General features: G+C 36.5%; 1 protein-coding gene across 1 annotated transcript; it reads left to right on the plus strand.

Annotated features, from left to right (window-relative positions):
- Positions 1-1507: 1507 nt before the first annotated feature.
- LOC149076905 (locomotion-related protein Hikaru genki-like) lies at positions 1508-116860 on the plus strand. Its single transcript, XM_089244621.1, has 10 exons — positions 1508-2186; positions 82683-82757; positions 90380-90616; positions 92402-92662; positions 94113-94272; positions 96970-97118; positions 104026-104202; positions 111647-111823; positions 112710-112880; positions 116241-116860. The coding sequence occupies exons 1-10, from the start codon at positions 2114-2116 to the stop codon at positions 116441-116443; spliced, it is 1683 nt and encodes a 560-aa protein (XP_089100747.1). The 5' UTR covers positions 1508-2113; the 3' UTR covers positions 116444-116860.
- Positions 116861-144179: the final 27319 nt, after the last annotated feature.

A 144179-nucleotide genomic window follows, 5' to 3' on the forward strand; every position in this document is an offset into this window, starting at 1 on the left:
TGGAGCTCTTGTTTAGTTTCAAGTCTTTTTCTAGTGATTTTATCATTTTCTGTTAAAAGCTTCATGGATATGTCATCTTACACGTATCTGTATTTGTTGGTTTAAAGTGTCCATTAAATTTTGTGCCGAAGATTTTGTAACAGAATTTCTCTTTTACGGAGATCTTATTCTTTGCCGCACATTCCTCTACATCAATGTCATACATGTTCCGAATCGAAAGATCAGGGTGAAGATACTTTCTATTAGGATTATCTTTCCTGGAGTAGTGACTTCGATAGGCTGGAAATGACTTTGTGATCAATAATATCTGCAATGTCAATTTTTGTTTCCACGAATATTTCTGCCTCTAGACTCTAAAGTGGCTGATGTGATGCAATCCTTATTCAAACATCTATAAACACGTCCTCAGCTAAGTTGCAATATTATCATCCGATGATTCATATGACGAATCAGGAACATATTCCCCTCCAAAAGACTCAAAATCACTCATTTGACTTCAACTCATTTTGACTTGAAAATGATCAATATAATAAAAAATAGCAACGAGGCAATGAAAATTCTAACCAATAATGGACTTAGTTCAGTATGGCTGTGAAAGTTTTATGTATTACTTCACCATTTGTGAAAAAAACGTCACCCCTGAGTAAGTGGGTGAGCTACGAACTTAGCTCACTATGTCAGTAAACAGAACAGACGTTGCTGCACCCGCTGAGCTAACTATTTTTGTAAAAAAATGGACTTGGTCTGTTATGGTTGCGAACCCCTCATCTATATGAACGTATAGTATCACCCAAAATAACACCAAAAGAAGGAAGTATATTTTATTGTATAAGAATGAGTTAACTTAACTGAGAAAAGAATTTTAGCACCGTAAATCATATAGAGCCCTTCTGCATTTTTCTTTTTTTTTCCAGTTATTTACCCATAACAATAATGAATAAAAATGAATGAATTGAATTATAAATTTTAATAAATAAACAAAATTATCAACAACACAAAAATAAAATAGATGAATAAACGAATAAAACCATAACCAAATAAATAAGTAAAATTATAATTAAATGAATAAATAAATTGTAATTATAAATAAATAAATAAAATTCAATCATTCCGGTTTTAGTATACTTAAAAATGTTATTCTATCGGGAAAGGAAAATCCATTCTCAAATTTCTGAACTCGAGGCTCGTGGCTTCAGTTTTACGTCAAGAATCGTAAAATAAAATCCGTTTCTTAAAAAAAAAAAATATCGGGTATAAATATTTACATTCATAGGGGAAAAGAAAGAAAAAATCGATTTTTATATTATTCACAGTATGCAGGCCCTTAAAAGCAAAGCTCTTACGACAAAATAAAATAAAATAAATATATATATTATTATTTTATTTATTTTTTGCGTGTATGTTCGTATGTTCCGCGCCCGTCTGTGGGAATCTTTGTAATCCTTTCGCCCTAACAAGAAAGTCCCGACGACCACAGCGCCTTGGGCCCGTGACGTCAGCAGTCAAAGGTAGAAGAAGCGAAGGATGATGAGGAGAATAGGATACGATAGATGTTAGTTGGTTGGGCTCGCTCGCTCGCTGGCTGGCTGGCTGTGGCAATCGACTTCGAGCCTCGTGAGCGTTACTGTTGCATTTTTCCACTAGGAAACACACCAAAACATTATAAGAAAACAATTTTCAATTCGGAACTCGCACATGCGGAATGGGTGTAAAGTACTTCTTGCGGTGGTGGTAGTAGTGGCGAGAAATAAGACGACGGTCACGATTCGCTCTTTGAATATCCCGGGATGTTTTGTGGTACCATATATCATCGAGCGAGAGCCAAGTGCCACGGTGTGACGATCTTCTGAGGATTAACGCTAACTGAAAGAAAAGTTGTTTTTTTTCATTGGTGTCACTGTTTTTCTCGCCCCCGCAGAGATCTCCAGTCGGACAACATACGCGATATTCAAATATACTAATGTTGTTTACGTTGAAAGCGCACGTGAGCTCGACAACGTTCGTTTCCACTACTACTCTATACGTTTATTATTCGTGAGTTAGATGACGGGATGAATAACGTCGATGCTTATTGTTTCGTTCATTGACGTCAAATTGAGCTATCCTATCCAACATGAAATCTGTGTATATACTGTGTGTTCTTGTCGTCCTACTGTACGCGGTCGCGACTGTTAGTGGACGCCGGAGTGAGTAAACTTTTGTTTGCTTATAGTAATAAATATTAGTTAATACTAATATAGTATTAAATATCGTGTTAGATTTTTTTTTTACCCTAAAAATTGTATATTTTATGTTATTCGTGTATTTCGTGGAATATGCACAACATGTACATCGCTCGCCGTATCGAAAAGTTTATTCGACATGATCATCGCACATTTCTAGTATAAATTTGACCTCTTACCTGCGTCACCTATACTGAGTTCGGCAACTGCAAAAAAGAGAAAAAAAAACAGTGCTTATTATTAGATGAATTTTTTTCTACTTTTTGTGACAAGAATAATTGATTTTTATTTTCGCCTTAAAGGTCAAATTCAGTTTTTTTTAAATCTTCTTATTGATATAATGAGCAAAATTAAACGGGGAAAAAAACTTCCATTTTCGATGCATTTTTCGGAAGCATATTCCACAGTTTTGGGGGAAACTTTCATATCGTCCCCTGCATGCCAGCAGCCCGAATATACGAATTCCCCTCCCCCCCCCCCTTTTGAACTGGTTGGATACTTTAATTTGCTATCTAAGTTTTGCCTGAAACACGAATGCGTATCCCTGAAACACTTTCCAAATGTATTTTAGGAAAATAACTTCCTTACAGTAACATGGGTAGAGTAAACATTCAAACGTCATTTCCCACGTTCTTCTTTTCGAAGGACATTACACATTCGTGCTTTTGGCATGGGGGGGGGGGGCAGGGGACGATATATATTGCTAGGAAATGATTGCTAAATGCTGAAGATATTTCAGAATAGTTTTCAAATACAATTTATATAGTTGTTATTTGGACGTTGTACGATATAATGTATTCAATTGCATGTACATCGTGTTTTTCTCTCGTTGTGTTCTCAGAAAGGAAATTCACATGCTTTTGCGGGAAATCCAACCACCAACCTCTTACAATTCGAACGGCGACTCTGCAATTAAGCTGCAGAGGACTGACATTTCCTTCTACGACACAAATACAGGGTGATTATAATTAAAGTTTCCGTACTCTGAGTAGTTTTTTTTCGAAAACTGCTTATCCAAATACAGCCAAAGTTTTTAGATATCGAGACACATGGGAGAGACAATTATTAAATAAAAGAAAAATAGTTCAATTTTCGACCACCAGGTGGAAAAGTTTCGCTTTTTTATTACATTTTCCTATATAGTGTATATACCAAGTTTCAATGGTATATACGCTATATTCTACATTCCAGTCAAACTCGGTATATGATATTTGCTATACGGTCCATAGGGAAAAAGAATATTCAAATAAAATAGCTATACCTTTTCTCACCTGGTGGTCGAAAATAAACTAATTTTTCATTTCATAAATCTCTCTCTCCCATTAAGATATCCCGAAAATTTGGCTCTATTCGGATAAACTGTTTTTGAGGAAAAACTACTCAGAGTACGATAACTTAATTATAATCACCCTGTATATAAAACCCAAATGTATTGCAGCATAATAGTTCATTTATCGGCTTGTGACATGCACTTCGTTTTCTATTGCTTGATCATTTTTCCTGATAACGTTTCTCTATTTTTCTTACCACTTTTTCGCCATACAATAACGTTCGTGAAGCACTTTTTAACTGTTAACAGAGTAATAATATCTTCAAAACGATATTTTATGGTGATATTCGTGTTCATCAGATCAAAATCATTCGGAATATGATATTTTCATGTCGGGGGCGATTTCGTTGTTGTTCAGTGAAGGAAATTTAGCTCCATCTATTGAATTTGAAAAAAAAAATGTTAATCTTGATCTTGTGGTTTCCACGTAGTATATATATTCGGAGACAAACCACATTAAACGAGTTCTTAACGACTACGAATCGATATCGATTTTGTACTCGAACTTTGTTATCATCTACTAAATCTTCGAGTTATCAGTACGAATAATGATGTTTCAGGAAAGAAGTAAAAAACAGAAAAAAGATAAGATATTTCTTTCTTTTCGGGTTATTGCTTTTGCACTTCATTTATCTTCACTATGTCCAATCCACTATATAATGTTCTTGGTATTTTCTTTTCTGTTCTTTCTCTCGATTATATATATATATGTTACTGCCAAAGCCCGAAGTGCGGACACTACGCGAATTGCCCGAGAGTGATGGCCAAAGTCCAATTTTTGGAAACAATTCGGACTATGGCCAGCCAATTCGCGAAGTGGCTGGAGATCCCTAGTCAAAATTCGATGCGCTGATGTAAAACGGGCCGCAACAAGCATGCTTGCGTATTTTGCATAACCGCCAGCAAAAGTGATAAATTCAGGGTGATTTATCAAATTTACCAAAATGTTCGGTGACTATGCATAATAACCGGTAATAGTATAATTTTACTGTCATATATCTGCCATATTATATATATAATATGGCAGATTTATCACATTGCCCGTAAGACACATGCATAGGGTGCATAACAAACGGGGGTACGGCATTTTATTGGGGCGAACTGATTCTAGAGGTATGTTTCCAGTTAGAAAAAGTTTCCAAATAACGTGTAGTACTCAGATATGTCATTCATGTTGAAAGGGGTTGTGTAGTTATTGAAATAAAAAATTTAAAAATTAACTTTTTATATAGTCCCCTGCGTGCTACAAAACATTTTAGAATGTTGTTGCCCTGCCGCTTCTGATGCCAACGAAAAAAATTCCATGTTTCTAAAATGCAATATTCACTGAGGTATATTCGAACTCGAAAAACGGAGGAAAGTTAGGATGAAAAGACTCTAAATGCTGAAAAACTGTTTTGTCCACATTTAACGATGTCCACCCCCTAATTTCCTCCGTTTTTCGAATTCGAATATCTCAGTGAATATTGCATTTTAGTAACATGGAATTTTTTTTTATTTCAATAACTATACAACCCCTTGAAACAAGAGCGACATACCTGAGTACTACACGTTAGGGGTCATTCAAGTATTACGTCAGCGTCGATGGGGGGGGGGGGTGTTTCCGATTCGCTGACCTTTGATGACGGGGGGGGGGGGTTTGGATGATGCTTACGTCATCAACCACCCTTTATGAAGATATGAAATATTCTTAATGGCATCTTATTCGGTGCGCCAAAAACGGAAAAGACCTTTCATAGTTATTGGGCACCTGAACTAACATTCTACCTATTGATAAGTCCCCTACAAAGCCACTTTAATGATCTCGAAAAAAAAAATAAGTGCTCTGGAAATGTGTCCGGGCCGCTTAAGTACTCTGGAACTGTGCCACGTATCACTCAAGTGATCCGTAATTATGCCACGGATCACTTAAGTCATCTGGGAATGTTCCGCGATTAACTTGAGTGATGTAGAACAGCACTGGGGACCGCTTAAGTGCTCTAATATTGTGCCACGTGACATGTGGCACAGTTCTAAATATGCCGCGGATCGTTCTGTAAGTGTGTCGCGGGTTACTTAGGTGATCTTTGAATGTGAAAGTGATCTTTGAGGCCTACTTCAGTGATCTGAAAATGTGCCACGGGCCACTTAAATGTTCTGGAATTGTGCCACGGGTCATTTATGCGATTTGTGAATGTGCCACTAAGTTCATTTTTAGAAAATTAGGTTTGGGGGGGGGGAGGAGCAAGCCGCATCAGGTAACCTTCAGGACCACATTTGGTTTGCGGGTCAATGATTTACCATGTATGGTTTAAAGGGTGGGTCGCAATGAATATTTCAAAGAGAAATTTTGAGTTCTTACCCTTTAAATAGCATGGAAATTAACAGAAATCGATTATAATAACATATAAAGATATCTTCTTTAGAAATTTTAATTTTTTTTGAAAATATTTTTTTAGTCTGGGCGTGGGAGGGGCACGAGCCCCCATGCCCCTCCTTGCGCGTGCGTTTCTGATCCCACCATTATGCGTTAGGAGGTATGGGGCAGTGATGGAGAAATTTAGCTGACAAGGGGGGAGAAGGTGGTCAAAAATGGCTAAAAATTTGCTTACGTAATACTTGAACGGCCTCTTATTTAGAAACCTTTTTTTAACTAGAAGTATACCTCAAGGATCAGTTCGCCAGGAAAATACCATTCCCCACTCTTTGCTAAGCACCCTGTATACATGTATGTATGTATGTATGTATCCTTGTATGTTAGATACGAGATACCTGTTTCTTTTCTGCCATCGCTTGCACTTCATTTATCTTTACTAAATCCAACCCACCATATAATTTGCTTATCTTCTTTTTATACTTTCAGTTTTATTTTTACATATATAAGAACTAAACTGAGTTTTAATAGCAAGTTTAAAGTCTTCGAGAGAGAGCATATATACAGTATCTTATTTATTTCTTTTCGTGGAATTCTAAGAATCTTCTATATCGCTGATGACTGTTGAATGATACCTACCAACGTGAAATTATACGATATTTTCCATCTTAGGACATTTAATATACTTTTCTTTGTCAACTCGAGTGAAAAACTATCAATCTTGAACTTCCTACGTGTTTGACATCGCAAATATTCAATTGAATTTTGTTATTTTGAAAAGATAAATGAATGGCTGGTTTTTCCTTTGTTTTATTTGAGACTGAAATCGGATAATATGCTTGATGATATGCTTGATGCCGGCACTTCAGAACGGATTTTTATCCAAAAATGCTGATAATAGATAACGCCATCAATTGATTCCATAATGGTTTTCTGTCTCAAATACGTTCCCTAATGCCTTATTCCGTCGCGCTTTGATGCCAGCGACTTGCACCTTTTATAAATGCATTATTTCGGTACATTAGATTTTTATCGAAAGACTCGAAGCGCTTTTCATGTTCTAATTTCGATCGTTTCTCCTAAATACAATTGCATTGGCTCGTGCAGGTGATATCTATGAGTAGACATTAACCCCTTCTGTTCCGATGACTTCAGTTTGAGTCACTAAAGTTCTTAGCTTTCACAGCCCATTCTTCGTGAGAAATGATGCCCATTAGCATTGCATATTGCAGTGTCGTTTTTTTCCCCCGCTAAGATGGTCGAGTGGTCATAGTGACGGACTCGCATCGCGAGGACACGGGTTCGAACCCTCCCCCCCCCCGTCGCCATAGTGGTGGTCGGTGAAGTAGGTTTCTTTGGGGTGGGGGGGTCCTAGCTTCAAGGCGCGAATGCGAGCCGATCTCCCCAGTTTCGCAAAGGAGAGGAACAGACCTGAAAACAGCAAAAATGTAATTCAGTCATAACACATCACTCATTTCCCTTCTGAAATATAGATGGCAGCACTGAAAAATCACCGCTTTGGTGGTCGAGTGGTCATAGTGACGGACTCGCATCTCGAGGACACGGGTTCGAACCCCACCGTCGCCGCAGTGGTGGTTGGCTGAAGTTGGTTTTCTGTGGTTCCCAACTTCGAAGTGTGAATGCAAGCCGATCTCCCGCAGTCTATCCGCATATTAAAAGTCTCGTCGCAGAGAGCAACAGGCCTACAACAGTAAAATAATCAAAAACATTCCACTTCTTTCATAGTTTGAAAAATATGTGGTAGATGGCAGCACTATAACAAGCATTACACTGAAACAAGCTTCACGTTAGGTTCACAACACGGACACGCACATTCCAGCCAATACCAATTCGTTAGAAGTTCCGCAGAGGAATATAGACGAGGTACATGTGTGGTTTAGTAGTAGTAGTAGCACTGAAAAATCGAACACAACACTAAATATGCACTCAGACTTTTATGTACACACACAGTTACACCTCCGGCACAACTCACTAGGTAGTAGTAAATCGCCCATAAATGGCGATAGACCTGAGTTGTGCTCGGTTTGAAAGAAAGAAAGTGTCGTTCTTTCACCCCGTTGGCGGCACAGCGATGGTTGGCTGTACCGGGGGTTTATCCAACTTCAAATGCGAACCAGTCTCTCCACAGACGCAGAGCAGGCATACGTTTGACATGATACTTACATAACATGAAAATTCAAGAATTTACCACCTTATGGAAGAGTAGATAAAACTTTGCCTAAAATACTCGGAAAATCATCAACCGATAAGGCAAATACAAGGAAAATACAAACCTGTTGATGCATGTAGACAAGCTATATGGGTGTCGTCTCCAGAGAAGAAAAATCACACGCGGACCGAAGATCCCACTTGGATTGATTAACTCTCGCCTGCTCAGCAGAAAGAAAAATGCACGTCTGCCTAAGTCGAACGTCCTGACCGGAATAAAACTGAGTGTCTGCATGCAAGTCTTCTTTAACGCCTTGATTGGCTGCTTGCGAAATGGAGTTATCCGATTGGTCCAATCGAATTTTCTTACAACTCCTCCCGCTCGTAATTAACTTAGCCATGGCGCGCTGCGAAATGTATTACGAGTTTTATATTTTTCCTATCCGTTGGTAATTTTCTCAGTATTCACCATATTCACTTCAAAATATGGAAGACAGATGGGAAATACCAGCAAGGACACGAAGCAAGCACAATTGACAACAGAAATAGGTTAGGACCATGCATATTCTAACACTCACACGCACCGATTAGTTGTAAATTACGCAGGGGAACGTGCACGAGATGCATGTGCGGTTAAGTAGTAGCAGTGCCATTCTTTACTATAATAGAATTGCAGCTGTTCACTGCTCCCCCCATCGCAATCGGTTGCGTAAGATCAGCTTCATTCTACTTCTCGACATGCCCGTGAAGCTTTCAAAAATTCTAGCACGGATTTATTATGCATTTGAATCATACCAATATTGATTTTTATTTTTCACATGATCAGTAAATCATGCTCATTAATTGTACAGGGTGTCCCATAAATTAGTAAATAGTTTTGAAATTCATAAAAGTTGAAGGGATATTTGAACGGGGGTTTAGAAAAATTTATTCGCACGAACGGGGATTTCTTTTAGTACAGAAAAAATAGTTAAAATTTTTGTCGATAGAGAACGCTGGAGAGTGATTGGACCTGAACCTTTTTCCAATTTCTTCTGTGTTAGAACGTTTTGTAATAATGTAAGAAATATTTTTATTATTTGGTCATTTTATATACAGGGTATCCTGTAAGTCCCCTAATGCGGTCTTTGTCTGATCAATCGATTCTCGTTATACAAAGGTATGGTTCTAGTTTAAATAAAATGCTTAAAAATGTGTTCAGGACACAACTAGTTCTCTGTACCAGTTTGTTAGCGTGGAAATACAGTGTGTCAAAAAAATCCAAATATTTATACCCCCGTCCTCTAACTTTCATTTGGAAAGTTGTTGCCCTGTCTCTCTTGAGGCCATCAAAAAAAAATCACATGCTTTTAAGTGAAGAGAAGCATAAATGGGGAGGGGGGGGAGCGTTGTCTGTTAAATTAGCTGTTCTTTCAAAACTTTTTTCGATTTTTGAATTCAAATATCTTAGCGAATACTGCACTCGAAAACATGAAATTTTTTTGCTGGTCTTTGGAGAGACAGGGCAAAAACTTTCTAATTGGAAGTTAGAGGACAAGGTGACTGTATAAAAATTCAGTTTTTTTATTTTGTGACACACTGTATTTTCACTCTTAAAACTGGTACAGAGTGATTTGTGAAGACATTTTGAGCATTTTTTAAACTAGAACCCTTCCTCTACGACGAACGGTTGATGAGGTAAAGGCCGCATTAGGATTTGTAGGACACCAACGTTGTATATTTGTATCGTATGGTATTGTACGGTACGGGTTTGTAATTTTTCATGTCCTTAAAAGTTTTTCCAACACAATCCTGGCTCAAATAACAATCGATATTTAATCGCTTGAGTGATAGATCGGGATGGCGTACTGTTTATATGTCTGAAACGTTTGTAATGCTTCAGCCGGTGATTCGTGACTGAGGTAAAGCAACTTCACCAGTTGCTTTATCCACCAATGTCAACATCACAGTGAAAACATTGTATAAATCAAACCCTTTTGTTTTTTAATCATCAATGGTGATGCTTTACATTCTTAAAATTGATATCTTCTCGGTTTTTCTTCCAAGCTTCGCATATATATATATTAGATTTTAACATCACTGATCACTTTCTCGCAAAAGATGCATTAGGAAGATCTTTTATGAAATCTTTTTTTTTTTTTTTTGATATACACCAAAGACATCATGTTGTCTCAGAACTTGACTGAAATGGAAATCACCCTCGCACCACGTGCAGTGACACTTTTGGATATATTCCAGTGTTTTAAATATATTGTATTCCAAATATTACAGTGTTTTCCATAAATTCCGCTGTAAAAGTCTTCCTGCCGAAGAACTGTGAATGTGGTAAAGTTGGAAAAAACTGGCCATGAAATAAAGAAAGGGACTTTCTTCCTAACTTTACACTTGCCTTCACTATAGGAGAGAAATTGCAAAAGAAGTGCTATATGCACGTACATGGATCATAACTGATATTACGCGACTCGATTAGGACATTATGGAAATAAGTACGGAGTTATTTTGTCAAAAAAAAGGGGAGTCTTCTGACCTCCTACAGCAAGGGCGCTCAACGTTTAGGAGAGTATACGCCACTTCACTGACCTGAAAACGCTTTTCAGTATACTAAAGTATGCGGGCTTTTTTGAGTGATGTGGAATTGCACTACAGGTCACTCAATTGATCTTTAAATGACCGTGGAGCCATTTGAGTGATCTGAAAACTGGCTACACAAATGATTTGAGAATACGTCACGGACCACTTAAATGATTAAGGAATGTGCCGCGGGCCAGTTGAGTGATCTGTAAATGTGACGACGATCACCTAAGTGATCTGGAACTGTGACGTGGTGATCTGGAAATATACCGTAGCTCACTTAAATGGTTTTGAAATCAAAATCTTCAGTTGGCTCGCGGATCATTTGTTGAGCTTGCATGTCCTACATAGTCGTGCCAGATTGATAACGATAACTTATAGAGCAAAAATAAGTCCAGTTCAACTCACTTTATTTTCAAAATATTCAAAAAAGAAAAGAACTTTGGACAAAAAAACAATTTTTTTCGTATTATATTGGTCCGTTCTGTACTTTGCTTTGCAAAAGCGCCAACAATATCCGAATGATAACATCATCCATGATTCTAATAAGCGGCGCCTACTGCGTAAAAATAGTATTTGACTTTTGTAGCGTTCCTAAGTTACAAAATTTGAGGGGAAAAAATTATAGTGCTCTCTGTTTCATAGAATATAATAATTTTTTTTATTTTATGTGACAGTAGTTCTCAAAGAAACTTTTCACAGAACGAAGGAAATCGTTTTGCGAATGCCCAAGAAGCTAATATGACCCTTAGGAATCCCCCTTTAGTTGGTTTTGTTATTCCATAAAGAATAGTGCTCTCGTTCGCAGTTATTTTCATTCTGCTCACGACGTTGATGAATAATTGACGTGTAACAACCTACGCCGTCCGGCGCTGCTACATCCGTGGAGTTGTCATTAATGACACACAACTCTTTTCAATCTCATTACGGGGTCGCATGTTGTTTCATATCGAGACCGGCTTAGTTCCTAAGTTGACTCCACGCTTTTGTTTATTCGTTTATGCTACTGCCGAAGCCCGAAATTGGTCAATTCGCGAAGTGGCTGGCCAATACGCAAATTTGCGAATTTCTTTGTAAATTGTCCCTGCCAATGTCCGAATTTCGAGCACTAGTCAGCAATTTCGTGAGCCGGAGCTCCCTGGCCAAAGTCCGATAACAGAAGGCATAATACAAGATCGTTGTGCTGTTCATCATTGTGATCACCGTCAAGTTGACGTATTTTTCAGTGATAATTATGTGCGCGTTAGATATGGCAACCCATAAAACCATGTTACGTATAACAACCCATCAAACCGCAGTCACGATGAGGTAATAATTTTTTCTCCAAAATTTGAGAGAAAACTATATAAGCCTGTATAATTATTTATAGCCATCTATCACACATTGGCGATGAAAAAAAAGAAAGGATTCGTTGTCTACCGGACCGTCTTACATCAGAACATCAAAACTTTGGCTAGGGATCCCCGGCCACTTCGTGAATTGGCCGCACAAATATTAACCCTTTTTAAAAATCGGACTTTGGCCAAAACTCTCGGCAAATTCGTGAAGTGGCCACACTCCAGACTTTGGCAGTAACACATACACTACAAAGGCTAAAATACAGGGTATACGAGAAGTGCTGGACATATTTTAAATACAACTACAAGGCCATAACAGGCCATAACTATAACAGGCAAATACGCTGATGTGCATGCTGCACATGGGAAAATTAAACAATTATTTTACATAAACGTATCAGCACATCCACAATACAAATGGGTATTAAAAAATTATTCGTATCAATGTGGAACAATGCATTTAAATTAAATGATAATGCGGCATTGTACGTAATTTACATTTTAATTCACACTATTCCATTTATAATTTCTACTACTGTCAGGAAAGAACTCTTGTGCGCTCAACTTACACACGTTCTACTGTACTATAAAAAAAAAAGTGTATAAATATGCGCTAAAATTGCCCTTCATGCATCTTACGGTGTCATTTTGACATTCCTTATAGCATTATCAGATAACTAATTAAGTCGGTGATAATAAACTATTTCGTAACTAGTAAGAAGGTGGAAAAGCTCATACACTGCAACCCCAAATAGACGTGTACTAAATAATCCCAAAAGCTATTAAATTTGATGCTTAAGGTTCTCGGGAAGAATTTTTAACCAAAAGGCATTTTCAGCTTTGGATAATTCATAAATGAATTTCCTCCTTGCGAAACTCTAAATTAACATCGTAAATATGTCAGGGATGTCTCACGTTCCAGTGAATTTTGCAACGAAACAATTTCGCCGTCGCGCGTCACTACTAATGTTACTCTGACATCAGCTTTTAAATAAATAAATACAGTTAAAGTCCTTTGCAATCTAGTATGGCTTATAACGACAATCTCGCTATTACGAGTAATTCGCAAGTGATTGTCAACGGCTAATGTTAACGATACAAAAACTATTCGCTTATAACGAGTTATTTATGAATGAAAATCAGAACACGTTCGCTATAACGACAACGGAAATTCTCGAAAAAAAAAAACGCGTTTTCTTTTCTTCTTTAAGAATTATACATAAAGTGGACCGGGAAGAGGAGCTTTTTTTTAAAAATATATTCACTCTATTCATTGGTGTTGATAAACGAGTAACATGTCAGAAGCCCCTAACAGGTAAGAGGCCCACATGCTGTATTTTATCTTCTTGTTATCTATACAGGGTGTTGCCTTGAACTGGTGACAAACTCGGAGGGGGCGATTGATATTAGGCATCAAGAGAGGAACAAAAATTGCCATAAAATACGGTATCGCAAATCCTGTTTAGTCAGTGTATTAGTCAAAAATAGACGTCCTGCGGTAGACATAGCCAGGACGACCGGTATCTTTGAGCGCGTCCGACAATCGTTATTCCGTCACTGTCTGCTCTGCAATGAGAATAATTACTAATAATTAATAATAATGAGAATAATTACGCGGCCGCAACCTTAAACTCCTGTAATCGTTTCTCTGCGTCTACTTTCTGACATTGAACTGTGCTGCACAGGCTGTACTGTAATCGTGCTGTCAAGTAAACGGTTTTTGTACTTACTTATTTTACGTTTTTCTACTTATTTTGTACGTACTTGTTATTGTACATTATTTTGTACGCCACAGGATGTGTCGTAATCATGCTGTCAAATAAATTTTTCTTATACTTATTATTGGCCTTATGTCCCACTCGACGTCACACCCTTCATAAGTATTTTTGTGATTTTCATCGACTAAACGTGGTTTGCTAGATTTCATGTTCCATGGCAATTTTTGTTCCTCTTGAAGCCTGATATCACAACTCTGATTTCGTCGAAACTTCAAGGCATTATCCTGTATAGGATGTGGGAAAACACAAAATTTTATCTGCGGGTGTGATGGTTGCGCAGGTGGTGCACGACCTCTGGTTTTAACATCGTTGTTATTTCCCTGTGAAAAAATCCTCCCCTACCCCCTTCTCTCCTAACTTGGAATCTTCCAAACCTGAACTCAGGGCAATGTCTTACCCATTTCCTCTGTCGTAAGTTGTTTTTTACTACCAGATCTTGCGGCTTTTTTTGTTTTACGCCAAAATTTCATGTTTATTAGGCTTTTCTTTTTTCTGCTATGGAAAGAAAGGAGGGGGGGGGGCAATTAGCATTCGAAATAAAGCTTAAGATTTCATTCAAATTTGAAAAATTATAGTGACACAAAAAAATGAAATCGCAAGAATTTGTATGAATAAGCAATTAACTCTAGATGTATATTTAAGCAAAAGTAGTTCGAAATAAGAAGAAAAGGGACGGTAAATTTATCCAGTTTGTTTTTTTTCTCCATTTATATGCTTACACAGTCCAAAAAAAAAATTGTTTAATGACAATCTTCCCTCTGATTGTGAACTTTCGTTATAACGGACTTGTACTGCATACAGTGTGTTTGACGAAGAGTGTTTGAAACAAATAAAAATAATTCCATGCTTTTTCAACTAAAAATAAAATATGAAAATATATCAACAAAAATAGGAAAATTCAGCTGTGATAGATTCTCACACACTAGTGAAATTAATGAATCTCTATATATTTATTGTACCAAAAACTCGATCCCTTCGTAACATTTGAATGAAAATTCGTCGCGACATTGGTGTTTAAAAATCTTGATTTTGGCCGATTTCTACGATTATCTCGATATTTCTTTTTAGAAATGGCGTTTCAGCTTGTATAAAAAGTGACGCAACCTAAGAATTTCGATAATCGATATTTCAGTGCATTTTCATTCAAATGTTTATGGGGCGAATATTTTTTTAGATAAATAAAGAGGAATGATAATATCACTAGATGGTATTTTCTTATTGAATATATTGATGCTTATATCAAGTCTAATTATTATTTCCCAACTTAAAACAACATCACAGCACGATGTCCCTCTTTTACTGATATTACTGATATTATAAAAAAATTGATAATTTAAAACGAATTCCCGATAACTATAAGCGAATTTTCCCCACGATATAACGAACCCATTCCGTACTTAGCGAAAATGATAACAAAACCCGAATGATGGCATTATTCATCATTTTAATAAGCTGCGTCGAATACTACTACCACTTAACCGTACATGCACTTCGTACACATTCCTTCACGGAATTTCTTAACGAATTGGTACATGACGAAAGCCGTCACTCTCCTTTGTTAATACGACAGATACAGAAAACTGACCGAGTGAGGAGATATCGATGTTCCAGGAAAGGAAAATTCATCTCTACCCTCGGACCCACTCAGCCAGTTTTCCGTAATTGGTACATGCCGGAACATGCATGTATGTGCTGTGAACCTAACGTGAAGTTTGTTTCTGTGCAATGCTTGTTATGTGCAGTGCTGCCATCTGCCATCAATTTTTCTAACTGTTAGTGAAGTGTAATAATTGTACCGTTGTAGGCCTGTTGCTCTCGATGGCGAGACCTTTTTAACGGAATCGGGAATCAACATCAGCTGACCGCCACTGTGGCGAATTTTGAACTGTTCGAACCCACCATTACATTTGTTACAAATTGTGATAAAGCGGTTAGTATATATGACAACCGGTTATTATACACACATAGCAATCATCTTCGTAAGTTTGATACATTTGTCACTTTCACCGGCTATTATGCGTAATACCCAAGCATCGTTCGTAAATTTGATAACTATGAAAAAAAAATACCAAATGAGTCTAGTATGTGTGATGAATATAGTTGGACCCGGATATAATGATAAATTTTATTATCCTCGATATAATGGTACAATGTATGCATCAATTACCATGTATAGCATATCATACTTGTACGATTTATCGTGTTCACCAACGACTCTTTGGTATTATGCATAATGACAAATTGATAATTTTTTTAGTGATTAATAAATTTACCAAAAACGTTTGGGCACTATACATAATCACCAGGGAAATAATAATATAAAAATATACAAATACATAAATTTAGGGAAATTGATCAAACTTTCCGAAACCTTCTGCGATTATGCGTAATTACCGGATTTATCACATTTACAATGACATATTCATTAGTTCCGATACATAAAATATAGAATACCACCGTCTTCAAGTAAAATGCGTATTTGTTTATAGACTAGATACAGTAGAACCTCTCGTCAACGGGCACCCATGAGACCAGAAAATTTTGTCCGTTAACAAGGAATGTGCGCTAATGGCGAGGGGAGGTACGAATATACAGCGGAATCTTGTTTTTTTATACGACTACAGCGTTTTTAACTCTCTGTAATTGCCCATTTTCCAACGATATTTTAGGATTGAAAATATTCTTAGTTGAATTGTTTATCGGTTTATGTGTAATCAAAAATGCATAAATTGGAGTTTGGAAAGAAATCAGAATTTCCTGATTTTATTGTCCGCTATCGAGAGTGTCCGCATAACTGGGAAATGGAATACATTAAAGCCCTATTCCACGGGAATCGGGATCAGAAAAAGTGTTGGAGCTAAAAAAAAGTCGAAGCAGGTAAGAAATGCTTTTTTATATCTTCCTCTTACTGTTCGTGACGTCGTCATAAGAAGTTACGATATTAACTTTTCCGAGGCAAATGCATCTTTACTTTAGTGTAAATTGCCAATATTCACCGAGTGCCGCCGCTCTCTTCTCCACTATGTGTTGATCGCGTCACGTTGCCGAGAATAATTTTCTTTTGGGGGGATGCGACAGCTTGCTGCACAATATCGAGATTCTCTCTCTCTCTCTCTCTCTCTAGTATCAGGTGCCTCGGACCTAAGTGCAGCCTGATGTATACGATACTTTATGGAATACTTAGCACAAAGTCACTGCTTTTGCTCGGTATTTATTCCCTTACTAGAGATGTACGAAAAGGGAGTTCTTCTGATGGTGTGGATCGAGTTATCCCGTTTTTTTTTTTCTTCTCTTCCGGATGGATATGCGCGTGTCTTCTCTCTGCTATTTACGCCTACCAATCTCGCAAGAATTGAGTTTTATCTTTGCTTTCAGCACCTTTTTTTTAGATCCTTTCTCTCCTCCTACGTGGAATTTCAATAAAGATGCGGCGCAAATATCTCCGTGAGAGAGTTTTCGGAAATGCATCTGCAGTCGATGTTTTCGTGATTGTATAAAATTCATAGGGGAGGGGGGGGGGAGATTGAAAAAAATCAGCCTCGCTTAAATGGATATCAATGGTTCGGGGCACATAATACCCGATTATGCGGGGAACAACGTACTTTAGTATAGCTTTTGCTTTTATGTTGAAAAATATATATGTACGTAATTATGTGTTTTTATATATTTTTTCAACAGTTCTTAAAATCTTTGGTGATTTTCCTTTGCTTGTTTGCCTAATCGTGGTGAGGTTCATCGAGGCATTTTTCACTCTTTCAGCATAAAACCATTGCAATAGAACAGAAGTGGTCAACTTCTTATTGTTCGAGAGCCAACATAATGGTCGTCGCGGACCACACCAGGGGCAAAACTCCGGAGTATTAGCCACACCAGTAGTATGACCCAGAAAGCTCATAGATTTATCTCCACGATAAGTATATGAATAGTACGGAAAATTTAGTATGTAGTTCAGATTTAAGCCTGAGCTCCACTTCTTTATAAACTGATACATATTCATTGTTTAATTGGTTTTGTCCCCAGCTAGATGCAATGCATCCAAAATATCAGTTTCCTCTGCAAATTATTCTATTCATTTATTTACAAAGTTTGAATTTTACAAACAAACAAAAATTTTCCCACGTTTTTCCGCATTTATTTTTCTCTTGATCTCATTTGGGAACTGGTGGGGATCACACGGATCAAAAGATGCTCAAGGAATTGATTCACGCACCGGTAGATGTCGAAAGTAGTTTTATTATTGGGATAAAAAGCTTGTCAAAAGCCAGTGGCGTGGATAATATTGATCAATTATATCCATGCGATTGTCGTGACGTTACCAAGATAAGATGGACTAGCTTGACACGAAGTATGCAAAATACCTGTAGATGTGAAACGATGCTCACACGCACCATTACCTGGTGCTCCAGTACGTCCATAAGATTACACGAAATCAGATTTGCAATGCATGTATCCTTATTACGTAAGAATACATTATACAATATATACCTTCTTTGAACAGAATATATTGGTTTGAATAAGGCTCAGCCTGCTTCAACGTGGACTTTCTTGTCATGCTGAAATTTAGAAATGTATGGAACTTCGTCGTTCAACCGCACAATATGAACCCGACCATCAAATAAGACACATTTTTGCTCTTTGGAATTATATTAAGGTCTGCATATAGCCTATAGTCGACTGAAGTTTCGAGGTGCCATCGTGAGTTGGTATGCATTTCGGAGGGACAGCTGTTGGCCACCCCTGCAATAGAAATTAGTCGACACCGTCGAAATTGGATTCTCTCTTCCGTTTTCTGCTCACGCTTCCATTGTATCGTCAAATTTCTTCAATTTCACTCACATTTTTCGTATAATGCTTGGTACCTGAGCTTGAATTTTCTAATTTTTCTAATTTTAAGACATTGCGCGAAACCACGGAAGTTGTGCAGGTTTGTTGAGGTTTTTACATTCATCGAAAAAGTTACTGCTTTCTTTATGGGCTAAAAAACGAACAAAAATAAAGTGATCAGGTCTGGATTTCTTCTAAGTCTCTTAACTGTTTACATAGTTCATATAATTTCTGAATGCTTTATCGAATAAAAACATTTTGTACATAGTGGTTAATATGTATTCATTCCAATATTCGATCAAGCGGGAAAAATATTCAGAAATTATCATAGTAAGCGGTGAACTTTAACATTGTCTTTGTGGTAGAAATCTTGGTTCCATGGGAATTTATCCGTATAAGCGGGGTATCAGTTTATCACTTACCCAAATAAAAGCGGGTCCGGCTCTCATTCAATATCCTACTAAAAAAATCGTGTGAACAAACCATTTTGAAGTCGGTATTCAAATTAATGTAAGTAGTTACACACATTCAGATTACATTTGCAGAATGTAATAAAAATATTCATGGACTGATCCTAATATACATGGTGATTACTTGATCCCCATTGCCGCATTTTACTGGTGAACCGTTGATCTTAGACGCATACTTTCAGTTAGAAAAATTATACAGCTAACGTGTAGAGCTCAGATACGTCATTCACGTTGCAAAGAGCAGTATAGTTATTAAAATTATAAAATTAATTTTTTATATTGCACCTGTCTTTAAAAACCCAATTAGAAAGTTGTTGTTGCCCTGTCATTCCTTAGTCCAAAAAAAATTGCCGCGTTTCTAAATACAACAATTCCTGAGATATTTGAATTCAAAAAACCGGAGAAAAGTCATGAAAACTAATGGACTGCGCTTCTTTCCCAGGTTTTCTCACCAATTTTTTAATTCAAATTTCTAAACAAACATTGCACTTATAAACGTGGAAGTTTTTCCGTTCGGCTCAGAAAAGACAGGAGAAAAACCTTTTCAATTGGGTTTTTGGGGGCAGGGTGTCCATATAAAAAGTTAAATTTTATATTTTCATAACTGTACAAGCCTTTTTTTCAACATGAATGACGTATCTGAATTCTACACGTTAAATGTAAGTATGGTCTTAAGGCACTGCAGGAAGTATGCCTCTAGGATCAACGGTTCGCCAGTAAAATGTGGCAAGGGGAATCAATATAACTATTTTTTAATAACTTTTTCATCTCACCGATCTGTTCGAATCGGAATTCCTCTGCCATTATTTAGTCATTGAATATCATTCCGCATACCAGGGGAGGAAACTCGTTTCTTATTTTCCTATATATGAGTAGACATTCCATATACAGATGGACGGACTCTCATTCCACATTAGAGAACTCCCAATAGCCTTCAATACCCTGATAGTCCAAGTATTATTAATAATGGTGGAACTTAAATTTAGGCAAGCAAGATATTGATATTCCATATCATTAATAGTGATTAACTATTTCGATGGTGTCGTTTATTAGCATTTTAACAAAATGAAAATAACGTTTTACTACCCTTATAATATATTGTCCCCGAATAACTGCTATCAAATGGTTATTGTTTTTCCTTTCCAAATTATCCAATAAAAATATAAGAAGACATAAAAACAATTATTTTAGATTTTGTTTTTTCAAGGAAAACGTGATCTCTTCGAAATTTTTCGAGATTTATATTAACTTGATTTAAGCTCGTCTAGAAATTGCGAAATTTCATTGTTTCAAGAAAGTTATTTTTTGGCCCAAAAAGTTTAATCGAGGATTCATTTTTTTCTGAATTCCTTTGAAATTTTACTGATGGCTGTTTAATTTTTATATTTAGCTTTAGATTATTCATTAGAAGAACAAGGAATTAATTTCTCATGAGATACGTAGGATTGTGTATTTTCGTTTGAGTATTCAATTATGCATCATTCTACCCTAATGGTAGACTCTTCAACGCATTGGTCTTGGGTTGCATTTGGCCATCGGAGCGTTCCGCTTTGACCCACCGATTATTTTCAGAAAATAGCTGAAATCGTCCAAAGGGCTATTAAATAAAAAAAAAATAAAACGATGAGAGAGAGAGGGGGAGAGGCCGGACGCTGCGGATTATAGTTTGATACTTAGAATTATGAGATATTTTCTATGCACCAGTAACACTGTGCATTTGATACGTCATCGGGGCCGTCTAAACAAATTGGTGGGCCCCGCATTCCATATCTTGTGAGAGTCGGCATCCAAGAAAGACATACACGATAACAGAATTTACATAAATTGTGAAAAACACTCTTACGAAAGAAATAATTTTAGAATTAAGGAAAGAAATAATTTCAGAATTGATGAAAATTCATAATTGAGAAAATTCTAGAATTTCTGAAAGAAGAAATTTCATTATTTTTAATGAAATTATTAATTTCATTATTTAAAGTAATTTCAGAAATATTGTGGAAAAAAGAAATTATTAATTTCATTATTTAAAGTAATTTCAGAAATATTGTGGAAAAAAGAAATAATTAATTTCATTATTTAAAGTAATTTCAGAAATATTGTGGAAAAAAGAAATAATTAATCAAAAATATTTTTAGAATTGATGAAAGAAATGGTTTCAGAATTTATCGAAATCGATAATAAATGGAAGGAAATTGAACCCTTTCCCCCGTTTAACTTAGGGAGTAAGCAGGCTGCTCCCCCCCCCCGCGCGCCTGCGCGGGGGGGGGGTTCCAACTCTGTTCTTGCACTTATGCCAATAAAACAATTTTTTACTGAACGGAAGGGGTGATCGTCCCCTTCACCCCCATCTCTGCAACCACCTATGACTTGGCGCACGATTGGTTCTTATGTTAAGACGCCACTGTATATCCGATTAGGCCCTTGTGATTCTGGATTTCATCTTACAATTTTTAAATATCACGATGTCGCACTATGAATTAATGTCCCATGGGTTCCCTGAAGACTTTTAATTTAGCCCACAATCTGGCCGAAAGATTAAAGACGCCTGGTGTTGTATACGCCAATATCAAAGTAGCATGAAGACCATGTGAAAATGAAGAATCGACAAACCTTCTCAGTATCAATCATACATACTCTATGTACATATTAAGAAGACACCAACAAATGAGGCAAATACACGAAAATAAAAAGTCCTAATGCATTTCAACACCAATGGGTCCGTCTTCAGAGGAAAATGTAAAGTTGATCAACTCTTCTATACTCTATATATACATACTGTATATACATAATCACCACATACGCACTCAGACTGTTGGGTGCACAGTTACACTTCCGGCGCTACTCACTAGGTAGTAAATCGCTCATAGATGGAGATAGACCTGAGTTGTGATTGGTTTGAAAGAAAGAAAAGTATCATAATCATCATTTGTGCCCAATGAATGTCTAATTTTTTAAGTATTTTATTAGTAAGAAGCAATTCCGATTTATTCGACTGTTAACAATCAATCAATGGGCTGATACACATGTATACCACTTCCATCACATTCTATATATTGTTTGAGGGAAAGATATTCTCATACAAAGAGATTTTTTCTCCCGGTATAGAAAAATAATTTAGCTGAAATTTTGTCACTAGACAGCGCTGCAAAATGTAAATCACTGGAAATATGCAAATCAGAGTCATAAAATAATGGGTTTACGGCTCATGTCGGAATTTTCTTGTTACTGGTGCTTATGGTGATGTTGACATTGGTAAATTAAGCATCATTGGTGAAGTCGTTTTACCTCAGCCACGAATCACCGACTGAAGATTAACGAATGTTTCGAACACAGAAGAGATTGAAGAAAAGTCAAGATGCAGAATTTTGTGATTTGCTTTCATAAAGCCGAGCTCTGTCGGTAAAAGTTTCAACTATTTTTTTTTCTGTACTAAAATAAAACCCATTTGTAAAAATAACTTTTTCGAAAACCGTATTCGAATATCCTAATTCCTTCAATTTTCATAGATTTTTTTACAAATTGCCCTATGTATTTTTTTAATATTTCAATATTTCTTAATATTGTCCAATGATTTTCTACGTTATTCCCATCCAAAAATGACACAAGTTCTCAGTATATTCTACTTCATAATTTTAAGCGGATTATTCGACGAGGAAAATGGCATTCGGAACATCAACTTTAATCCCACTACGCGTTTAATGGTACAACGAGGCTCTTTTGTTTCCACGGGTTGTTAGAGTATTAGTGGCCATTTATGGATTAAAAGAAGACTCACGAAAGTATACCGTACGAGAGGTTAACAACGCCGAAGAGATAGAAAAAGATACGTAAAAGGCGAATATAATCTTGTTTGCTCCAGAGTGAACTTTGTCTTGATGTTGTTCTCGTTTCAAGGATCAAATGGTAGTTCATTACTACTACTACTACTAAGAATTTTAAGTTCCGAGTATTGATGGTATATAATGGAGGTTTCTCTTAAAATTTTCGTTACGAAAATAACTTTGGACAAGGTTTTAAAATCACGTCGTTCTATTGAATATTTAAATATTAATTATAGCAGATAAAAGAGAACTTATTCTAGGTAGGTTTACGAGTATAACTAGACTGAGTAAGTGATAAAATCACGGAAGCCACATCCAATTAGCTGATATGTAAATCATGCGTTTTCACAGAAAAATATAAATCAACACTATTTTTCGGAATTTTTGTTCCGGAATGTTCACAAACAGTTTTGGCGGAAATTATATGTACGTACAAAATATATTATTGCCATATATTTTTTTTCAAAGCCTTTCAACATTACACTGGGGAACGATGAAATTACGTCCGACATGAAAATGCACAACTCCGAAATACTTTGATCAGTTGAATACGAATATCACCGCGACGGAGTTTTATTAGCTCTTGTTTTTGAGATATTATCATATAAAGTGTGAAGAAAGTGTTTTGCGTGCTTTGTCTATGGACAGCAATCACAGTGCGTCCGACTTTGACATTAAATACATATTTCTGAATGGTTTTAACCTGCTAAACACGAATATCGCCATGAATAAGTTCTATCCGCCTTTTTATCGAAGATATTGTCATGGTAAGGATGAATGAACTATAGTGCTGTAGCATATTTGTGTTCCTATGCATTTTCTGTTGTGCTTTCATGTATTTGTGTTATGTTTTATATATATTAATATTGTATTCCCATATAGTTGCGAGGTTTCTATATATATATTTATCAGTTTTTCCATTGTGTTTCAAAGTATTTGTGTGCATTGCACCACTGTATAGCTATTAAATGTGCAATTACAAAGAAAACCGGAGTCAATCCAGCTTTTTTATGGTGAGATAGTGTTCAGCACACCGAATTATAATGGAATCGACTGTTTTTATTCAGGACGCAGAAAAATTTTCAAAATTTGCTGTCTAGTGATATCCATTCGATTTTTGTGAAAGCTTTTTTCCCTCGGTATCGTTTATGGTTTGTCTTTCTAGTTTATATATTTTTTTATATTTATACTTAAAAACACAACGTAAATGCGTATACACAGTTTAATCTTCTAATGTCGGATTCAATTTAGCTTATGAAATTTAGACCCTGAAACAAAAGCAGGAGTGGCAAATATCCCTATAAAAAGACAGAATAATTTCTCATTTCTATGCAACAGATGAAATAATCCTGGTAAAGTTGTATAATTTTATCGCTCACGTATCTTCGTAATAGAATTTACCGATTGGAGAAAATATGGAAAAATTTAATTTAGCGTAAAATATTTGGATATAATGATCGTACAGAATGGCGGCATACGTCTGTGGTGATAATCGAATTAGTATTTCTCGATAATATTCCCCGGCGTGAAGTAGAGAAATAGAAAATGCTTAAAATGAAGTGAAGTCAACGACCGCTTCTATTGAGCCTATTGATCACAATTCGATTAGTGATGCCACAAGTGAGAAAGTTTGACTCTACTTTTTTGAAGGCCTTGAGTTCTTTGAGGTCGATCACATTAATTATGAAAACAATCATAAGTTTGAAAGCTTTGAAAATTGTTGTCATGTTTAAAAGGGTATAAAAATTTCATGAAAGTGTGCGAGTGCGATGAAATGACAAGAAATCAATAGGAACTCGTTATAAGAATGCGTGATTAATGAGAAATAGTGAACTTTAGTTCGCTTCCCGGTAGTGCTTTTTCGAGATTCCTAAGAGGTGTCCCAAGGAAGGGTCAAAAAAGCGTTATTCTTTACCATGACAATGCCACAACTCGCACTGCATCAAGTATGTAATTTGTTTCTGTTGAAAAAGTTGAAGAAATGTTTGAAGTAACATAATATTCTACGTAAGAATATGCTTCAACATGCACACTGCTCTGGTTCCGGACTTTCTTCTCAAGTCCGGAACCAGAGCAGTCGGTTTTTCGGTGATGAAAATTCATTTGTTGCAACCCATGGAAAACTTAACGAAGACAAAATCATAAAAATCGATACAAACAAGTGGTTTTTCTTATCATCACTATTATTTCTGAGTTTCCAGAATGGCAATCGTAATTTTAAACATCATTGAATAACGTTGTCACACGATTTTTTCCCCGGCTAGCCAGCCTCATTTCCCAATGATTTCAAACTAAAAAGTGTAACGTCGCACGACATAATGCCGAATTAGGAGAGACTGTGAATACAAATATAATACAAATACCTATTTTATATTTTAAACTTTGCTTTTGAACTCGGTAGCCTATAATTACGCATTATTGTTATTTTGGCTATATAACTAAAATTATGTGAGTTGAAAGGGAGTTTTTCGAATATATGCGATGAATGGTAAATTTTTACTAAAGTGATCAATTAGTGATTTCTCAAATCATGGATACCCATAAGGCGTCCGTATTTAATTGAAACTAAAACAGGGCGTACAGCCAATCAATCATCAAACTAATCAAATTGTCTCTCATTACCGAAACCAAAGTTGCATCCAACAAAAAATAGATATATGATATTATACCAAAAACTACGGATACAGTCTCTCCTAATTCGGCATTGTGTCGTGCGACGTTACAATTTTTAAAACAGTTCTATTTTAAAATAGTTGGTTAGTTCACGTGATTGAACTCCAAAAAGTACTAATGCCACCATTATACACAAAAAATTGGTCGCATTAGATAGTTCGTCACAGTTCTAGATGCAGCAGCATTAAAATGCCTTCAACATGTTCCTTACGTTTTTTGTGACAAACATTATAAGGGTTTTTTTTTTAAATATCAGATTAATAAAAGAATTCGGAATAAAAAGAATTAACCAAAAAACCCGCAAAGACTGAAAAAGCAAGTTGTATCTTTGTTTGCTATGCGTAATGATTTCCTAGGTAATCTAAGGATTCTTCCTTGGTAATCTAAAAGCATCTGGAGCTTGTAAAAAAAACAAAAATCTATGCAAAAAATGGAGCGCCGATGTCTCTCCAAGAGGCACATAACATTTTCCTCGCTGATCTCCACTAGTTACGAGTCGAAGGTGCTCTTACTCAGAAGAGCACCTTCACTTTCGGTTAATTGCAGCTTCTATATCACACAGAAGACAACGAAAATATCTTTGGAGGGCTACAACGTAAAAATGAAATGTTTCTGGGATATACAATATGTAGATGGGAAATGTCCCATCATTTATTGAATTATAATTTTAGCTCCAATTTTATTCCCTGGAAAAATGTCTAGATGCGTGACTTACCTACTGTATATTTGAAAGTTTGCAGTTTATTAATTTTGCAGCTATTATTTTTTAATGTCCATTTAATGTGCTTTAAAAATGCGAATTTAATTCTTTTCGATTTCACGATTCTAGTCAACCAAGTTGCCAATGGTGAATTACTACTTCACAAATATCGATTCCTCTTAACCCCCTTCCCCTTACTAGATCACGGCCCACCGCTCTGTCTCAAGGCAGAGGTATAAGCTCGTACGCCAAAGCCCTGGGCCATGCTGGAAAATGTGCGTGTATGTGTTGTGAACCTAATGTGAGGTTTCTTTCTAAGTAATGTTTGACATAGTGCTAGCATCTATTTTACAAACTGTGAGGGAAGTTTAATGATTGAATATTACGTTGTGGAGCTGTTGTTCTCCGTGGCGAGACTTTCTAACGGGGAGGTCGGCTCGCATTTGCATCGGAGTTGGGAACCACAGAAAACCAACTTCAGCCGAACACCACTGTGGCACCGGTGAAGTTCGAACCCGGATCTTCGCGGTGTGGATCCGGCAGTACGACCACTTGGCGATCCCTCTTATTACAAAGTCAAGTTTTAGGAGAATAATCATCATGTTCATAATTATTCAGGCTAAGCAAACACGGGAAGAACAACTTCTAACCAGGAACAAAAAAACAGGTTTATTTGTTTATTTTATTGTTTTGCCATTACTGTAATCTCTCAACGAGTTGTATTCGGTTGTACCCCAATATAACGAAATCAAGTTCCTCGATTTATCAAATTTTTTTAGAAGTTTCTGCGTTCATATTTGTGTGAATCTAAGCCCGATATTTTATAAGAATTCCTCAATTTAACAAACAAAACTGCCAAATTCTACTGCTTTGTTAAATCGGGGTTTAACTGTAACTCGGTTTTTATGGTAATTTTGAACATGATACATACAAAATACAATCCCATAATAAAACCAAACAAAAAAGAAATTGCATGAGCAAGTACAATCGACAAACTCTTTATATTTCAAACGAGAAACTATCCATTAAACAATCGTGTTCTAATGAGTAAAACTTGAAAATTTTCCGGGAGGGAAAGAACAAATAAAAATATAGAAATCATCGACGACTTCTCCGAAGCAAAAGCCATTTAAGTAAAGATAATAAGACGAAAACACACAGAAAAATGAATATTTATGAAGCAACTTTTCCGAAAGCAAAAAGATGGTTTCGGTTTCGAAGAAAGACGAAAAATGTTTCGTTTTCCAAAAAATTAACATAACAACCGGATCATGCATCAGATGTTTTTTTTTTTTTCTGTAACTATTTAGCGTTGCTCAACCGTTGAGGTAAAATTGCCTTACGGACGGATAATTTACATCATAACTTCGTTTCTTTTCGAGAGAAGAAAAGTATGTGATAGGGTGTGGGGGAGTCCGCTCTCCATCAACACATATGCATACAACAACACCCAGCCCTGAAAGCAATTTGGTTTCAAATGCTCTTATACTAGTATATATTATTATTATTATTATCATTTATTTATTTATTTATTTTAAAAGAACTATTTCTGCCGATCCTTGCTGAAGACTGCGCATCCTTTTACTGGTGTTTGTTTTTCCTTCTCATATGAAGTTACTTTTAATAAATGTCAGGAAGATGGAGTGCTTTTTCCTTTACTCTGACTTTACTGGAATTTTCTGTTCGTTGCTGACGTCTCTGGATCTTCCGCCTTCCTATTATTATTTCTGAAAAGAAAGATAGAGAAAACGTCTTATATATATATATACTCCTTTCTTTTCCTCTTCATTTCCTGACAGGCATCTCTTAAAAGTAATAAGGAGTTAGTCTTTTGTTTCCTTTTTATTTATCGTCATCTTTATTCTCCACGAGAAAATATCGCGTTGGGAAATATATAAAGGAACCCTAGACACGTATTTCCTGAGATTTTTTCTTTTTAAATTCATTTTCATGGAAGATTCCTTTTGAATTTTTTTTTTTTAAACGAAACTAATAATAGTAATAAAAGCTTTCATTCCGTAAAGAATTTATATTTCAGTTTTGTTTTGAGTCAATAAAATGATCTTTTCGTATATTTAACGTTTTTTTTTTGGGGTAAAGTAACGAATTTGAAAAGTAACATTAGTCAAATCGAATGAAAGGTGTTGTAACTTGAGTTGCAGGCTTTAAAAATACAGGATGTCCAATAAATTCGTAAATAGTTTGAAAATTCATAGAAATTGAAGGAATCGGTATATTTGTGAATGCAGTTTGTGAAAAATGGTATTCTTACAAAGGGGGATTTTTTTACTTTTTGGCGCAGAAAAGAAAATAGATCAAATGTTTGTCGATAGAGTGGATTTCTGCACGAAAGCAAATCAAATGCTATTGGACCTGGACCTTTCTTCGATCTCTTCTACGTCCGAAACGTTCATAAAGCTTCAGTTACTGAGGTAAAACTTTACCAACAGTGGTTTATCCACCAATGTCAGTATCACAATGAAAACTTTATGTATGCGCCGGTGACAGGAAAATTCAAAATTGAGCTGTTAATCGCACACCTTACGTTTTAAAGGCCTGTGATTCACATATTTGCTTCCCTGCAGTGCCCCCTATGGACAAAAATCTGAACTAATTTTTATACCAAAAACAATCATTCCCTTTCGTGAGAACTTTTTTTGAAAACCGCATCCGATTATCCTACTAAACCACACATACACCTTGTCCACATTCCTCTGCGGAACTTCTAACGAATGGTATGTGTTGGAAAGTGCAGTGAACCTGACGTGAACTTTGTTTCTGTGTAGTGCTGCCATCTGCCATCAACTTTTTAACTATGATTGAAGTGTAATGATTGAATAATTGCACCGTTGCAATCCTGTTGCTTTCTGTGGTGAGACTCTTTAACGGGAAGATCAGCTCGCATTTGTACCTTGAAATTGGGAACCACAGAAAACCAACATCAACCAACCACCGCTGTGATGACGATGAGGTCTGAACCCGGGTCCTCGCTTTGCGAGTCCGTCCGTCACTATGACCACTCAACCACCTGAGCGGCGCGTCCAAATATAACGATTTCTTGAATTTTTGTGAAATTTCAAACTATTCACTAATTTATGGATTAACCTCTGGCCCGCAGTCAAATGCTTCCAACCAAGAGGGTTCAATACGCTCCGTGTAATGTATCAATATATCAATCAATACATGCACCAGGATGAAAGATATATAGGCTGGCCATATTTAATTCATACATATACGGGAAATCAGGAGCTATACGGGATATCACCAATTATCGCAAAAGAAATTGTCAAATTTACTAAGAAAAAAACTGCTCAATGCAAATAAAGTTGTGAAAAAGCCCGAATTTCAAAACGAGTTCATCAGCTTGTTAGAATAATCGATTGCCTTCAAGCTGTTAAAAATTACAAGGATTATTCTTTTGCAGCCCTTTTATATCACAGTCGGGCTTTTGATAAAATTTGGCATGAAACGCTGTTTTTCAAAATGATAAATAGGAGCTACCCCTCAATCATAATCAAATTTTTGAGTACATACTTATCTTTTCTGACATTTCAGGTCAAGATAAACGACTCATTATCAAGAAAAAAGACGTATAACCGCAGAAAATTAACCAGGGTTCCAACTTGGGCCAGATGATCGACGATATTTTCATGGATGAATATCCTATGATACCAAAGGGCATCCCGGTTTTAAACGCTGACGATGTTATATTAATTTTAACCGACAGGAAGCTTTTCAAAGCACTAAGTAACCTCCAGGAGGTGATCGCACATGCCGAAAGATGAATTGTCAAGTTGCACGTGAAGAAATATGTGATGATATGGCTCGCAAACCGACATATCCCATCAAACACGAAGATCATCATTGAGTAATAAGATATCGCGCCATGGACTGAAACTAAGCACCTAAGTATCCCCATGGGTGAAAGACTCAATTTCAGGAGTCTTACCAAGAACAAAATCAAAAAGGCTCAGATCCTCTTGGAGAATCTATTGAGATCCTGCTTTATTTTTACCCGTTTATTGGTTGTGGACAAAAGTAATAAAGAAAGGCATAATTTTTTCATTGTGAATACGTTTGCAAAGTATGGACGTTTAGAGATTGAGAATGACTAACAATGCTTCCCTGTAAACAGAGTTTTTCGCTGAGCAGAGAAAAATCCCCATAGTGTATGAGGTAGCACGTGTCATTTTGTCACAAATAACGAAATTCTGTTCTCAGAGAAACAACAAGTCTGTGCAAGTGTGATAAAACAGAATGTGCCCACTATCGCAGGACAAAAAGTTAGAGAACACATTTCATGTAAAAATATAATTTTTCCTTTTCCTGCGAGTATCTCAGGGCTCACCCATAGCCACACGCAATCTGAAGAAAATCTTCCCGGACTGAGATATTTTATGAGCCTCTTCTACAGTGAATTTACGAAGTAAAGAAAACAAAAATAATAACTAGAGCCGGGGGGGGGGGTCATCGTGCTCACTTAAACTATTGCGGATGGATGCTTGCATTCGTACTCAGAAGATATTTTCACTGATAGCTCGGGTGATTAGTACCATGATTATTTCAGATTCAGTCAGAGTCCTTGTACAGGGGCGTTTCCTCTGGTGATGGTTATAATCAAAGCTCTTAATTCGTGAATATGCCTCCCCATAGGCTGACAGGGATCCAACCTCGTGCTGTGCATCGACTTTGCAGCTTTGAGAAAGTCCAAGTTGTCATCGTTGTCAGTGAAATCTTCTGCGTCTCCATTCTCTAGACACAGTTCTTGAGTGGAAGGGGGAAGTGAATCTATCCTCTTAGTAACCGGAGGTCGTTTATCATTAACTTGTTCCAGGTTGTCCTCAATAAATCTCGTGAGACACCTCCCCGCCCCCAGGGTCATGGATGATTGTTGGACCCTCACCATTTTTCACTACCACTTTTCGATTAATTCTACCCTTAGTTTCACCACGTGGAATTGGCTTGCGTGCGGGGCATGCAGTTGCGTAATAAAGTTGGCTGCCTACTACCCGGCGTAGGCATTTGTGGTGGCTTGCCTTCTTGAACTGTTCTATATAGGTCAGGAACGTAAAGTGGTGTAAAAGAATTTTCTCTGACCCATTCCACTGGGTTCAGATTAACCCTGGGCAGAACCAGGTAAATGACCCTATTATTGGTCTCCGGATCATTTCAGAACATCTGCAATCATGCCCATGTCTTTCTACTAAAAGTTGCAGAATCCCTCAGGGATACGGAATAACAGCTGGAAAAGAACAGGTAAAATTATCTATCATTCCTACGATCAAATAAAGATTGGTGCAAGAAAAAAAAAGTTGTCAACAATAAAAAAAAATTATGTAATATGAGATTGCACTTTCGTTTACCAAAGACTGGGTATTTTTGTTGAAATCGGGACGTATAGTTAGGATATATATAAAAACTAAATGTTAGTTGCATCCAGGTCGAGTGCTGCTTTCGACGTCCCTGTGAACGTTCGTGCTCCACGATGAACTTTTTGCCTGAGAAATGCTTTCTGTCTTAAAAAGTTTGGGAACCACTGGTCTAATGCTCGTAAAGTTGTAAATTACAGCTAAAAAATATCAAAGGCAAGTAAAGTCGTTAACTACAGCCATAAAGACAAATTGTCAAAGGCAAGTAAATTTGAAAATAACAGGCAAAAATTTGGTGAACACATGGTTATAAAAAAATTTATAAACCATGAGAATAAACGGGCATATAATACGGGTTATATGGTCACTTTATATATACAAGCTCCTGGCCCGCGAGCAACAGAATCACCGCATATCTGACCTTCGGTCTGAAAAGGGGGTTGTGGGCCTCTGATACTATATTGTGAACCATAACTCGGTGTAGCACATGCATAATCATTTGTAAAATAAATCTTTGTGTTCTTGCTGAAGTATATTTCGGTTTTTACCAGCTAGAATTGATGAAACCAGACTTGTATACTCATGATTCTATAGTTTTTGGACAGAATAATGAAGTTGTAGTTTCTTCTATTTTGTGTTCCCTCCCGAAGTAAGTTAAATACTTTGGAGGAGGAAAGTAGGTTTGGTCATTAACAAAACATGTCGGGTCAGTCTGGGAAACGATAATCTCACCGATCACGCGATGTTTACGGACACAGAAAGAGTCATTAGACGAAACGCACGCAGAGCACTTATACAGTACCATACATCATGAAGGTTAGCCATTAGTCACTCCTTATGTACATATATGTGAGTAATAGATGCGTGAGGCCGTGAGTTTTGCATGCCATCAAAGTAATACGCTCTCGCTTCCTGCGGGTAAATGGTACCAGGAAAATAAATTCAGAATTAATAAGGTCATTCATACTGTGCTGAATGTTCAGCCTGTTTTTTTTTTTTTTTTTTGTTTGGACTACGTATTTAGACTGCTCGCTCCACCGAACGGAGTCATTTGGGATTCAAAGAAACATCTGTGGTAAAAAATATTTTCGAACATTAAAGAAATATATTTCCATTATAATGCACAGACTCATCGAATGAGAAGTCATTTTGGAATAAAGAAATGTCGAGACTGATTTCTGGGGTAGAAATCAGTCTGAATCTTTTTTCCAATTAATTATCAGGATCAGGGATGGCCAACTTCTCACCAACGTAATGGTCAGCTGCAGCATCGCGGGTTGCACCAGGGGCTACACTCCGTTGCATAAGCCGCACCAGTGAAATGACCCATAAAACTTGCAGATTTGCCTCCGCCATAAGTAATATGGTCAATACGGCCAATTTAGTCGTTAACATTCTATCTCCTGTGTGTGTGCCCTACTTCATAAACTGATACAAACTGTATTCATTGTATAACTGATTATGTTTCCAGCTAGGTGCAATGCACCAAAAACAACTGATTCATCTGCAAATTATTCCATCCAGTGATATACATAGTTCTGAAATTTTCCAGGCAAAACATATTTATTTTAACACATCATTTTTCTTCAATTACTGTAATATTATTTTCTTTACGCTGATTTGGCGTTCTACGTGGAGCCGCATGGGTTGAATAGACACCGCTCATCATAATCATGGATAATGTTATCAATCGGTTATTGTTATCACTTTTACAAAGTGGACGGACCAATATCATAACACGAGATAATATTAGTTTTCAGTTATCAGGACTTCGGTTTATATTCTATTATCAATTTTTTTTCGTCGAATATTTCATTACTTTTTGCATATTTTGAAGCTAAGGTTGAACCAGACTCATTTAGCCCCTATAAGTTATCGTTATCAATCTGCAAGACTATGTAGGAAGTCAGAAGGCTCCCTTGTTGACAAAAATACTCAGTACACAATATCCTAATCGGTCCACAACAGCCGCTATGATCCATTTACGTATAGCGTTGCTTCTGAGTGTGTAAGATGTTAAAAAAATCATTTTCTTCAGTTCTTGATCAGTTTCTTTCAACTGACTACTTTCACAATTCTTCGGACAGAGGACTTCCACAAGGGATCTATGGAACGTAGCCTATATGTAGAATAATCTGAAAAGTATCGTCATCAGATATTTTCATCTTAACTGCTCACAAATTCTGAACAAAAAAAAAGGATTTTTAGTTTTAAGGGGAAAATATCCGGTTTTTTAGTATAACATGGGGATAAAACGGTACAATTCAACATCTGGAAACGAGTAATGTGGAAAAGAAAAACCTGATTGTCCTGTTTTCGTACAATCTGTTCAACTAACGGGACCCATGGTCATCGTACTTACTACCGGGTTTTTTCTGATATATTTATCAATTAAAATCAATAGACTTTTTGGACATTATTATGAGGTGAACAGGAAAAAAATGTCGTTTCTTTCTCCCGGGATGACACCTTTTTTTTGTTCAAATTGGCATAATATCCAGAAAGGCTATTGATTTCCTATATCTTAGCCGAGCAAAAATCCCCCATCCATCCCATAGTTATCAATTGGTTATTATTGTCAGAAAACCCGTGTCCCAATGTGATGACATTAAGCGACGTGCACTGTATTACGTAGATACTGATTACTTCTGATGATAAGTAGATTACTTCTACGTAGATTACGTAGATTACTTCTGATGACAAGCACGGATACATCGGCACCTTCTCAGACATTCAATTTCACCATTCAGTTCCCACAAGTTATGAGAAATAATCTCATTCTCTTGTGTTTGGTTATTTTGTTTAGTAATAGAAGCACTTGAAGGAGTATTTCAAATGCACATACTTTAAACTTCCCTAAAGAAACACTTTCTTCAAGAGAGTGAAGGGGGTGGGAAACACTGATTTTGAATTCACCTTCAACAAAAACTCGTGAAAGAAAAGGAAATGAGAAAATAAAGCAAAGGAAGAGGAAGAAGAAAAGAGTTTTCCCATCCTGAGAGGAAAAGCGAGCGTCGAAAATTAATTCACAAAAGCAAGTAAATGAATTCTGACTGAAAGAAGCAACCGAATAGAAAAAAATAGGAAAGTTCAGGCTCTTTCCCATTTATTTGGCGGGAGAAAAAATTTCCAGAAGAAAAGCAAATTTTCGAGCCCATCAAACATTTTTTTTTCCCCATTTTACTTCCTGAGGAAAAATAAATGTCTTCCGACGCAAGTTAAAAATACGTTTTAAAAAACATTGGCGACGATAACTGATGGAATTTACACTCAGAGGCCAAACAGTTAGGAACACCTATCACTAAAACTTCGACTCTTCCGTGCAGCACGTGCGCTGTCGTAATAAACCGGATCTGCTGATAAAAACTTTCACCTGGTCAGAAGTATCAGTTAACGTTGCAATTTGCCTGTTCATGGGGAAAACGAGGGACTTTGAACGCGGCATGATTATGGGCGCCAGAAGGGGTGGTTCCAGTATTTCCCAAGCCGCTAACCTTTTTGGCTTTTCTCGTACAAGAGTATCTCGTGTCTTCAAAAAGAATGGCAGCTTAGCCAAAAAACTTCGAGTGGGCGGAAATCACTTTTGATCAAAAGAGGAGGTGCCGGGCCATTGACACGCATTGCGTGCAGCAACAGAAGAGCTACCAAATTGCAGCGCAATACAACTGAGGATCATCTCAAAGCATATCCGTACGTTTTACAAGTCGGATCCTAAAACGAATTAGCTCTAATGAGTCCCTTTGATTTCGCTGGAAAACCGAAGAAAACGGCTTTTGTGAGTTAGAGAATGTCAAAAATGGGCACTTTATGAATAGAAGAAGGTTGCCTGAACTGACGAGTCAGGATTTCTTTTCCATGGGAAGGATATTAGATTTCAGGATATCTTCCATGACGTTGATGGCAGGATCCATGTGTGGCACAAGCAGCCCATAGATCTGGCATGCCACATGACAACTGTTCAAGCGTCTATCGGCGGAATCACGGTCTGGGAGAGCATTTTCCTGGTATAGTTTTGGTCCCTTATTTCACTAGAAAAATATTCGTCAATGCCAGCGCCTATCACATCGTTGCTGACCTCGTGCACCCGTTTATGGCCATAGTGTTTCTTGAGGATGACGGCTATTTCCAGCAGGAAATGAATGAATGAATGAAGTGGTAAGATGTTCGTCTTCCACTATGAAGGCTACAGTTAAGGCCCAGGGGTTCGAATCCGGTCAAGATTATTAGAATCAAATTCTTTACCTACCAAGCCTGGGGCGATCACCACCATGACGTGTTCATTTCCCACCGTACTCCACTGGTTAGAAATTGCCGTATGGCGATGTATGACCGGAGTTGGTGTGCGGTGAAGTAGCAGGAAAATGCACTCTCCCACGGGGCCGGAGATTTCAGTCATTCGATCTCAACCTAATTAAGCATTTTTTGGACGATGTTAAAAGCTCCGAAACACCGCCTTCTAATCTGAGAGAATTACGAGCTGCAATTTCGTTAGCATGGGCTATCATTCCTTCTCAACGGTTTCCGCAACTTGTTGAGTCCATGCCAGAATCATATCTGCTGTCACAAAAGCAAGAGGAGGTCCCACACGATATTAGTGGTGAGTAGCAGAGTGATCCTAATTTTTTTTTGTCACTGGGTGTAGTTTATCATTATCACAGCTACCTACGATAATGATTTTGAGACCAATAAATATTCTCATTACATGGAAATGCTACAAGATAAATGTAATAAATCCGAGGATAATGTCACTTTCCAGACGAAGGTTTTTAAAAGCTGGCTGATGCGAAGATATTGGCAAAAATAAGAGAGAAAATTCAACTACCTTTGCTTCAACCCCTACGCGCGATATTTGCTGTCTTTGTAGTCTAGTGGTCTAGGGCGTTCCCCCGGGAAGTGAAAGGACGTGGGTTCGATTCCCGGACAATTGAATTTTCTCTATTTCCTCCTTAAATATATCCTCGCATCAGCCAGCTGTTAAAACATTCGTAAATGTGATAAAGCCGGTTTTTATGTATTAAGTGCGATAAATTTACCAAGTTTACCACTTATACTGGCTAATAATACCGAAGTATGTCACTAAAAATGAAATATGTACGAAAAGATGAAAAAATGCGTTTGAAGTGCCGAAAAAAGAATAAAATTGTGAAATGTGTGTTTAAAATACCGAATTAAGCATGGATTAAAAAATGCCTATTAAAATTCTTCAATATACCCTACAAAGTATATGCCACATTATAGGTATATTGAAAAATATTCGTGGAATGAAAAAATATTCATTTAAAAATGTTTATATATAAAAATACATAATAAATATTCTTTAAATATTCATTAAAAATTAGGTTTCGCTAAGAAAGGAAAATATGCATGGAAAAATATACATATTAAGGCACTAAAGTATGGTCTAACGTAAGAGGAAAGGAATGTAGTCATGCAGTAAAACTTATAAAGTATGCGCAAAAAAATTAACACGAGTTTATATAAGAAGTGCAAAAATATGCATTTTAAATTCCTAAAAATATACCCCAAAATGAATAATACTCAATGGTGAGACATTTTCCTTGAAAAAAAATTTAATAAATTTGATTAAATTTGAAGAACAAATAGATAAAAATAATCTCTTGCAAACATTAGTACGATGCGATCGATGGAAAAATTGCTAAAAATATGCACTTATCTAAAAATTCCGGTGATTTATGCATTTATATGCACCTTACTATAAAAAGTACTAAAATATGCACTTGTCTATGCACTTACGCATCTGCATACAATCCGGACTCTAATCATTAGTGTTACCAAAAGTAGAGCGTTATGATGAAGTTTCGATGAAATTCCTAGGATATGAACTAATGCTAGGATTAACTGATTTGAAGGAATATCAGATTAATATCAAATACACTTCCATGTCGTTTGAATGAAGATAATCGGATATATTTTTCACCATTCGAAAAGATAATGATATCGAATTCGAATTGCCAACACGTATTTTCTGTCACGGTGATTGTTCAATACTGGGCTCGTTGTTTGCTTCAATCCGTCCGAATTAATCGAAATATCTATTCGCTAAATTTCTCGCACTTGTTTGAAACAAAGTTTCGAAAACTCGTGGTATTTGTATTACTTTTATACTACCAAGTTTTCGTCAAATCTCCGCGTTAGTGGAGGTACTTTAGTGGGAGTTACTTTGATACTCAAGTATAAATCGCTTCGACAAGAGGGACAGTTATTCATGAATGAAATCTTTATCCACCAGTTACACGAAATACATTATTGATGAAATGCCAGTAATATTTTATAAGTGCCCGAGTGGCATGGTGGTAAGATGCTCGTCTACCATCGTGAAGGTTGTTGTCAGGGTCCCGGATTCGAACCCAAGGGAGGATATAGATAAGATATTTTACCTAACGAACTCGAGGCGACCACCGATAGACAGCACCTTCACTTCGAACCCATCTCACTAATGGCAGTAAATTGCAATATAGCCATATGGCCAGAGCTGGTGTTTGGTGAAGTAGTAATATTTTATGTATTTAGCTAATAGGAATATGCATTTCGAATTCTTCAAAGAAATATTCGATTACAATATTACTTTCACTATGCTCTTCGTTTATTCACAACACACTTAGGCCATCCAATGAATAATCTTTGTTTCCTGATTATCTGTCACCTGTCTCTCAGTTATTGAATATCACACATTTGACCATAATATTTTATTTATATATATATAGTTTTTATAATTGTATTCTTAATTGGGTTGCCGTATTTTAGAAATATATGGCATCCCTATTTCTCATTTGATCATTTTTGTCGCACCACGGTCATTTTCTGCATTTCTGCACACGAGTTCTAATTTTAGACAGGGACCTACAATTTATGCCGTTTCCGAATGGCAGGCTTGTTTTTTACACTCATCGAGAGGTTGGTGCGCTAACCCCTCTGTGTGGGATTCTCTGTGGTAGCAGTCTTTTTATGTTGTCATGTCACCGTTTCTGTTGTACCCCTGTGTGAGGAAAGTTTTCTGACAAGGACGAATCGGGTATCGAACTCGCGACACCTCTAAACATCCTTTGGTACTTTTGGCGAGTATTTTATCGACCTGGGCTACCGCGCCCCCCATCAATATTTCTTATGAGAATCTTTTTCTCAGCCAACGCATTGGAAATTTTTCGTGTTGTGGCCTTGCATTTGTATTTGTATAACACCAGCTGTAGTCAGTGTAGCTGGTCGCATTTGAGTAGGCTGTGGTTTTGAGTGTTCACATTATGTTCATCACGCTTCACAGCTTTTATCGATCACGAAGCTTTAGAAAACTGCGTAACAGACTAAGCAAAGTTACTGCGGCCTTCATCTCATCAACAGCCTGTATCGTAGACGTGTGATTCCGGTTTAAAAAATTTTAAAAGGCGTTCAAAAGTTACTCTGTACCAGTTCTAAGAGCGAGAATACAGTATACCATAAAATAAAAAATCTAAGTTTTTCATGCGGTCCCCCTTGTTCTCTAACTTCTAATTATAAAGTTGTTGCCCTGTGTTTTCTCAGCCCAACAAAACAATTCCCATGTTTTTAACTGCAATTTCCACTGCGATATTTAAATTCAAAAATGGTTGGGAAATAGCAGCAAAAACAAACGGACACACACAATGCTTCTTTCTCGGATTTATGCTGTCCTCTCCCATCATTGATCATTTTTGTCGCACCACGGTCATTTTCTGCACACGAGGGCTAATTAGACCGGGACCTACAATTTATTGCCGATTCCGAACGGCAGGCTTGTTTTTCATACTCATCGAGAGGTTGGTACGCTAACCCCTCGATGGGGGACTCCCTGCAGTAGCAATTTTTGCTGCGGTCAAGTCGCCGTTTTTTGTTGTACCCCTGTGTCTGGAAAGTTTTCTGACAAGGACGAAACGGGTATCGAACTCGCGACACCTCTAAACATCCTTTGGTACTTTAGACGAGCATCTTAATGTCCTCTCCCAACTTTCGGGTATTTTTATGAATTTTGCAAGGAACGGAACGGACCAATATCATAACACGGAAAAAAATTCCTGTATAGGACTATGGATAATAATGTTATGAAATTTTTTTTGTCAAAAGTTGTTTCTTTTTTTCGCGCATTCTGAAGCTAAGGTTTAATCAAAATTATTTTTCTCCCCGTAATACCGTTATCAGGCTGTAAGACTACGTAAATGGTTAAAAGGGTAAGGGGGTGTGTGATATCTTGCTCCTTCCCTTGTTGAAAAACATTTCTGTACTCAATGTCGTTAACCATGATAAACGGATTCTCCTGTCCGTAGAAGTGAGCGGGACGCAAACAGCAGGTCTTCTTGCAAACAACCCTCTCTCATGAAGTCTTTTGGAAACAGTCACCCTTGATACACGGGTTCCTGTGGCTGCATACAAGTCACGAGAGAGCTGAGAAGCTGTAGCACTCCTGTTACGCCTCGCTATAATCGACAAATGGCGATCTTCTCTGGCCGTCGTGGCTCTTGGACGACCTTGCCCAGGCTTTCTCTCGATGGATCCGGTATCCTGGAACTGTTTCTATAAGTCACACATGACGCTGGGCGTTAAATTGAACTCTCTACAAATCTGGACTTGAGATCGGCATGCTTCTAGCCTCCCCACAATTCGCCACCTCATTCCATCATCTACACGTTGGTAATTACTCATTTTCACTGTTACAATTGAAAATTAACCGATTGCTGCAAAATAACACCAAGAAATTTGCCGAGGTGTGCTAGCGAACGAAATGCTTTTTAACTTACGCGCACTTTATAAGCCTGCTTCTCTACTGGCTCCGCCTATACACACGTGTAAGCTTACGTATTTGACGTACAAGATTTGCATTTTTGTCTAGAAGCAGTGGTTTTACATTCAGTTCAGTTCTTTTCATGAAATTCGATAAAATATGCAAATTCTCTTATAATTTATTTCACCAGTGTAGATTGTATAAATACAAATGCAAAGCCGCAACAAGAAAAATGCCCAACGAGGTGGCTGAGAAAAAGATGCCCATAACAGTATTTTAATATTTCTGTATTCTCTCAATTTATATAATGTTGAATTTTGTTGAAATGTTTTAACAAAATTAAAAATGTAATCCAGTTGACAATTCAAAAAAAAAAAAAAAAATCCTTGCAAATGTACAAGAATCAGAAATATATATTTTTTTCAATTTCCGACAAAAAGATATGTTACGGCAAATGTGATAAATGCAGTTATTACGCATATCTATCAAGAATTTTAGTAATTTTGATAATTTACCTAAAATTTATCACCTTTACGGGCGATTATGTATCACACACATGTGTCATTGATAAATTTGATAAATACCTTATATTAAAAAGAATTCACTTTTACCGGAGATTATGCTTAATCTCAAGCGAGCGTCATGGGTAAACATGATAAATCGTAATAAATTGGGACAGGAACCCCGAGTCCCGATGTGATCACATTAACAGGCGTGGACTGTATTTTTTTCTACCTGATCGTAATAACTCAATTAATCGAAAATGTGTTATCCATATGAATTGATATTGTATCTAACGAACATTTTCTCATCATCATTTAATTTTGAAGAGAGAGAGAGAAATATTACAATGAAAAGAGAGAATTTAAAAAAAAAATGCACATTCCGAAGTAATCTCGCAAAATACTCTCATATTTCTGCCTCCGAGCAAACTACGAAATTACGAAAAGGAATAAAATTAGGAACGTATCGGAAAAGGAATTAAAATATCCTCGCTATTCCTCCGGGCAAAGGCCGAAACATTTTCTGAAAGTAATAACGTGAAGAAGAAAAAATGAATAAAAAAATGTATTTCGCTCGAAACGTTAATTTCGAATTTTAAAGTTAACTTCAGCGTTTATATTCCATGCTCCAGGGAATCAGGATAATTTCACCAAAATATATAAGTATCATCGGGCAGGAAATGGCATCTCCGGGAAATCGTGTCATAAATTACAGCCGTGAGTATTTACGGGAGGAGAAACTAATTATAAAAAATATATATTTTTTTTTATTTTTGAAGTATTTCGACATGAATTTTCCTTAAAAAATATATATAAATACAATACATACGTAACGGTAAATATCATAAATCGGTTGCTGTACATAATAAACGGTTAATATCAGGTTATTATGCACACTACTTACCAATAGTCTTGGTAAGTTTGATAAATTTATCGCTTTTAAAAGCGATTATGCATAATACCCAAATGCCGTTCGTAAATTTGAAAAATTGTAATGAAAATTTATCACTTTTACCGGTGATTATGTATACTATTCAAACCTATACGTGTGGTTAATTTGATAAATACGTGAAATTTATAACTTTTACCAGTTGCCATGCGTAATACGCTAGGTAAACGGCTATTGGTAAAACGTGGAACACTTCCTTCTTTCCCCCCCCCCCCCACAAAAAAAAAATAATTAATTTATAGTATGTACAGGGAGTGTCATAATTAAAAGACACTATTTTAAAGTAGCCTACAGGCGAAACCAGTCATCAGAAAATTGTGAAATTTTGTGGAGGACTTCGTGAAGTGATGGGAATTTGTTTCAGGAGAGAAAAATTAGTTCACATGTCGCCACCAGAGGACGTTTTCTTAAGAAATGAAACATTTAGGCGAACGTTTACAATTTCAACAATTAAACACTTTTACAATTGTTACTGCAACAAAACATGTTCTACGTGATGGTCATCATTTTCAGATACGATGTGAAATCACAAGATGGCGTGCTCCACAATTGACCGAAGTTCAGCAAGTGGCGTGAAATGCTGCCTTTAAGGTCAGGTGAAGTTTTTGGATTGTCACGACTTATCAGACGTTTCAAATGTCTCTAAAGCCAAAAATCGCATGGAGTAAGGTCCGGGGATCGGGAAGGCCATAGATTAGGGAAGTTCCGGCTTATGACAAGTTCTTCTGTAAAAAATGTGTTTTTAGAACATTTTCTTAACACACAATGCAATGTGTGGAGGAGCTCCGTCTTGCATAAATATTGCGTCTGCAAGGCAGTGACGTGCTTGCAGAGCCGCGTTCAACTGTCCATAATATCATGCGGAATATTCTCCGTAAAAACTTTCACTTGAGCAGCGGTTGCTTCCACATGAAGCTCGACTCCGGTTCTCACTGCAGCTTCTGGCTCGTGTTGAGGTCGATTCAGAATGACCTTGGAATATGCTCTGGACAGAGACGAAGCGCATTTTCACTTGGATGGTGCAGTCAATACTCACAACTGCCGAATTTGGAAACCAAAAAATTTTCACGCTATTTTAGAGGCTCCGTTGCGTTCACCAGAAGTGACGGTATGGTGTGGATTTATTTACTGCATCATTTATTTTCTTGGTCCCTACTTATACGAGGAGTTACGTTCTACAGGTCCAGTGACATGTTCAATCACCGGGAAGAGATTGGCATTGGTGTTACAGAACGAAATTGTTCCTGCTCTGTAAGCACGTCACTGCCTTGCAGACACAATATTTATGCAAGACGGAGCTCCTCCCCACATTGCAGTGTGTCTTAAGAATGTTCTAAAACCACATTTTATACAGAAGAAGAATGTGTCATCCGCCAGCACTGATCCCCGGACCTTAATCCATGCGATTTTTGGCTTTGGGGACATTTGAAACGTCTGATAAGTCGTGGCAAACCAAGAACTTTACCTGACCTTAAAGGCAGCATTTCACGCCACGTGCTGAACATTTCCCCGCACACACTTCGGTCAGTTGTGGAACATGCCATCTTGCGGTTTCACATGGAATCTGAAAATGATGACCATCATGTAGAACACGTTTTGTTGCAGTAATAATTGTAAAAGTGTTTAACAATTGTTAAAATTGTAAACGTTTGCCTAAATGTTTCATTTCTTAATAAAACGCCCTCTGGTGGCGACATGTGAACTAATCCCTCCACCCTGAAACCAATTCCCATCACTTCACGAAATTTTACAATTTTCTGATGACTGGTTTCGCCTGTAGGCTACTTTAAAATAGGGTCTTTTAATTATGTATGTCCTGTATTTATGAATTTAACATATAAACATGCTTTTGAGGTATGATGGGAAATTTCGTCGTGGGTCTTAAATGTGGTTTCTTTTAAGGTACGAAGGTACTGGTTTTATTGGAAGAAAAATGAACGTATTTTTATGATAATTTGCAAAAATAAAATTCAAGATTTTTTCCCCTTCAAATATGTATTCGCTCGAAATATTTTTAACAGGCCATAAATCTTTACTTTAATCTTTAAATTATAAAGCATCTGTCGTTTTTCCTGATCCGCAATATGTTCAACATGGCTGAGAAAATTCCAGGGAAATTCTAGAATTCGCTTTACATCAATTATCTATATATTTTATGTGGATAATATTTTATGCTTCAGTATACGTACAGGGTGTCCTGTAAGTGCTAATTCGGTTTTTATCTTCTCAACCGTCCGTCGTAGAACTATGGGTCTGATTTTAAAAATGCTCAAAAGGCGCTCAAAAATTACCCTGCGCTAGTTTTCAGAATGAAAATACAGTGTGTCACAAAGTAAAAATCTAAATTTTTATACGGTTCCTCCTGTCCTCTAACTTCCAATTAGGAAGTGGTTGCCGTGTATCCCCTGAGGCCATGATGTTTGAATCAAAAATCGGAGAAAAGTTATGAAAGAACAGCAGAAAAACTACCACGGACAACGCTTCCTTTCCTTCATTTATGCTGTCCTCTCCCAACTTTTCTCCGATTTTTGAATTCGAATATCTCTGCGAATATTGCACTTGGAAACTTGGAATTTTTTTTGCCCCCCGGAGGAACAGGGCAAAAAACTTTTTAGTTGGAAATTGGGAGACAGCATGTATATATATATTTATTTTTTTTTGTTGGACACTGTATTTTCGCTCTCGAAACTGGTAAAGAGTAATCTTTGAACACATTTTGAGTAATTTTTGAACTGAAACTATCCCTTCACGACAGACGGTTGATGAGATAATTATCGCATTAGCGCTTACAGGAGGACATCCTGTATAATTACACGGAAACCTCAGTACAACGATACTCGATATAACGATAAATCCCTCTACAACGATATTTTTTCAAATCTTGTTTGGAAATACTTATAGTATAATGTTAAATCCCTCTCGATACTACGATAAACTCGCTATAGTCTCTATGTATGACCTGACGGTTGATAAGATGGAGGCCGTATTAGCACTTACAGGAAACCCTGTATGAAATGTGATTGGCATTTTCTAAGAATTTGAATGAAACAGAAGAGATTTTATTTGACCCCTTTCCTTATGTAACCATTCGATCGTGATCGATTTATCATGTCCATTGATGATTAAATGAGACTACTACTTAACCGCACATGCACCTCGTACACATTCCTCTACGTAATTTCTAACGAATTAGCAGATGCCGGAATATGTGTTATGAGTGTAATATGCAGCCCTAACATATTTACTCGTATGGGGCCATTCAAGTATCACGTAAGCACGTAAGCAGATTTTCCGCCATTTTCGACCCCCCTCCCCTCCTTGTCAACAAAAGTCAGCAAAACACTGACAAATTTTTGCTCGTTATAAATTTAGAGAATTCAAATTATCAAATTCAATCTAAATTTACCAAATTCAATTACTTTGATCAAATTTAATTCGATAAGTAGAAAGGGTCTCGATCTTGGTTGAGGGTAGGAAGCCTTAGAACAGTGGTTATTAACCGGGGGTTGTTAGAGGCTGTTACGGGGGTACGCGAAAAGAAAATGGTAATGGTGGCCACCTATCTAAAAAAAAAGGAATTAAAAAGATTAAAAAATAATTTTAAAAATTAATTAGAGGTTTTTACTAATATTGTCAGTAGTAATATATTAACCACCCTATCAATAAAATCTTCTATAGCAGAGGGGTTCCCTACTCCCGCCCGCGTCCAACCTATGATCCGGATTCGGGCACTCCTGCCTCTCGGCTCACTTTTCTTCGGCCTTTTGGATTTGATTGTTGACGAATATGCATTAAAAAACGAAGAATGAATTAATTCGTGTTGTGTTCAACTTTTGCTGTGGGTGTTTGTATTGATTCGTTCCCGTGTTATTCCTACAATTTTTTACGTCAACTTTACTACCAAGCGCCTACTACTCACGTTTTAGATTTACGCTATAGATCATTGGCTAAAAACTGGATCTGCGCGGAAGTTGACTGAAACACCAAAATGAAGTACCGGGCACCTGTAAATTTGAAAACATATTTTGAATCTGTCAAATGGAAGCTCACTGTGAGTTACCCAGGCCTCCTATTATATTAGCTATCATATTGCGAAACGAGGAAAATAATCACACCATTTTGGTGAAAATTTAATTTCACCGTGCATCAAAGATGCTGTCACAGATGCATGCGTTTGCAGAGGAAAGCGCTCATATAATGAGTTTATACCTCTATCAAATAATACAGTGCCTCGAACCTCGAAGAATACAGGACACGTCAGACGATGTTGAGAGCACAGTCATAAGTCACGTCAAAGGTTGTGAATATTTTTTCTATCCAAGTCGCGAAAGTACCGACGTTGCGCAATATTCTGTGCTACTTATAATTGATAAGTACTTGAAAGACTTAGAATTCCAAGAAAATATTTTTGTTACCTATTGAAGGGGTCGTACGACCGTTAAAGGCTTATTTGAAGCAATTGATCATTATTTCATTGAAAAAGGAATTCAATGGTCAAAATGTGTTGAGCTCACCACAGGTAGAGGAAAATTCACGGAAAGTTGCTACTCAGGCCTTCGTGCACGAGTAGCAGAAGTAGCCCCCAAAATGAAATGGACTCACTACTGTATTCACAGATAGAGCCTTGAACTGAAACCTTGGCCTCTAAATTTACGAAACGTTCTTCATGAAACGGTCAAAGTCGTCAACTTTAGCAAGGTGAATCCTACCAAATATAGGTTGTTTAAATTGTTGTGTGAAGACATGGCATCCTTCACAACGCTTTGCGTTCGCACACCGAAAGCCAGGTGGTTGTCCCAGGTTAAGTCCTGACGTGGCTGTTCGAACTTCGGCACGAGAAGATCTTTGGATATGTTCGACGATTTCTTGTCACAAGCCGAGCTAAGTTTAACAGTCGGTTACTTGGAAGGATTAAAATTCTCGTTTGAAAATTATTTTTCAGAGCCGGAAATGGGTAATCGGTGGACATATCTAATCCTTTCAAAGAAGAGTATTTTGAACCGGCTTCATTGTCGATTCCAGAAAAGGAGAAATTACTAGAGCTCGCATCAGATACCACTCTGAAGATTCTCTTCAATGGTGGAATGGTGAACCTAGTCAGTTTTTGGGCACGCCGTGGGCGAATATAGAGAACTTTCTAAAAAAAAGCCATGTTTTTGCTGCCGTTTGTTAGCACGGAGCTTGTTGAACGGGCGTTTTCTTCGTATACTTATATAAAAAATAAACGTTCAATTTGCTTCTATAAATATACTTACATAGAAGCAAATTGAACGCATCTCCGGATTTGAGTTTGTATTTATCCTCTTTTGAGCCTAATTTTTCAAAACTTTGGTATTCAGTACTACAGTCCCAAACATCACATTAATTTTTTCCAATCTTTGTGTTAATTTGTTTGCTTACTTCAAAAGTAAAAAACTATATAATGAAAAAATAGACCATTTAAAATTTAATTCTCAACATATACTTTTTTAGAAAAGTTTGCGGAATCTGAAATGGGTGAAACCAATTTTGGAGGAAACGCCTGGTGTATTCGGGATCGGGGGTACGCTTAAAGGACCCGAGCCAGCTGAGGGTACGCGGGCTAAAAAAGGTTGAAACCCCTGCCTTAGTTGGGCTCCACAGCGGAGACACGTGTGGAACGGGAGTTAAATCATTTTTCCATTACGCACCATTGCTTATTTATTTATAATTTGTAAAATTAAATTATTCTATTTCAAACTACTTTTTTCAAAAGTTAAAAACAAACTAGTACATATAGTGTGTTCCATAAATTCGTAAATAGTTTAACAAATTTATAAAAAATGTAAAAAAAATTCGAAAAATTAGTTTGTGAATTATTTTCCTGAAGAGAAAATCTTTTTACATCAAGATATTGTTTAAATTTTGCCGATGGAGGACGCTGCACGAAAGAAAAATCGCCAGAAATATGAAAATTGGAGTCTATAAAATGCAGGAGATGTGTGTACACGATCAACAACTCATTTCTTAATATTCCGGTTACTGGTGTGAAAATTCTTGTACAATCCTTACAAATCCATTTGATGCGCCACTGGTTTCAGGGGCCTCTTAACAAATTCGGTAGCCTGGGCTGGTCGGTTTTCGTCGCAATGTCGACATTGGTGGATAAAGTACTATTGCTGAAGCAGTGTTTCATCTCAGCCACGAATCGCCGACCGACGATTTACGAATATTTTCTACATAGAAGAGATTTAAGAAAGGATCAGGTCCAATGACTCCTGTCGGACATTCGTGCAGTGCCCTCTATCAATAACTTGAACAGAATTTATTTCTGTACAAAAAATAACTTAGTCCTTCGTGAAAATAACTTTATCGCAAACCGCAATCAAATATACCAATTCCTTCAATTTTTATGAATTTTTAAACTATTTACGAATCTATGGGATGCCCTGTACGATTAGCCCCGTATCTTGAGTGGCCATCAGGATCATCGAACGCCCTTAATGGGCGCGGTACACACAAATCCCGGCTGGCACTTTATCTCTCTTTCTCCGGTCTACAAACCGATATATAAATACATAATATGTTGCTGTTCTAGTATCTCGCCAGGTAGAAACGCTGTAAAAGGCGTGTAATCAGCAGGGCGGGGGGGCTTTCCTCTAAGAACTCTTTTCCGTGTCGAGTTCGAAAAAAGCATTTAGATTAAAACTTTTCGGTACTGAATCGTTGGGCGCGGCACAGCAAACATTTCGGATGATTTAGTGCGGCAGGAGTCGTTACCCCTAGCCTTTGTGTGCCACGACGGAGGTGTGTTATTTGCAGTTTCAGTCGTTAAATTTATTATTTTTAACACGAAATGACAAAGAAACACGCTTCTGTTGAACGAGTGGCGTTCGTGAATCGTAATTGAAAATTTAAAGTACATAATGATACCGGGGTATTTATTTGTCCATTAGCATAGCTCATTACCGTAAATACGACCTCCACACATTGCCCAATATCACAAATTAAAATTCCTCTCTTGCAAATGACGATCTCAAAATCTCATCAAGTAAATTGTATGGGAGCTTAACATTGATTAGAATGAATGAAATGAGCATCTTGTTGCCTGAGTGTACGGGTTGTCCTCCAACCAATTCGCAAATAGTCTAGAAAATCTCAAAAGTTGAAGAAACTCGTATATTTGAATCATGCGGAAATTTTTTCTCACATTTTTTTTTCTTTTTGTTTGGAACCGGAAAAAAATGATTAATATTTTGGCCGATAGAGAGCACTGTACGAAAGAAAATCACTGGAAATATGCAAATCAGAGTCCTATAAAATGAAGCGTGCACGATTAATAGCTCGTTTCGGGATTTTCCGGTTACTGGCACTTACGTAAGATTTTTATGATGTTGACATTGGCGGATAAGCATTGTTAGCGAAGTTTTTTTTTTTTTTACGTCGGCCCACGGATCGCCCACTAAAGCTTTATGAACGTTTCAAACATAAGAGGGGTTGGTGATCGATTGATTGATGACCGCTCACGCCCAGAGCTATTGTGCAAGACAACTTCCTCTCTTCACCTCCTAGGAGGCAGGGTCATGTCGGAGAGCATCTTCTATTTATTCAACAAATGATTATATACATGATATAAAAATTATATACATTCTATGAAAACAATCAATCAGAAGACATTGAGGATACATACAATCAGGATTAACTAAGAGAAAAATGAAATATGAACCAACGAAAAAAAAAAGATTAAATACACGCTAATTTGCACTAATTAGCTATGCACTATTATATACATTCTGTGGAAACAATCCAACATTGAGCACGAAGAGGGGTTGGAGAAAGGATCAGGTCCAAGGTCCAATTACTCCTACGTGGTTCAAGGTGACTTGTTACGAGTAGGATTTTTTTTTTTTTTTGGTATGAAAAAAATTTACTTTTTGTCAATAGCGTGTGCATAATGAAAGTACAAAGACCTGTGCAATTCATTCTTCCACTCCTCTGTGTCTGAAACGTTCGTAAAGCATAAGCTGGTGATTCACGGCTGGGGTAAAAGACTTCAAAACCGTTCTTTATCCACCTATATCACCATCAAAAAATCAAACCTTTATACAAATACAAATACAACGCCACAACAGGCAAATTGCCCAACGAGGTGGCTGACTTAAGAACATCATGGATCCCCGAGCCATTTTTTGGAGGCCCTACCTACTACTGCTACACCACAAGCCCTGGAAACCATTAAGGACCTGGTTAAATTCCTAGAGGCCAACCAGGAACATCTCCACACCAAGAGGGATGAGACCATCCAGACCCCACATGAAACGCAACAACTGAGGAGGAGCGAAAGACTGAGAGCAAGGGCAGAAGCCGAAGACAGCGTCGATAGGGTACTCTCCCAGGAAATAGAAGAATTAGAAGACGAAGAATACGACACAGAGGGAGAGCAATCGGAGAGAGAAGAAGCGGTCGAAATATGGGAAGACTCTGACTCTGACTTCAAATAGGATGATCCAGTGAAAGAGTAATGAAGAAACAAAGTCCCAATGATCAGTGTTTAAACTGTGAAGCACCCAATCAAAAGCTGAGGAGCTTTTGAATAATCGAACAACCCCCTCCCCTCATGCTGAAAGACCTGGCACCTGGTCGGACCAATGTGACACGAAGGGCTCACACTAGCCAACGAGGGAAGACATGGGTCCAGGACCTGGCGCTTGGCCACAGAGAGGAACAGGGGGCTCGGGCTCAATAAAGCTGGAAAGGACATCAGAAGAGCTCATCGGAATAAATTGTATATTGTATAATAGAAATATTTAAATCTGTATATACTTTTTTTTTTTTTTTTTAAATAATGTGTTTTTATATTCAATGTTCATGTATTTTATATTTTATATGCATAATAAAGTACCCGACATCGCCTAGCCCCTCATCCGGGCAATGGCTAAAATTGACAATGGTCGATAGAGCCTGGGCGGTGCACGGAATGAAATGAAAATGCTACACCACACATGCTGCTACTATTACGCAAGCGATAGTAGCAGAAAAATTCAGAAATGAGATGTTTACCGTACACTGCATTTTATGACACTGCATTTTTCGACGGAAATTTGAGCTATTTTTTTTCCAAACAAAAAAAAATTTCCCCCTCCACCGTAATTACTTCTTCGGAAACCGTATATATATATTGAAAAAAAGAATTCTTTAAATATTTTTAAACTATATATATTCACGAATGCATATAGAAATATCCTCTCTACTTGTCAATAAAAGATTCATTGTAAAACTGGTTATTTGTGGAGACGGAGATTACAAAGGAAGAAAATTCATCACTGCCCCCCACGGGACTCGAACCCCGGTCCCTCGCTTGCCGGACGAGTGCTCTACCATCTAAGCCATGGAAGCGGGTAGAACATTCCAACTTTGGAGCGTATATCGAGTCCCCGTGGGGTCAGTGATGAATTTTTTTTCTCATGTGTAATCTCCATCTCCGCAAATAACCAGTCTTTCAACGAATCTTTAATTTATGAATGTATGGGACACCCTCTATATACGCGCGATCCAAATTATGCATATCGCTTACGGTAAGGCTATCAATAAAACACGAAGAAATTGTCAAGCAAATCGAATCTCTGAAAACGGTAAAATACCGGACGATTTTCGCAAAAAATTTTGAAAATTATCGCTGAAATCCATGAAACCATTGTGATTAGCAGAAAATCAAGAGTCATTGCAAAGTGAAGAGAAATGAGAAATTAATGAGATTAAAATTTATAGTCACAATTGCCACAACATATGAAATGAAAATCATTTTCTGCTACAATTTTCACAATACAGGTAACAAATTCAATTAACCCTTTCAGATCTGAGCATTCATTTTTTTTTTTTTTTTTGGAATTTTCAAAATTTTTTTGCATTTCTGATACTCAAAGATGCATTACAAAGAACATAAATGTTAACAAATCTTTGTTCTTTTTTTTCCATAAATTTTCCAATATATGTGTGTGTGTGTGTGTGTGTATATATATATGTGCATTTTTGTGAACAAATAAATTCAAATTTTTCAGCTTAGATGATACAGGGTATATATTGATCTTCACATAAAATTTTTTTCCAGAATTTTATTGCTAAATTTTATGTACTAAATTTCACTTTTCCCCGGAGGTTCTTTCCTATGGAAGTCGTCTTAAAAACAACCTGAAAGTTCATCTTTAAGTGATGCACTCTTATGAAAATCCCCAAAGTTCGTGATCCCCCATACTGCTAACTTAGACACTATTCTTGACTCTCTCTCAGGTCAAAAGAAAAAATTCTACATTGAGAAAAAGTAGCCGCTGTGCGGTCGTGTGGGCATCGTGCGGGAATCACATTATGAGGATCCAGATTCAACCCTGTCAACGGCACTGTAGTAGTCAGCTGAAGTTGGTTTTCCGCGGTTTTCCAACTTCAAGGCACGAATGCAAGCCGTCCTCCCATTTAAAAAAAAAATCTCTCCGCAGAGAGCAGGCAAACGTACAATACGATACTTACATGACATGGGAAATTCAAGCATTTGTCATATCTTTATTTCAAAAAAATGGGAGACAGATTCCAGCACCAGCAAGATGGCAGATTGCAGCAACACACATAACAAGCATTACACAGAAACAATCTCCACGTTAGTTTCATAACACATACACACACAATCCGGCATGTACCAGTTCGTTAGAAATTCCGTAGAGGAATGTGTACGAGGCGCATGTACGGTAAGTAGTAGTGACAAAAAGCAACCAACGCATTTGTGGCACCAGGGTCCCAAATGGTTAATCGTTTAATCACTTCACATACAAGCTTTTGACAGAAAATTTGGGTTATCTCTATTTGACGATTCGGCGATAAATCTGGTAAGCTAGTGTTAACCTAACAGCACGTTAGAAAAAGGAAGGGAAGAAAGGGAAAAAATTTAAAAATTATAATAGATAAGGTAGTAAAAGTGTTTTTAGTCTCTTTTCACCCTCACCTTTCGCTTTTACATGTATATAAATAAGAAAGATACATTAATTCAGAATCATTATTCTTATAAATAGAAAGATATATTATAGAGTCGAATCCCGTTTTAACGAATACCGTTTTAGCGTAACGAACACTTTTCTAATCATCCAGATAAGTTAACAATGCAAAAAACTTGGAGTTCCTTTACAACGAAATTTCAGTATAACGAAGTGATTTCTTCAGTCTCTTGGAGTTCGTTATAAAGGGATTCGAATGTATATGTTAAAAAAATCATTAGCAGGAGTATAGAAAGGAATTAACGAAAGAAAAAGCAACTTCCGTAGATATAATGAAGTTAGTATAAAGATTCACGATAGTGAAGAAAAGGGAAAGAAAACACAGAGAACTTGTTTGCATTTATTCCACTGCCGTTTAAACGCAGTGGTCTAATTGTCCGGGGAAAATATGCTGTAAAAATCTTGTACGTTATGTTTTTTTTTTCGTTTTTTTTGACACAAAATAAAGTGTTCCGGACTCTGCCACGAAGTTGGGCTGGAAGAAATCTCGACAACGTGATAAGTCCAGTGGCAAAGTTCTCGCGTTCATTCGCTCATGTCGTTTAAACGCAATATTACGTCCATAATCGTAAAGGGGTTGAAGATAACGGGAGATAACGGAGCATTTGTATAAATAAAAACCCAACACGGTTAAAAAAAACTGGAAGGTCCCGTAAAAGCAAATGTCATACGATCACCCCACTTGCATTAAACGTTTTACCAACATTTTCACATAAAGTATGCTTCAAGCATCAAATTTAAAAGGTGGAAATAGATTTTCTACGTTATTCATATCATGATACCGAATTGTTTTCTGATACTATTCAATTTATTTCATGTGGTCGAGAGATTCCCATAAAATTTTGAAATTTAACGTTCTAAGGGGCCGTTCAAGTATTACGTCAGCAAATTTGTAGCCATTTTTGACCCACCCCTCTTGTGAGTGTAACTCTGTCAGGTTCCCCCCCCCCAACCCATACTGGGATCAAAGATGTATTCGGAAAGAAGGGGGGCCCCACGAGAACCTGCCCCCCACCCAGACGAATACAAATTTATTTTCTAGAAGCAAAATATATTAGGAAAAAAAAGTTGAAATATCGGAAGAAAATACCTTTATATGTTATTATAATAAATTTCTGTTAATTTTGAATGCTATTTGATGGCTGAGAACTCAAAATTTCTCTTTAAGAAATTCATTGCGGCCCCACCCTCTAAGTCATACATGTTAAACCCATGACCCGGTTGGCCAAATGTGGCCCTCGGTGAAACCTGATTTGGCTCGTCACCTCAAACCCAATTTTGTAAAAATGAACTAAGCATTTTCAGATAAAGAGATAAGCATCACTTTACATTTACAGATCGCTTAAGTAAACCTGTGGCACAATACCAGAACATTTCAGCTGCCCGTAGCACATTTTCAGATCACTCAAGTAAGCCCGTGGCACATTCACAGATTACTAAAGTGATCCGCGATGCATTTACACATCATTTGATTGACTCGCGGCACAGTTCCAGAACACTTAAGCGGTCCGTGGCACATTTAGAGATCCTTAAATCACATGTGACACAGTTTTAGACCACTTAAGCGGACCGCACTACAGTTCTACATCACTCAAGTTACTCGCGGCACGTTCCCAGATTACTTGAGTGACGCGCGGCACAGTTCCAGAGCATTTAAGCGGTCCGCGACGCATTTCTGGAACATTTGACAATATAGAAGACTAGGGAGAATGTTAACTCAAGACGCCCACAAACTGAGGAAACTTTTTTCTCGTTTTAGGTGCACCCAGTAAAGTCGCCATAAAGAATATTTCATCTTTCTATAAAGGTTGGTTGATGACGTAAGCATCACTCAAACCCCCCCCCCTCCCCCACCTTGTCATCAATAGTCAGCAAACCCGAAACCTTGCCCCTCATCGATGCTGACGTAATACTTGAATGACCCCTAAGCACAAAATACTAAAAAAAAAATACATATGTAGAGATATTGTTGTGTGTGTACTGTATCCACTGTGCGGTAATAGAAATTCCGCCAATCCACAAAGAATCCAGAGATTCTATCCTGTGTAATATCAACACGAATCTTGTTTCGCGGATACAAAACTACTGAGATTCCCTGAAAGTAATATCCGGCAGGAGAAGAGGAGAAGAAAAAAAACGGGCAACACAAATTGAATATATTTTCCACATAAACAATCTCTTGTGCAGTATAAATTTAAATATTTCGCTTCCACGGCTATAAAAGTGTTCGTGGTATAAAATATGATATTCTCCGAATAGAAATACCGACCTTTAGAAAACGGTCAAGCGTAGAAAAAAAACTTCTTCTTGTACGACATTTTACGTAAAACTCGCTATGCGATTTGCGTACAGGGTCTCCCTTAAATCCATAAATAATTTAAAAATCCATAAAAATGGAAGAAATCCGTATATTTGAATGTGGTTCGTGAAAAAGTTATTCTCAGACGAAGGGTTCACCGACCTGGTTCCCACTCTCTAGGTCACTCTTTTGGATTGTGAAATTTACTGCTTTGGGCTATAGTCCTGCCCCACCCCCAACCATACAATTCTGTCTCGAAGTCGTTCTTTTGGTCACTCACATGCTTGCAGGCTTTCTTGGTCTCTCACCAACCTGCTTTTTCTCTCTTTAGGTCTTAGGTCTTTTGCTCTTTACGTCACTCTTTTGGTCATTCACATGCATGCACAAACTGTAGATCACTCCCATGCTTAAACACTCTTTCGCCACTCGCTGACCTGGCCTCCCACTCTTTAGGCCACTCTTTTTTCAGTGACATGCTTGCCCACGCACTCTTCAGGTCACTCCTTTGGTCACTAACTGACCTAGTCCCTTGTTCCCCAGATCACTATTTAGGTCACTCACATGGTGGCGAATTCACTGGGCCATTCTTTTGATTGCTCGCTGAGCTGGTCCCTTGCTCTCTATGCCTTTGGTTTGGTCATTCGCCAACCTCAAGATCCTTCGCTCTCAAGGCAGAGGCGGATTTATGGGTTTTTTAATGAAAGCCTCTCGTATACGCCAAAAAAAAACAGAAAAATTCAGAAATGATCTGTTAATCGTTCACACTGCATTTAATCGGACTCTGATTTGCATATTTCCAGTGATTTACTTTCGTGCAGCGCCGTCTGTCGACAAAAATTTAAGCCTCATTTCCCTCACCCTACCAAAAACTTTTTTGCAAACCGACTCGTTCAATTTTTACGAACTTTTTAGGGTATTTACGGATTTATGGCACACCCTGTATATCGAGGAGAAAAATAATCGAACCCCCCCCCCCCCCCGAGTAAATTCAGTGAGAAAATAACAGAATTCGACTTGCGTGTTTGATGTTTTTCAGTCTTATGTAATGTAGCGAGAATCTGGATAAGAGTTTTGTATGTCTGAAAATATAAGTGAAAACGCGGATTTCTGCGACGTTTTCTGGTTTTTTTTCAGTAAAAGCTCTTTCTTTCCGTTTACATTTCAATTCTCAGAGCGGTTTTATTTTGAGAAATAAATAAATTCATCGATCGGTTTTTAAGAAGAGAGTCCACAAAACACAGTTTCCGTGAATATATTCAATCTAAACACATCCTCGGTCACATGATCAATCTCCATCCATCATTAGATGGAAAGGAAAAATAGCATTTTCTCCACGGATTCCACATCAAGGCCATCAAATTTATTAGTCGTTTATTGCATTCTCTGTACGCATTAAACGAACGCATGTGGATAATTACTAATTTTGCCACCTTTTTCTTTTTGCTGTCGGGATCTGGATTCGGGTTTATTGCATACTTTCCCAACATATGTCCCTCTAAATCATCTGATGTGGCCCGCGACCGATAACCAAACCACGCAAGTGGCCCATCAAGTGGCTCGCGGCACATTTCTAGATCATTAAAGCTACAAACGGTTCACTTAAGTCCAAGGACCAGTAAAGTATCCGAAACAGTTTGACGGACCACTTGTGTCTCGTATCAGGGACATTTTCAGCTGATTCAAATTGTTTTATACATTTGTCCAGATTTTTCAACGATGCTTATTCAGATTTTTAATGTTTACTAAAATCGTGAGTAAACAGCATTTTCATAATTATTATGAAAATGATGGCTATAAATGCAAATATTTATCTTACGTATTTTGTTGGGCTCAACGTTTTTTTCCCTAAATTTTTCAGCAATTTCAATTGGGGATTTTGCCAACTTTTGGCAGAGTTTTTGAGGGCAATTGGTGATGTCCCGTATTTTACTGTATTTAAAAATATCCCAGTTTCCCTTATTTTTTTCAATGAAATATGGGTGTTCATTTGAATGTTTTTTTTTTCCTTTTGGGTAAATACATTTTTGTTTACTGTGATTTCCAGCACAGCCCTTTATTTCCCCCCACTCTTCATCTATTTTTGTAGTAATTAGGAAATTTGTCACAAATCACATCTTTTGGCTAAGATCAGTCATATCCCGTATATTTAGGATCGCATTTTCCTTGGTGAGGTATGGTGAACCAAAGTACGAAGGTACAATTTTTATTTCAACCCATATGGGTATTAGTAACATAAATTACAATTGAGTAATTTTTCATTCAGTTAGAATTGAATGTCTGTTTGTGGACCACATACGCCATCGAGGACCATAGATTGAGAAACGCTGGCTTAAGTGGTTCGTGGTACATTTGCAGACCACTCGAGTAGACCGCGGCACGCTTCAAGATCATTGGAGTGGCTCGCAGCGTGCTAACATATCACTTAATTTACCCGTGACGCATTCAAAACTCACTTAACCGGCCCACGTTTTCAGACATTTAATTGATTTATTCAAAACGCATTTCCAGGTCACTCGAATGGGCCGCTACACACACTTTCAAATGATTCGAGTGACCCTTGTCACATTTCCAGATAAGTCAGGTGTGGCCCACGCCACGTTTCCAAACCAAAGAAGTGGCCCGAACACTCCAAAATTAAAGTACCCTTTGTTTATTCCAAACCGTATGAGAACCAAGGACGGGGGAGTGGGGTCCTCAACTTTTTTGACTCACGAGCACAATTTACACAAAATATCAGAAAAGGATCACCCAGATAGCAATTTCGGTATAGTGAAACCTCGCTACAACGATACTCGATACAACGATAAATCCCGCTACCACTGTACCCGATACAACGATAAATCCTTCTACAACTGTACTCGATACAACGATAAATCCCTCTACATCTGTACTCGATATAACGATAAATGCCTCTACAACGATATATTTTCCAAATCTTGTTTGGAATCGCCTACAGTCTAATGTTAAACTCCTGTCGATAAAATCTTAAGAAGCTGCCCTGTCTTTCCCGAGGCTACAAAAAAATGCCTTCCATGTTTCTGACTGCAATATTTCCTGAGATATTTGATTTTAAAAATCAGAGAAAAATTGGGAAAGAAAAGCATCTAAACTTAACGGACAAAGTTCCTTATAAATCATACAGTCACTCACTCGATCATTCATATTGTAATTTACTCCACCATATAGTCACGAACTTTCGCTTACTAATACGGTCACTCAGTTGGTCACTCATAAAGTCAATCGTGCTGGTAGGGCAAGCGGAGGGGGTGAAATTTCGGAGGCAACATTTCCGTCCTATACATAGGAAAGCAGCTTGAAATGGCCGCAGTGCCTTTATAAGCTCTTATTGCGATACTTCGATGTTTTAAGAGAAAAGTCGGGAAAGAACAGCATATAAACTAACGGACAAAGCCTTCTTTCCGTCGTTTTGCTTTTCTTTCCAAAGTTTTCCTCCGTGTCCAGAAAAATATCAGCGCCAGCAATTCACCGCTAGGTAAATTCACCACCAGGAGAATTCATCGGAAAACAATTCACCAAATGGAAAATTTATCGTTGGGAAAATTCACTGAAAAACAATTCGCCGACATCAGTTCGACATGAGTGAATGAGCGATACCGGCCTGTCACCAGAGCTAGCTCTCTCTCACCAACTCACTCACAAGGTCACTCATTCAATCACTGGGTAGCTCATTCCATCACTTACTGGGTCGCTCTCTTTGTCACTCACTAACTAGGTTGCTCATTATATCACTTACTCACTAGGCCGCTCACCTGCACACAAACTAGATCGCTCACTCTGTCACGTACTCAATTACTAGATCCCTCAGCCTACCACTGGGTCGTTCATCGTGACACTCACTCACTAGGTTACTTACTCTAGCTCTAAGTTGCTCACTCTGTCACTCCTCCTTAACCAATTTTTAACCCCTTCACTCACTCACTAACTAGTGATTCACTCACTCGGTCATTCCTCGCTCACTTACTGGCTCACTTACTCGTGTCGAACTGTCATCGGTGAATTGTGTTGGCTCCCAAGGAAATGGCCGTGGCTTCAATCAATGTATTCCGGGCTTTTCCAACGATTTCAAAAACAAACTTTATTCGAACATAGAACATTAACATACGTAGCCTCAAATATACGATTACTTTACTTCTCCATTTCTCGATCAATTCTCTACTCTGTTACTGTTCGAATTAACGTTCACAAATAGTCACTCGTCACTCGAGCACAAAGTCACGATACATCTTTTCGTTTTCAGCAGCTGCTCGATAGCTTCCTACAATTGTTATGAGGTGAATATTCTTAGCGGTGAATTTCATGGCGATGTATTTTCGGTAAACCGTATTGCCCAATTTTGGAATTCAAGTATCTCTGCAAATATTGCACTTGGTCACGTGGAAGTTTTTTTTGTTGGGTTCAGGAGAGACAGGGCAACAACTTTCAAATTGGGTTCTTGAGGACAGAGTATCCGTATAAAAAGTTACCATTTTTATTTTATTAACAAAGCAACCCTTGCAACAGGAATAACGTATCGGAATTCCACACGTTCCATCGGATATTTTTTTTCCTAATTGGAAGTACGCTTCTGGGATCAACGATTCGCCAGTAAAATGCGGTAAGTGGAATTGTGGAATCTGCTCGTATATGTAAACTATAAACTAAAGTATCCGACGGTATTTACGAGACAGACCCTTCATATTCCTTGCATGAAAAGATAAAATAAGAGAAGTAAAAAGGCATCAGATCAGAGCATCAATTAACTACAAATGTGAATAACCACAGAATATAAAAGAGATATACTATATGAAAAATACACAACAGTTTTGGAGAATATATATCGCAAACCCCTTGGTAGCAAATCAATTAATGTAGGAAAGACGCAAATGTATCAACTCGCATAATTTCCCCTACATCTAATCCCCTAATGCATGGAGTCATAAGAGAATTTCAGACCCATCATCTACCGGTGATGAAAAGCTCTTTATAAATTCTCTCTCTATTCATCGCAAAACACATCTCACAGGAATAAGGATCGACAAATACGCACAATAAAGCTTAAAAAATTATTTCAATTTTAATATCGAATATAAAAATACTTTGAGTATTCCATTTCGAGCATTGAAACTTAGATTATTTTGCCTTCAATTTGAGCGATTCTTTTCAGAATTTTATAAGAACTTTCGTAGCTGTTGTACTAAATATTAAATGAAATTTCGATCATCTCATGTATTTAAATTAATTCTAACTAGATATTCTCTTGAGATTTTCATCTTTTTTCATTTTTTAAAAACAATGTTTGATATTTTATGCGACAAAAGTTATGGAGTTTTTCCCCCGGAGCGAAAATATCAATTCGGTGTGATTTTATTTTTGAAGGCATATTTTCCATTGTGAAAATTTGAATTGCGCCGTAGGGAGCTCGATACGTATTTTTATGGATTTGTTTGCTTTAATGGCATGCGAGTGTTTTAGAATGGAACTCACTTCATTTGTCTTTGATTGCGTTAGTGGGGGGAAAAAAAGATGCCAAATATTTGTCCAAGGCATTTTTTTTTAATTAATACAAATATTTATCTGTGGGTTTTTAGTGTTTGCGTTTGACACCAAAGAACGGTAGTTTTATGCTTTTATTTTCGTTTGGTTATTCACACGCTGTAGTTTCTAGTGATGAAGCTGTGATTTATACATATTTGTGTGTATTATTTTTTTGGGATTTGCGGCAAATTCAAACCTGCGGGAATCAACATATTTTTGTTTCCTTTCCTCCAAATAAAAATTTCTCACCGAGTACAGTGGAATCTTCCTTAACGGACACTCTCGGTTAACAGACACTTTTCTGATCCTCGTTTCCGTGAAATGGGGCTTAAATTTATTTCACTCCTCGTTAGCGGACACTCTCGATAACGGCCAGTGAAATCACGCAAACTCCATTTTTTTTAATTTACTATTTTTGATCATAAACCGAGAATTTATCATGTATGTCAACTATATATTCAACTAAGATTATGTTTAATCCCAAACTCTTATTGGTGAATAAGGTAAACCATTGATTAATAACTTAATTAACAGAACATAACTGTGGTTCAGGATGGTGAATTCGAATTGTAATGTTGGTTTTGTGGTTTTGTTTGTTAAAAAAGCCCACATTACAAGACTGATGTGTTTTCATCCTCTTCATACAGTTATTTTAATTTAATTTTTATTGAAAAATACGTTTAGTGCACGTATCATGTGTGGGTAAAAATAATTAATTGGTTTAATGAAGAGAATAGAGGTTATAAGTTCTTTCCATATCTATCAGACTTTCCAACTTTATTTCGGAATTATGCGTAATCGGCGGTAAAAGCGAAAAATGTAGTGAAAATTTAATCAAACATTCTTTATCGAGACGATTGAGGATTATGCATAACCACCGGTTTATCACTTTTACACACATACTGGTGCTGAGATCAACTTTGAAAAGAAAAGATTATAGTCTCTTCCGGGAATCGAATCCTGATTCTGTAGCTATCCGAGTAAGCGCACTAACCAATATGCAGCAGAGACTCAACCATTTGCGTTATTAGACTCCTCCAGATGGAGACAATAGTGAGAGAAAGACAGAGAGGAGATATGTTATTTTTGTAACTCCAAACACATCAAAGCAAGAAACTTGCTTTATATTAATGATGATAAATAACATCTCTCTCTCTCTCTCTCTCTCTCTCTCTCTCTCTACTGTTGCTATCTGGTGAGGGGGGGGGGGGAGAGGGCTAGCAATCAATCAATTAAGAGGGATACAACGACCCCACGTTATACGTTATAGCGACCATCCCATTACAACGACCGATAGAATAAGTTCCAAACGTATTCATACAACGACTATCATATATGTTTTCCTTTCAATATAACGTCGCTCCTAATATAACGTCCGTTTTCGACGGGGACGAAGAGGATCGTTATATCTAGTGTTGACTGTTATAAGAAAGCAAGTGCGGTCAACGCTGCTTAATTTGATCACTTCGGGACTCAGGTTTTCTGATAACAATAACCTAATGGTAACTTAAAAATACCGTTCGCAAGTACGATGACCATACAACACGTTTGGTCGAGTGAGACGAACGGTAAACGGGACTACTGTTTTTCTTCCTCCTCCCCCCCCCCCCCCATTATTGATTACAAAATGTTCAATCGTTTCATTTTCTCATATATTTTATTCTAAAAAAAAGAAAAGGAGCTTCTTTTTTTCCCTCCCTTTAAGCGAAAATCCTGCATTTCTGTTATTCAGTGATTGTGAGGCGTTAGATATAATACAAATGGCGTAGTTAAATATGGCAATGTTTGTTTGCAGTTGGGGGGGGGGGTGAAAACACGTATCCTCTTACATAGTGTTGCAGCCTGATAACGATAACTTATAAGGGAAAACAAAGTTTGGTTAAACCTTCGCTTCAAAATGCGCAAAAAAAAAAAAAAACTTTCGATAGAAAGATAGAAAAAAAGTATAACATTATCCAATGTCCCGATAACGATAAACGAATTATTATTTTTCATATGTTATGATACTGGTTTGTTCCGTTGTTTGCAAGTGATAGCAATACCCGAATAATAACATTTTCCGTGATTATAATGAGCATCGTCGGCTGCGGTCGTGTTTCTGTGATCTATTGGTATCGTTCCTGCTCGGATTGCATAACGACCAGGGTTTGATTCCCGTAAGAGACAACACAGACTTTTCTTTCCAATGCTCATCCCAGCATTACTAATCAGGGAAAATCTCTTTGGCAAACTGTTTTTACACTGTTAAGAAGTCAATATTATTTTGTAAAGGGATTCATGGCATTTATTTTATCGAAACAGGAGGGAGTGGAGTAGTTCCGCGAACATCATTTTATTATCAGAAATGTCCGTGTAACGCAAAATGTTAAGAATCCCTGATACAGTTTTACCATATTTCAGAACTGACTTAACTGGAATCCGTTTGTAACTCGATCTAACAACCGGAATAGCACGACATATATACACTAGAAGGATTACACGATTAAAAAAAGAGTTCCGAAATTTCCCTGTAGGGGAAATGTGGTGCTTTACGATACTTAAAGACTTTCAATGGACAGATAGACATATAAATTAATTATTGTGCTCGAATGCTGAATGATATTGCTGATATTGCTGAACTGCAATATCAGCTTTCATTCAGGGTTTGGAGATTCATGTTCAGTGTACTTGTCTTTGTTGACCTGGAAGTGAATCCAGCGTATAGAATTCTGTACGACCGAATGTAGCATCCTGAAGGAGAATGTGACATCTTTTATATACAGTAATTCGATCATTTGATCGTTTTTGTCGCACCACGGTCATTTTCTGCACACGAGGAATAATTAGACCGGGACCTACAATTTATTGACGATTCCGAACACGGCAGCCTTTTTTATACTCACCGAGAGGTTGGTGCGCTGACCCCTCGGTGCGGGACTTCCTGCGGTAGCAATATTTCTCAGTGGTCATGTCACTGTTTCTGTTATACCTGTGTATCAGGCAAGTTTCTGACAAAGTCGAACCGGGTACCGAACTCGTGACACCTCTAAACATCCTTTGGTACTTTAAGCGAGTATCTTACTTGTGCTATCGCGCCCATTTTCATAGATTGCGACATCTTGAAGGAATGTGGTATCTCTGAAGGAATTAGACATTTCCAAAAGAATGTGACGTCTGTGAAAGAATGTTGCATTTCTGAAGGAAATGTGTCATATCTTTGAGAGTAAGTGCCCCATTTCTGCACGCGAGGGTTGGAAGAATGCGGCATAAATGAAGGAATGGGGCTATATCTGAAGGAATGTGACATCTCGAAGAAATGTGACGTCTCGAAGAAATATGACGTCTCAAAGAAATATGACGTCTCAAAGAAATATGACTGACGTCTCGAAAGAATGTGACATCTCTGAAGCAGTATGCTATCTTTGAAGAAACATTCCATCTCTTATGACATGTGATAAATCTGAAGGAATGTGACATTTCTGTAGGAACGCGACATTTATGAAGGAATGTGACATCTCTGAAGCAGTATGCTATCTCTGAAGAAACATTCCATCTCTGAACGAATGTGTTATCTCTGATAGTGATATCTCTGAACGAATGTGTTATCTCTGATAGTGATATCTCTGAACGAATGTGTTATCTCTGATAGTGATATCTCTGAACGAATGTGTTATCTCTGAACGAATGTGTTATCTCTGAACGAATGTGTTATCTCTGAACGAATGTGTTATCTCTGAACGAATGTGTTATCTCTGAACGAATGTGTTATCTCCGATAGTGATATCTCTGATGGAATGTGACAACTCGAAGGAATGTGACATCTCGAAGGAATGTGAAATCGCGAAGAAATGTGAAATCGCGAAGGAATGTGAAATCGCGAAGGAATGTGACGTCTCGAAAGAATGTGACTATCTCTGAAGAAACATTCCATCTCTTATGACATGTGACATCTCTGAAGGGATGTGACATTTCTGTACGAACGCGACATTTATGAAGGGATGTGACATTTCTGTACGAACGCGACATTTATGAAGGGATGTGACATTTCTGTACGAACGCGACATTTATGAAGGGATGTGACATTTCTGTACGAACGCGACATTTATGAAGGGATGTGACATTTCTGTACGAACGCGACATTTATGAAGGAATGTGATATCTTTGACGGAATGCGTGACATTTGCTTTCTTCGTGGCGTTTCTAGAAAGAAATTATATTTTACGGTATTTTTTTTCTGTGAGCATCTTATTTACCGAAAATTACTGTAGCTGAAAGTCATTATCTACGTAGAAATATTCAGAATCGAAGAAAATTTTCGATTTCAGATCGAATCTGGTTTATTGATGGTGTATTTGTAGTATAGATTAATGACGTGTCATCAAAATCAGTTCAGGACATCCCATAAGGTCATTTCGCAATTTAGCTTAAATTATCGATTTTAATATTTGCTGTGCAATAATCTTCTCTCCCTCTCTTGTATCGTAATTGTTTGGAGAACATCGTTTTCTGATAAAAGCTTTGTTATCACGAGTTACCCGATACTCGAGATGTTCGAATTCCTCCTCGAATGACCATAAGCATCGCGTGATTATGAAAATGTCTGAAAAGGACGGAATCTCGGGCTAATGGAAAAGGAGTTCGATTTCCCCTCAAAGAGTCGGATTTAACTTTTATTCGTGTTGAACATGGAAACCAGATCGGGATTTTAAACTCAAAACCCCGAAGATGATTAATTATATTCACTGTGGTTGTGCCAATGGTGTCAAGTGTAGAAAAAGACATATTTCAGTGTTACGCAGTCCATTTTGCCATCTATGGAAGTTAGATGGCAGCACAATCAATACGAATAAAGCACAACATAAATAAGTTGGGCACCACACATACACTCAGAACACACACATTCGATTGTTATAAATTATGCCATCGATTTGTTAAAACTTCCGCAGAGGAATACGTACGAGGTGCATGTACGGTTAAGTAGTAGCAGTACTGTAGTATATAAAGTGTCCTGTGAATCCTAATTCAGACTCTATCTCATCAACCATTTGTCGTAGAGGTATGGTTCGAATACAAAATATGCTCAAAATGTATCCAGAAATCGTCCTGTGCCAGTTTTGAAAGTGCAAATATAGCGTATCATAAAATAGAAAATTTAAATTTTTATACGGTTCCCCTGTTTTCTAACTTCTAATTAGAAGTTGTTGCTCTGTACTTTCTGACCCCAACAAAAAATCTCATGCATCATCCTTAATCAGTAATTAGCAAATTTAGCAGTAATTAGCAAATTGCATTTAAAGCAATAAATTGCAATTTTCTGGCAAAATTTAGTGACATATCCCGTATTTAAAATCGCAATTTCCTGCACACTCCTCGATGGTATCAAGGTACAATTTTGTTTGAACCCATATGGATATTGCTAATATCAATTACAACGGGTGAAGAATTTTACCTGAAGTCTGTCTGTGCAAACCTCTTATGCCATCGTCGCGGAACATAGGTTGAGAAACACTGTTTTGTACCACTTGGGTGCAATTTCTAGGGAAACGAGTAACAATATGAAGATCGGAAAGGTTTAGAAATCAGAGACAAAACTAAATAACTGATTATCTAAAAAATGACGAAGATCCAAGTGAAGAAATTCCAGAATTTGACAAATATTTTCAGCATATTATGAGTAAATTGCTTCAATCTGGCAGCCTTAATTCTTAATCTATTCCTGTATTTGTTTCAATCTAGCGAACAGGTGCGTGAAATGAGTGAAAATATTTTTATAGCATCAATTAATATTACACAGTTATGAATATCATATTTGTTGTAAAAGGTTAGAATTTGAAAATTTTCGATTAATCAGTCGATTAATCGATTAAAACTGTATTGAGAGAGAGATTAACCAGTTAAAAATTTTAATTTATTCTCCCTCCCAAGTTTTAATGATTATTTTTTCTGATCTGAGGTACACCTAAATTAATTATTTGTGTGTACCTCACACATGGCGCGAACTGTGGTGTTTGGTCAGAACATGACATCTCCAAAAAATGTCATTGTGATCTAAAAGTAAGTCTTGCTAATTATAACTAATTAGAAGTGAGATAAATGCACAAATACGTGCGTACGGCTAATCAACATGCTGATTTACGATATTTTTATTTGCATTTTTGTGTGTTTCACTTCATCTTCAAATGACAATGAAAATGCTTATATCTCAAAAATGTGATTTTGGAGTTATGTTCTGACCAAACACCACAGTATGAATGCCTAACGCAAATGGCTCCAGTAACGATATCCACCCAAATTAACTTAATTAACTGGTTAATTTTTAAGGGTATTTTGACGTACAGTGAATACAAATCAATGAAGAAAAAATTTGATACAGTCAGTTTTGGCTCAGGTGTGAAAAAGATAAGCAGTGTAATTCGAATTAGCTGAAAAAATTGACGGCAGATGGCAGTAGCACTACACATAACTAGCATTACACAGAGACAAACTCCACGTTAAGTTCACAACACGTACCAATTCGTTAGAAATTTCGTAGAAGAATGTTTACATACAGTTAAGTAGTAGTATGCAGTAGTGCAATTCAAACGAAATAGATATATTTCAAATGATTTTTTGTCAGCTTTCAATGCGTGTCATTAGCTATGAAACAAGTTATTTGGTAGTCATAATAAAGTGGCCACTCGGTGTATAAATCTCAAAAGCTGCGAGAAACGGTTTTTCATATAAAAATGTATAAAATCTAAATGAACTGAAACAATCCCCTTTATAAAGTGGAATCCAAAAAAATTAAAAGGTTTTAAAAGACTTTAAATCGCGACGTTATTCGAAAAATAAATATAAAAATCCCATTTAATAATAATCGAGGAGGGAATGGGGGGGATTTGGTATTAAATATTCACGAGTTTCAGCATTGTCTTTTTACATCCCGTGAAAGTAATTCACAAAACAAATCAAATTTAAAGAGTTCCGACTCACGAAACAAATTTTTTTTCCCCTCTCTCTAAAAAAAAGGTAAAATTTAGAAGTAATTTCCCGCTTGAAGAGAGATATTTTTTTTAAGGAAATAAACATCCGGGCGTTTAAATTCCTACTCCGCCTCCGCCATCATGAAAATGATCGTTTCAAATTATAGCCCGTGGTATTTTCTAGGAGCAAAAATGACTGTCATATAAATTTCTAGCTTCTTTTTTATATTTTTATATATATTTACGGAAGTAATTTCAAATGACAATTTATCTGAAATTTAACTGGAAAATTACAGCGTCCGGGAAATTCCTGGAATTTTCTCTTACTCCATCGTTTCCTTCTTCGGCGCTAGTCGGAAACAGTTTATCACTCAATACGCATAAGTAAATATCCGATTATTTTTTCGATAATTACTTTCTTCCTTGTTAGAGGCTTTAGATGTTGTTTAATGACGTCACACAAAAAAAAGAGGTCATTATTAGGAAATAGTGATTTTTTTCACTTGATTTCATTCAAGTAATTATAATTTACTGTTTTTAAAAAAGCAGTTGAAATTAATTTTTGTCCGAAAATCAAAAAATGAGATTATTTTTTTTTTAATGAATCTCGCAATATTATCTTTGTACAACAATTCAATGGTATTAAATTAGCTAATACCTTTATTAAATTAATATCTTTCCTTAACAAAACACTCTTCAAAAAAAAAACTATGTAAAATCGCAAATTATAGTTTGTATTTTCGCTTTGGATTACTGATCAGATATTTTACATTAGAGTGGAATTTCAAACACAAAATAAGAGAAACCACCGATTATTTAAAATTAGCAAACATATTGGCAAACACTTTAACAAAAATTAACAAACACTTGAAAAATATATTATTTGATTGCTTAAATTAATTTACGCGCATATGATTTTTTTCTACGAATCAAAAATTTATTTTAAAAAAAAACCGCCCGATATACGAATCTTTGCTTTTAAAATTTATCTAAACGATGGTGAAACTTCATCATCATGCGCTGCCCGGATGATCTGGCATTAGCTTGTACTGCATAGCAAAGTTTGCCTGTGCTGAGCATCTGAAAGACTTTCTACTTGAGGGTTCGTGCTCTTCAAATGAATATGTTGGACAATTCTGATCTTTGTTGGAGTATTTTTTCATGGTTTATCTTTTCTTCCTCGTAATCACGACGAATTCCTTTCGAGGAAACACGACAGTCTTGTTGCGTGATTTTAAATTTTCTAACAGGCTATTGATGAAATGTTTTATATTCAGATGAAGTTTAATGCTTGTAAGCTCAAGGGAATGTTTGAATTTTGTGTGTATGAGATTTTCATCCCCTTTGAGGGGCACTAAATAAAAATAAAAATTTTGGCGCCGAACTAACTTCATATACTTGATACATAGGACTCATATAAATATGTTTTGCAACTATTCTTTTATTTTCATCAAAATCCAGCGAACAACAGGTGGTCGCACACCGCACACGTAGAACACTGAAAGCTTCCCTAGGGTGTAATGCAGGAAAAGCAACATTTTGTTTGAAAAATTCCCTTTCCACCGATTTCGTAGGCTATAAGCATATTGATAGCTGGTAAATCTTTTTCAATGAGATGGCAGTGTAAATTTTCCTTCTTGAGTGGCATATAAATTTATTCGAAATGCCAAATTTTCCATCAGTGGCACTAAAAAAAAACAATAAGAACATCAAGATTGGCGATGTATCCGGCATTGGTAGAATTTACTGAGATGGTCCCACTTCTTCCTTGAAATCTGTGTTTTGGTTTTTTTCTCCTGAACCATATGAAATTGTCGAGAGGATCCAGGCATTAGGCAGTGTTAAAATACATCAGCACCATTTTCGTCATAATCCATGCAGTAAGCTTTGTTTTATTTTTTTTATCTGGGGTATCATCAGATGCATTAGACTCCGGATCCGAGAGAAGCTCTGAAATTTGTATAATATTGCTTCCTCTGTACTAAGGAATTTTATAGGCATTTCACCACCAATAAAAGTAATAAATGCACAATAATCGGGGGGTGGGGGTGGGGGGGGGGAACCAAAGCAAAATAAATTCCAGAAAATAAAAATTAAAGGAATAGAGAGAGAGAGCATAGAAAGTAGTCAAAAGAAAAAGCTGCTCTAAAACCACTAGAATGAAAGAATGGTTATGTGCTGGACAATAAATAGCATATGTTGTGTATTCCATTCTAACCCCCCGAAACCCCTCCACAAATACACATCTGAGATGTTTCAACACCATGGCTGATGTCACCCCTTTTCTAGTAAACAAGAAAGAGGGGAGAAAATGAAGAAAAACAAGGTCGCTTCGAATTTTCTACAAATTCAAATTTCTTTCTACAAATTCAAATCCCGACAGAAATCGCGAAGTGCGGCTTATACGGCGAAATTAAAATTTGATGAATTGCGATCAAATAAATTTTTCATTCTCATCGTCGCCCCAACGCCCTTCATCGCGAGAAATTCAAATCCCGAGATAAATCACGAAGTGCGGCTTATACGGCGAAATTAAAATTTGAAAAATTTATTTGATCGCAATTTATCATTCTCATCGGCGCCCCAACGCCCCTCGCCGCGAGAAATTCAAATCCCGACAGAAATCGTGAAGTGCGGCTTATACGGCGAAATTGAATTTTTAAATTCGACCGTGTCGGGATTTCGTCTGTCGGGATTATGACCCACACCCTGATGCTGCCATTTCTGACAGAAAATCTAAATCTTAAGCTATTTAATAAGATATAAATGATTACTGTACAAAAATTAGTTATTATTTTTAAATGGAATTTTGAAAATGTGGTTCCGCTATGGGAACACCGCGCCGGAAAGGGTTAACAGATTTATTTGCTTTCTAAAAATCAAGCCCAATCCACCACTAACACTATTCGAGTAATACGTAAGTTAATTTTGAAAATTTATTACAAGAAACGGAGCGGCTTGGGGCGGCGATGGGTCATATGTCGCTTCCACCCACAATATGCAGAACATCTGGAAAGAAGTTTCACGGTGGGGCAAAGATGGACATTTTTCGTAAGTCACGTTTTGTGCTTAAAATCACTCAAAAAAAGTAAAACTTCAAGTATTTTTTTCTAAAACAATTTATTTTACAGAAAGCTTAAAAACAAAGATTCAAAAAGAAGAAAAACCCGAAAACGAATGAAAAATAATTTTGTGCTTTCACTCAAGCAAAACCCAGTAATAAGCTGAGAAATTCAAGCTTTTCCTCACATTTAAGCGAAAATCCCATTTTAGAGTGTTATCACCCTAGTTTGACCCTCCGATGCTTTCCGATGCAAACAAATAGCATTTGAAAAATATAAAACACCTCAGATACTTCACACCGACCTGTGGAAAAGGATTGTGACGTGAGACTGTTCGGTAAAGAAAAGGATTATCACGTCACTCAGGCTGACTTTTTCCTGTATTCGATTCTTTGTGAATATGCTAATTTTTACAGCGTTGTTTCAAACGTATATAAGAGGACTAATGCTGTTTTCTTGTTGCTCACTTGATTTTATGTGTACTAGCGCTGGTCGTTTTATTCAACTAGTAATTTTAACGTTTTAACATTTTGCAAGTGTTTGATTAATTTTTTTTTATTAATGCAATTTTTTTTCTTAGTTTGAATTAAAACCTTCTAATTATTATGGAGTTGTGGAAAGCTGCATTGCCGCCTCAACACACTGATATAGTTTTTTCACTGATGCAAAAAAACTTCGTTTTTTATTATTTTTTTTCAGCCAATTTCCCAATTTGGACCACTGTGCATAGTGGCAAAATGTATCAAATTAATATCAAAGAAAAATATCTACTTCCTATGAACACACTCGTAGCAATGAGAAAGGGTGGTACGTCACTAAATGCGCTCAAAAATTTGAATTTTTCTTCAGTACTTAAAGCGGAATTGAAGGGAATGCATTCAGACATTCTTAAACTGCAATATGTCCATCGCGTTATTTGTCAGCAGGTTCTTTGATGGAACGAGTTTAAAATGGGTTGTATTCTAAAGCCTGTGACAATCACTTTGAACTTACAGGTCATTTGGAGAACTTAAAAATCAAACCACGTTTATGGTTTATTTATATAGTACTTCTTTCCCCTTCAATTCCAATTGAACAGTTTTTCCAGATATTTAGAATCAATTTTTAGTCTTAATTAACAAATTTTAATTACTTAACTAAATTTGAATTACTAATTAACATATTTTTAATAACAATTATTAATAGTTAGTGGTTCACTTGAGAAATAATTTTGAAGGTTCCAGGGGAGTTTGACCAACAACTCCCTATAAATAAGATCTCTTATCTATAGGGGGTGTTGATTTGAGATCCCTGTGCTGTACAGTGAGACTGGTGTTACCAAATAAGAATTTTGCGAACCATCTGTTTGTAGTCGACTGAAAATTGCATTTGTTTAGCTATTTTCCTATGTGTCGACAGCTTTCGATAAGAAACTTGGTAGGTAGGTAGAATTACCTAATTTTATGGTTTATTTGTAATTCTTATTTTTTGTCCCTTCGATTCCAGTTGAACAGTGTCCACTTATAATTGATGTTTTGTGCCGCTGAATGCCGTAAAGCATGACATGTTCGCAAAGGTGACAAATTTGCATTGCGTCTTAGTGAAGTTCAGCTTGTAATTCTTCCGTAAAATTGGACTTTTTCCCAGAGTATGCAAAGAAACCGCTTCATACAAAATGACTTTTAAGTAATGGTTATTCACTCGATAACTTTTTAAATATCTCGGTTTTCATTCAAAATACAGTAATATAAACTGCTCACATTGAGCAAATCAGAATGATCTATATCGAAACATTTTACTGCCAATGAAAAAAAATTATAATTGAGTTTATTTCTTGACAACACGTTACTGTATTCAATAAATTTTTCCGACAGAAATTTTAAGCGTAATTCATAATAATTACAAAAGTATCGAATTTCCATATTTAAGACATTTTATCCGTAATAAATAAATAAATTAGAAACTTAATCATCCAATTGTTTTTTTTTTAAATTAATTGGGAAAACAAAATTGCGGGTAATTTGATAGGAATTTCATCCGAAACAAAATATCCATTGTAATTTATAACTATTATTCCTCTCGTTCTCTTGGAAACTAAACATTATTTGATCATTTCTCAAAATGCCCTTTAATTAATTATCAAGTTTCTCAGACAAACAAATAAAAGTAAACAATTTCTCAGAACACGAAACCTTGGAAAAAGGAGAAAAATAATTTAAATATATATCTTTGAAAATTTTTCCTTTTATATATAGAGTATAAGAGAACTTGGAATATGTATAATCCATTTCCCCCGCCCTAATATATTCCATTACCTTGGTGATTTATTGCTCGAGATATTTCCAGGAAATTTCCCCTGGAAAAACACTCTCGAGTTTAATTTGAAGTTTCTCACGTTTAATATTATATTGTGCGTGAGTTTCTTTTTTATTATTATTATTATTTCTGCTTTAAAATATTTTTTTAATCGCCTCCTGTGACCAAAAAGATTAAGGCGAAAATAAGAAAAATGAGCCCACCTTGAAGATAAACAGAAATTTCTTGGAATGATGGATTATATTAGGAGCAATAAATTACTATTAATGTCTCGAAGTGGAAAATTTCTTTTGCGAGGATAACATTAAGAAAACTTGAGACTCCTCGGTGACGGAGAGAAATCATGAAGTTTAATGCAAAGAAGATCATACTGATATCACCTATATATTATATATACCATTGGAAATACCTACTAGACCTCTCCTTTCCTAATAGGGCAAAAAATTCTGTCCATTTCAATTATATAGGTTTCCGAATAACCTACTACTACTTAAAGTATCCGACTACCTTTTTTGTCGCTTTTTTTTTAAATAGTACTGGAGTGTACTTAAATAACATTTTTTGACAGAAAGTGTCCCGAAATGTTGAAAACAATTATAAATTTTAGACTACCTATGTTACTTTCTTGAAAAAATCATTTTTTAAGTCAAATTTTAAGCAAAATTCGTGTAATTTTCGAAACACGGTTGCAAAAAGTTCTATCAATAGAGTGTTTTGTTATTTTTGCAGTACATTGAGATAATAATGATGCAGGTTATGAATTAAAATTTAAAAGCTCCTATAATATGCTCATAAGTTACACTCAAATCTGTTAGTGTATACGTGTGAATTTTTTGAAAATTAAAATCCTACGTATCGTCTATAAAGCACTGTAATTGAACAAATACACGTGATACATCTTAGATTTTAGATCACGACCCCAAAAATATATAGCAAAATATTATATTAAAATTTCGTAATAACACGATGTACAGATTTCATGTTTCAAATCCAAATAAAATGTCAAAAATAGCATTCTTAGTGAAACACGTTCAAAATATTTATTCAGGTATTACTTTTATGTAAAAACGCAACACTGAAGTGGATGCAACTTCAATTCTGAGCGTCACATAAACAAAACAAAACCCGTTCTGGAATCACAACACGCAATAATTTCATAAAAAATAAATATCAATATATTTTCTTCTAAAATACATTTGCAACGTAGTCGGATAACTAAAGCGACATGCTCTTCGTACACTGCGGAATTTCCAAAGAATCGGTACGTGCCAGAAAGTGTTGTTGTATGTGTGTATGCATGTGCGTGGCCCTAACTTTTTCTACACTTTTCGTCACATGGAAGCCCTTCATTCGGATCATCCTGAGTAAAAATAGAATCGCGCATATATTCCCACTTTTAATCAATTATACATACTCTCTCTACAACATTTGTATGTTTAAAAATGTTTTATAAAAGAAGTTGTCATTTCAATCTGAAGTTACATAAATCTGGAACACAATTTAGGCATCATACTATACAGGTACCAAAATCATGGTTGTTAACTCAAGAAGATTTAAATTATCTATTTGACATTGTAATGCATTCTTCTTTCACCTCGCATACATCGATAAATGCCAAATTTTTTTAAGTCTATCAACTCCCTGCCGGTTACCATTTCTTTCTTTATATTATAAATGTTACTGACAAAGACCGAAATAAATCAGTTAGTGAACTTTCCGCCCCGGTTGACCCGGCCAATGTCCGGATTTCGGGCTTTTGCCAGCCCACAGATACATCGATATCTATATATCCCTAAAAATTGCTCCCTGTGATTCGGGATCATCGTGACGTTGGTGTATTTTTTGTGATAATTATGGCCATTTATAATTAAGGTTTTGCTAAGCCTAAAATTAACGATCAAAGAAATTTTAATATCGATATAGTAGTTCGCGAACCGACTAATTTCGGGTTTTGGCAATAGCATATATGCATATTTCTTTTTTCTTTTCTTTTCAACCCCCTCTCGGTAGTATTTGTACCAACAAACATGTAGCAATTTTTATTTTTTCGAGCTCACAAGCTAGCATAGCCCCAAAATATTTTGTATCTGTTTTAACTAAATAAAATTATCTTACCTTATCTATCTTATTTTAAAAGAACCAATCAACCTATTGACACGAAATTTCAGCATTTAATTTGCAGCTAAATGAAATGTTTTTGCAGTCATTTTTGAAGAATTGAAATTTTGAAGACTCCGAAGTCGTGACACCCCTTGTATTTATAAACGTAAATCAATTACTTAACTGTAGACTGCAGTAACTTCGACTTGAACTTTGTCAATCAACTTAAAGATCTAATTACTAATGCGATGCTACAGAGTCAAGGTTATTTCATTTGACTTCATTTGCAATCATATGTGCTGGAAATGTCCCGTCATCCAACTGGGAAAGCGGTAGTAATGCCTATTGCTTTCCCGGCTGGCTGTTATAAAGTTGGTGACTTTTGCATCCGTCGGATAGATGAAACCAACCCGTGTGTTTTGGTGGTGCCGCAACTCGTTGATTGATTGCGTACAGAGAAGAGAGACAACGTCTCGAGGCACAACACACACAAACTCACGAGGCATGTGGCTTATCGCCGCTGATTAGATTCACCGCCCTCGAGGACACGAAAGATATATGGCGTAATTATAGCGATGAAGGTATGCCGTTGTGCAATCCGTCAAGAAACTCGACTCGCATGTGTCACACCGAGTCCCCGACGCTATTTAGAACCGCATAAAATTAATTCTTCTTTTTTTTTCCACGTAAAGTCCTAAATAATAACTTACGCCGTTAACATCAAAACAGATAAATAAATAATGTTTCACTGAATCCATATTATTCTTAATTGAAAGTCTGATATGATTTTTCATTCAGAAGGAAAATGAAACCTGACCACTCTTTGAATTTTAATCATTTGATCATATAGAAACATACTTCCAGGGTTACAAAAGGAATTTTTACAGATATAAGTTATACTTACTTATACAGATCGTAAGCATGCCATTCATTCGAAGAGGAGCTTTGCTATAAAGGGTGTCCTATAAGTGTTAATGAGGTCTTTGTCTCGTCAACGGTCCATTGTAGAGGTATAGTTTCAATTTAAAAAATGCTCAAAAGGCGTTCATAAATTACCCCGTATCAGTTTTGAGAGTGAAAATACACAGTGTGCAGCAAAATAAAAAATCTAAATTTATATGCGGTCCCCTTGTCTTCCAACCAATTAGGAAGTTGTTGCCCTGGATATACCGAGGCCAACAGAAAGAATTTCACGTTTCTAAGTACAATATTCGCTACGACATTTAAATTCAAAAATCGGAGAAAATTTATGAAAGATCAGCAAAAACTAACGGAAAATGTTCCGTTCTTCCGTTTGTTTTTTCCCCAAACGTTCTTCCGGTTTATGAATTCGAATTTCGCAACGAATATCGCAGTTAAAAGCATGAAATTTGTTTGCTGGCCCCAGGAGATGCAGAGCAACAACTTTATACAAATACAAGGCCAGCCACAGCAGACAAAATGTCTAGTGAGGTGGCTGAGAAAAAGATGTCCATCACAAATATGGATGTCATATATTACTAAAATACAGCAACCCAATTAAAAATGCAATCACGAAAATTATAAACAATACATATATACATGATAAAATATTATGCAATTCCCATAAAATATTTAGGGTTGTCTAAATATGGATAACTTTCTAAGTGTCAGTTGGAGGGCAAGGGGACCGTATAAAAGTTTAGATTTTTTATTTTGCTACACATTGTATTTTCACTCTCGAAACTGATACGGGGTAATTTATTAACGCATTTTGAGTGATTTGTGAATTGAAACTATACCACCACGCCAGACGGTTGATGAGATAAAGGCCTCATTAGGCTTACAGGACACCCTGTATAATTGTACAGTGAAGCCTCGCTACAGCTACCCGATATAATGATAAATCCCTCTACAACGATATTTTTTTAATCTTGTTTAGAAATTCCTATAGTCTAATGTTAGATTCCTCTCAATACAACGATATCCTTTGCTACGATAAACCTCTCTACAACGATGTTTTTTACGATGTTTCGAAAACCTACAACGATATTATATATTTCACTCAAAAAATCACCTTCGATATATTTTTAAATTCCTCATCAGTGTTTGTTCTTTCGAGGGTTTTTAATAGCATCGGTATTTTGCATTATTTACCGTTCGAAAGCTTAAATAAAGTTGCCGTGAAGCTACTTTCTGTGTAGTACACAAAAGTATTGTGTAGTAAACCGCTTTACATAGTGGAAGAACTAACTGAATTTCATTAATAAATTAATCAATTATAAAAACACACTTTGTGATGGGACCAATAACGCCAATTCAGAAGAGATGCCAAACACGACAGCATAAATTTGGTGTCGACTGATAACAATGCTTCTTCCCGATATAGCGATAATCCCTCTACAACTACACTTTTTCTTGGTCCGTATAGTTATATCGAGGTTTCACTACTGCTACTACTACTAAACCAGACATGCAGAGTGAACCCTCCGTGAAGTTCGTTTCTGTGTAATGGTTGTTCTGAGTAGTACTGCCAACTGTTATCATTAGACTGTGCGTGAAGTGTCATGATTAAGATTTGTGCCGTTGTAGGCTCGGTTGCTCTCTGTGGCGAGACTTTTTTGACTTGTGCATTTGCGCCTAGAAGTTGTGAACCACAGGAAACCAACTCAGCCGACCAAACACTGTGGCGCCGGTGGGGATTCGAACGCGGGTCCTCGCGATATATATATATATATATATATATATATGTTTCAATTCCCTCACAAGGTGATAACAACCCTTCATCAGACTCAGACTATGATCCTCTGGCAGGAGATGAGGGTTGTTTCACGGTGTATTTGTGTGCGGCTTCTGACAGACAATGTGGTTCCTTGATTCCCATTACTGTCAATGGACAACGTCGCCTGTCTTGTATATATTATATGCCTGAGTGTTTATATGTTTGTATATATATATATATTTATATATCTCTCTTATATATGTGTGTCTATAGTTATTCGTGGACCCCCTTCGAGGCCTGTTGGCGACGTGCATACGCACGGGTCTATATAACCTCATCTTTTTGTCGTCTTGCCCGCTGGTGGTCTTTCGGTGCTAAGTGCTCCGGATGTTGCATCGCTCTTCCACCATGGCCCAAACCCTCTGGGTGACAAACTTATATCACCTATGGGGTCAGAGCGGGGGGGGGTCATGGTTGGTTTCGGGTCCTTGCGATACGAGTCCGTCACTATGACCACTCGACCACCACAGCGGCCTATTTACGTGTCTGATACATGCAGATGGAAAAGATAAGCTCCTAGAATGGCCTTGCTGTTCTCAGTTCGTTGCTAAAAAGGGTCATGAGCTGAAAGAAAGTGCACTCTGAAAAAAACGCAAAGGCTCTTTTTTTTAATGTATTTTGTATTAGCCGAATGTTTTATTTTACACTAAATGATTCAGAAACTTTCAGGAAGAGAAGTGGAAGGTACATCTTGAAAAATATTCCAAGATAGACATGAGCTAGTTGTACTCAAGTGACATTCATTCTGATGATGAGTGGCTCGAAAATTCAGCTCACGACGTATCTGTTTCATGTTAGCACGTGCATCCACATCAACGAAAATGTTCGTTAGGCGAGCCAGAAAAATCACGGGAAAAATATCCTCGTTGGCCGAAAAATTCTCAAACAATGGTATTCATTAACCGAGGTATCACTATAACTACAGTTTTATTTTTTTTATACACCTTCCACTTATAATTTATAGCTGTGAACTTTTTTGTCCAGAATGACAATTTATTTGGAATTTAATTGGAAAATTTCTGCGTCGAGGAAATTTCTAGAATTTTCTATTACTTCCTCTTTTCTTCTGGCATTGGTCGTGAACTGTTTATCACTCAATAAGCATAAATAAATATCTAATTATTTTCCCGATAACTATTTTCTTCCTTGTTCGAGGCAATGGGTGATGTTTAATGATCTCGTAAAAAGAGAAGTCATTATTTATGAAATATATATTGGTTTTTTTTTTTTTGTTGTACATAGTTTCTTGCAAAATATTGTCAATTAATTTAAATAAACGGATATAAACGTTGTTTAACATACTTCTTCTAGTTGGAAATGTGTGATAAGAAGTACCTACAGTTCAAAAATGAGAAGGTGAAAGTAAAAAAGATTTACCTGGCGGCACTGTATATACGAGCACAGTGAAACCTCGATATAACGATGCCATACGAACCAAGAACAAATATCGTTGTACAGGGGTTATCGTTACATCGAGAGTCAGCAGTTTAACATTGTTGTATAGACATTTCCAAAGTAGACGAAGAAATATCGTTGAATTTGGATTTTTCGTTATATCGAGTACCGTTGTAGCGAGGATTCACTGCGTAACCAAATTTGAATTTTCCAGATCTTTTCAGATTTTCAATTCATCTGTCAAGTAAATCATCTCTATTTGGTTTTACTAAATGGAAACTTGCCTTCTATTCAATTTCAAATCAAAATATAATTTCGTGAATTTCAAAGATCAATATCCAACGAAAACCGTTATCAATATGAATTTCATGAGTTTGTTTCGAATATTTGCTGACATGAATTCTATTTCCCCCAGTCGAATAACTCCATTCTTTTGCAGGAGCCTTTGTGTATTTGAATGTATAATGATAGTTGTCGAAGAACGATATTTCTTCCGGATAATTATGTCTCGAATTAAGCAAATGTTTCGGAAATTTCGATTCTTCGCCGCAACGAATTCAAAATATCAAATATCCCGGACTGTTTATTCGAATGTCTCACTCGCGTTGACATTTCACGGTTGACATTTTTGGCTCGTTCCGCGTTCGTAAATATTTATACTCGTGGAAAATGTTTCCGAACGTTGAACGAATCGAATCACTTGCCGGAAATAGAGGTTTAATCAAACGGGAAGGAAACTTATTACCTGGGAATTTCCATTCTGTAATTTATCAATCTGTCGACAGCATTGGAATTGCTGGTATTTCGAAGTTTCCAGCGCTTATTCGTTGGTTCGTCGGGTAAAACATAAGTTACTCGTCGACCTTTATAAACGCATACATTCATAATAATGTCTGTTATCTAGTATATCGTGTAGGGGAGTAATGAATAATACAATGAATTCACTGTCAACAAATATTTAACATTGGAATCCTAATATTAATGTAAATAGATGAGATGCAAGCTAATAAATATTCTCTTGTCAGTTCATAAAAGTAACTTTTTGAAACATTTACTGCATTCTCGTATGTTTAACACCTTCTTTGTCAGTGGTGCTCTTAAGCAACATGGTTTTCTTCTATTTTTTTAAGCAAAGGCATTTTCTATTTAGAGCTCGTTTCGGATTCATTGATACTTCCAAGCAACTCCTAAAGATTCGGTTCTTATTTGTGAGATGTTCATGAAGTTCTTATAAGTACCAGCAGAATGGCTCAAGGGTACATGTGTCTGCTATTCCTTGACAAGCCGAGCAAGAACGATTTTTGATTATTGCATTTTGGAGGGAAATATCGTGTGTGGAGAAGACATATTGCTGTGTGCATTCTTCAACAATGACAAAAAAGTAAAGTGGCAAACTAAAAATGACATTTTTATGTCATTCAAGATCTATGAAAATCATAGTTTGTTCTCTGATTCATTTTTTTTTAAATTTTATAACAATTTTTTTTTTGGTAAAGCACTAGTATTCAGGTTTGCTCATTTGTTAGATATAACCTCTCAAAAATTTTCTTCTTTGAATATTTCGATGATTGCCAATCAAAGGGTTAAGAACTTCCTCGCAAAAGTATGTTTCTAACTGGAATACAAGAGTGTGGCCCCCGTCTTCCACGAGAAATCACTTAAACTCGCCTTTCTAAAAAAGAGGTATAGTTTAGAAAGTCGGGTGAAGTTACTTTCAATTGCCATTTTTAGATAATCCGTGTTATTGCCAAAAAAGTTGTTGTTTTCTGCTTATCTTTTTGTTCTCTAATGTAGAATATTCCAACGTTTTTTATTTTACTGATCGTATCTGGACTTTTCTTCATATTATTAGGTGGTTTAACCTTTACTGCGGCAACGACGAGGTATCTCGTCTAACATGATGCCTTTTATTTTGGAAATTCCGAGTTATCTCGTTTCCTTAAAATCCTCCGATTTCGGCAATGTTGAACCCATCTAGCTCTGTACGGCAGTTTATACCTAATAACGTGTTTTCCATCACTCCCTCCCGAACTTAGATCAACTGTCAGTGGGTGGAGTCAGTTTTTGTTCCAAATTTGATAACAGAAGGAGAAAGACGGTGGCTTTTCCTTCCTTTTCCGGATAGTATTGAAATATAAGTAAAGTACTTATACATACGTACCTATAGTATAACTAATAGGAAGAAATATTTTTTATAGGAAGAGTATTTCTCTCTCTTCCCCCTCTTTTTTTTTTTAAATTATTATTATTCTCGGTGTTGTAGGGCAAAGCATTCGTCAACTGTACACAAGATCGAAAAAAAATTTTTTTTTTCTTGAAGACAGGTGGGGCATTTTGCAAAAATTCTAGTGATTTCCATTCTCTCTCTGGCAGGTTTAATACAAATTAGGGCATTTCTAAAAACCTCTGGAGTAGAAACAGAACCGTATGAAAATTTGCATTTTCTATCTCTGTATGTCTTCCTAAAATGAATGACACATCTAAGATTGGCACGTTACGTAAATATGTATTTTCCGATTGAAAGTATGTTTCCACAGTCAACGGTTTAAGAGTTGTCTGAGGCGGGACAGGCTTAACACCGAATTTTTTTCGAAGTCCAGAAAACCTGCTCTTAGGAAAACCCGGCTCAAAAGTTTTCACCCTGTATATGTTACTGCCAAAGACCGAAATCAGTCAGTTCGTGAAGTGGGTAATTTCAATGGGAATTGAAAAGGCCAATGTAAGAATCCCTTGCTCTGACCAGCCAGTTCACGAAGCGAAAGGAGATCCCTCGTCAAAGACCGAAAAGAAGAGGCTTGATTCGAGGTCATCGCCCTTTGGCGTATTTTTTGTGATAATTATGGCCACATTATTTATGGCAACACGTCTTATCTCAGTCACGATGCGGTAATAATTTTTTTTTTAATTTTACAGAAAAACTATATGTCTATATTATATATAAATAGTTTTTCTCAGACTTCTCTTTTTTCCCTTTTGCCACAAGGAGCTAATCCAATGCAACTACTAAATATAGTCATGTTTCACACATTAGCGATGGAAAAAAAATGGATTTAGGACCTACCGGACCATCTTGCATCAGGACATCGAACATTGGCGAGGGATCTCCAATCACTTCGTGAATTAGCCGGCCAAAGCTCGAATCATTTCTGAAAATCGGACTTCGGTCAAAACTCTCGATCAATACGCGAACTGGCCTGCCATTTCGCGAGTTAGCCGAACTTCGGCCTTTGGGAGTAACCTACTCACAAAAAACCCAATTTGATGTCTTGCAATTTCTTCTTCCAGAAGGCATATGCATTACCCCCCCCCCCCTCCCCTACGAAATATAATAACTACCGTATACGCATAATGTCCAGAATTTTGCAAGCAATATGTTAGTCAAATAATTTCAATAGCCAAATTTTCAAAATTTCTTATTGTTGTTTTTTAAAATTATTCCAGCATCTTCATTGATCATGCAGGTGAAACACAATTTATATCTCTTTTTTTCTCTCATTTAGAATTCGTGAAAAAGCCAAGACCAACGGCGAAACCGAAACGTCCAAAACCAACTGATGAGCCATCATCATTGCCAGGTATATAAAATTTTAATCTTTTTCCTTCTGCTTCACTATTCTATGGAGTCACTTGAGTTACCTACCAATTTTAGATCAACACAAACCAGTATGAAGCACAATAACCCATATTACGGAAATTCCAAACTCTACATGATGCTTTAAACGTCTAACGGCAGTCTTAAATTTGTGTCAGGTGCAAACTTGGAGCTATACCCTCTGAGATAGATAGATACATAGATAATCCTGGAGAAAATAGTCCGGAACCGGTAAATCTGAGAAACGGAATGTCCATCGCATATCGGCACAGTGAATAACCAGGTTATGTGAAAAAAATCCGCCAGAGATTTTGTTACAACCGAATTATCAGGTGTGTAGCATCCCATAGTTCTGAAATGAGGAATTCCTGTTACATTTCACCCTGTTGTTAACTCTAGAAGGACCACGCTGATCATGTTGACCGTGTGTTTTTGATCTTCTCTATCTCGATTTTCATGACGAACCAGATCGCATATAATGTGGAAATTTCAGGCTTTTTCCTAGAAATGCTTAAATATTACGCTGTCCAACTATCATAAATATAAAAGAAAGTTTATCGAGATATTTTTAGTTATACATAAAAGGATCTCACCGACCAATTTGACCGGTAACGCATGGCCACTTTCGTAGCCATGCGCAGTTAATATTTCGTTGAATCACGGCATCAAATTTCTACTAATATAGATATGCCCACTTCAGCTAATTTAAAGCATCCTTAATGATAAACTAATTACAAACTAAAAATTAGTCGGTTTGCATTTTGGCCTAATATGGCCAAAAATGTAGTGGCGCAAATCATTGGATCTTATTTGAAAGTTAATAGAATTTTTTTTGAGCACGTGATGACATTTTTTTCCTTCATCAATAATTGCTGAAATACTAAAGCAGAATAATACTATATCTTGGTGGGTATAATATTAAAAGATCGAAAAGAAATTTCACCGGAAATTCATCAGGATCCCGGATGAATGATGACCCCATATATGAAGTGCGTTTGACAGGTTTGCACATAAAGACGTTACATTTTGTGTTTTCTGGTCAAGAAAAGGGACAATAATCTTCTACTACATTCAATACATTGAAGTATTGATATGTATTCTCAAAGGGAGAAAAAAAGTCTGAAACCGTTTTAAAACGAAGTATAGCATTTAGATCAGATGACTTGAAAGCATTCCGTACACATATCATTCATTTCCTAGTGCGCGGCTTCCACAAAATTCGACGAAAACCTCAAAAAATGCTTTTGTGTGTGTGTGCGTGCGTGTGTGTACCCCCTCCAGGTAAAACTTAATAAGTCCCTCAATTATTATTTTTTTTTTTTTGCAAATATAAGATTTGCCTCCTTAAATTTTAAAACCTATTTCTGTCTACTTTTACTTAGTTAAAAAGCAGTGGTTCTCAATCAGGGATCCTCGAAGAGACTTCTGGGGGTCCGTGAGCTAACTACTAACTCATTGTTTTTACATTGATATACATGGAATATTACTTTTTAAAGAAGTTCGGGGTTTTCATTTTTCTTCATTTTATTGGCACGTGGGGGGGAGGGGGGGTCCGTGGACTTCGTCCTACTGGCCCAAATCTTGCTTTGAACACAAAACATTAAGAACCCTTAGTCAAACCCCTACCACTGTAAGAGAAAATAGAAGTCATCTAGAAATTGTTTAAAAATTAAAACTTTGATTTGGTATAAAAAATTATGGAAGTTCGTAAGGTTCAAAGCCTTCATGGAAAAATTCAAATTGCTCCCTTAAAAATGAAATTGCTTCCTTGTGGGGCGTGGGCCCCCCGTTGGAAATCACCGGCTTGGCTCCTTATTTGTTCTGGAATCAGAATTTTGCCAACAACAAGCGCTACTGTACCAGGAAAAAGACAGCTATGACAGGTCCCGTTATGCAATAACAGAACAAGCGATAAATTTGAATGCATAAAAAATCTATACGCGAAAAATGTGTTTCGAATATAACGAAGCTATTGAAAAGTGTAGGAAGTGTGATGAGCGAATATAACTGCAATTATAATGTTTAGAATGTTAATATTTTTTTTATCCGGTGGGAACGAGGGTAGACATTATCCTCTTCGAAACTGAGCCAAAACACGACTTTTTCTTAGTTAATCTGTAATTAACTGGCGATTAAATTTTTTTCAATCGATTTGTGTTTATTGTGTATAAAATTATTTTAAAAAAAAGTGAAAAATAATTTAACTAAATAAATTAGTTATTTAAATTAGAGTAAATCAATTAAGTGAGAGAAAAGTAATTAATTGGAGTTAATTAAAAAGTAAGAAGCAAATTAATTGGAGTTAATTTAAAGTAAATTAATTGCAGAATTTCTCAACCATTTGCGTTTTGCAGACGACATTGCTATTATCAGCAGTAAACCTAGAATAACTAGAAGAAATGATACAAGAACTTGCGAAGGCAAGTATTCAGGTGGGTTTGAAAATGAATCTGCAAAAGACTAAAGTTATGTTCACCCCCTTTGCGTTGAAGAGCAACGACACAGAGATAGAAGAAGTAGAAAGTTATGTATACATGGGACGAAAAATTACCATTGGCAACGGAATCAATTATGAAATAAACAGAAGGATCAGGATTGGATGGAGCACTTTTGGCAAAACCTGTGTAATTCTGGAGAGTCACATGCCATTTATGCCGGAAAAAAAAGTGTTTAACCAGTGTGTGCTTCCAGCACTGACGTATGGGGCTGAAACACGGACACTCACAAGCAAGACGATACACAGGCTACAGTCAACACAAAGGAGCATATGCTAGGCATCACAGGAAGAAGAGACAAAAAACGAATCTCTTGGATAAGGAACCACACAAAGGTATATGATATTATGAAAAGAATTGAACGTCTGAAATGGGAATGCGCCGGACATATTGCAAGAAGACAGGACAACAAATGGACCACACGTATTCTAGATTGATCTGGTGTACCTCCGTGGTGTTAAACGTCCGAGAGGGCGTCCCCAGGCAAGATGGATTGATGAGATCAGGAAAGTGACTGGAGTCAACTGAAAGGCTAAAGCCTCGGACAGAGCAAAATGAAAAAAATTAGAGGAGACCTTCGTCCAGCAGTGATTGAAAATGGTTGCTGATGATGATGACGACGACGACGACGATGATGAAATTAATTAGGTACTCTTACGCATACCTCAAATTATCTTGAAAAAAAACAATTAAAAACCGTTAAAAAAGGTACTCGTATGTGTACCTCTGGAGCGAAGAAGTTCAAAATATAAAATTTAATTGTCAAATTTATTTAAAAAACTCCGAGTTTTCTTAGTGTTGCTTACCTCATGTCTACACCTCATATATCTGCGTATATACCCATTTCTGATGAACCAGGGGGACTTGGTAAAACTTCGGAGTACTACGTTTTGGAAACGTTCAAGCAGGGCCGTAGCTAGGATTTTTACCACCCGGGCAAAATTTATTTTGTAATTTATAATTTAAAATTTAAATTTAAATTTTAAATAAGATTGAGTCAATAAAATCTCAAACTTTTGCTTCATTTCATGAACTGAACAGTTTCCTTTATTTTTAATAAATTTTTATTCAATTACATTGATGTCATGGTATTTTGTCATGCGCGCAAGGTGATTTTAATGCATTTTTTTGAAAACTTACAAAAAAAATTAAGTATCTAAGATATGTAAAACTTTATACCAGCATAGGATAGCACATACAATCAAGAACATATGTAAAAAATTAGGAATAAATCGATACTTAAATAGTATTTTTAATTAGAGCATAGTTTTTCACCATGTTAAAAGGTACGAGACCCCTTAAAACACCTCGTATATGTTATACATGAAAAAAAACAACGAGTGACAATCAATAATCGATCATGAAATCGGATGAAAAATTGAAGATTCAGTTAATCCGGGAAAATTCAATCCCCCAATAAAAAATTAAATCTTATACACCTTATAAAAAAAAAAAGAATAAACAGTCGATAAATTTCTAAGAAACTTCAATGAAAAAGAAACGACTTTATTTTTTGCTTTCAAGGAATAGAACTTTTTAAATTTCATTGTATATATATATATTGAAAAAAAAAAGTCCCAAAAGGATTGAAAGTGAAAAAAAAAGAGTGAACTGAATTGCTTTTTATCCTTTAGTAATAATATGGAAAGACAAATTAAATAAAAGAGAATTGAGTTTTTCTTCGAATTCACTTATTTTATTTTCACTTTCCTGTCCGATGGATACGCCATAAGAAATTGCGGCTATTGATTCGTAATGGTGGTTTTCGGTTTTGTTCTGTTCTCTCTCTACCTCTTCTTGAAGTTCTTTTTTATTTCCTAAGAAATTGCTTGTTTCACTATAATGATAACAATAAAAGGATAGAAAACACCACCATTATTTATTTTTACGTAAATATATTTCTTATTTTTCTTTCATAAGTGTTAATTCGATTGCAGAATCCAGACAATCTTTTAGATTTTCTTTGAACATCTATAATATATCAATAATAGTGACGTGGTTGTTTTTGCCCCGGAAGAATCATTGACTTTCATTTGTTTTCAAGAACTGGGAGAATTTTTAAAATTTTTAATGATAATTTTGTAAAAAGGTTGGTTTGAGTATAGCATTATTTATATCTAAATTTTGAAGATTGCGCATAGGAATTAGATTTAACTTTTGCACTGACACATTATGAAAAATTGGAATAATTATCACGTAAATTTTTGGTTGGTCATTTTAGCTCCAATATTAAAGACTGAAAACAAAAAAAAATATAATTATTTTTTAAATTATTTAGTACACAACGAATTAATTTACACGGTACTTGAAAGTTCTTCAGTGCTATAAGATTGCGATAAAAGTAAAAAATTTCAATTCAAATATTTTGAATAACACATAATAATGAATATTTTTTGTATTCTACAATAAAGAAAGCTATAATTTGTTTCATACATTTTTGTAAGGGAACGTTTTGTATAAGCGATGTTTTACACACAGAAACACAGTAAACACTTTTAGAAGAGTTAAAACATTCTAATTGGATTTAATTAATTAATATTTTTTTTAAAAAAACTATTTTTCGCACATATTTGCTGTTATCTGTTAATCGTAAAGTAGTTATGTGCAGCATTTATACTTCCTGTGGTTCCTAACTTCGAGGCGCGAATGCGAGTCGAACCCCTTATTGAAAAGTCTCTCGGCAACCGTACAATGGTACAAATATTATTCAACCATTTCACTCACTTCGCTTATGAAAATATAGATGGCAGCACTGAAAAATCAGACAACACTATGTACGCATTCGGACTGTTAGGTACACACATGCACACTTCCGGCACAACTCACTCAGTAGTAAATTACCCATGTTGGTAGACCGGAGTTGTGCTCGGTTTGAAAGCAAGAAAAAACAAGCTTTTGTACTTCAATGTACCAACACCCAACAATATATGTAAGGAATGTAACGGAGGATGGGCAAAGTTACGGGAAAGTATGGAAATGCCCCGTAAAATATATGTGCCCACCCCATATATAAGTTTCTGGCTTGCGAAGTAGATTTGGTGAGGCTCAGCCACAAGACGAGCACTTTGTGCCGTAAAACAAATGTCCGCCATAATGCATGGCTCACAGCAATGACGAAGGAATTAGAAGAAACATTTGGAGAATTTCGCGCACAGCTAAAGCAATTGCAGGAATTCTGTACACATGGGTTTCTCATCAAATTTTAGGATAATCACGCAGGAGAAGCTCTATGTCTGCTTAAGAATAGATCTATTTCACACATCAGTTATTCGTGAATGGGGGGGGGGTGCATTAAAATAACCTCCTCCAACTTTTCGGCACCCTCTTACCCAGAAGTGCACAATCTTTTTAGTCCGCGGGCCAGATATATGCGGCATTTACGTCGCTCGCGGGCCAGAAACTTGTATACGTAGGGCGACCATATGACCTATAGTTTTCGCGATATTTCAGTAATTCTATACGCCCAAATTTTCTATAAAATCTCCCGTTTTCTCCTTTATTTTCCACTAGCTTCACTTGAATTCTTAAAATCCAGAATTAAGATTGTCTTCACGAGTTATAAATTGTATTATGATAATTATGAATCTACGCAGTGGTGTGGCCGACCCGCGGCATGCGTGCCAAAGATGGCACGTATGCCATCGCGTATGTACGCATGGTATCGGGAAAGGCACGCGAACGCGTTTCAAAAATTAAAAGAAATTCTATTCTTTAACTTTATTATTTTCTTTAAACCAGCGTTTCCCAAAGTGGGCGATGGAAGGATCTTGGGCAGTCGAATTTTTCGGTTTAGTATAAGATCCTATGGATTGCCTTGTATGTTAGTGGTCGATGAGAAGAAAAAAGTTTGAAGAAAGAGGTGATGAGAAACAAAAAGTTTGGTAAACTATGTATCAAAGAAGAGAGAAAGGAATTGTTTCTTATGATGGTCTCACAAGGTGTCAAATCTATATATAATATGGTTGGCACTCTTAAACTAATAATTATGTGATGACTTTCTACGCAATGCGTTCTCTATTCGGTGTTCCATCTTTGGGCATAGTTTCCGGACGTCCCATGTGTATGAGATTTAGGTTCGTCAGCACGGGGGCATGCACTGTATATCCATGAATTCCTAGGAGTGGAGGGGCAAGCCCTCGTACAAAGTTTGTTGGGGAGAGGAAACCCAAGCACCTTGGGTCCTCAGGTTCTGGTGTCTATGCCCACCATGGTGTAGGGAAGATTATGGAACAGAAACATTGTTCTGCATCTTAAAATTCGTGAGGTGGTAACACAATATGCATTGCGTATAATAAAAACAATTTATTGCACGAAAGAGTGACAAACGGAACATTTTTACGTAAATAAAAGGACAACCGAACAATATTTTGCAGGAACAGAGACATTGCTTGTTTGGTCTGAATGTTAAAATTCGTGAGGCGGTACGCGCATCGAAAACAATCCTGATTGTGGCATGGCTTGCAAAAAAGGTTGGCCACTCCTGCTCTATCGTAATTCATCATGTCATATACCTAAACATATTCATCTCACATACGAGTGAGAGTTGTATGAGTTGTACATCACACTCATATTTATGAAAATATACATGTTTTTTTTTATGAATTACATTTTCCCCCAATTGCGACTCTTGCAGCAACTCTATATTTCCCGCTTATGACAATTTTTCAGAAATTTCTGTGATAGGTGGCAACTCTGCCAATTTTTTAATCTGTGTTTGGCAACTTCACTTGCATTTGATAATTTTTTATGGCGATAATTAGTGTTGCCTCATATGGATCCCAATTTCCCTTTTGAAGGAATGTGGTCAGCTTATGTATTTATTGAGTTATTGTGTATTTTGATACTTTTTTTTACCGGAACACCTTTCGTGGACCGGATTGAATCCCTTGGCTCGCCGCATTTGGCTCACGGGACGAAGGTTGTGCAGTGTGTGTGCACCCTTGCTCTTAGCTTTCACTTTTAAATTTCGACCATGCATTCTATGACGAAAGCTATTTGAGTGAGTGTCTTCTGCCTCCTATGAATTTTTCGCTGAAATATCTAATGAATCATCATGTAATGTATACATAGTAAAGTTTCCTAATAATTTGATACTTATTGTTATTTTCAGATGAAGATGGGCACGGAATAAGCTCGGTGCGGAGAGAAGGCTGCTCTGCACCCGAAGTCCTCGTGAATGGTAGCTCTTTGCTTGGGACCGGAGTACGCGGGGACGGAAGGAACGACTTTGCGACCGTCCACGAGGTGCAGTTCTTGGGCATCTTGGGTCCCGAGGAGCAGAAGAGGATCTGTAAGATCAGGTGTCTCGATGGCGTCTGGGTGGGACCATTCTGCAACGTAGATGACAGTGAGTACTGCGTGTATTAATATACAAATACAAAACCACAACAGGCAAAATGCCCAACGAGGTGGCTGAGAAAAAGATGCCCATAAAAATATGGATGTCATATATTTCCAAAAAATATATACCAACCCAATTAAAAATGCAATTAACATAGAATATATATGGGAATACATGTATGTGACTGTCGACTAATTTTCTCAATGAGAATTTTTAAACATCGAAGAGACACCAGCATGCATACGTTGCCGTTGCCTTTGTGGCGTAGTGGTCTAGTGCGTTCACCCACAAGTGAGGGGACGTGGGATCCATTCCTCGCAGAGGCATTTGAATTTTCACAACAGGCTGTTGTGAAAATTGAAGTCAGGAAAGAAAATGCAACTGCCTCTGCGGAGAATCGATCCCACGTCCTCTCACTTGGTGGTTAACGCACCAAACTACTTCGCTACAAAGGGGACGAACCTCGTTCCCTAGAGCTCGCATGTGCTGAACGGGACCGCACATGGATAGTCAGACTTAATTTCAGCTAAAACTTACAATAGCTGACACTGTAACCAGGTGGCGATTTATCCAAAGATGATCAGTAGAGATACATAAATTTTGCTAATAAAAAAGTCGAAATTTCGCAAAAAAAAAGTTTTGAAATCGAGAATTTCGCCTTTATTTATTCGCAAAAAAAACCTCAAACAAATTTTTGCATTTGCTTTGCTCATAGTCAGAAAAAAACTGTCATTTTTTTCTAACTATGAGTATGGCTGTTTTTCAATTAAATTAATATAGCTGTCCATCTTGAAAAGTTGTAAAGCTCCCTGTTAATGGCTATTTTTCCATAATACTCCCCAAAACTTGCGCGAATAGATGGTTTGATCCAAATTGTCAGTTTAGTTCCATAATTACCTCACATAACTCAGAAGCGAAAGTCAACTGAACTCGTATTTTATGACCAAAAACTTCTTTTCAGAAACAAGGAATATTATTCAACCAGGCACGTATTTTCCAAAGCAATCACATGCAACAAGGTGATCTAGTTTATTCGAGAGAATATTGGCTTTTAAAGACATCAATAGGACTCATGGCGCAAGAACTGATCAATTTCCGTTTTTAAAACTTCAAATTGTCGGCATTTTGCAAAAAAGTAGCAAAAAAAAATCAATTTTTCGCATTTATTCGTTAAAATTTGTAAATTTCGCATTTGTCGTATTTATTTTGTAAATACGGAATTTACGTATCCCTTATGATCAGCTATTGTGAGCTTTGGCCTGAATTAGGTCCGACTGTCCATGTACGATCTTGTTCAGCGTACACTTCAGGCGTTTGCTGAACGTACGTGTATGCACGTACTCAAAAAAAAATAATCACAAAAAAAGGTCATTACCTTTGTAGCGTAGTGGTCAAGCGCGCCCACCCAACAAGTGAGAGGACGTGGGATCGATTTCTTACAGATGCACTTGGATTTTCTTTCCAGAATTAAATTTTTTTGCATCAGTCAACTATTGAATAAAATGCTCGTCTTCTACCATGAAGGTTACCGTCAAGGTCCACGGGTTTGAATCCGGGAAAAGAACATCGAAAACAAGTTCTTTACCTACCGAGGTTGGAGCGACCACCGACAGATGGCGTCTTCATTTCCCACCCAACTCCACTAGTTGGAAATTGCCTTATGGCGATATGACCGGAGTTGGTGTGTGGTAAAGTAGTAGCTGTGGAAATCTTTTATGTATTGCGAAGAATAGCAGCATGTTCTGACACAAATATGCAGTTCATATATACTATTTTTTTTCTATCGTGCAGTCGCAGACAGATTCCAGAAAGTCCTCAAGAGATGCACAGTCCGACTGACGGACGCCGAAGTCATAGGCAGGACGACGGACGGCAAAGTGTTACCAGTCGACATGGAAATGTCGATGCCACACGGGAGCGAGATACACTTTACATGCGTCGAACCGGGCATGTACAAGTTTGACGGGAACGCAACCATACAGTGCGACGACGGAGAATGGACGTCGGATCTTCCAAACTGCGAGGCGACCACAATGCAAAGAAATTTCTCGCGTAAGTTTCTTTTAAGATTCATTGATTCAACGGGGGTTACAAAGTACACGCAGATAACTTAAAGATATAGGATGCTTCAAAATATTTATACATAATCGATACTTCGTCGTAAATTGTCTGCTTTCATTTTTGAATTGATTTACGGAAAATTCACGGACAATAATTCACAGCCATGCAAATGATCTATAAGAAAATTCACCGATAACAGTTCGTCACCAGTGAGTGAGTGACCAAGTGATTGAGTATATAAGTGAGTGTGTGAGTGACCAAGTGATTGAGTATATAAGTGAGCGCGTGAGTGTGTGAGTGACCGTATGCATGAGCGACTTACTCACTCACTTGATCATTTGTTCACTCACTTGCTAACCTGCCCACTCACTTGATCATTTGTTCACTCACTTGCTAACCTGCTCACTCACTTGATCATTTGTTCACTCACTTGATCATTTGTTCACTCACTTGCTAACCTGCTCACTCACTTGATCATTTGTTCACTCACTTGATCATTTGTTCACTCACTTGCTAACCTGCTCACTCACTTGATCATTTGTTCACTCACTTGCTAACCTGCTCACTCACTTGATCATTTGTTCACTCACTTGCTAACCTGCTCACTCACTTGATCATTTGTTCACTCACTTGCTAACCTGCTCACTCACTTGATCATTTGTTCACTACTTGCTAACCTGCTCACTCACTTGATCATTTTTTCACTCATTCACTCATTTGTTCACTCACTTGCTAACCTGCTCACTCACTTGATCATTTTTTCAGTCATTCACTCATTTGTTCACTCACTTGATCATTTTTTCACTCATTCACTCATTCGTTCACTCACTTGCTAACCTGCTCACTCACTTGATCATTTTTTCAGTCATTCACTCATTTGTTCACTCACTTGATCATTTTTTCACTCATTCACTCATTCGTTCACTCACTTGCTAACCTGCTCACTCACTTACTAACTCATCCGCTCAATTGCTCAGTCACTACACACACACATACACACAACTCCTCACTTACTAACTCATCCGCTCAATTGCTCAGTCACTACACACACACATACACACAACTCCTCACTTACTAACTCATCCGCTCAATTGCTCAGTCACTACACACACACATACACACAACTCCTCAGTTACTACTCACTCACTTCCTTATTCATCTACTCACTTGCTCAAATCACTAACTCTCTCATTTATTCGTTCATCTTCTTCTTGTACTTCCTGACTCACTTGTCAATCGGTCACTTACTCACTTGCTCACTGGCTCACTCACCTGCTCATCCACTCACTCACTCACTCACTCAGTGACTTTGCCGAGGAATTGCGTGGCGTTGAATTTTCCACAAACCGTTTTGAGTTACATATATCAGCTCTAATACAATATGATGACCGCTGCAGATAATTTGTGAGAAACTTGGAGCGTCTTAATTTGTTCATTTTAGTGGATGCTCCTCCGACGATCCTCTATCACGTCGCTTCCGGAGACGCTGGGCTCACGGAAAGTGGTTCCGTTGTCGTGTTTCCTGGATCCATCATTAATTTCGATTGCCTGTTCCAGAGGCAGTTCGGAAACCCGGAATGGAGCTGGACACCTACTCACAGGTAAGTATTAATTTCCTATCGGCTCAACCTCATACCATTAAGTGCGCAATACACAGAGAGTATCCACTCTCAATCGTTGTTTAATAACTAATTCCCTAACGATAGGTCTTGAAGGAAACTTTAGATTATAATAATAAAAAATAAAGGGTGAGCGAGAAATCCGGGACACATTTGAAAAATTAATAACGAATCAACCAATCGACATGAAAAGGTGCGATTTACACTAAAATGCTTATCATAGCCTAGAGTTTTATTTTGGCAAAAAAAATTTCAAATATCACTCACAGGTGGCGTTATAAAACAAAAAATTCGACATAACACATAAAATGCAACACAAAAAATGCATAATTAAGGTTTATGAAGATTTGCGTTACATAAAACTACCACATTTCAATGTGAAGCTCCCATTTTAGCTCGGGCCACTTTTAAACGGGTGGAGGGGTGCTCATGTTGAAATATAGTAGTTTTATGTCACGCAAATTGTCATAAACATTAATTATGTACAGTTTGTGTTACATTTTATGTGCTACGTCGAATGGGTTTCTCGCTTTACAGCGCTACCTGTGAGTCACAGACGAACTTTCTCGGAAGCTCCTGAGAATCAAGTTTGAGTCGGCGTTTCCTAACTCAAGAATCCCTGGCAGTAAGTGGATTTATATGACCCATTTCGGAAGCCCTCGTTGACCACCCGAGTTTTGGTTGCGACCCATAGGTTAGGAACCCCTGATATAAAACGTGTCTGCTAAAATATTTTTTACTCACTGACTCTCTTGCTATAAACAAAAAATCATTCTCTTAACAAACAAAATTTACTGATTGTTCATACTTTTCGAGCTGTTATGTTGTGTTCGGGACGTTTTTTTACAAGCAGACGTTTTGTCCGCTACTGTGTAGGAAATCAACGGTGCAGTTGGCGGCAAAAGAAACGACACGGCCTACTTGAAAGACCAATCATTTGATCATTTTTGTCACACCTCACACCACTGTCATTTTCTGATCACGAGGGCTAATTAGATCGGGACCTATAATTTATTGCTGATTCCGAACGGGAGGCTTGTTTTTTATACTCATCGAGAGGTTGGCGCTCTAACCTCTCGATGGGGGACTCCCTGCGGTAGCAATTTTTTCTGTGGTCATGTCGCCGTTTCTGTTGTACCCCTGTGCCCTACTTTGAAGACCGTGATTTAGCCTACTGAAGCATCAAAACCGTCGTTATGACGTGGAAAAAGTAACGTGAAGACTATCACCCACCCTATCAGAAGCCGCTACGTGACACCAACATTGACACGCCACTTGTTCCACGTTATAAAGATGAGCTTGATTTTTCCTAAGGTTTGGATTACACTATAAAATTTTGATTAAAGATCTTTTATAAATCTAGAAAAAAATTCAACCAATCGGAGTATTGGTTACATTCGAGAAAATGCAACCGGTGATCTTATTGGTTGAATTTTTCGAGTTTTATCAGAGCTTTTACAAAACTTTTATAGTGTAATCCCGGCCTAAGTTGACTGAAACAAGGATGTGGCTAAATTCAGTGGCTATAATGTTTTCTAGAGCCCCTTTGATATGTATATTAAGGGGGTTGGTGCTCGCAAATGTTCTAAACAAAACATATTTTCGAATTTAACGATTTTCAAATACTATAAAATTTTCTGCATCTAACGTATTTCAATAGAAACTGCTGGCAGGCATTATATGTATACGCTAATGTTTTCCATTAAAATGGGTTTTTTTTCTCAAAACCGAGTTTTTTTTTCAGATATGTAAGGAACATGTTTCCAAACAACACTAACTCAAATGTCTTGAAACTTTGCGTGCCTTTCACCAATAAGGTGTTACATACTTTAGCACAAACTTAATTAAAATTATTTAAAGAAATTTTATGGCACAAAGTAGGAGTAAAAATTTCAATGCTTTTTGAAAAAGCCGCATGCTATTGAAGTTAAAATTCGAGGAAAAAAAACCAATTAAAATCATAAATGCTGTCTTAAATTGTTAAAAAATATCCAAGGTATTTGAAGTAAAAAAATGAATGCTTAAAGTGAATAGAAAATTTCCTTAAATGTTTAAAAAAAGCAGGGAATTTTCCCCATAGGAAACCATGTAAAGCCTAGATTGTGCACCAACCCCCCCCCCTCCCCCCCACACTTTAAGACGTCTTATAATTCTTCCGGGTCTTCAGCCAAAGCGTCAGTAGATCACGATCTTCCAAAAGAGATCGTTTCCTTCTCCTTGCGTGCCGACACCTGCGCCGATGATATCCACCACAGTGGTGGACAAAACTTCTGCTTGTAAAAAAAAAAAAACCCGAAAAGTATGGTTACTGTTACAAACCCTGGCCGTGAAAGCTTGCCTTCTCTTTACAAAACTTACTGAATTTCTGAAACGTATTGAATTTTTGCGAATTTCGAGCATTTTCCCTCATGTGTAAACGTACCTTTCCAGTCGAGCATTAAGGTGGGTCAGATGGTGTTATGCGAAATATTTTTTGTAATTGAAAGTTTCCTCCAGGACTAAAGGGCACTAAATTAGCTATTGGTCAACGATAAAGTGCATGTACGTGTGTACGTAACTATGCAAATCCCGATTCATTTCTTGAGGTGTCTTTCGTACGATCTGGTACAGAAACGTCTTTTTTTCTGTAATTATGTTCACAAAATTATTTTACATCTTACCTGTGCGTGTCCAAACTAGGCAATATCCAAGTGCTTGGGCGCTGTCCCCGGAAGAGAAGAGTTGGAAATACAGGCTTTCGGTGTATTATGCCAAGAACCACGATTCCGGTGTCTTCACGTGCATCACGCCTCACGGTGAAAGCAATGACATCACAATGGAAGTCAAAGGTAAGTAACACACAGTCCTAAATTTTACCGACAAAATCTGGAGGGTGATTGTACACATGAAGAAAAATAATTTTCTATGTGTGGAACCAATGGTAGCAATCTACTTATTCAGTGAGAAAAAAACATCTAGCCTGCTGAAACATAAGGTTTTCCATAAACTCATAAATGAATGGTTTAAAAACTAATAAAAACAATAAATAAAACTAAGGATTTTCAACCTTTCTCAAATCAATAGCGAGCACTGCCCGTTCCCCCATCGTCAAACGAAGAGCAATTCTAACGGCAACTTTGGCTTACGTATGCTTAAATCTGCATTAATTGTAGTCTTCAAATACAATTTTTGTAGTGTTTAACTGAAGTGTTGATGAAGTACGCGTGGACACGAAATCTGCCGCAAGCATTGAGCACTCTTGGTGCACGCGAGCAACGGGTTGAAGAGATGGCCACACTAAACAATAGTTCTTTTCTCTTTCATTGTTTGAAGAAAGTTAATTTGCAAACATATTATTGTATTGATGTTTATTTATGACGTTATTGTATTATTTCGTTATAAGATTATTATAATATTTTATTATAAGATCATTATAATATTTTATTATAAGATCATTATAATATTTTATTATAAGATCATTAGAATATTTTATTATAAGATCATTATAATATTTTATTATAAGATCATTAGAATATTTTATTATAAGATCATTAGAATATTTTATTATAAGATCATTATAATATTTTATTATAAGGTCATTAGAATATTTTATTATAAGATCATTATAATATTTTATTATAAGGTCATTATAATATTTTATTATAAGTTTATTGCATTGTATTATTTATTATATTATTAAACTAATGTCGAATGATTATTCAGGATGGCATATATTTCTGTATTCTTAGCAAGAATCTCGAGTCTAAAGGTATTATAATTGTCAAAGGCTTTGTGCTATTGATTGCATACCGCTTCCATTAGTCATTTTTATCTGAATGAATAACTAGAATGGAACGAATCATCTAAGTTTCAGTTGTTTCCCATGAAGAAATTCGGTTAGATATACGAGTGATTCCGATAACGAGCACGTTCACTAAACGAATTAAGCTCGTTAACCGAAGTTCCATTGTATTTGCCTTTATAGTTGTTCTCCACTTGTGAGTGTATGAGGCAAAGAATTGTTTATTCTTCCACAATAAATTCGCTAAAAAAGTCAATTCAATAAATAGAAACGGTCTCAAACTCCTGAATTGGGGGTTGGGGGGGGGATAAGACGGAGGGTACGAGTAGAAAATATGATTAAAAGGTTAAAAGGAGGCCACGGGTAGAAAAAGGTTAAGAAACGTTGCTGTAAAGAATTCACGCATATTTGCATTTTGACATCAACATTTTCTGTTTCAGGGTCGGCTTAATGTATCTTACGAAGAAAGGAAAAACAAAATGCTCTTTCTTAAGTAACTAGTAGCAGCGGCTGGGGAGTATTTTCCCTCCTCGTAATCGATGAACAATTTTTCGAGTGGTTGCCATAAATTAAGAACACGAAAGGCATAAAATAATTAATAAAAATAATAAGAAAATCGAGTGAACATTTTTCCTTCGTCTTCAATACGTTAATAATACATTTTTTTCTCTCTCTCTCTCTCTCATTTCCGTCCATTTTGTGAAACAACATTCGTTCACTTATCTCTCATATATACTCCATCACTTATCTCTTGGTAAAATATTCCGTCCGAAACGAAATTGGCAAACGAAAAGCATTGTTTACTTCACAAATAAATACACTCTAGTTCCGTTTGTCATAATACTTTGCAATTAACAGAAAAGTAAAGCTCAAAGGAACTGTAGTTAATGAGCTACGCGCCGCGTCTTTGATGCACTCTCTGTAATGGGATAACTCTTTTGAAATACCATCGGATTACTCTTTTCTCAGATTTTACAGGATATAAATATTAACAGTGTAAAAGGCTTGACAGTGCATGAGTGATTGTCGAATAATTATTCAGAGTGACATATATTTCTGTATTCTTAGCATGAATCTGGAGTCCAAAGTTATTACAACTAGTCAAAGTCTTTGAACAACATCGTCGAATTGAGACGTAATAAAATTCAGCATTTAAATTAGCGTTCCTTAGAATAAATATACTCTATGTAGTTATATTTGAAACTTCTCGAGAGAGGGGGCTACCTTTGCATGTGCGTGCGTGTATGGAATCATTTTTTTCCTCCTCAATAAGATATGAATTATTTTCTATATTTTATATCACCTCCATCAAGAGAGCCACCTTTTCTAAACGACTGAGGAGCTGGGGGAAATATATGGTTTTTGAACATTTAATAGTTCAGTAGAGTATGAGTTTATTTATAATACTTTTTAATGCCAACATCGTGCAATATGTCATACCTGTGAATATGAACTAAATAATATACAGCTAGAGACTATTTAGTCCACCACTCTATTAATCCACCATCAGCCATGAGAACTAGGCATTGGGGGGGGGGGGGGGAAGCAAATTGGTCTGGTAATAAATTGTAGTCCACGTTGCAGCTATTTAAGCAGTTTCCATCTTCGCTGATTTCACTGTCTATGAAAGAATATATAAATACTCTTTTCCAAAACATGAAGAATGTCATAAGTATTTTATTAAATAGAGAGTCTAGTTAATTAGTTAATAAATCCCGTCAAAATGTTTATGGCTCACTATGCCATAAGCAACCATTTTAGGTGCGAGTGAAATGCCGGAGTTCTCTCCCCTCGTACACGTGGACCACGGGCATTTTCATGAAATAGACCATGGGCACTTTTAGTGTCATAGATGTTTTTCTCATCATAGACCATGGACGTTCCAGGATTGTTCAGTATAAGTATATCATTTCAAGGATTTCTCAGAACACATGATGATTACTTTAAGTGTCCTCAAAAATGCACATATTGTTTTTCAAGAACTTTCCAGAACATTTAAGTTATTTCAAGAGTTCCACAAAAGGGTGTTAAAGGTTTAAAAACGCTGCTGTAAACGATCCACTAATATTATTAATCATCACGCAAAGAAAATAAACAATTCCAAGATAGTTTTTTTTTTACAAAATTTCCTTTGATGAGTGAAAAATGAGTCTTAACATTTATTTCGAGAAAATTTCGAAGTCCTTACTACTCATAAATGCACAACGAAAAGCTCTCGAAATTCCAACCATTTCCAGTTACTTTCCAAGTAATTTGCTTTGTTTTCGTTCTTTGAGGGGGAAAAATTATATTCATACAAAAATAGAAATTCCAAAACGTTGTTAAATTCTTTATTCAAGAAAACCAATGAAAAGTTCAAAGTGAAACGAACTCTTAGCAAAAGTTCAAACCAGCACACATAACCCCCATCTGGCAAAAAAAAACTGCAACTAAGAGGTTTCAATTAGTGTTAAATTTTCGATAGGCACTCTCTCAAAGAAGCTTTAAATACCGATACGAGTATATACTGCTGCTCTAAAAGATATATTTACTCGAAAACATCCTTTTCACTTTGAACAAGAAGGAAAAGGAGGAGCTCTCAATGAAAATTTTTACCTCTCCGTTTATTTTTTTTTTTCTATTATAAATTATTTAAATTTTTCCATGGGCCGGAAATTGAATCGAGAGCCTTTAGAGTTAGTTCATAATTGAAAGCATCCGAGCATACGTAGCCTCTCTCAATGACGTTAATTAAGTTTCTCTGTAATTCAGATCGAGGGTCTCATGCATAATTAGTTTTAAACAAATTTTCATTTATTTTTTCGTCTTGTTTAAGAAGAAGAAAAAAATTTATACCAGTTCTTCTTTTCTCAGTTCTCGAATGTTGCCGTTTCGTATAAAGAGAGCGTTTCAATAACTATTACAGAGTTGAAAACTTTTAATGAAGGAATTTCGCTATTTTTTCCTCAATGGCGGCCCCCCCACCCCCTCTTCTCCCACTCTTAATTATGTTATTACTTTGTTTGTGTAATTACAAATTAGGATCTAAGAGTAGCTTTAAGGAATGACGTGTGGTTATTTCAGTGGGAGCCGGAATATTGAAAGTATTCATTATAGAAGATGTTATTCTTAACAAGACTTCAGAGCTATTTATATCATATTTTATTATTAAAATAAATATACAGGTTGATAATGAGTTTTTCTTATTTGTAATAATTAAATCAATAAAGATAAATTAGAATATATTTTCTAAGATGATTTGAAATTCGTGTAGAATTAACATACATTCTGATTATTTATGTAAATGTGATTATACAAGGTGTACTATAAATGCTAGCATGGCCTTCATCTCATCAACCGTCCGTCGTAGAAGTATGATTCCAATTTGAAAAGCACTCAACAGGCGTTCAAAAATTTTCTTGTACAAGTTTGGAGAGTAAAAATACAGTGTGTAACAAAATTAAAAAAAATCTCTATACCGTCCTCCTGTGCTCTAACTTCAAATTACAAAATTTTTGCTCTGTCTCTCCTGATGCCAAATAAAAAATCCATGTTTCCAAGTTCAATATTCACAGAGATATTAGAATTCGAAAAATTTAGGGAAGAACAGCGTTGAATGCGATTAACAGCGTAAAAAACATTTTGCCCGCATCTAACGCTGTTCTTTCTAAAATTTCCTCCGTTTTTCGAATTCGAATATCTCCGAGTATTGCACGTAGAAATATGGGGTTTTTTGCTTCAGGAGAGATAGGGCAACAAGTTTATAATTGAAAATTGGAGGACAACAGGACCGTACAAAAATCTAGCTTTTTTTTTTAATTTTGTTACAAATGTATTGTACACACTGTATACTGTATTTTCATACACACTGTGTTTTCACTCTCGAAACTGGTACATGGTGATTTTTGAACACCTTTTGAGCATTTTCTTAAATTGAAACTATACCTCTACGATGGACTGTTGGTGAGATAAAGGCCTCATTAACACGTACAAGACACCCTGTATAATCGCTTCATTTTTTGTCAACGCGCTTTGAACTGTTGTACCGCACATCGAATTTTTATATATTTTACCCTCTTCGTTCGCCTTTAACGGTTTTAATTGGTTTTTAATGATTATTTTTTTAAATGTTAAGACCTGAGGTATACATATGTGTATCTAACCCAAATGTTCCTAGTAAGAATATATTGGCAATAATTAATTAATTAATTTCCTTTTAAAGGGCACAAAAACAACTAATTAATCAAAAAACGTTTTCAATAGTTTGGCTCAAGTATGACGAGGTATGAGTGTGTGAGTGTGTGCGTTTATACTGGATACTTAACGGCCACTAAACTTGAATTATTTCGGTTTTTTTCGGAGGACTCAGTGTCCCTTGGAGGCACACAGTGCGTCCCTTTCTGTAACTTTTTTCTTTTTTTTTTTGTATTTTTCCTTTTGAATTTTTTCTTTTTTGTATTTTTTTCAGTGATTGCATAATGTAAAAGCGTATGTTTTTGGAAATTTAAAAAAAATTTAAAAATTACCAGAATAGTCATATTTGAGTAAACTGAGTTAATTTTGACAAAAAAAAATATATATATGTATTTATACATACATTTATTTATATTTATTTATTTATACATGTTACCGCCAAAGCCCGTAGAGCGGCCAATTCGCGACGGGGCTGCCCATTTCGTGAACTGGCCAAGAGTTTTGGCCGAATCCGAATTGCAGAAATAATTCGGACTTTCACCGGCTATTTCACGAAGTGGAGATCCCTGGCCAAAGCTTGGTGTGCTGATGTAAGATGCTCCGGTAGGAGATAAATCCATTTTTTTTAATCGCAACGTGATATACTGTACATGTCTATATGCAGCAGCTGTGTATTGGATTAGCTCCACGTGATGAGGAAACGAAAGTGAAATTGGAAAGAAAAAGCTATTAAAATGATTATATAAACATAGTTTTTTCTGCAGTTTCTGCATTTTGGAGAAAAATATATTACCGTATCGTGACTGCAGTTTAATGGTTCCCCATAGCTAACGTGGAAATAACTATCACGAAAAAACACTCAAACTTGACGATCACAAATCATGTCTTTTGTTGTCGGACTTTGGCAAGGGATCACCGGCTCCTTCGCGAACTAGCTGGCCAATTGGTCATTATTTAACGAAATTGGCGAATTCACGAAGTGGCTGGCCCCGTCGCGAATCGGCAAATTTTGGGCTTTGTGCAGTGACATACGATTATTATAGCACCGATTTAGGATATTGCCAAAATGCCTCGAAAAATTCAGAAAATTCCTGGTACAGGCAATGCATGACTCAAAAAAGCTTGAAAATCCCCTGATCTACAATATTGTCTAAATTAATGCCATTATGTCAAATAATGTCTCGTGCTCATGTGTGTGTGTGTGTGTGTGTGGGTGTGTGACTCTTTTAAATCTCATTCCTGTTTCTAATAGAGTTGAATTGGGAAAAATAATTATCAGCAAAAAATTTGTATAATAGCTACCGGACATGCCAGATACTTTCAGAATAATTTTAGAGATTGTAGCGACCTCGATTGTAAAGAGAAATGCGTATACTTGTAGCTGGGACTAGCGCAGTTTCGAGTAGTATCCTATATGCATGAATTGTACTCTTAGTATGAGAAAGCAACATATGAATGTAATATATCTGGCTCACGTGTGGAATAATGCATTTGCGTCAAGTTGCATTGCCATATCCGTAACGCGTGTTAGATGTCCACTCTAGTCAGATACATAAGTTATTGACATGGACGTCTGTCGGTTGAAGTCTAATGTACCACCGGCTGTGAATATCTCCAACCGCATGAATTATACTCGTGTACATACGTATGATATATAATTGCTCATCTTATCGGGAAAGGAGTAATCATTATGATAGTGGGAACTAGGCTATCATGATTTATAAACGCATTAATGATATATGTGATAGCTAATTGCATTGTTTTTGTGCTTCTTTTTTTAGATGTCCACTGTCCGGCTCTGCAATCAGTTGATCACAATCGCGTCATGGCAGTCGAAGGTAACAAGATGCACAGCAAGGCACGATTCGCTTGTATGGAAGGCTACATATTGGTAGGTCCAGAAGAGATCACTTGCCAGGCATCGGGTCAGTGGTCTGAAGAAGCACCGCACTGTGAAAGTAAGAATGGTGGCATTGAAGTAATAGTTAATATTGAAAGCTGATTTTCTAAAATATCGAATTAAGTTAGTGTATGAAAGGTTCTGCCGCACAGAAAGCAGCCCGCATTACATTCGCAGATCACCTAAATGGCCCGCGTCATATTCACATACCGCTTAAGTTGCCCGCGGCTCCCAAGCACTTAGGGCGGCCCCGAAGTACAACTCCAGATAACTCAACAAGGCCCACGGTACAACTGCAGATCGCCCAAGTGGTCCGCAGCACACTTACAGATCCGTTAAGAGGCCCGCGACACGTTTGTAAACCAATAAAGTAGCCCATACTCACCTAAAGGTTGAACACCCTTGACGTAAACAGAGTCCAACATTTTAGCTCGTAATGCAAATCATCGCTAGTTTATAGAATGAAAATTTGCTCTAACTTTTTGCTCGTATACCGAAACACTCGTTAACCAATTCCCTCGTAAACCGAAGTTCCACTGTATTTAATGTTTGGCTCCTCTGAACAACTGAACATAACCCCCCTCCTGAAACACTTGTAGAACCTGATTATTTTCGGTATACCCGACACCCGCAAATGGTTTTTGAAATGAACATGACTGTGTCCCTTAGATCCCACACTTGGTTTTATTGTACGGTCCCACACTTTTGTTCATATTCGTAAACGCTTCTCTAAACCTCGCATTTGAATGCATATTGGCACAAGGTCCTCTACGCACCCTAAAATAGGGAGCCCCGAACTCATTGTATAACCTGATTCTCTTCGTTATGTGTCTGACCTCGCACATATTTCTAGTCATTGTATATGAATGCACACACACGTGACTAGGGGTCTTTTAGGTCTCTTGATAGGGACCCCAATTACTATTTCTTTCTTCTTGTAACTCATAATTTTCTCTGGCACAACCACGCCTTCTAGGGCAATGGGCTTATATCTCGTAAAAACGTAAAAGACAGAGACTAGTCGTGCTTGGTCAAGCGTTGATCCGGGGGGGGGGGGGGTGACGATCGCCCATCCCAAGGGCTAAATTTGTCTGTTACGTATAATACTGGCTGATCCGATGCTTATACAACAAATCGCTTCTCTGACACATCGCTCTGGAACCGCCTATTCATAGCTGAAGATGTCTGCCGTCTGCCTAGGCTTCATTCGTAGCTGAAGATACTTGCGTCCACTCCATTCATAGCTGAAAATATCTGCCTCCACTTCATTCTCAGCTGAAAATATCTGCCTCCCCTTCAATCTCAGCTGAAGATTCCAGCTTTCGCTCCATTCGTAGCAAAGGATGTTTGCCTTCTCTCAGGCGAGTATTCAGAGGTGGGCGGTGGAATCGACCACACCCTCCTAAGAACCAAATAATATCGGAAAATTTTCCTGTCCCGTATAACACGGGACGATGAAACTAACTACCCACAATTCTTCTCTCCCATCACATCGTCCTTGATCCGCTCCTGTGCTCGGTCAGTCCTGTTATGCATTTAATGATGAAACATTGAAAGAGCGTGGAAATAAAAGAAATTTCCATCAAAAACACTACCCGGAAGATCATCTCCATCGATTGACATCAGCAGGAAGATGTGAAGACCTCGTGACTGCCCCCCGCGCACGCGAAAATCGGGAGAGAATCGCAAGTTCAGCAAAAATCACCATTTCACAGATGGTCGGGAAAAAGACGGGGAAAAAAAACAGATGAGAAATGATTGGGAAGCGTGAGTTGAGATGAAAATATTACACACACGTCTATTAAAACCCACATTGCACACACACAGAGCAGATAAAAGAGGAATATCTGTTATCCACGTCATCCATTAACATCAGAGTCAAAAACACAAACAAGTCCATTAAGGACAAGAACACACACACACGCAGATGGAAATTAATGAGTTATTGCGCAGTAAGAACGAGCTAACACTGTGCTGAGCGGAGAGAAATGAATGAAATGAGAGATGAGAAAGCAAAACGGGTTTAATTCATACGAATGCCAAAGCTGGAATAAGACAGCCAGAATTCATTATTGTATCGTGCAAATGGTAACACATTGACTAACTGTGTCATAAAACCCACGTTTTCTTTCATTTAAACTGTGATGAGAAAAATATCCGAAAAAATTTATATTATATTATTTATTTCAATGTCTCTATATTATTTTATGGGCATAATGTAAAATATACATGCTGATCTCATGGCCCGCGGGTCAAATGTGGCCCTCGAACTAACCTAACATGTTGAACCATGACCTCAAGCCTAATTTTTCAAAACTGAACTAAGCAGCACATTTCCAGATCGCTGAAATGGCACACGGCACGATTTGAGTGACCTGCGGCGTGACACATTTCCTGCGACACAGTTCCAGAGCGTTTAGGTAAGTGACCCGTGGCGTATATAGATCACTTAAGCGGCCGAACATCACTTAGCCGTCTCGAGATTTCCAGATAAGTGGTACTCACGGTACCTTCCCAAACACTTAAGGGAAGCTCGGCACAGTTCAAAATCTCTCGAGCGGCCCGCGGTACATTCCCAGATAGCTTAAGGTGATCAATGCAGTGGGAGTGGTTTTGTCGTGGCCCGCCGATAAAATGATCGGCGAAGATCGATTGAGAAAATAGTTGATAACGTTAAAAACCGATTTAATCTAGAACAAATGCAAGAAATAATTTCGGAAAACATTGACGAAACTCAGAATTAATTAAATGGATAATTTTAGAGTTTCTCAAACAATTTCTCTCTCAGAATTAATATAAAAAATTACTTATAAATCAATGACAGAAATGATTTTGTATTTTCTGATAGAAATTATTTCACAATCAATAAGAGAGAGAGAGAGAGGAAATTGCTTTGTTTATTTTTTGGGGCTGTATTTGGTCTTTGACAATATTTTAGAATGTAATTGGCAACTTTGATTGCCTCTGACAATAATTTTGGCTGTAATAGGCGACGTTGATTGTCAAACTATTTTTGTAATTGTCAACTTTTCCTGCTTTTGATAATTTCTTGGACTTTCTTGCTTTCTTTGGACTTTGGCAAGTTTTTGGCTGTGATTGGAAACTTCCCATGTTTCTTAAAATAATTTTGGCTGTAATTGGCATTTTTCTCTTGCCCTTGACACTGACAAAACAATGCACAGGTGCACACTCTATATGCGGTAACTTTGCTTGTCCTTTAGTGCCGTCTTACCGCATGAGTTCCCCGGGCTGAAGAGAAGAGGAGGACTCGCAAAAATGAGAGATCTGGTTGAAATTTTCGAAAGTAATCGTATATATTTACCACACAGGGAAGGTTTCAAGAAAAATCACTTGGCCCCGATGCCTCCCCACGATGCTCTTAAGAAGGCCCTGTTACCCTTGACAATAATTTTGGCTGCAATTAGCAACTTTACTTGCAATTTTTAGCGATAATTAATTATATCCCGTATGGATATCGATTTCCAATATTTTTATGAAAGAAATATAGTCAGAATAGTCATGCATCGTTGTATGTATTGATACTTTTCTATCAGAACACCTTTCGTGGGCCACATGGATCCCCTTGGCTGGCCATATTTGACTCCTGAGCCGGAGGATGTTCACCTTTGCCTTAAATAATTATTGCTCTAAAATATTTCCAACATTTACTCAAATCTCAAAATTATAAAACTTTTATAGTGTAATCCCGGTCTAATACTTTTATGAAATAATTTAATGCTGAGATTCTTGAGCTATGCGTCACGACTCAAACTTGATTCTCAGGGCTTCTGAGATGTGTCGTACAAATCCACTCACAGCCAGGGATTCCTGAGCTTTTTTTTTTAGACAGAGCGCAACTCCGGTCTATCGCCATGGGCAATTTACTACCAATTGAGTTGTGCCGGAAGTTTAAGTTTGTGTACCTAACAGTCTGAGTGCGTATATGGTGTTGTGCGTGAATTAGTGCTGCAGTCTGCATTTGAAATTGTGAGTAAATTGTAATGATTGAACATTTGTAGTGTTTTTGCTCTCTGTGGCGAAACTTTTTTAACGGGGAGATCAGCTCACATTCGCGCCTCGAAGTTGAAAACCACAGAAAACCAGCTTCAGCCGACCACCACTGTGGCGACGGTGGGATTCGAACCCGGGACATTGCGGCGCGAGTCTGTCACTATGACCACCGACGACGACAGTGGCTTTTTAATGAGTATGCAAATAACACGAACAAGAAAACTTCTTTATTATGAATTTTTGGCCTATATCAAGCAATCTCTAATCCTCTGCCTATTGGCTTTGGCTCTTGCTACCATTACGGTATCGCTATAGTTGCTTCAATGCGAGCTATCTGTAGAAACAAATTTTCAGACTGATGGTAAAATATTTGGGCACAATAGGTTTTGGCGGTCACTCTTTGAGACTTATGAGTCCCCCGATGCGAGTCCGTCACTATGACGACTCGACCACCACGGCAGCGGATTCTTGGTCGCGATTCAAACTTGATTCACAGGGGCTTCCGAGAAATGTAGTACAAATCCACGAGTCATTAAAATTCTTTTCTTACAGACCTGATATAGAATGCACTCCGTATAAGTGGATAAGAGAGGAAAGGGGACATCTGAAATAGGGAATTGACTCAATCAACTTCCTGACTTATGAAAGGGGGAAACAAATTAATGAGTAATTTGGTTTTTTCCCAGGAAATCCAATTTGAAAAAAAGAGGATTGTAAAAAAAAATTATTTAAGATGGGAATAAAAATCCTGAAAAGAAATCTTTATTTCCTTGTTAAATTCAATTGTTTTTTTTTTACCCGTCATTATATCATCTCTCACTGAAGAGGGGAGTAATGGGTTTTCTTATACACGCTAGTATCCATGAATTCAGGGGAATAGATACAAAATGTGAATTTGCAGAAGAATTATTCGATGGAAGTCTATCGGAATTAGCCAAGGGCATCAACAGGGTTATAAAGCAGATTATATTGCTTAGCTGATGGGCCAAATATAATGTTTTAAAAATTATTTGATAGCCAGAGATTTCTTTAAAACGATTACAAAGTGAAAGTATGACAAGAAAAATTTCATTTTGGTATGCCAAACAGCACAGGCACTTATTCATTTTCTTTTCAAGACTTCTCAGGCTTCTTCTACGACTGGCAGGTTCTGCTTTCAGGAAAATTTTCAAGCATGCACGCTACATACGTGAGCCAAACCACGCCTAGCGAACCAATCCCTAGCTTTATTCGTCAACGCGCGAAAAATCATGGTCGGATACTTTTTGAACAAACCTCGTATGTGTGTATGTGTACCTCAGTTCTCTCAACTTGAAAAAAAAATCACCAAAACCATTTAAAACCGTTAACAACAAAGGTACCTCTGGAGCGAAGAGGTCATTGTAACCACGTATTTATTTATTCATATACGTTTAAAAACAATTTTAAACGTTTTAAAAAAATTAATTCAAAGTTTTTTTTAATTGAATAATTTTTGAATTGAAAATTTGAATTTAAACTAAAAATGACACATGCAGGTAATCTTTTTTTTTTAAATTTAGATGAATTTATTAACTCCTAGATATATTCAAAAGAAGAAGTGCCCATTACCTCGTTTACTTTTTCCTGGGGTAGAATAATCGTTTTATGAGCCTCTGACATATGCATGGAAAATTGGGGAAAAAAATTGATTTTTTTTTTATTAAGAATGTCCACTCACACAGAGCATGGCCCCACACAGTCTGACAGGGCTTCATCACGAGGATTCTGCATTATATTATTATTGTTTCTTCGTTTTCTCACAATATAAGCTCACCATTCAGGATGACCCAAATTGTTTGCACAGCGTATATCTCTGCAACCGTTTATTTTGAATGCACGTTAGTTACAGAAAGTTTCCAGTTGGCGTGCGGTTACTGAATATTCATAAAAAAGTGGAAAAAAAACTTTTTGTGTAGACCTCTCGAATGCCTTTCGAAATGACAACTTTTAAGCCAACGAAAACATGCCAAACACAGTTGTAAGTTGCTAATGGTAGTTATTTACTATCTCAATAAGTACGAATTTTATTTCTGCAAACAACTTTTCAGAGCGGGATCTTTATTTGAATAATTGGAACTTTTAGCACATGGGGAACTGTATGAAAAGTCTATTTCTTTATTTTTTTTATGTATTTACTCCTCAACCAAATTTTGTGGCATTAAAGCCCCGTTCACATGTGTTAGATTGGGTGTCACTTTGGTGATAATTACCGGCATGGCAACTTTTTTCCCCTCGTAGGGGGAAAAAAAGTGGGAGAAAAGCTCATCTTTTTTGGGGTGAATTGGTGGTCGACACCGTTTTCTCCCATAATCCTTTGTGCCGCGAAAACTACTGTAAGCTCCTTCGTCAACCATCTTGAATCAAGACGGCCAACTTCCGTTCACTCCGTTCTTCCGTCTCACTTCCGTTCAACCCACGTAACCAGTGACGACTTCCGGAAAGAAGAGCCAGATTACCGGCATAAATTAAACGTCATGTGAATGGTTTGTAGCGAAAATCCCCGTTACCGGGAACTTCCCGGGGTGTTTTATTGCACATGTGAACTGGGCTTAAGTAACTGCGCGTTATTTGGAAAGTTTTTGAGAGCATACTTCTTGCTGAGATATCTGTTGTGCAAACAATTTCGGACAGCCTGTAGAGGGGACCAATGAAAAGTCTGGCCTGGGAAACCCACCAAACATCCCATCATAGGGAGCACTGCTGTGAGATGTGGGGACCATGATACTGAGTGGCAATCAATACTTATACTCTATACAGGTATACATGGTTATTCCATGGATTCCTCTTGCCGCATTTTACTGGCGAACTGTTGATCCTAAAGACACATACTTCCAATACTAAGAAAAAAGTATCTAACTAACGTGTAGGCCTCACATACATACATCAATCATGGTGTAAGGGTGTGTATAGTTATCAAAATAAAAAAATAATAGCTTTTTATTTGGTCACCGTCCTAAAAACCCCATCTGGGAAAACTTGTTGCCTTGTCTTGCCTGAAACAACAGAGAAGCTTCCACGTTTCTATATTCGTAGAGATATTTGCATGTAAAAATCGAAGGAAATTTGGAAAAGAACAGCATAAACTAACGGACAACGCTTCCTCCCCCTGATTTTTATGATGTTTTTTCCCAACTTTCCTGCAATTTTTGAATTCAAATATATCTGCGAGTATTGCACTTAGAAGTGTAGAATTTCTTATGTTCGTCTCAGGAGAGATAGGACAACAACTTTTTAATTTGGTTTTTGAAGACAGGGTCTCCGTATAAAAAGTAAATTTTTATATTTTAATAATCAGATTAAAACCCTTTGCAACATGAATAGCATCCGAGCTCTACCACGTTATTTGGATAATTTTTCCAATAGCAAGTATGCTTCTAGGATCAACAATTCACCAGTAAAATGCGCCAATCGGAATTATGGAATCACCCTGTGTTTTTACTGATCGCTTTTGATGATTCTTTTCCTTCCAGTTATCCATTGTCCAACACTTGCACCAGACTCGATCCATCTGCACGTTAGCACTAGGAATAAGTCATACGGTACAAGAGTATATTTCTCTTGTCCGATGGGATTCAAGCTCGTCGGACCACCGCACAGCAACTGCCAGAAAACGGGAAACTGGTCTGAAAAGTTACCGACTTGTAAACGTATGTATAATTATTAACTATTGGTGGTTACGGTGAGTATCGGATGAGAAATAGTAAATGATCCTTTGCCTGATATAATTACAGAAGGAAACAAAAGGGAAAAGGCCAATAAACAAAACCACAAAATTCCTAACGCGTTTTAAAGCAAACAATGTGTGCCGTCTTCGGAGGATAAATGCCGGGTATTTCAAAACTGATGGCGCAGACGTTAGAAGGTGATAGGACACAACTAGACAAGCACAAATCACCGTACATCTCATGCCCGGAACTAAAGTGGCTAATCGCTAGAGGGCGGTATGTGCCGTGTCATGAAATGGTGAGAATCAAGATGGACAGTGACAGACTGAAAGGGCAGCGATGAATTTAAGGAACTTTTTTTATTCAACAACTTCCAATTACACAGAGATATCACAGCAACTGCTGAAAATTGCAGCCGCCAATAGTGACACGGGCTTCTCATCATCGATGTATAGTGACCGAGGGATAACATCGACGTAAACAACATACATATCTCGTGAACTGTATTTATTGCGTTCGCTGGAAAGCACTCTCTAGCACTTAACTACTTGAGTTCCGGGCATGGGTATTGTGGTGATTTGTACTTGTCAAGTTATTTCCTATCACCCCAAAATCATGTTCCATGAGTTTTGAAAACCCGTCTAGTTAGCGCGAGCAATCAGCGTGATGTGGATATATTTATCTTCAGAAGACGGCACCCATTGTTCGTGTCGAAACGCGTTAGGGATTTCGTGATTTTTTTTCTTTTCATTTGTCTTCATTTGTTTCCTCTTGTTAAAATCGAATGTTTCAGATAATCTCTCGTTCATTTTCGATTTTATAGATCACGAAACAAACTTTTTTTCCTTTATTTTTTTTTCATTTTCAGCAATAACATGCAAACCTCCAATGACTCCATTGAACGGGAGAGTTCTGGACACGGGAAGGTATTTATCTGGCGATTTCGTTCAATACACTTGCAATGCAGGTCACGTGCTCGTCGGAGAATCTGTGTCGATTTGCAACGATCACGGTGTATGGACTCAACCACCACCTCTCTGTGAGTATAACATGAAATAGAGTCTTTTTTTTTTTTTTTTTTTCAAGTGTAACTTCTTTGTGAAGGGTGCGAATTTTCAAATGCGCGTCAGAAAAACGCGTAAATGACGTGATACTTTCCTTCCCTCAATGACAAAAAGTGAAATGGAGAAACGGAAATGACGTAAACTTTCCTTTCACTCAAAAACCGGTTCCGTTGGTGGAATTACGTTGGATTGGTGGTATCTCTACGAAACTCCGGTCATGTACGATTTGCAGAAAAATAAAGTTTAGTTGGTGTGAAGTTTATATCGGTCATCGCGAGCACGATCGGAAAAATACTGTGGCCACATAAAATATGAACGAACGCATATAACAAAAATTAATGAAAATTTGAAATTAATTCAAGAAATAAATGTGAAATAAACTTAAAAGAACTAATGATAATTTTGACTGGTTGCAGGTATTAAAAATATTAGGGGCGAACTGAAATTAAAACATCAAAAAATGAGGGCCACCCTAATATATATATACACGATATTTATACGTATTGTATATATATAATTTATCATTTATAAAATAATCGATCAAAATATCAATGAGAAACGTAGCCTTAGAATTTATGAAAAAGTGCGGATTTATGCACTGTACAATTCCAGAGAGAGAAATGGTGAAAAAAATTTCAAAATTTTTTTAGGCCTCTATATTTTTGACATGGGGGGCCCCCAATTAATTTGATCTGATCGGTGACGTTGAAATCATGTTCTGTGACTTTGCATTTACAACTCAAAAATCCGAGATGGACAGAGTAATACATGAGTTGCAAATTTTATATTATTATAGAATTTGCATAAAAAAGCAAGCAAATTTTTTTATATATTCATCAAATCTATCTTCCCTTTGAAAAAGCCTCACCACAACGACCACATCAATTCATTGTATTTAAAAGACAGTTACTCAATATCTACATCCGATCTGCAAGACTATTGTACACATTCACAACGTAGGGAACATAGGCGTACGCAGAATTTGGTTTCAATTTTTTTTTCTTCTCGGGGGGGGGGGGTTGCATTTTTTCCTGAAAAATAACACTATAATCTCGGCTTGAGGGGAGTTAAAACCCTAACTTTCTCGAATTACTAGAAAAATATCAGAGCAGTGGTTCACAACTGGGAGTGCCTGGACCCCCCCAGGAGTCCACGGCCTTTTTAGTGAGGGGGATCCATGGCTGAATTGTAGAATTATAAAAAAAATTAAAGCTGAGTTGATAAAATATAAATACTAATACTAAATAAATTGCTTGAAAAAAAAAAGTTTTAATTAAATTAATGCTCAAAAACACCGCCGCAACTTTGGTAGACTGCGGTAGTAATATTATTATTATTTGACAAAAATTGTACTTGTGGTGATATCTCTCGATAGAGAGGAGTATGAAACGTTGTTTTAGTTCAGGAAGTCCAAGCATTGCTATTTACTAGTACTGGATGGAATGCTTTCCATTTTCTGAGAACATTCTCGCTCGCCGTAGTTTCTGTTGCTATAAATGTGACGGGGGGGGGGGGGGTCCATGGAAGTCAACAAAATATCTGGGTGCACGACTAAAAGTATCTTTGAAAAACTGCACTAGACGAATCGTTCTGAAATTTCGGTCGTGTAAACGTTATGTTAGTACCATAGACTTAAGATATAAATAGACCGCGCACGCTATTCATAAAACTTGTCGAACGTGAAGAAAAGATGAGCAGTATTGTCGGGGAAAGAACAGGTTCTGCGCTATTACATTTGGCGCGTTTTCGCAGAAGCTAGGATGTTGCTGTAACGAAATTTGACTCAATTCGATCAAGTTGATGAAAACTTTCCTTCATTTTTTCAATGAATTTCACTCATTTTTATGTGAAATATTTAGGGAGTATCAGATTTGAAAAAATAAATTCTATAAAATAAACAAATATTGGAAAACGGAATTTATTTATTTTCCATTAAGTGATAATTCTTAATAATTTCTTAACACATGGGTTTTTAAATTTTAATTGAATATATAATATTTGAAGGAAGTGAATATAAACAGTATAAATTTCATGAAATAAATTTTTTTGGCACAGTTTTTAATAGCTTTCTAAATATCTATACACACACAGGAAACAAAATATTGTATACAACAAATATATAATGTTTATGTTACTGTAAATTTGATAAATCCGTAGTGCGCGTTATCTTCAGAAATTATGCATAATAGTTGGTAAATATATGCATAATTACCAATATTTTTAGTAAGTTTGATGAATTTCGTAGCATTTATCACTTTTTACGAATGAATCGAATAATTCTCAAAATGAAGTTAGTAAGTTTAATGAATATGGAAAATATCCATGCTGAAATATCACTTTATTTCAACAACTTAGTTCTGTCCGTATGAGATGCGTGCACTACACATATTTCGCCATAAAAATTAAATTAATAATAAATGCGAAGATAGAGAGAGATTTTTTTTCATCGGCTTAGTTCATGTTGGCTTTTGCTGTATTTATCAGCATATGCAAACATAACCGTTACGAAGTGGGGTAAAAATACTATTATTTTTAGAGGTTGTTATGCATTTTTATGCAAAACTGCAATTGTCTAGAGGGGGGGGGGGAAGTTTTCCTCACATTCTATTTAAATAGAATATTTTTCATAAATTTCTCCATCTGAAAAGCATATTTTCTTCCAAGTTGAGCAAAACTCGAATGAACTCACTAGCTCGCCAAATCTCGCCAAATCTTGCGGAGACGTATATTTCAGTTAAAACTTCATAAAACTCACAATTTCAATCATTTATTGCCAAAAATTCTATTAAAACATTTAATAATGATTCATGCCATTTGAATTTTACCAAAACTTGGAACTTTAATTGAATTAAATCCAAAATGGAGTCGTTAGAAACTGAGATTACGTCAGAAATCCATTGCATCGTCAATTTAATATTCCAATTTTTAATTTATAAGAAGGGGAATAAGCAAAAAAGTATTCCTTTGTGAAAGGATAATGTTCCTCCTTTCCTAAACCGTTCAGAACATCCGAAAGCTGCACACGTGGTGACCATTCTAATGAAAAATAAGACAGCACTTGGAGATCGTCATACGAACAGCCATAAGGAAAGCATTGCCAGCGAGATTCCCTGACCAGCCTTTCGACCGGAATCACGTGACTCCGGATCTTTGCTTCACATTGTAACCCCTCGCGCGCACTCTATAGTATTATTACTCTGTGGTTAGTACTCACAATTAAGGTTTTTAACCAATCAGCAACGACTCGACCTGCAGAATACTGATAAAATGATAAAGTTGGTATATTGTTGGTCCTAAGTTGAGTCTATATTTTTGTCTTTTACTCTTGATTGTAGGTAAACCAGCTTGTGAATTTCCAGGGGAGCCATCAAACGGTTTCGTTAGACCGACAAAATTCCACTATGACATCGGAGAGGTCGTCGTCGTCGGCTGTGATTCCGGATTCCGGCTGCTGGGGTTTCAGAACCTTCGATGCACTTCTTCCAGTCATTGGTCGAGTCCTCTTCCCCATTGCAGGCCGTATCTAGCTACACGATAATGTTTAAGTAAGCAGCAATCAAATGGATAGATGGCTATTTGTACCACAAGAAGGACGCTCAGATCACACGGAAACCTCATGCAATGGATCATCACAATGACAGTTTCTGTGACGGAATTTTCTTGTCTAGTCTCGTGTGTTGTGGGGGAAACTCGTCAAGATTCGAATGCTATAGCTTTGTAAATATAAATGTCTCTTTTTGTGTATGTGTGTGTGTGTATCATCTCAAACAGGCTTCTCACTGGAATAGACGCACACGAAAACCAATGAAAAATCAATTCACATTGTTCTGATTTGTTTCCCCCATCTTTGCTTTACTTTCGATAAATCAACTGAGAAGAGTTACGAATTGTGCGTGCAATATCCACTTTTCAAGCCCTGGATGTACATAAAATAAATAAAATGTTAATGACTGTTGGTTGTGAATATTTTCATTTTATGATGTAATTCGTCGTTCTTTCCTTTTAACGATCCACCGAGATATAGGCGATTGAAATCCTTGATTTTTTTTTTCACTTTTCAATCGCCAAGAATGAAATGTTTTAAGAAAGAAACACTTAGATATTCGTAAAAATTGACAAAAAATAAGTTGAATCACCTGTGATTCTAGATCTCCCGAGGAAAACATCCCAAGGTGACATCTTCAAAATGTTTTAAAAAATTATCACTGATTATATTCATTTAAATATGCACAAAAATATAAGAAAATCCGGCGGAATTATTATGGGTTACTCAAAAAAAATATATAAATATTAATAATTTGAATGCCAATAGAGCCCAAGAATGAATTAAAAAATCCCGCGGCCCTAGAGTTTTAGAGTGACGTCATTCAAACAACACACGATAAAGTTAAGGTGCCTGGTATAAGGATACTAGCTATATATATCTAGTGGCTACAGATCAAGTACAGCACAGACAAAGAGATAAAAGGAGAAATTACTATTTCTTCTGGGACAGAAAATAGAAATTAGGAATAGCTGAAGGAAAGAAAGGAGAAGAAAGTGAAAAAAAAGTTTTTTATAGGTGAAATGAAGCAATAAATAACCAACTGTTGTGATTTTTAACAATTGTTTACGACTTTAATAATTGCATTCCACTGCTAATTTTTTTTCATGTGTTTCTAGGTGAGATGAATGTACTCAATATTTTATTTTATAATTTTTTGAAGCGTTGGTACAATTTGGTTGGTTGATTAGAGCGTGGTGCGAATTTTATCAATTTTCTTATTTTTTAATTGAAAGCCGTACAAAAATCATCTTCAATTTCCATTTTTCATTTATAATCATTTTACGGGGGAGTTATAACAGCTGAATTTCTCTCTTGTGTTGCTGATTTACTTATTTTACATATTTCAACTAAACCTTCAATCGATTTTTCCTGATTCCGCATTATAACTACACAGATTAATCACTAAACATTCTAGAAATTGCCACCTATTTCCAAGAAGGTTATTATTTCCGATTGCGTGAACTGATAAACGCTTTCCTCCCAACACCGAAAATAATAATAATAAACAACTAGGAGACAAATTTTTCCCATATTTTTCTATTATTTTATACCGTACGCATTTTCCACTACCACGAACGAGGAGAAAAAAACACACCGCCTCTCTCCTTCTGTTATCAGACTTTAAATAAAAGCTGTCATCGCCCATTAACAGTTAATTGACAGGTTGGAGGGGGAAGGAAAATACGTTTTACGGATGAGAGGTCGAAATGAGAGGATTTTAAGGAGGCGAGATATTTCGGGATTGCCGAAATGAAAGTCATCAAATTGGACGGGATATTTAGTCATTGCCGCTGTAAGCAGGGCAGCAACTAGATGTTTGGTCACCCGGGGCAAGTGCGCATTTTGGTGCCCCCTTGTAATGTTGAACGAGAGGTTTGAGAATAAAATTTGCACCCCCTGGGGTGCAGCGCCCGGGGCACGAGACCCGCTCGCTCCCCTCTAGTTGCGGCCCTGGCTGTAAGAGCTAAATTTAAGAATCTTTTTCCTGAAGAACCTTTAGAACCATTCCTAAGAAAAATTTCTATTCGCCATCTCATGTTTCCTTTGGGACGCCTGTTGTGAAAAACACCGAGTGGAGTGTTTAGGGGAATCGTGCCTTTAAATAGTTTAGATAATTTTCAAAAATCAGCAGTTCAAGAAAAATCATCATTTAGGGGGATAGAATACCCCCTATATAAAAAAGGCTTTCCGCAGCGAGCAGGCGAACCTTCAACATGATACTCACATAGCATGAAAACTCAAGCATTCACCATCTTCACTTCAAAATACGAGACTGGTGGCAGCACCGGCAAGAACACGAAATAACCATAACTCTGACATAATAATTTAATAATTATTTACTCTCGTGATTATATTATATTCACCTTGTTTAGGTTAGAGCCAGATATAAAAACGGAAACACTACACCTTCCTGCATGTTCCGATTCGTTAGAAATACACGCAAAAGAACAGCGTTCGCCGATACGCATCTAGTTTCGTGATTTACGCATCAAAATTCAATATTACTCCTTCAAATTTCGGTGAGGCGTAAATATACTCCTTCACATTTTAGGTAATTTTTTTAGTTATTTCTCTGTTTTTCATAAAAAATGAACCTCTTTTAAAAAAAATACTCCTTAAATTTTTGGAGAGAGGAGTGAAATTACTCTTCAAAATTATTTTTTCGAATAACGTTACTAAGGAATGTGCACGAGGTGCTTTTACGGTAAAGGAAGGGGGTATAGGATGAATAATAAAACGCTTATTAGATGACGTGAAAGTCATGTTTGATCTCTGGAATGGATCAACTATCATAATTATTCCAACCACGTACATAGACATTTCCAGTCGAATACCTTGCCATAACACTCACATCTGTATAAGTGAAGATTCCTTCCCACTGCAATTAGCCTCGCGAATAATCAGATATCAAATACGATTCAGCGTCTCTTCGATGAGATTGGTCGGGACGTCAAACATTATTTCGGCTATGACCATGGTTAAGCCGCGAAGTTTAAGAGATAAATTTTATTATGTACTGTGTGTATAATTGAGTCCAATAATTTAATAGGCGTTTATTGACATTAGGAGCCCAAGCTTGGGCAAATGCCAACCGTTATGATATCCGTTGGTAGCATGTTATGTTATTGATTCAACGGAGGAATTTATTATTCAAATAACGATCAAATACGATGAGATGTCCGTGACTAAACACACCCATCATCCGAGTCTGTCGAATATTGCAAGGTTTTCTCTCATACTGAACAATATTCAATAACTTTTAGAATCCCACTCAGAAAATATTATATGTATATGAAAATGGATAGTTTCTCATTTTTAATTCGGGAGATGGATGGCAACAGCTCTTGAGCACATGACATGCTTTGATTTGGTTTTTTTGGCAGACCATTTAGGTGAAGCTGTGCCAAACAAAACATGCAATTTTCTGTTTTTTGTTTTTATCGTATTTTCCTGCGTATAAAACATTGGAATTTTTGGTGTGCATTATATGTCGCTGTGTTTTATCTGCAGGTCTTTTTTTTCTACGAATTTTCAAACATTAAGAGAAGAAATGCATAATTAACATTTTGTGTGCATGTTAGAATAATATAACATCGATGTAGTTGAACAAAAAATTGATTCAAAATAAAGAAAACTGTTCAGTTCATCAAATGAGGCAAAATTTTGAAATTTCATTGGCTCAACCTCATTTAAATTTATTATTATTTCTTAAACTGAAAATAAATAACTTTTCACAAACCAAGTATAGTATTAAAAAACAGATCTCAAATATTTTGCTTTATTTCATGGAATAGATAGTTCCTTTATTTTGGATAGATTTTTATTCAATAACATTGACTATTTGACATCACTAAAAGATATCATGCTATGTTACCACACGCGCAAGGTATTAATTATACAATGTATGAAATTATTAATGTATTAGTTATTATTTAATAATTTAAGAAAATTTGCAAAAAAAGGTATTGGAGGTGTGTTAAACATTGCATTGTCGAAATGAAGTTCGACACAACGTTTAGTTCTCCAGTTCCCTTTTGCATAGCACTAGGGTGCACATACTTTTCAGTCCCCGGGTCAAATACGCGGTATTTTTGCTCCTCGCACGTGCCCAAAACTTGTATATATAATCATATAAAGCATATGTTAAAGGAAGTTGCCGTACACCAAATTTATGTCCATGACAATCAAGTGACACCACTCCAACTCAGGGGTTCCGATAAGCCAAAGCGATGAAGGGTTACCAGGGATGAAAGACTTCGTATATAAAAAATTCGATAAAACACGCGGGGTGGGTGGGCGCATTGTTTTGTATGTTCATGAATTATTGAGGGCACGCTTCACAAAAAATTCTTTGGGGGATCAAGTGCCCTGAGTCCTTAGGATTCCGCCCCCCCCCCCTCCCATCCGCCTACATCCCAACTGGAGTAGTCAAGAGATTTTACGATTGAAGCTAATACTCAATGCACTAGCAGAAAGAACGTGAGAATGAACGTCGTCGAAATTCTGTTGCTTTTGTTTTTAAGTTGTTGCAACAGACAAACAATTTCATCATTTCTCATGTAATTGTATAATGATGTCAAAATAGTTGAGTTGTAAAGATATAGATTACTTGAACGCATTCTACCGCCTTTTAGAAATCAGCCCATCTTTTTTTGACACACCCTGTATGTTTGCTTACGCCTGAAATGTAACGAATCATGGGCGATTCTATATATACTCTGTTTTTAGAAGAGAAAAATAATAATTTCATTTCTCTCCTAAAAAATGCATTCACAGTGTATTTAAAATCTGGATGAGAAAAACGAAATTTCCAACTGCAATCAAAATGACAGCTCAGTAGTTCCAGTGTTAATTCAATAATGAATACGAACATAACGATATTTTCGAGATTTTTTCCTTAAATGTTTTATTTATTTTTCGTTCGTTTTAGTTTTAAAAAAAAATCTTTTCAATGTTACGAAATGAGAAAAAAAAAACATCGATAGGCGAGATCGATGCTCTTGACCTGACTTGATATGAAGGAAAAACATCGTAAATAGCGAGGCCATATTGTTTCTCAGTGATAAATTTACTAGCATTAAAAGCAGTAAAGGAGAATCTTTTTTATACTTTCTTTCTTTAAATGAAATGAAAAAAAAAATGGAGGAGAAGAACTATGGGAATGACAAATCACTTTGGTGAAACGCAGGAGCAAGAAATCAGATGGAGTTGCTGGTGTAAATCTTATGATATACAGTAAAATACTTACGTTCAGAGGAGAGAGGGGAAATGCAGCAAAGGATTGGGAGAAAAAAACGCATTTTCCAGGTATTTTCGAAGGCATTTTCTGAGCTCTTCCTTTAACCCCCGGTGTCATTTTTTTCTCTCTCTCTCTCTTTCTCTTGTACTTTTACCTTCTATGATTGATGACTCCTACTTATTCAGGGTGGAAAGAGTTGAAAGGATCCTTACACTTGAATTCTTCCACCGTTCATTTTAACCCTTTGATCTTCTTTCTTCAATGTTCCTTTTGGAAATTCGCTGAGCATCGCTCTTTTCGCTGAACGTCGTCTTCTTTTCTTTCAAAGTTACGCTGATGCTCGATTCATTAAGATTCCGAATTTCAATACGTCGCCATGGTTCGATCACGCTCGATTAAACTGTTGTTTCATTTGCTGGCGTATGAATATTCTGGTCCCTTGGTGAAGGTGTAATTTAGCGGTGGCCAAATTCTCACTCTTCAAGGGCCAGCATAATGGTCAGCTGCAATGTTATGGGGCCACACTATGGGCAAGAATCCGTAGTATAACATGCACCAGTAGAACGACTCGGAAAACTCGCAGATATGCCTCCGTAATAAGTAATATGGTGAAATACCGGCAATCAATTTTAGTCGTTAAACGTTTACCCTGGACCAGTTGAAGGAACTGGTCTGGTATATTTGCGCAATTACTTGAAATTTTGGGTGGAGAACAAACTTTGGTATGTGAACATGTACATCTTTGGATAAAGCTTTGAATAATATAGTACGGGAAGAGACAATGAAGATAACTTTGTATTGGTAAAGAATAATAATTTTGTAAAATCTGTGGGTTTTTTTTTTTTTTTTTTGTATGTACATGAATATTAAATAATTTTAACACTTAAATGGTTGAATACTAACATACTGATTTAAGGTAAAATTTTAACACTGCATTTGAATTTTGCATATTTGGAATTTGACTTGTTGTTAGTGAATATTACCATGTACTGTAGAGATGTTTCGATTGCGAACTGTGATAATAATATGATCTCATATTGGTTTGATCTTTGGTAATCTAAGTTAATATGCTGGTTTTATTATTGATGCCGCCCCCCCCCCCCGATAAAATAATTAATAATAGTATTCAGACAAATGTAAATCGGGGGCACCTCAATTTTGCGGGCTTTTTGTTTTCGCTCAGTGGATTTACTTAACTAACCCCCTCTCGACGTTTGATCTACAGAAAGCAGGATGTCCTTCGGGACGGGGCGGGAAGCCAGAAGCTTACCCTGGGCCCCACCTTCATAAACTGATACATATCCATTTTTTTCTGGTTGTTTTGTCAGCTGGATTCCGGCATCAAAAATTACTTTCTTCTCCGCATCAAAAATATTTATATACATATATATGTATTCTCGAATCTTCTTCTCTTTCAAAGTTACGCTGATGCTCGATTCATTAAGATTCCGAATTTCAATAGGCCCCCGTGATTTGATCACGCCCGACTCAACTACAGTTTCATTGCTGGCGTATGAATATTTGGGTCCCTTGGTGAAATTCAACATGATATGTGATCAATCTGTGTGTGTATATATTTAGTCCTAACGTATTTATGTTGACAGAATTATGCTTGCTTCGTGTTCTACAGGTGCTGCCATCTGTGTTTTGATATTTTGATGTGAAAACGGCCAGCCTTAAAACACTGCTGTGTTTATTTTTTTGTTTATGGTCCGCTGAATTCACAATGCTATCCATCGATCAGTAAGATTCTTCAGTAACAAGAGAACAGCTGAATATAATTTTAAGGAATAAAATAGATAAAAAAATAAAATTTATAGTTTTTCTATTAAATTCTTGCGATAATTACGCTTTCAACACGAAGCGTTTTCCTCACATCGCTTTCCAAACAAAAAAAATTAACCGTCAGTCCATTTCAGGACACCCTGTATAAAAATATCAATTTTTTCCCCCTCTTGTTATGTATACGCCAAATTAGTTGCGGCACATACTTCAATACAACGAGGAAAAAAAGATCATTCTGTTATAATGTTCTTTTTTTTTTCATCCTCTCAAAAAAAATAGATAACCCTATAAAACTGAAAACGTTAATAAATTTTATTGCTATTTCATCATCAAAAAATAAAAGACGAGATGCACGAAATGGTTCATAAATATTATTACTTCAACATCTTTTGTAAAAGATATTGAAGAAAGTAAAAGTTATACTATGGTGGGGGGGGGGGGTCGTCGTAATTCATGAGGTAAAAGGGAGATTACAAACGCATCTGTTATTACGAGGAGGCTTTTACAAAACGCGATTAAACGCTCGAAAGTAATTGCTCGTTCGAAGATTTATTAAAAACATCTTTATGTCATCTTCGGAAGACCCTCCTTCTTTCCCACCGACCGACTTATTTATTAATAAACGGTAGGGGCATAAAAGTCCTCGGTAAAATACCGTTCTTTGTTGTGTACCAAGGTCTTCCCCGAACCCCCACTCGCATTTAATAAAGCGAACATGAAATATGATTAACAATCTTTGCCAGAGAATTTTAAGTAATGAGATTTATTTGCTGCTTCCTCTTCCTTAGGATTTCTATTTAATCCTTCGCTTATTACAGCAAAGAATGTCGAACAGTACGCGTACGTATTATATGCGTACGACATGTCTTGTTATCATCACTAGGACGTATTTTCGATGTTTCCGTTGGTATTGGGAGCGTTTTAATCGGGAATTTTCTTCGATTTCTTTTAGAGGAAATGTTTTTCCCAAAATATTTGATAGTAACTTGCAAAACTTTGATAAATATAATCTTTTTATCGCGTTAAACTTTCGTAACTTTGTTTTTTTTTGGATTAACTATAGCAGTAGCTGTAAAACATTTTGGACACGTGTCTTCTTTGCTACTGATTTCTACTGGCTGCTCCCTTACAGTAGCCAGAGTTTACCAGCAGCTCGGTTGCCTTACTTGGCCATAATTTACCAACAGATTGGTTTCATTACTCTGTATCCATGATTTACCGGCAGCTTGATTGTCTTACGCTGGGCGCATGCTGGTTAGACACAACAAGACAGTTTTGGACAAGCTTGTCGTTGTTGTCCACATTGTTTTGTATGACGCAACGTTTCAATGCGTCTGAAAGCAGCTCGGTGTGTTGTGTGTTGCCTTTAATGGCCATAGTTTACCAAAAGATCTTTCTTAGCCATTGATTACTGAACGGTTTCATCCACTTAGCAGCAATCATTTACCAACAGTTCACTCACCTTTCTAAGCCGTCGTTTATAAGCAAAACGGTCACGTTTCATTTACCAGAAGCTTGGTCATTTACCGACCGCTCGGCTGTCCAGATTAATCATTATTTACTAGAACCTCAGTTATTCACAGACCACTCGATTGCCTAAATTAGTCATCAGTTACCAGAAGTTCGGTTATTTTTCTACCTCTCCGTTGACTAAATTAGTTATCACTTACCGGAAGCTCGGCCACTTACCGATCACTCATTTTCATTACTTAGCAGTCATCATTTACCGGATGCTCGGTTGCCTAACTTATTCATCATTTACTAACAGCTCACTCGCCTTCGTTAGCCATCGTTTATCAGCAGCTGGGTCATCTTACTCGGCCGAAAATTTACCACGAGCTGGGTTCCATTACTTAGCCATCATTTACCAACAGCTCACCCACTTTACTCAACTCTCACTTACTAGCAGCTCGGTCATCTTATTCATATAGTCATCATTTACCAAAATCTCGGTCGCTTTATATTTCACTTATTCATCATTCCCGAGCAAACCGACAACGGTGTCAGTGTGTGTACTGTGGCACGAGAGATTCTTACGCCGACTGAGCCTTTCTGCGATCCCGTGAAATTTCTGAGTGTGCGTGGCGTTCAATATATTCAGTAAGTTGTGCCATTGATTTCTCAAAATCAAAGGTCCCCAATTGCGAAATTTCACTGAAAATTCTTTCCAATGAATTTCGAAAAGGAAGCCTCCTCCATTTGCGCTTGAGCGAATCAAACAAACATAGAAGCTGAACATGATTATACGGTCATGGTAATTGAATCCGGGCTTTTGCGATGCAAAGCCATCACCATACCTCGACGGCTGAATAATCGCCATATCGCATACAAGTCCAATTATATTGGAAAAGCTTGAATAATTCAAACTTTTGGAAACTTGGAGCTTCCTATGTTTTAAACAGAAAATGTGAACAAAAAAATGCTAATTTTAAATGTTTTCTCAACGAACTCGGTGTTTTTCTCATCAAGTTTAAGGCATGATATCCTATTCCGTGCGAGAAGTTTATGCTTCTGAAATGCTAATAACATCGCGTGATTTTGGTAACTAAAATTTTCAAAAAACAAATTTTTTCGTTCTTCTATCCGAGTATAATTATACTTACATATTCATAGAGTTTCAAGCTGTTTCAACAAAAAAGTTATATAAATACATTTTACGCATTCGTATGAAATTAACATGTTCACAGAACATTCGAGAGGGAAAAGCAAAACCATTAATGAAGTAAGAAATAAAAATACCCTCAGCATCTATTATTTTGAATAGAAGTAAGAAATAATAATGACTTTAGTTGCATTATTTTTGTCCTAGGGTTTCGATATTTAAGAAGTATGTAGAGGGTCTTTCAGAAATCTCTCACAAGGACACACATGGCGTTCAATGAAAATTTCTTATCACTGTGTATTTCTTGCTAAAAATGCTTTAATGACATTTTGGTATCAATATAATAACAATTTCAGGTCTCTTAGTTTAAAAAATATGTGTTTCAACAAGTTTGGTGATTTATTTAAACACCAAGAGCCGCCAAACTAGAATGGTCATTTTTTGTGCCCAGAGTCTCAAATTCCATTGAAAAGCATCTTTTTTTTTTCATATTTTACTCTGTTGGCATTTATCAATGATTTGCAGCATCCATTTTACTGTTTGTTTTTATTTGCATGATAATTTTGGGGGGAAAAGGTTGAAAATGATGAAAAATTTGCAAATTTATGCCGTTATAAAAACAGGTTTATATATTTTTATTCATTAATAGTTTCTCATAATACAAAATGCATGCTACAAATCACTGACATATGCCTAAGAGCAAAATAAAAAAGAAATGATTCGTTTCAATGAAATTTTTGAGACGCAGGGCACAAACAGTGACCGTTCCAGTTTGTCACCTCTTTGTGTCTAAATAAAGAGCCAAGCTTGTTGAAAATGTTGAACGCTTATATATATGTGTTGAAACACGTATTTTTGTTTTAAATTGAGACCTGAAATTGTTATTATATTGATACTGAAATGTCATTAAAGCATTTTTTTTAGCAAAAAATATCCAGCAATAAGAAGTTTTCATTTGAACGTCAAGTTTACCCGTTAACATTGAAATGAGTGAGACGTTATGATATTTTGCTCTGAAAAAAAATGTGTGCGTGCGTATGTGAGTGCGTGCGTGTGTGTGTATATGTGGTAAATCTGGTGATTGTGCGTAATTAACAATAATTTTAGTGAGTTTGAAAATTTTTATGGCACCAATTTAAAGAATGCTCAACAGGAATCACCCTGTAGCAGTTTCGAGAGTGAAAATACAGTGCGTGGCAAAATAAGAAATGCAAATTTTTCTAAGGTCACCCCCTGTCTTCTAATTTCCAATTTAGAAAGTTGTTGCCCTGTCTCTCTTGATGCCAATGGAAAAAAAATTCCATGTTTCTAAGTATAATATTCACAGAGATATATAATAAATTAACAGTATAATATTCTCGAATTCGAAAAACTGGAGGAAATTTGGGAAAGAAGAACGTTAAATGAAGAAAAACCGTTTTACGATTCCCAACATCTATTGAAACGTTAGCAAAAAACATTTTAGGGAAATAACGCTCGTAGAGTAACATAGGTAGAGTAAACATTCAAACGTCGTTTCCCACGTTTTGGATATTTGCACATTCATTTTTCTGGCATGGGGGGGGGGAGGGGAGACGATATGATGTTCTGATAGAATCAAAAAACTCTAGACCAATGTAAGTATTTTATTATACACCGTACCTTTTTATGTCAATAGGTTGATTTGTTATTCATTTTCGAAATGTCTCCAGGACTTTTGGTCCACCTTGTATATTCACCGGACAAAAGAATTACTATACAAAGATTTTTAACAGTTGGATGATGCGAAGATATATTTTGGAAAAAGAAAATTTCAACTGCCCTTGTGGGGAATCGAACCCACGTCCTAGACCACACTGGACTACAGAGACAACGAATAGCTCGAAAAAAACTACTCCTCCGCGAAATCTAACCTGATGAACAATGTTTCCCTCCGTCCTCTGAATATTGATGTGCATCAACCAACGATATCGCGAGCACTCACAGAGAAATGCCCCCCCCCCCCACTTGCCCCCAAATACTCAAGTTTCACGTGTTCGTAGAAAACGCATTCAACAACTGTTGACATAAATTGATGAAATCCATCGTACCAAGTAACATTAATTCCGTGTATGAACAAGGTATCTGTTACATTTGGTATGACTGTCCATGCAGAACCCAGTGAGGAATTTGCATATACGAATGGATATGCTTAGCGTGAAAATGTAGGCGAATCACTCGACCGAGTTGGTTAATGATCGATGAATAGATTTCACTCCGCGGTGCAGTCGAGTATTTCAACTGATATTTATAAGGTAATAATTCGAACAAAATACACTCTGTGGACAAAAAGTTAGACCTCCCTCCTCTCTGCTTATGGGAGGGGCATACAATTTTACAGGCCCAGGCGCGTCATTTAGAAAATACACTAGGAATGGTGTGTGTATATATATATACAGCGTTCCAAGTCACTTAATTAATTTGTGAATGTGCAGGGGTTCAATTAAATTACCTGTAAATATGCCGTGGATCATTTAAGTGGTCTGGGAATGTGTCACGTGTCACTTAAAAAATCTGGTTAGGTTCTGCTTAGTTCATTTTTACAAACTTAAGTTTGAGGTTGCAGGCCACATTTGATCCCCGGGCCACGGGTTCAGCATGTATATTATAGGTGATTACTCTACTATTTTAATGCTCATGCCATGCAGTTCGCTTCACGATGTTCGATCTGAAATTCACGAATGATATCATTTATTGAATGGTATTACAATTGAAAAAGTCCCTTCGCAGGTGAACCTTCAACACGGTACTTGAATAACATGGAAATTCAAGCATTTACCATATTTACTTCCCAGTATGGCGTCTATGTACACCAGCAAGAACACAAAACAATCACAATTCTGACAACATAAATATGTTAGGGCCACACATACACTCAGAACACACATTCCGGCGTGTACCAATTCGTTAGAAATACCGTAGAGTGTAGAGGAAAGTATACGAGATGCCGGACTCGGGATGCGAAGATCCGGGTTCGAACCCCACAGTGGTGGTCGACTGAAGTTGGTTTTCTGTGGTTCCCAACTTCAAGGCGCAAATGCGAGCCGATCTCCCCGTTAAAAAGTCTCGCCACAGAGAGCAACAGTCCTACAACGATAAATCATTCCATCATAACACTTCACTCATAGTTAGAAAAACTGGTGGCAGATGGCAGCACTACACATAACAAGCATTACAGAGAAACAAAAAAAACTTCACGTCATGTTTCACTACACGCACATTCCCGCATGTACCGATTCGTTGGGAGTTCCACGGGGGTGGGGGGTGTGGGCGGGGTGCATGTGTGGTGTAGCAGTAGTATGTAGGGCCTCCAAAAAAATGGCTCAGGGATCCATGATGTTCTTAAGTCAGCCACCTCGTTGGGCAATTTGCCTGTTGTGGCGTTGTATTTGTATTTGTATTTGCATGTATGGTTAAGTAGCAGCAGTTATTTTTCTCTGGTTACGTACACTTTTACTTTACCAACCGTTCACATGCCTGGTCCTATCACCTCAGAAGAAATTTACTACCATTCTACTACCGAGAGAATCGAGACACACCCAGGGTTTATCTCACACAAGTTGATTTAAGCAGATAGTCCCGTGGGAAATCGGTTGCCCGTTCTACCGCGGAGGAGATAGCTGTGGCGGAATTGATAATTGTGGAACCTAACTGTGCATATATGCAGGTTTTGTTCACGATGTGTTCAGGTGGTACTTCGCTTGAACGTGCATGCACATCGTACACGCTTCTCTGTGGAATTGGTACATGCCGGAATGTATGTGTGTATCTGAATGTGTGTGTATGTCTTCAATCTTTTTTTCTTTTCAAATTTTATCAAAAACGCAAAACCTACACAAATGTCTCTCGATTTCAAAGTTTAAAATGTCACATGGTGTGACATTGATAAAAGCAGTGTGATTCTTTACTCACACATAAATACACTTTTGAAAACAATTAGAAGAAATGTTATTTTTATTTAATTGTAGTTTTTAAACATTTTAATTGATAAAATATGAACAAAGAACATTGTTAGGTGTTCACAACGTAGTATCGACAAAATTTTAATAAATTCAATTTAACAAATTTAAATAAATAATACGCATCGTTTCTAAGGTAGTCGAATACCTTCACTCAAGGCTGAAAATTCTCGAATCTCGATCACTATTGAAAGTCTGACTCTATACGTAGTAGTATGGGAAACTTCATTTGCAAAAAGACAAAGAATATGGGTTTTTCCAACGAAAATTTTTCATAAATCGGGTGTACAAAACTGGAAATTTTTAATGCATTTTTTTTCAATTTTATCGTCACGTTTGAAAATTATAAGAGGTAAATTAGGAAGTTGAAGGTATTAATTTGTAAATTCAGACATGTCACCAATGGTTGTTTTACTATAGTACTTCTTTTCATTTTAAAACAAGATATGAGTTTTGTGTGCTATAAAATTGTTCACAAACAGATAAATTAACTGTCTAGAACGTGAGTAACTGAAAGAAGACTGCTTAATGTTCCTCACAAATCACCAAGTCCTCGAAGAGTATACGTGAACACGAAAAGTTGCTGGATGAGCATAGTTCGGCTGTGGAACCCTGAGTTTCCAGCAGTGGCTCCGAACCTTTCCAGTGCATAAGCTAAGCAGAGCATGAGTAAATGATTATGGTCAAGGGATTTAGATAATTTTTTTTTATTCAAATATTCAAGGATCGTCTGGTATTCGACTTAGCTCAGAATTCATTTCCTATGGTTCCGAACATCTTTATTTTATATATATTATTTTTCCTAATTGTTATCAAAACGTTACAAAGAGAAACGATTAATACTTTCACAGGGATCAAAAAATTAAATTTATATGAAAAGAATCGACCTACTTTGACTTGAAAAGCCGGTAAAAAGCATTTATCGAATACAGCTGGATGAATTTTTATTTGTGGACATTGCTTTGTCCAATTAACTATGAGAGTTAATTTTTTTCAAGGGAAGGACGATGTAGGATTCTAGGAATATTTTAAAATAATAATTCTTCATATGCTTTTCATATTCTGCTCTCTTTTCATCTGCAAAGTTTTCATTTATTTGGACAATTGCACATGTGTGATACTTTTATTAAAAAAACATTTTTAGCTGGTAATGTGCATCAGAATTCCTTACAATGTTTATGAATATAACACATATTATTCAGTCTGCACCTCAAACTTTTTTTTCGTACTGTATTGTTTGCAAGGGTAGCCGGCAAAAACGTTCAAATTTATAATCAAAAACAGCTAATTCATTAGTTACAACATAAGTTGTTGCAAAGCAATTTTTTAAATAAGTGTGTGTGCTTATTGGCAAAATGTAATTTTTATAAATATAAATTTTAATTAGTTTTAATCTTTAACTACCTTTAATTTTTAATTAATTTCAATTTTTAATTAATTTCAATTTTTAATTAATTTCAATTTTTAATTAATTTCAATTTTTAATTAATTTCAATTTCTAATTAATTTCAATTTCTAATTAATTTCAATTTCTAATTAATTTCAATTTTTAATTTTTATATTTTAAGTACGTTTGGCACCTGCGGACACTAGGTTGGGTCTCACCAATAGACACCTTCAATATAAAAAATCCTGGATCCGCGCCTATTTCAGAAGCCATATGTATCCAAAGCATTCTTTCCATATTGTCTCTGTTGATCAATGAAGACTATAACGTAAGTTACCTTGGTGTCTACATGTATTAATCCCACCATTCTGTAAATAATATTCCCGGATACAGGATTCGAGAGCACATTCTTATATGATATGCCTATTACTACTACAACTTTGCAGTAATTTTAAGGAAAACCCACGAAATTAAAGGGTTTTCGGTGCAAGGGAAAGATCGGTGTAGTGTTTGCTACAGAGATATAATCACGCATCTCTCTCTTCCTCTCTTTATTTCTCTCTATCTCTTGGTCCTCTGGATATTTTTTAATAATGCAATCGATAGATTTTTTTGATATCATGTGATTCAAACTCAAATAAAATTTCAAAAATAACATTCCTTATGAAACCGGCTTGAAGTTTTTTATTCACAAATTACTTGCATGTAAAAACGCAACACTATTAATGAGCGACTGTAATGAGCGTAACCTTGTTTCTTAGCATGACACAAACAAAACCGGGCATGTTTTGGAATTACAAGGAATAGGGCTTTCATAAAAAATGAAAACAAAAAAAAAAAGTTATTTTCTTCCAAAATAATGTTCCCAACCTGGTCGGATACCTTAAGTCGCAAGAAGTATGTTTTTTTAAACCTTAGCTCCCTGAGGTTAAAAAATGTATATACCCTATCTACAGTAAGAAAAAGCAACTCCCAAATTTGTACGTATAGGGTCTCAGAAGAATATGAGATTAAAAACTCACACAATCACAAATGAATTTTCCACTCCTTGAAGGAAAAATGAGTTATTCGACTTTTTTAAACCTTTACATGACAAAGTTTTGTTCTTTTTCTACGTATAAAACGCGTTTCAGAGACCAAATATATCCAAAGCGTTCTTGCCATATCGTCTGAATTGAGCAATACGATAACGTAAGTTACTTCGATGTCGGCACGACTTAATTCCACCGTTTCGTAAATTGTGTGCCCTGATATGTTATTTGAAAGCACGTTGTTATACGACATGCGAAACTACTCTGAAGTAGTTTTAAGGAAACCCACGGAATTAAAGGATTTTTCGATGTAAGAGGAAGATCTGTGTAGTGTTTGCTACAGAGATAGTCTCACGCATCTCTCTTTCTGTTTCTCTATTCCTCGGTCCCTGGAGATTTCCGATAAAATATTTACCGAGATTTGCATTGGAAAATCTTAGAAGCGGAATCCGGCGCGAGATCAAACGTTTCCATGTGTATATATATATATATTTGCATGTGTTTTCTTCCGGAATCTCTCATAAGACCAATCTTCTTAATTAGAACTGTAAACATGAGACGTAATTTATTTTGCTCCGATAATTTAATTCTAATTACTCTTTAAATGAACTCTTTCGTACCTCAAAGAATTTGTGTTCTCGTTGAGATGTGTACAAATTTTCTCCCGATCCGCATCGAGAATAGATCGATAGCGTAGCCTTGATTGTAAACATTTGTTCGGAGCAATGAGAATTTTCACCGGAAAATATATAAATAAACACAATTTCGCGGATTTTGGAGTTATCAAACGATATTATTCGTTCAATTTCAGAAATTACACAGAAGATTTTCGGAGGAATATCACAAGCTCAAAGATAAATATTACTTGTACGCGGCGTATAGAACTCTGTGGACGTTGAAGAAAACATTTGAGAAACAGCTGCAGATGCTTACAAACATTTTTTTGGGTGAGGATGTTTACTTGAGCACAAAAACAACATGCTCCCTTCGATATTGTTTACATCCTTTTGCTGTATTTAGGAAGAATTTCTAAGGAATTATCAAGTACATTTAGGCTAATGTTATCCCGAGTAAATATCAGTCGATACCATATCCAAATGAAAAATTTATTCTAAACAGATCAGAAGTGCACAAACTCCGGCCCGCGGGCCAAATACGGCTCGCCAAGGGGTCCCATCTGGCCCGCGAAAATTTTTCCGGTATAAAATTATCAATGTGCACACAAAACGATAAATACCTAGGCTGACCATATTTCTATGATGCTTCGGCAGAACATATATCCAAAAAATGACTTTTTGATCCAAAAGTAAGTCTTGCTAATTATAACTAATTAGAAGTGAGATAAATGCACAAATACGTGCGTACGGCTAAACAACGTGTATGATATTTTCATTTGTATTCGTGTGTATGCTTTATTTTTGATTTTTAAATGGCAATGAAAGTTCTTATATCTCAAAAATATGATTTTGGAGTTATCATGTTCTGCCTAAACATCACAAATTTCTTTCATAAAATTTCGGGACATCGCTGGAAAAGTCATCAAGTCAAGTAAATATGAAGTTCACAGCCAAAATATAGTTAGAGGCAAGTAAAGTTACTATTTACAGCAAAAATATTTTTCAAAGGCCATTAAAGTTGTCAGTTGCATCCAAAAAAATTATCGAATGCAATTACCAGTATAGTACCAGTAACAAAATATAGTTACCAACTATCGCTAAAACTACTGAAAATTTGCCAATCGCAGGAAGTGATGAGCACTTCAAGTCAAAATGTAATTCATAAAAAAAAAGTATGTTTGACAAATAAAAGATTAATATATTTATTTGATTATAATTTGTTAAGATAAATTGTTATAAATAACATAATACAGTTTATAAGTCACGAAAGTAATCTTTTTTTCTTAATTTCTAAAGCTCAACTGAGCCTTGTTAAAAATATAGTGGGAAAAACGGAATATTTTATTTATAAAATTGGGACGTCAAAATTACGGAAATATCCCGTAAAATACGGTTCATGTGGTCACTCTTTTTATGCACAAGTTTCTATCCCACGAGTGGAAAAAAATACCAGATATGTCGCCTGCGTACTGAAAACGGTTGTGCAATGTGCACCCCTGGAAATAGATGGTTCGATGAAAACAAACGATTAGTGCGAGCATGCACTACAAGCTAATCTACTTAGTGCCTCTCCTATGCAAATTCAAGCATTCCGTATTTACTTCAAAATAAGGAAGACAGATAGCAGTACTAATATTACACTAAACAAGCATAACTCCGACAATACAAAACGTTTGGACCACGCGTATATATATACACACACCACGTTTCAGCATGTAATCGACTCGTTAGAAGTTCACCGGAGAAATGTTCAGGAGGCGCAGCTGCGATTAAGCAGAAGTATAACCTCTTCTATGCAGAAAATACTCTCCTTCAATATATTAAATGAGTCCGAATCCTGTATTCAGACTGGCCAGGTGTGAGGAAAGAGAGAGAGAAAATTGGGTAGTTTCCTTTCACCTTTCATTACGTACAAGCGTAAATTTTACATCGTTAACGGCAATGTTGTTTCTTTGCAGTACTTGTGTTTATGCTGTGAAGACAACTTTCTGGGCTGAAGAGGTTTCCTCTTTCTTTTTTTTTTTTGTCTTCAAATGATACATATATACTATTACTTTCATCATACTTACTTAATGATCGAGAAAACACTTATACAAATAGATTATTAACTGCAATCAAATTCAGTTATAGTGACACCTTGGTTATAACTAGCAGTCTGTTCTAATCCTCATGAAGAATAATGTTAATTGACCTTACTTATAACGTCAATGAATATTCTACAACTTGGATATAACGACACATTTTTCGCCGTTTATGACGTTTTTAATGACTAATAATGGGGGAAAAGGATGTTTAAGAACTATATCTTCCCCATAATTTCACGATTTCCGACTTTTTCCCTTGCAAAAACAGCCCGTTTTCCCCGGTTTTTTCCAATTAACTTTAATCTAAAATTCCTAATCTTTACCAGAATTACAGATGAATGCATTTTCACAATTTATAAATTGTGTAAATATAAATACGACTATATAACTATTCACCTCACTTATTTGCCAATTCTTTAATTCTTTCCCTAATCAACAATTCCAATTGTTTAATTCTTTCCCTGATCAACAATTCCAATTGTTTAATTCTTTCCCTGATCAACAATTCCAATTGTTTAATTCTTTCCCTGAAATGCATTTTAAATCGCTGCATATTTTCTAGTAAGTACTGTATTTTTCGCCGAGAGTTATTCGTTGGCCATATTTGGCGATTTCTCTAACAGTTGCAATAGTTTTTATGAGAATTGGTGCTATCTCATAATTATGACCTGAATTTACCGTTTTCTTCCGATCAAATATGGTCACCCTAATCGTAAGGCATTTGATTGCATCTGATTACATTTTTCGTCGAAAAAAGAGGTCTCGAAAACGGCAAATTCGGTTGTCATGATACCTCGGTTACAAAGACAAAAATTCAAGGAATCTTTTATGTCGTTTTAACTGAGCTTGAATATATTTTAATATCTTCAATAACTTTCAGTTTTACTGATTTAAAAGTGAATTCAATTATACACTTTAAATGAGCTTCAGAATTTTTGGAAATGAATTTTGTCTTCTTGACACACAATAGGACAGTAGATAAAATAAAAGAGCTGTGTAAATCCCACAAAATGTATTTTCTCTAACGTGCCCCAACTCTATTTATAACTTTTTCATCAATATATTTTTAAAATTTACTCGAACAAATTTTTTTTTCTCAAGAAAATGTCCTGTTCCTGGCTGTCCACAACCCATTTTCCAAACTTTGAAGTGACAGCTCTCTATCTTAAAACGAAAATATATTCTATTATTTTCAAAAATATTTTCTTTTAGGATCGGTATACTTCCATATTTCTTTTTCATAATTTTAAATATTTTTTTATCAGCATTTTATAGACAGATGGAATTTTTCCCCAGCTTCTTTTTTACATTCATGACATTTGGAAAACAAGGAGAGTGACTACTTTTTTGTGAGGAAATATATAATTGGAAATTATTTTCACTTTTTTTACCACATGTTATAGTTTAGACGCTTCTATTATTTCTGAAAACTACATATTTTAAAAGCAGTGTTAAAAAGCATATAAAACTGATATTCTCCTAACATCAGGTTACCAAAAGGAAGATTTGATCATGAGGCAGGGGGCATGAAAATTGGAAAATTGCAGATTTTTTGGCTGCAACATCAAGCTGCGATTATTTTTAATTTGAAGACTTTGCTTTGACAGTGCCACTTTTGCTCTAGCAAAACAAAAGCAAATTATAAATCTGATGTCCCCCATGAAATTGACGAGAAAAAAAGAGCAAGAAACACAAATAAAAATGCGATTTACAAAAACATTGTCCAGAGTATCAGTGCTCGTCCAAGTTGAAAATGAGTTACCAGAATAGATGAAACATGTTGCGATTGTCAAGCATTAATATCAAGTTAAGAGCTGAAACAGAAAAAATGCCTCGTCGGATTTGCCGATCTTTTAACATGGTTGAACTTTTATTCCATGGCTGAAGTTTTATTTATCAGCAGGTAAGGAAGTGTCCCTCAGAATTTTTTTTTCTTTTTGGAATTTTTGGTTGACGTTTATTTTTCATTATTCTTTTGTTCATTTTTTTTTTTTTTTTTTGTCTAATTTCGTGAGAGTGGTCTTCATAAATTCGCAGCATAAAGAAATGCAAACGATCTAGAACACCAATGCAAATTAATAAATGGTGAAAAAAACCTCATTACTGATGTTAAAAAAAAGGTCATATCAAAAAATTTCATTCTTGAAAATTGGTCAACCGTTGTTACAAAAATATATGAATACGTAAATTCATATTTTATACTTGAACGCCCAATTAACATTTGCATTCAAAATTATAATTACAGCTGGATTAGTATTTGAAGTGTGAAGAAGTCTAGACACTTTTTCATGCTCTACTAAAGTGATAAGTAGAGCCCGGAATTTTAGTCAAAATGTCATAAATGCCTTTCCTTTGCCTATTTTCAATTTTTTTTTTTTTTTTTGGTAAAAAAGTTTTTTTTCAGATTTGTCTGGCGTAAATGCTTATTTTGATATTGTTTTATGTTTATTATTGAATTTTATAGACCATTTTCTATAGAATTATAAATTTTTAGCATGAGAACTTCTCTTTGAATATCATAAATAATTCTCTTTCTGAAATTTTCAACATTTAGTATTTATTTCCATCAGAAACCCTTCCTATTCCTAACCCTACTCAGACACAAATAGGTATAAGTGTCTGAGAGATAGAAAAATTGGTGTCAGTCATAGAAGTGACAAAAAACTTCATCTCTGCCACACGTAGCGTTCAGATGGCAATGAAAATACCGTCGTATTCGCATCAAGTTCTGAACGAAAGAAACCCATGCACAGTACAAGAAAAGCTGAAAGTAAATCAGGAGTTTGTTTCTTCTCATGTGTTTCTCGTGTATTGCATAGCATTGCAGTTGAATAGCTGACCGGAGACTATCTTAATAGCCCATCGGTTGACATCATAGCTACAATAGGGCGGGATGGGAGCTGACAGGGCTTTAGCCCTAGAAGATCGCACGTTACTTTGATTCATTTTTTTACACCATGGATAAATAATCTGCAAACAATCAAGGCAAGTAATTTTTGACACGCAAAAATCAAGTCCAGAAATTGAGCGATCTTTTTTAAAATCGACGTAGACCAGCACCTCCTAGAGATAAAAAGCCTCTGCAGTGTTTGCCATAAACGTCATTCAGACTACCTAGCAAATTTGCCACATTTTTGAACACAGCATCCTATTTTGTTCCTTCTTATTTTGATGTAGAATCTTCCCGATTGGCTCACAAATACCGCATAGTGATTGGATGTGGGGCATAGAAATTGCTAATTCTGAGCCCGATTATTTCTTTTCCTCACAACGATGATACTGGCACGAGCAGGGAATTTTTTCCCCTGAATATTCTGAGGGAAAATGGACTACTTACTAACGTCACAAGCAGTCTGCGGAGGCCTTCCATCTCAAAGAGGTGCTGCGTAGACCAACCGAATGCAAAGCTTAATGTTTGAAAATTTTGAAAAATGTGTCGTTATTATGAAAATGTCTCTTTAAATAGTTCCATTTGAAAACGTTATGATTTTGATATAATTACTCTTTAATATCATATCGCACTATTTTTCGCATTGTTAGCTAATTACAGATCAAGTATTCGATTTAATCGAAATCTTACCTAATCTTGAGTGATCGCAAACACTTTACCTTTTTCATAATAATGTCAAATTAACTTGCCTAATAATTCAGTTATTATAATATATTATTAAAACATTAGATTAAATGAGCGCAGCCAAAATTTTAGGCAGTTTTTGGACCTTTAATATCGTAGAATTCGGTTATTTTTCCTTTTTACCATTAATTATAAATGACTTTTTTTTGGTGCAAATTTCGAGCAATTTTAGTGGCTAAACTTTCGGGCTCTAATGATGAGAAATTTATTTTCACTTTCATCTATGCTGTTTTGTAAAATTCATTTTTACTGGACAGAATAATTAAGCAATAAAATATCGATCCATTCACCCAATCCACTTCATTTCGTGTGTTAGTCGCCACGCCTGTTATTGTCTATGCAAATTAACTCCAGAATGAGGAGCAGCAACAAAAGCTCGTATCCTGGTGCGAGTGGTTCACTTAACGCAACTCTCGGACGTAGAATGGCTCATCCTCCACTAATTACTCTGGTGTTGGAATGAGAGAGTCAGAATGACATTATACACACAGACACAGAGAGAGAGTTAGGAGCACTCACTTCTCCATGCTGACTCCATAAACATCACTTTTACGTTAGTCTGGAGCACGTGATTAACCACTGTTACAAGCGACGAATGAGACACGGTGGAGAGTGTTTAATTATCATCAATTTCCTTTCGAAGACTTTTAAGGAAATCGTTTTAAAATCAAGTGAAAATTCTTTCTCAATCGAAAAGTGGAAGCGATTTTATTTCAAAAGTCAATTTAGGGCTCCGCTGTTGCAAACGTTTGATAAATCTCTGTGATTACAGTACTGTATTTCCAAACATGGAGGTTTAGTAACATGAAGAAAGGACGCGACGGTAAAATAGAGTAAAAGTTATAACAACATTTCACAATCAAGATGAAAATTATCATTAAACGAACATCTCTTTGTATGTGGATTTCAACTTTTTTTCTCTGTCTGGTAATAAAAGTGTAGAAAATTCCTGCTTTAATACGTTTTTTTAGATCATTACGTTCCAATGCTAACGAATGAAAAGAAATCTAATCATGAAATTGATTTTTGGTCTTACCGAAGCTGATTCTCCAAGAGACTTTTGCATGGAATTTCTATTATCAAAGCAATTTAGTCGACTATCCGAACAATTAAAATCTGCAATTATTATATCGCTGCTCACTTCCATGGCTGTTTCGAGTTGTCAACATTTTTCCGCTGATCGGGAAGTTTTCTTAGCACGATATTTTCACATTCATTCGAAACCACATCAAACTGCAAATTCTCTTCGTCTCGATCACCGGGAAAGACAAAAGTCGAGTAAAATCATCACATAACCCAGAGGTCTTCAACCCTTGGCCCGTGGACAAATGTGGTCCTTCGAGCTTTTCTCTGTGGCCCGCTGACCAATTTTAGAAAATAGCTACTTTGCGTAGAAAGCGAATAAATTCCAAAAAAAAAATTAGTCGAAGAGCTCTGTCCACTGAAATTTGTACTTCTGTAATTAGAACTGTAAGAGACTTTCCATATTCAATAGTAATGTTGTGCATTTGATAAATTAGGCCGTCTTACAAATTCGGAGGAGCCGGAGACAAAATTGTTTTTGAGGGCTATGTTCTAATTTTGGTAATGTTCTAACATACCAAATCTATGTTCTAATATATTTCGAGAGAACAAATTAGGCATACAGAAGGTATACATAGTTAAAAGAATTTTAAAGAAATGCTAAAAACCACCTTAATGAAAAAACTAATTTTAGAAATATTGAAAAAATAATAATTTTTGAAAATCTATAATTAGTGAAAAGACAGTTACTCAAAGAAATAATTTCAGAATTATTGAGAGTGATTTCAGAATTGTTAAAAGTAAACATTTCATAAAAAAATTATGAGCTTTTCAGGGAAATAATTTTATAATTAATGAAAATGAAAAATTAATGAAAAAATAATATCAGGTTTATTGGGTAGATGTCAGACTTAATAAAAGAAATAATCAGTTAAAAATAATTAATGAATGAATAAATTATTTAATTCAAAAGAATCAATTAATGAAAGGAAATTTTTTGAAAATAAATAAAAATTCTAATTTAATGAAAGAGACAAATTCAGAGTAAATAAGAGTGTTCTTTTCTCACAAAAATTTGGCTAACCATGTTTTAATAACCGAGAATACTGCGATATGATTAGGTGGCCCGCGACTTCGTGGAAAGCCTCATTCGGTCTGAAAGATTGAAGACCCCTGACATAACCCCTCCCCCATACATATATAGTGGGAAAGCCCAAAATTATGCAGAATACGCTAAAAATGTGACTTTTCTGTGTGTGTTCATTCTTTTTTTACAAGTGCCGCTCTCAGTGTAATTTTTACGAGGAATATATGCCATATGATGACAGCCGCCATGATGAAAGTCACATTGATTGATACAGAAAACCATATTTGAGATATATGCTGTGTATTTTGTCTGAAACTCATTCAATCACAGCTAATTGGAAATTTGGAACACATAAGTAGGGTGTTCCTATTGAACGATTCGTTCCTGTAATCTCAACCAAACATCAATGAAGGCGTTTCTAGTATAACAAAAATATCACTGAAATGTATTAACAATAGCATGCAAACAAATCATATCATTATACTATTCGCGGTGGATTCTTATTCAAACTAAAACAAATACACCATTTGATATCGAATATCTCATTGTCGTCGTCATCCAGTAAATTACTTTGAACGAGATATCAAGAGTATTTCACCGCAACCTATATTACACCAAGCAGTATCCGAGACCACTCATCATCATTGTGTAACAAACTAGAGCCGAGGCAAACTCATCCAAATATAATTGAGAAGTTTCCTGACGTTTCAATGAGCGGAGGAGTAATCGGTATTGTCCCAGAGAAATTAGCTCGACGTGATGTGTTTGTAGCATGTGGTAACTCACTCACTCTCGTCTCTGTCACTGTAAAGTGGTAGATTCTCTTACCAAACTAGGTAGAAAAGAGAACTCTAGTAGTTAGCTCTTCGACATTTAGCTCCATCAACTCGATGGCGATGGCACTGTTCGCGTTGCTAATCACGGAATGGTGCGGCTTCTCTCTCTCTCTCTCCTCTCTTACCTATATATATATACACACGAAACCCATTCTAGTGCTGGTGCATCTTACGATATCTCTATTAGAAATCAGATCAGAGAGGGCAACTCTCTCCCACTTCTATTTCAAATTACTCTAATAACGTTTAACTGTTTTAGAACAACGTGAACCAAATCGTCATCAACACAGCTTGATTAATTGGTGTTCAGAAATCTAATCAGATAATTTTCTTGAATTCTCATACAAATACAAAGGCCACAAAAGGCGAATTTCCCAACGAGGTGGCTGAAGAAAAGATGTCCATAAAAAATAGGGATGTCATAAACAGGGTGTCCTGTAAGTTCTAATGCGGCCTTTATCTTATCAACCGTTCGTCGTAGAGGCATGATTCCAATTTAATCAAGAGCATTTTTTAAAACAAGAATCAAGCTCTACGACGGACGGTTGGTGAGATAAAGGCCTCATCAACACTTACAGGACATCGTGGGTTATTGGTTTTTATTTCCACTATAGTGATCTCTCACTTATGCGTCGTCGGTGCAAGGGAACAAGGAAAACAGACGCTAAGTGATAGAGGCGTGTAAGTCAATAGCATTATTATGCTATATCTTTGACCGGGAGTGCCGAAAATCGTCTTACAACTGAGAGAAACGTATGAGTGAGAGAGTGTACAAAGTGAGAGATCACTGCATTTAATTTCTCTCCTGTTTATTTTTTGCTGATCCGCAAATTATTTCTCTCATTTCTTTCTTTGTATTTTTTTTCTTTCTTTTTTTTAGATCAGAAAATCAACTTCCCATTTACTCATTTTTTGCCGGTCCGCAAACTACTTCTACTACCTAATTTTGCTCCAATTCATGCATTGATCTTCAAATTACTCTTCTACTATTTATTTTCTCTCCTGTTCATTAACTTATTTTTGCCGGTCCACTAATTACTTTTACTGTTTATTTTGGCAGGTCCAAAAAATATTTCTTTCATTTATTTTTCGTTCCAAAAATCGTTTTTCCTATTTAATTATTTTTTCCCTTCCCGTAAATTACTTCTACTATTTATTTTTCACCTAGTTATTTCTTTTTGCTATTTTTTATCGTTACGCAAATTGCTCTTCTCTACTCGTCAATTTTCCCCGTAATCATTTATTTTTGATCTGAATGACTTCTACTGTTTGCTCTTTTTTTTTCTCCTATTTATTCATTTTTTGCCCCGATTCACTAATTACTACAACTGTATATATTTTTTCTCCTGTTTATTTTCTGGCAAGCCGGCAAATCATTTCTCACATTTCTGACGGAATACAAATTAAATATCCGATTTCTGCTGGTATGCAAATTTTTTCCCCAAATTTGGTTGGTGTGCAAATCATTTTTCAGATTTCTGCCGGTCTGCTATTTCTGCTATTTCTGACTGCACGAAAATCCTTTTTCCGATTTCTGCCGTTATGGAAATCATCTATCCGACTTCTGATGATCAGGAACTTTCACCGGTGGTTGATTTTGAAAACAGTATGAACACCCTGTCATAAAAATGCGAGAAAAAAAAATTAGTGTGAAGCTGCTTTTCCTTCAGCACCGTTTGTTTTGTTGAACTATTTCCAGTTTTTCCACCATCTTTCTTCCATTCGGTAGATTTCCGTATCCTCGAAACTGCATCCATGCAGTAGCGCAGGCATCAATTTCAGTCTGACAACCCTTTTCTCTGAAAACTATGCATTGTTTCCGGCGCGTGCAAAGACTTCCCATAACTTAAACTGGTTTTATTCAAAAGGGGGTGTCTTTTCTTTTATTCTTTTCCTCCGGATCTGTAATAACCTGTCAGCGGGAAACAGCCGGAATGAATTGCACAGCCATTTGTCACTTTGACAGAGCGAGATTCGAAAGAAAATGTCTATAAATATTCGCAAATGGAATCAATTCTCCCACACACGCACAGAGTTACGGTCAGATACCAAATAGTATTCTTTACCGTATGACTTTATTGTGTGTGTGTGATACCGGAAGATAAAAAATTGTTTTAAATGCCATTTTTTGGTAAAATACTGATTCTTTTCCTTTTGCATATTTGATTCTTATTATTTGGCATTAGTTTAGGATAGATCTATCTCTTAACGTAATGGTCGTGACCCAAACTTGGGTCGAATTTGAAATCGATGGAAGAATACGGTTACAGTATTAATCAAAAATTATTCTAAAATTTTTGAAATATTATTTTAATTTTTTGAAATATTATTTTAATTTTTTGAAATATTATTTTAATTTTTTGAAATATTATTTTAATTTTTTGAAATATTATTTTAATTTTTTGAAATATTATTTTAATTTTTT

Source organism: Pholcus phalangioides, unplaced genomic scaffold, assembly GCF_987345545.1.
Source record: "Pholcus phalangioides strain wild (caught in Gottingen) unplaced genomic scaffold, Ppha-v1.0 ptg000015l_1, whole genome shotgun sequence".
Taxonomy (NCBI): domain Eukaryota; kingdom Metazoa; phylum Arthropoda; class Arachnida; order Araneae; family Pholcidae; genus Pholcus; species Pholcus phalangioides.

Excerpts from the sequence above, each read along its gene's own strand:
- LOC149076905 (XM_089244621.1), top strand. The coding sequence starts at position 2,114 with ATGAAATCTGTGTATATACTGTGTGTTCTTGTCGTCCTACTGTACGCG. Across the intron at positions 82,758-90,379 it reads TGAGCCATCATCATTGCCAG|ATGAAGATGGGCACGGAATA; the intron begins GTATATAAAATT and ends TGTTATTTTCAG. Across the intron at positions 97,119-104,025 it reads CATCACAATGGAAGTCAAAG|ATGTCCACTGTCCGGCTCTG; the intron begins GTAAGTAACACA and ends TTCTTTTTTTAG.